This window comes from Oreochromis aureus, linkage group 5, assembly GCF_013358895.1.
Source record: "Oreochromis aureus strain Israel breed Guangdong linkage group 5, ZZ_aureus, whole genome shotgun sequence".
In the NCBI taxonomy this organism is placed as follows: Eukaryota; Metazoa; Chordata; class Actinopteri; order Cichliformes; family Cichlidae; genus Oreochromis; species Oreochromis aureus.
This window is the reverse complement of record NC_052946.1, coordinates 8,579,970-8,712,045: the sequence shown is the minus strand read 5'-3', so window position 1 is coordinate 8,712,045 and position 132,076 is coordinate 8,579,970. Positions and strand designations below refer to the sequence as shown.

At 42.7% G+C, this 132,076-nt stretch overlaps 1 protein-coding gene across 3 annotated transcripts; it reads right to left on the bottom strand.

The window, feature by feature from the left end:
* Window positions 1–24,204: 24,204 nt before the first annotated feature.
* Window positions 24,205–125,434, bottom strand: pdzrn3b (PDZ domain containing RING finger 3b). 3 transcript variants are annotated; one of them, XM_031748473.2, is made up of 10 exons: window positions 124,541–125,434; window positions 117,239–117,325; window positions 115,241–115,348; window positions 30,595–30,848; window positions 29,228–29,312; window positions 27,617–27,715; window positions 27,464–27,526; window positions 27,264–27,365; window positions 26,944–27,060; window positions 24,205–26,594 (listed from the first exon to the last, which is right to left on the bottom strand). In XM_031748473.2, the coding sequence occupies exons 1-10, from the start codon at window positions 125,252–125,254 to the stop codon at window positions 25,080–25,082; spliced, it is 3,144 nt and encodes a 1,047-aa protein (XP_031604333.1). In that variant the 5' UTR covers window positions 125,255–125,434; the 3' UTR covers window positions 24,205–25,079. The 3 variants fall into 3 exon arrangements, with proteins under 3 accessions (XP_031604333.1, XP_031604334.1, XP_031604335.1); XM_031748474.2 differs by lacking the exon at window positions 117,239–117,325 and having other exon boundaries at window positions 124,541–125,433; XM_031748475.2 differs by lacking the exons at window positions 115,241–115,348; window positions 117,239–117,325; window positions 124,541–125,434 and adding an exon at window positions 43,630–44,040.
* Window positions 125,435–132,076: the final 6,642 nt, after the last annotated feature.

Here is a 132,076-nt window from a genome sequence, read left to right as displayed (position 1 = left end):
ACCAAGTGTTGGTCATGTGATTGCTGATTTTCTTTTCCAATACTACAGGTCAGGGGTGGGGGGAACTTAAGCCTCAAGGGCCGGTGTCCTGCAGGTTTTGGATATGTCCCTGATCCAACACAGCTTATTTAAATGGCTAAATTACCTCTTCAACATGTCTTGAAGTTCTCCAGAGGCCTGGTAATGAACTAATCATCTGATTCTGGTGTCTTGATCCATGGTGAGATCTAAAACCTGCAGGACACCGGCCCTTGAGGCCTGGAGTTCCCCCAACCATGCTGTAGGGTCTTTTCCCTACAATATAAAGTGCCTTGAGGCAATTGTTGTAAATGTGGCAATATATAAATCAAATTAAATTTTCACAATGTATTTATACTTTACATCAGAATTGTTTTTATACATAATATAAAAACACTTGATCAGACTGGAATACGTGTGGCCCTCGAACTAAAATGAGTGATGCACCTGGATGCCTGGATTTACAATAGTTTCTGATTTGGAAATAATTTTCATACCCTGGTTTTTACTAGCCATGCAAAGTTTCGCTGTACTCTAATTCTGCATCACACACACAATGGCATATCATAGTTTTAACACTAAAGGTAGGTGGATCAGTCCAGATGGTGATTCCAACGGTGTTATTTGTATCAGATCGATACTTTCATTCTAGCTTCTAAGTTCCTCTATTTTATTTATAGTCAATATCACATTTAAATAACAGAAGCTGATCCAAACTGCTTTGGATCAGAACCCAGTTTCAAACTACATGAAAAGCTGAAAGGTGTGTTTTGTTGTGTTAACTAATTATTGAGGAAAGTCAAATTCACAGTTAGTCAATAGTTTAAAATTTGAAAATTTATGATGATTCATAAATCACAACACACTGCTCTCCCCTACATAAGCTGCAATACTGGCCCTGTATTTACTTTGTATCAGATCAATACTAACTAACTATTACACAGCACTACTTAGTATTAAAGATGGTAATGCAATCATAACTTGTGTAAATTCATCAGAACAAACGAGAAGAAAAAAAATCAAAATTGTTGTTTGCCCTGCATTGTGACACAACAATGTTCCAAGTATTGCATGTTGACTGATGTAATTCAGCCTCAACACTGGCTGCACATGCAATAACATGCTGGGATCATGAAAAACAGCTGGTGCTAAGAACTTTAACAGAGCTTCTAATCCTTTTATGAGCAGAGGTAAAACGTGCCACGTAGCCTGCATGACAACGACCTGTAATGAAATGCAGCTGTTCTGTTTCTCCAGCAGTTGGTTTGTTAGGTTTATTCCTCCGTTACATGTGTAGCGGTCGACTTTGATGTCCGGCTTTGATGCCATCATGCGCAGATGGTGTACGAAGTGCAGTTTGTAGTTCTGTTAGGTTTCCTCATAGGCCATTTAAAAGAATCATGTTTTCTGTTTGTTTTTTTTGTTTTTGTTTTTTTCCATGTTTTCTGTTCACAGGTGTACCCTTCCTCTTTGCCCTGTGAGAGCAGGGAGAGACTCCTGTCCCCACTGTAACGCTGAATTGGATGTATTGGATGTAAAAGAAAAATGGATGGAATTTTTCATGTTACATAAAAGAGGGGAAAAAACATGATCTGTTTGACTTTGAAGATATTAAAGACATGTTTTCTGTTAAAGCTCACAAGCAATTCTGGGCCTATGGCTACAATGGAAATATAAAAAGGAGCAAACCTTTGACTTTTAAATAAAGATGACTTTTCACCTCTCTTTCTTCGGTAAACCCACACGCATAAGAGATGCTTCTGCCTGTACGTTCACATTATCATCTTTTGCTGCTGTCTTCACTGCTGAAATTTACCCAGGCTCACAGAGGAAATAAAGAGCGGACTGCATTAATCTGTGCAGCTCTGATTAAACGGTGGGCTTTGAAGACTAGTCTCCAGGGAGACAAATGCCAGATCCGGAGGGATATTAAACACAGCTTTGACCCAAGATGATTTTTAATCTGACCCTAGATTCATGACTGGCAGGTGCTGCCCACAGAGGAAGATGGCAGTTTTCATAATTACTCTTTAGTGCATATGTTATTCCCATAGACTGTATATAAATGTTGGAATAACCTCTGTTATGTGACCCATTGGTTGTTGACAGTTTGAAACATCAATGTCAGCATTTTAAGATCTGCCATAATGAGTTTTGGAGCTAAAAGTGAGACTGGAGCCTTTTATTGTTAGCAAATGCTGGCAACCGTATCAGCAAATTGCATCAGTATTTATCTGGTAATTAATGTTAAGCAACACACTAATAAAACTTGAATTTTACTCACCCAAAATGGCAACCTGCCCTCTCAGATATTATCTCATATATTAAAGGAATCAGTTACCTTGTTAAATTTCATGCCAGTACAGAAAAATACAAAACAAGTACGGCTGCCAAGGGTTGCCAGCAGGAAGCGTCTTCTCTCCAGAGAATACAGTCGCATTGTTTAAGCTTGCAAACCTGCATCTGAACAAGCCACAAGACCTCTGGAACAATATTGTCTGACCGTTGAGACTGAGGTGAAGCTGTTTGGTCATAATGAACAGCATCACATTTAGGGTAAACCAAAAGCATATCAACACAAAGACCTCATACCAACTGTCAAGCACGGTGGCGGAGGCTTGATGATTTGGATTCATTTACTTGGGCGACTTGCAGTCATCGACTCAAACAAGAACTCCTCTGTATACAAAAGTATTCAAGTCAAATGTGAGGCCAAAAAAAGATGAATGAAGGTATAGCAGTTACCCAGTCAAAGTCCAGACCTTACCCTCAAATAATAGTGGTTCTACAGGCTATTGAATCATTTTATATGAATCACTGAGCCCCTGTGAAAACTTTCTCTCTCACATAATCATCAATAATAGTAATAATAACAACAATAGTAGTATTACCATTAGTGTTAGCATTATTTAAACTGGTGGATAAAATATTTTCCTAAATATGGGCTAAATAAAGTATTTTGTGGTGACTGCTGTCATCTACAATTTTTTGCTGTGAGATGAGGACAGTGAAAGAAGAGCTGCCTCGAGCCTTCCTGAAAAGCAAAAATCAATTAAATTAAATTGAAAGAAAACACCTTTCAGATAAAAAATAGATATTTCGAAACCTTTCACATGGTGTCAATTGTCTCACTGCCAGCAGACATGTTGTTAGCAAGTAATTATAAGAGTTTACGAGGTTGGAGTGATAGGTGCAGCGAATAAAGTGGAGCCTTTGATCAAACTCCTCAGTAAAGTAACTATGAAATTAAAATCCAACCCACTCTGCACCCCACTGGGGATTGGGGGTGTCTTTGGAAGTTTTTGTCAAATCATAATCATTCCCCTGAGTCGTCATGTTAAGTGGAAGGAGTTCAGTGTTGGACACAGTCGGTGACAGTGACAGGATTAAAAGAAGAAGTATACCGAGTCTTTTGAAAGTCATTGTAAGAGATTGGAGCATGCGAGTGGCTCAATAGGATTGAAAGTTCACAGATGGAGCAGCAGCAGCAGTGTCAGGATCACTACGTCCTCCCTGACCAGTAAGAGACCGGCAGACGCAATCTCTGTGTCATCCAATAGAGGGTACTGTTTAGTTTCCCAGGCAGACCAGACATGCTTATATCCTCTAAGATCAGAATGCAGCCCAGGTTTTCTTTCTCCCCCTCCTCCTCTTGCTGCTGCTGCTGCTCATGGTGACATATTCAGTATGCCTCCTAATACACTGCCTTGAATCATCATGACCCCTTTCAGTTCCATCCAGCGCTGTCCGCACAATGAACCCTCGCCCGTCTAATTTTCTTTCTGTGGGTGCTCAGTCTGGGATTGCTTGTGAATGAAGATGACACAGATGTCTTTTTCTTCACCGTCTAACAGCCAGACAGCGTGTTTGCTGCGCCTGCTACCGATGCATTTATCACGCCTGTTTGAGAAACTCCCATGTGTCTCGTTTCTCACGGGACAAAAATATTTTATTTGAATATGCTGCTTGTATCTGGTAGCTAGTTCTGTGTCTTTTTGACTTTCTGTAAACAGTTAGTGTCTCCGCTGGAGATTTTCTGGTCTGCAGGTTGGTGTCAATGTCAGGTTGCATTATTTGATGCACAGCAGGGTTTAACATTCTGAACCCCTCTGTCAAAACGGCATACAGCAGCAGTGGGTGGGACTCTGTTCAGTGTGTTGGCAGACTAGACAAGTCGCTGGGGAAAAAAACATAAATTCTCTCCGTACTTCAAGAACATGAGGCGTATCTAAAAACGGATTTGGTTCAACCACAGGAGGCCTCCAGACAGACTTTACAAGAAGCGCTTAGCAAAGTGCGGACACTGAGAAATACTATGTAATGTCCTGAATGGGTGTGCTGAAAAAGGTGCCCAGACTCCAGTGGGGTTTTTTGCGGAGTGGAGTTTTATGCAACTCCTCGGGGAGGCGGTGCACTCTGCGGGCACCGACCTCAGGTGGCTGCTGTTTGAATTTCCACTTTGCTGTCAGAATGGCATCATCACAAAGAGACAGTATATGGGGTTAATGCTTTGATCTAGCCAGTCTACTTGTGTCAGCGCCTTTCAGCATCATCCTTCTGATCGGTTTCAAGTCCTGTCAAGAACGCCAAGGCAGGAAATTGTAAGACATTACACATTATGAGAAGTGGTGACATTTATGGCTGCTGATAAAATGCTGGCAGTGAGCCTGGCTGGGGAAAATCAGGTCAGTGTTAAAAAAGAGATTGTCTATTTGACTTGTACTGAAGCGCTTAACCTTATGTTTGAAAGCTGTGCATCTTAGTCCCATAGACACTGCAATATTGAGAAAATAGGAAATGAGCAACCAAGGAACGCAGCTTCGCAAACCTTTTATGTAACACTTGAAACAGCCTGAAGGCCTGTGCCTGACGACCTGAGCTGTCTTCTACAATATTTGATAAGCAGTCCAGAGAGGCACTGCAGAGTAAGGTCACATGGGGTATTATTGGCAAAAAGTCATAGAAACAAAATTGAAAACAATTTGTTGAAGAAAACTTGGGCCAGTCGTTTAACTAAAGGGGGGCCCTGGAGTGGCACAACCCCATAAAAAGACAGAAACTTGGATGGATGGTAAACCTTTCCTGGGAAAAATGTTGGTCGTACTCAACAACATGCACTGCAAGCTCATGAGAAGTATACATAGAGTGGGCAACCCCCAAATCAGGAGTGGTTTTACAAGTGGAGACCACTCACATGTCTTTGAATTCTGCCCTCTGTAGGTTGATCATTTTATTTTCTATTAAACAATATGGCATTCGTTTGTTCCTAACACATTACTTAGTCTATATATCAGTATAGATATCCAGCATGATGTTTTTCCTCATTCAGAGTGGATGTTTTCAAAGTATTCCTTCACTTGTAACCAGACTGTATTTTGTTAGCGCCATTACTACAAATCTATATCATGTGCTTCCGTGCAACCGCCATATTTGCTACGGGGCACCCATGTCTTGTATACATGTGTCCACAATTAAAATCATCATCTAGGATGTGCTACATCCTGGTTAGATGGATGCAGATAGAATTTTATGATCTTCTTATGACCCTGATGGGTTCTCAGTCCAATCTGTAGCACTTCAGCTAAGATGCCACCAGCTGACATCCAGTTCTTTACCTTAAAAAAGCATCACGGGCCATCCAGTGTAATAGAAAAAAGTTTCCTTGAAAGCCTTTCTGCATGTGACACTCCTGTGAAGTACACTAACTGACTTTACTCACCATGCTGGCAGCATAGGGCTTGCCTGCTTCCCTGAGCCACTCAGCCTAATGGCACTGAAGGGTCTTGTTTATAACAGTCCCGTGCTTTTAGAGGCCATTTCCAGAGATGCGACCTGCTCTTTGCGCCGGGTTGTAAAAAGTGTGAATGGGAGACTAATAAACGTGCAATTATAGCGATTGTGTGTGTGTGTATGCGGTGATACTGCCTCTGAGTGGGTCTGTGCGTGTGTGCGTCCTGTGGCTGAGGAGGCAGGTTGCCTGGATGCTTAATGATGATGATAATGGATTGTTTGGCCACAGTGAAGAGGCACATGGGAGAGGATCCGCCTGAGATACCTGTCCATGCAAAACAACAGACATATAGTAATTCTTCTAATGGCCAAAAGCATAAATAAGCAACAAACTGAGTGAGCGCGTCACTTCAGCTCTGTAAAATAAATACAGTCAGAATTTGTCTGTCTGAAGCCTTCAAAAACAGCTAAATAACACAAGCTCCTCTGTTGTGGCCACTTAAGCTTTATTGATTTAAGCTTCAGCTGGAAGAACATAAAGTTGAAATGTAGCTTGAGAGAACATGCTATGCATGGCTGAAAACTGCTGCTGTGGGAGGCCAGAAAAAAACAAAAATCCCGTGCCACAAGCAGCGTGCTTTCAACACAACAATAGACCTCCTGTCACTATTTTAAATCAATAGGCACGACACAAGAGTTACTCACTGAGCCTACTGGAAAGGGCTAGAGAGCGGCATTCTAACGTGTACGGGACATGAATTACTGAGACATGGCATATACATTATAAATGAATGCACAAGATGGAGGGTGTAAATATTAAAAGAATCAAACCTTTCTAAAGATGTAAATTTCAGGTTTACCTCATGCTCTCAGGGGAGATTAATAAAGGCTAATGGCCTATATAAGCAAACCACACGCACACACAGAGTTTTCTTTTTAGCTTATTTTCTGTTTGAGGTTGAGTTTAAAATGTAATCATTACAGGTTGAATTTAAAGTGGTGTCTCGTCTCTTAACCACTCGTACCATCTTTTACTGCAGTGCTTCTTAATGTGGGAGGGGAAATGCTTTGAAAATGAAGAACAGATTAATTTTATTTTTTACCGCCATTTCATTTAGTACAGTGGCGCTGTTGGTTTAGCTCGCAGATGTCCAGAATCAAAGCCAAATGCTAACACAGTTCCTAAAAGAACAAAAACAACAAAGCAGTGTTTAACATGGAGAGTGGGGTGGATTTTAATTCCATCGTCATTTCATCAATCATTTTGGGGGTTTGGAATATTTAAGACTTTGCTTTTTTCAAAGCTGTATGGTACTTGTGACTAAATTTTCTTTTGGCAAGACAAAGTTACTGTATCTAAATGATACGAGTGGACTCCTTCAAAGTGCACTTTATGAACTGAACTGATCAAACAATGTTATTTGACATAACAAGACTTAAATTCTAAAGGCTTGCTAACAGCTTCTACAGACTACAGTGTTCACAACCAAGACTGTGACACTGGAGTATTGGGGGTCTACTTTTCCACTTTTTAGTACAATAGACAGTGAAGTGGTTACACATCGATACCTACCCTGTTGAGCAATAGTTTGTACAGGGACGAACATTTAGACAAACCTCCACCTGTAACCTGCATCAAACTGCTCGACCCAGGAGTAATATGAGGGCACTTAGCTTAGCTAGCTTCATGAATAGCACTTAGCTTAGCTAGCTTCATGAATCAGGCGCTCAAGAATAGCTGTTTAAATTAAATTTGAGGAAAACTGACAAAAATGAAAAAGTGTTTGTTGACTTTTGATAAATGCTTTTAGCAGCTTTTTTCTTTTGTTAGGGTTAAATTAAACTTTAAAGCCTCAGTGTCAAGTACAGAACTACGGGGAGGTGGAACTGAGCCTAACCAGCTAGGTCAAGTTAAAAAATACACTTAATGGCATCTCTAAACCTCACTAATTTGCATGTTCCTCCTTCTTTTCTTATCATTCACTGCTAATCAGGTGTTAACCACCACCATCTCTAACTCGGGATAGCTGGAAACCAGTTAGGCGTTGGCGAAAATGTCAAAATTTATCTATTGCAAATATAACTATTCCTAACTTCTTAACTTAAAAAAACTTAGGAAGCTTTATCTGCCACACAAAGTTTATTGAGCATCCAGAACGGAGTGGGGAGCATTAACACTTTAGTCACTGGACATTATACCCGCTTGTCCCCATATAACATCAAAAGATTCATTTTTTTCCTGAGAAAATTTTAGAAAATCCTTTTCTAAAAATGAAAAGAGGATTGGTCATGAAGAACCCCGGAGCTGGTGATGAATGATCTGCGACTTGCATTTGTTACTACAATGTGCATGAAGATGATATCAGTAATGTTAGTGGGTAGGAGAAGAAAAACATAAGTAGAGATTCTCTAACAAGTATGACTCAGGCAATGATCAAAAGCTCTGATTCCTTCCAAAAGCAACAATCCAAAAGTCAAAACCTCACTGGCCAAGCCTGCAAACATCAGGCCCTGCTCAGGGGTGAGATGAGTCCTTCGGATCCAGTGGGTAATGTGGTGGACAGCTCGTCTTTCCCGTTCTTTCTCTTGATCCTTGCTCTTTTGCCGCCATCCTGTTGACCGAAGCCTATAATTTGGAATGTGTATAATGGATAAATTAGCTGTCAACCAATAAATCTGCAGAAAAGGGAGCCACAGAGGTTCATGCGATCTGACCCAGGAAACTGTGCGGAGAGAATAGTTTAGCGGCTGTGGGAGGACGGGCTGCAGTGAGTTACGGCTCTGCTGGGCCATAAACAAAACACAGGCAAAGGGGCCTTTGAAGCTAACAAGACCACGCAAGGGTCAAAAACGTACTCAGAGGCATTTAATGTGTCTTTAGTATTCAAAGAGTCGGCCCACATTTCGTATTCAGTCAAAGGACAGAAGAGGAAAGGCTGTTAGATGGAAAGCAAAGATACATTTCACATTATAAAGCTCTCATTTGGCCAAAATCTATAATACAGTGTTTCATTCTAAGTTCTTAATTTTTTCTTAAATGAAGAAATTATATTTCTAGGTTCATTTGCAACCCCTGATAGTAGATGTCACTTCTTAAAGTCCGTCCTGTTTCTGCCGGCCGTCTGTCTAATTAAGGTGGCACACGGGCTTTAGCAGACAGGGAACTTGCTGCCTTATTGCCCGTCCTGACCTTTTAGCAAAAGTGCAAAGAAATGACTCGAAGACAGAAGCAGGAGCAGCAGGCAATGATGGTGCTGCGGTGCAGCTGTATCAAACCCCTGTGAAGGTTTCTTAGAGTTAATTAAGAACCTTTCAAAACATTCTACCTTCCCTCTTTGACTCAAACCATACAACTTATTTTTTGTCTTTTCCTGTTTCTCTGCGAGTCTCTCGACAGCTTGTTTTGCTGCTGGTGTTTTTGATTCGAATCCAGGGTTTTGCAAAATATTGCCTTCCATTCTCGTCAGCCTCTTTGACTTACTGTGTGAGTAAGTTAGTTTTCATTCCAAGCATGTAAAATTTATGGCTTTAAGTAATAGCAAGAGGATCTGTCACTCCTAAATCGTTACATATGAACACTTGTTAATATACTTGTTTTTGGTAACACATTAGTGTAATTTTTCCACATGCACTCTTCGTGCTGGGAAAGGAGCATATTTCAACCCAAACCACAATGTTTTCCTAAAGCTAACCAAGTAAAGGAAGAATTTGTTGAGGATTTTATACTAAACTAACATAATTTATATATAAAGACTTGGATGAAATTCCTTTTTATTCACTGATGAATGCCTGAAATCTAGAACCCATGGACATCCCAAAATGCTCTGTTTCTGTCCCTTGAGATGACCTGCTAAGGCTTTACTGTAGCCACCTTCACTTGCTGCTTGTTTATGGGACTTTCTGCATTGATTTTTGTCTTCAGTAGCTGGAAAGCTCTATTGGGTTGAGCTCAGGCATCTGATTTGGTCATTGACGAAATCCCATTTGTTTGCCTTGAGAAACTCTGAGGTTGCTTTTACAGATTGCTTTGAATCAATATCCATTTACACTGTGACGCTGTGGCTGATCAGTTCTGCAGCATTTGGCTAAATCTGAGCAGAGTATAACTCTGTATACATCAGAATTCATCCTTCGATCTCTGCCATCAATAAAAACTAGACACCCAGTTCCACTGGCAGCCATACATGTCCATTCCATAATAGTTTATTAACACCATGTTTGACAGATCATGTGTTATGTGTTGGGCCGTGAGTTGTTCCTTTCCTTTTCTAAACATTTTTTCCCATCATTCTGGTACAAGATCATCTTGGTTTCATCCGTCCAAAGTATTTTTTGGATGGATTTAGTTTTCTGGCAAGGTCTGATCTCACTTCCTAATCTTGAGTGTAACCAGCGGTTTGCACCTTGTTGCTCTTTTTAAGAAAGTACAACATTGCTGATTTGGCCACTTCTAACGTTTTTGCTGTCTCTTTAGTAGGTTGACATTTTATTGTCTTATATTTTCAGTCTAATAATGCCGGCCTCTCCTGATGGTGGAACTGCTTCTCTGTCAATTATCCATGTAACAGTTGGTGAAATGTTAGTATTTGACCACTAGGCGGAGCTCTTGTAATGATAATGTAATTAACGCATTTTATTTTGTATGTTTTATTTTTGTGTTGAGCATGTTAACATTTTCCTTTTTTGCATGCCGGAGTGGTGTAAAGTTAATTTGATACATGGAAAATAACCGGTTAATTTTGTAAGTATAAGGTAAGGGCAGAGGTCACTTCCTGTTTTGGGAAGTAAGGTCAGAGAAGCTGCTCATGGTGACGATCTAGCCGTGTGAATGTCAAAGAAGAAATAAGTCCTAAGTTCCAATTACACCGGTTTGTCTACTTGCAGGCCAAAGTGTTCTACGGTGTACCTATGTACGATAAAAGAAGCACAGTAAACATCAGTAAAGAAGAACTCTCGTGTCTCTCGTGTATGTGTACAAGCCGGCACAGTAGAACAATGCACTGCCCCGGAGAAGGCAACGAGATGGTTGGACCGAAGCTACTAGCAAGAGAAGCTACTAGCAAGAGAAGTATCACATGCTCCAGCAAAGGCATTGAATAAGTAAAGAAGCAAGCTAACAAGTGATAGATAATCAAGCAAGCACAAAAGTCTGTGTCTTGGAAGTAACAAAAGCACTTGTAAATTGCTATCAAGCCTCAGTTCCATTTGAGATTCAAAGTGACCTTTCATATTAAGGAGCAGCTAAAATCAAGATTTATCAAGTAAATGTTAAAGTCAAGTGAAAATACTATTAAGCCAACATGGCAGATGAAAATGAAGATGCAATACAGCCCACTGAAGAAGAAAGTGCTGATGATAATTTTCAAAATGATGAAAGTAAAGAGCAGACAAATGGAGAAGAAACTCCACAGTCCTCAGTATTTACTGAAGGGACACAGTCAGAAAGCTTGCGCAGAAGCCAGCGCACACGGACTCTCACTGAAAAGGGACAATCTTTACAAGAAGCCAAGTTAACTTGACAAACAATTTTGAGCGAGTTTACAAGAAGTGGAAATACCAGATAAACTTACTTAAAAGAATGGTGAAGAGTAAAGACATTGAGTTAATACCTGAAGCTGTAAGTGACGCTAGTATGGCTGACATCTGTAACATTCATGATGAGATCAGAAAAATACAAAGTCCTGATATTGAAATGCGCAGAAGATGTGATGTGTGCATGGCTATCAGTGAAACTGCCAGAGCAAAGGCTTGGTGCCTTTTAGAAGAAGATGGTGATCCAAATAGTATACCCTGGCCTGATTCAGAGTCCGTGTTTGACAGCAGTTCATCCAGTGCTTCTTCAAGGATCACATATAAGTCAAGGTCTATCTCTGGGATGTCAAAGCAATCATCTCTGGTCACATTACACCAAAGACAAGAAGCTGCAGCTGAAGTAGCAGCTACAGAAGAAGTCATTAAAATAATGAAAACACAGCATCAGTGTGAGGAAGAAATCAGAGAACTTGAAGTTGAGGATGCAAGGAAAAGAGCTCAATTTCTAACTGAAAGCACCTCAATAAAGACAAGGTTAGATGAAAAGAGAAAGGAAGTGGAACTTTTGAAAGAATTGCAAAAGCGTAATGCAGCACAAGCAAGACTGAAGGTGTATGCTGAAAGTGTGAACAGTGGGAATGAAGAAAAATCTGTTCATTCCCAAGTAAGACAAGATAGTTCCTTCCCGCAACCAAGCTTTCCAAATGTGAACTCGGTACCATTCATCCCCTCTCAAGTTAGAGCTCCACAACAAACTGCACCTCTCCAAGCCTGTGTTCCTCAAACAGCAATTCGTAGTGCAAATGAAACGCCCTCCACTGATCTTGTAAGGATGCTTGCTGAAGCTATCACTGCAAACAGAATCCCAATCCCAGAGCCTCCAGTCTTCACAGGTGATCTGCTGCAGTATAACGACTGGAAGTTGTCTTTTCAAACATTAGTTGACCGCAAGAATCTGCCAATTCAAGAAAAGCTCTTCTTCCTGAGAAAGTATGTTGGAGGTCCAGCGAAGAAGGCTATTGAAGGACATTTTCTGGTTGGAACAGACACCGCTTATCATGCTGCCTGGGAGATACTCAACGACAGGTTTGGAGATCCCTTTGTGATAGGCAAATCATATCGTGACAAGATTCAGTCATGGCCAAAAATTAACAGCAAAGACACTAAAGATCTATGTGAGTTTGCAGATTTTCTAAGCAGTGTTGAGTCAGCCATACCTTATGTTCAAGGTTTACAGGTTTTGCATGATTGCGTGGAAAATCAGAGGATAGCTGCAAAGCTGCCTGATTGGCTAAGTGCACGATGGAACAGAACGGTGACAGAGTTTCAAGATGAACACAAAATGTTCCCAGATTTTAGTCATTTTGTCAAATTCCTGAATAAAGAAGCAAGAATTGCATGTAATCCTATCACTTCTCTGCCTGCAATAAAGCCAAGTGAACAAGACAAGCATGCATTCAAAGACAAGCCCAAAAGAAACTACATGCTGAATGCTAAAGCACTTAGTACAAGCTCTAGTGAAAGGACAAATGTCACATGTCTCTTTTGTAAGAAACCTGGTCACACGCTTCAGAAATGTCGCAAGATAATGGACAAGTCAGAGAAGACTTGTAAAGTTTGTGCAGTCTGAAAAACTGTGCTTTGGTTGCCTCAAGACTGGTCATAACTCTAAGAACTGTACTTCCAGAAGTGTGTGTGACAAATGCCAAAAGCCTCACCCAACTTGTCTACATCAAGACAGAGAGAAAAGAGACAAAGAACAAAGAAAGAATAGCCAACAACAATCAAAGACTAACCAGGAAACAGAGGTTTCTGAAGTACAAGAGCAAGTATCTAACCAAGTTACATCCAACAGAGTTGTGCAACAGAAGTCAAAAGGTTGTACTTCCTCAGTTATCCCAGTTTATGTATCAACTGTCAATGAACCAGAGAATAAAAAGTTGGTGTATGCTTTGCTCGATACTCAAAGTGACACCACTTTCATCTTGAAAGACACAGCTCAGTCGCTCAACGCCATGTCAGAGCCAGTTAAACTCAAGATTTCCACTATAACGTCCAAAGCAAAAATAGTTTCAAGCAGCAAGTTAAAGGACTTACAAGTAAGAGGTATTTACTCTGAAACGAGAATCAAACTACCAACAAGCTATACCAGAGACTACATTCCTGCTAACAGATCACATATTCCCACAAACAAAACAGCAGAGAACTGGTCACATTTGAAACATTTATCAAAGGAGATGGCTCCCAAGCTTGATTGTGAAGTTGGACTACTGATCGGATATAACTGTCCTCAGAGCATTGCTCCCTCTAGCGGTGGTCAGTGGTGATAGAGACCAGCCATTTGCACAGAAATCTCTGCTTGGCTGGAGCATCATTGGCTACAGCGACTCTGAAGGTGATTGTGAAGATGAAAGCCATCGTGTTATTGTTAGACAAGTCTTGCCAGCTGTAGAACCCGCTCACAAGCTCAAAACAGAAGTTCACTTTGTAAGCAGAAACAAAGTCAAAGAAATACTTACTCCAGCCGAGATACTTAATGTGCTAGAGATGGACTTTGTTGAAAAGAGTGTTGAAGAAGAGTCAATGTCACAAGAACATCTATTGTTTCTAGCCAAAGTAAAAGAAGGCATAAGACAAAAGCAAGATGGCCACTTTGAAATGCCACTACCCTTCAGACAAGAAAGACCTGACTTGCCAAACAACAAACTTTGTGCAGAACACAGACTGAAGTGTCTAGAAAGGCGTCTCAGAAAAGATGAACGCTACTACAAGGACTATGTGGCTTTCATGCAAGACATCATAAAGAGAGGTGATGCAGAGAAAGTGCCAGAGGCTGAGCTAAATAATCAACCAGCATGGTACATTCCTCACCATGGCGTCTACCATCCACAGAAGCCAAATAAGATTCGTGTCGTCTTTGATTGCTCTGCAAAGTTCCAGAATACATCGCTCAACGAGCATCTCCTGTCAGGACCTGACCTCACAAATACTCTTGTTGGAGTTCTGTGTCGTTTCAGGAAAGGACATGTAGCTGTCATGTGTGACGTGGAGCGCATGTTTCACCAGTTTCATGTTGCCCCAAAAGATCAAGATTACCTCCGATTCCTATGGTGGGAGGATGGTAACATGGAAAAGTCCACATCAGTGTTTCGCATAAGAGTCCACTTGTTTGGTGCAGCATCTTCACCAGGATGCGCAAACTTTGGATTCAAGCATATCGCTGCGCAAGGTGAAAATAAGTTCAGTGAAGCCACGGTGAAGTTCATGCAACGCAACTTCTACGTGGACGACGGTTTGGTGAGTGTGGATTCAGTACAAGGTATCCAACTTGTAAAGGAAGCTAGAGAACTGTATGCCACGGGTAAGCTGCACCTGCACAAGTTCATTAGCAACAGCAAGGAAGTGATTGCTGCTATCCCAAAGGAAGAATGTGTAGCAGGAGCAACTGATCTGGATCTGGCACTAGGAGAGCCAAAGATAGAAAGAGCCTTAGGGGTCCAATGGTGTGTATTAGAGCTGCCACGATTAGTCGACTAGTCACGATTACGTCGACTATCAAAATCGTCGACGACTGATTTAATAGTCGACGCGTCGTTTGAAGCTTTGTAAGATCACAAAAGACGCAGGAATAAGTAGTAGGATAACGGATAAGTGTAATAACGGACTGAAACAGAAGATGGCAGCAGTGCATGTAAAGGATGCCAGCTGCCGTTAAACCCCGAAGAAGAAGAAGCTGTGTCCCAGAATTCATAGTGCGGCCCAGTGCAGTTGTCAACAATGGCGGCAGCTAGTTAGTTTTAATATTACTCTTATTATTCTTTCTGGGTCACAAAATAAACGTTTAACATATTTTCAAGCTGTAAGTTTTACGTCCAATCGATGCATGATCTGATTAGTCGACTAATCGCAAAAATAATCGGTGACTAGTCGACTATCAAAATAATCGTTTGTGGCAGCCCTAGTGTGTATGCTCAGACACCTTTCTTCAATTCAGAGTGATTGTAAAGAATAACCCCTTCACTAGAAGAGGAGTGCTCTCAACAGTGGCCTCAATATTCGACCCACTTGGATTCGTCGCTCCGTTCATTTTAGTTGGTAAGAAACTCCTCCAAAGAATGTGTCAGGAAAAGCTGGAATGGGACGAGCCACTTCCAGAAGATCTCAAGCCTCAATGGGAAGCTTGGCTCAATGGGAAGCTTGGCTCAGAGACCTCCAGAACCTGTCCTCCATAAAGATATCACGTTGTTATGTCCCATCAACATCTGACCAAGTGAAGCAGTATGAGTTACACAGCTTTTCTGATCCCAGTGTAACCGGTTATGGTGTGTGCTCATACTTGAGAACAGTGACCAAGTTTGGAGAAGTACAGTGCACTCTTGTGATGGGTAAAGCAAGAGTCGCTCCTACTAAAGTGACAACCATCCCAAGATTGGAGCTTTCTGCGGCTGTAGTAGCTACGAGAGCAGCTGACTTTTTAAAGAGAGAATTGGAGATCCAAAATATTCAGGAGTACTACTGGACTGATTCCAAAGTTGTCCTTGGTTATATTAACAACGACGCAAGGCGCTTTCATGTATTCGTTGCTAACAGAATACAGAGAATCAGATCAAGTACAGAACCAAGTCAATGGCGATACGTTGCCTCTGAACAAAATCCTGCAGATCACACGTCACGTGGAGTCATGACAAAAGAACTAGTACAGTCCAACTGGTTCACAGGACCAAGTTTTTTATGGCAAAAGGAACTATCAAAAGAAGATGCTAAAGTGGAAGAGATCAGTATTGAAGATCCAGAACTCAAAGTCACAACAGTATTCGCAGTTAAGGCAGAAGAAGAGAAATCCATTTTGGAACGACTGGAAAAATTCTCAGATTGGACAAGAGTTGTGAAAGCAATAGCAAGATTAAGACGACGTGTAAAGTATGCAAAGAACTCAAAAGAAATGTCCAATGAAAGTACTACGTTGGAGGAAAGGAAAGAAGCCGAAGAGTTCATCATACGGACAGTTCAAGGAGAAGCATTTGGAAAGGAAATTAAGATCGTAAAAGATAAGGAGGAAGTCAAACCATCTCACTCAAAGCTACATCAGTTAAGTCCATTCCTTGATCAACACAATATCTTGAGGGTAGGAGGAAGACTTACAAAAGCGTCAATCCATCCCAACATCAAACACCCAGCCATTCTGCCAAAGAAACATCACGTGTCGCACCTGCTCATCAAACATTTTCATGAGAAGACGCATCATCAAGGCCGAGGGATGACAGTAAATGAGATACGGTCCAATGGCATATGGGTAATTGGCTGCAGTACTGAAGTATCGTCATTTATATACAAATGTGTCAAATAGGGCTGCTCAATTAATCGAATTTTAATCTCGATTACGATCTGGGTTTTCAACTATCATTAAAAATTACTGAGCTGATTATTATTATTATTATGGCAATAGTGAACAGTCGACCACTAACTGTAGAGTCTATCAAGACCCTGTAGGACTGGAGCCGTTGACACCCAACCATATTTTGACGATGAAATCAGCAGTGATCTCACCACCACCTGGAGAATTCGCTAAAGAAGATCTCTACCTCCAGAAAAGATGGAAACGAGTACAATATTTGGCGAATGTATTTTGGACTAGGTGGAGAAAGGAATATCTGTTAAACCTGCAACAGAGAAGCAAATGGAATAAAAACAGAAGAAATGCAAAAATAAATGACATTGTGTTATTACAAGAAGATTGTCTTCCAAGAAATCAATGGAAACTCGCCAAAGTCGTGGAAGTCACTCCAGGAGCTGATGGCAGAGTCAGAAAAGTTAAGCTTCTCATCGATGACTCTACTAGAGACAATAAGGTGAAGCACACAACTAAGACGATTTTAGAGAGACCCATACATAAGACTATACTTTTACTTGAAGCAGAGTAAAGACTCAACATAATGTTTATTGGTTAACCTTCGCTAAGTTCATTGTTGGGTCAAATTCCTTTAGGATCACACATGCTGTTGCGATAGTGTGATGGTGGGAGTGTAACAGTTGGTGAAATGTTAGTGTAACCCAACCAGTGCAGGGGCCTCCCTACACCCCGGACTCTGCGTTGTGTAATTTTGTGTTGGATTGGGGTGCACCGTAGAGAGACCAGTCGGACACAGGCGTTAATTTGTGGCTCGGACCGCGCCGTTTATTCAAATGCTGGGGCAAACACCACTCCAACTCTGCTGCTGGCCCTTTGCAAATCACAGTAAACACTGAACGTGATTATATAGTGAAAGCATAGTGAAAGCCGACAACAAATATATATAAAAAACACATTAAATAAAAATAAGCATGTCTTTACAAAATTCCTCGGTCTCAGGAATGTCTATGACACAAAACTAACATAGCCGGATTACCAGCAAACTGTAGCTGAAAAGCTAATGCTTCATCTTGCATTACTTTGCCCGAATGAATACTCTGCTAACTAGCGGAAATGTAACCCGAAATCGCGGCAGATATTACAGAATGAAACATGCACACAAACTCCTCGTACTCTCATCAGACAGTACATGAACATCTCAATAAACACAATATATACTTAGCAAATCGCCATTTGATACAGTGGAACACTTATTTTTAAACAAAACCATTGCAGTACACCACGGGCAGTGCTTACCTTTGCAAATCACAGTAAACACTGAACCAAGATGGCGCCCGCGCGAACGAGAAATCTGAACTACGGTGTCCTGCAGAGGACAAATGGTCAAAATTGCTAAAATCTACAATGTATATGCAGCTCAACAGTGACACCTTGTGACTTATTCCAGTCACTGCCTTACATTAGTATTTGACCACTAGGCGGAGCTCTTGTAATGATAATGTAATTAACGCATTTTATTTTGTATGTTTTATTTTTGTGTTGAGCATGTTAACATTTTCTTTTTTTGCATACCGGATTGGTGTAAAGTTAATTTGATACATGGAAAATAACCGGTTAATTTTGTAAGTATAAGGTAAGGGCAGAGGTCACTTCCTGTTTTGGGAAGTAAGGTCAGAGAAGCTGCTCATGGTGACGATCTAGCCGTGTGAATGTCAAAGAAGAAATAAGTCCTAAGTTCCAATTACACCGGTTTGTCTACTTGCAGGCCAAAGTGTTCTACGGTGTACCTATGTACGATAAAAGAAGCACAGTAAACATCAGTAAAGAAGAACTCTCGTGTCTCTCGTGTATGTGTACAAGCCGGCATAATCCAGGTCCCTTTGAGCCTGTAAAAATGGGGGACTGTGATTCTTACTGCAGTGCTTTTCAACAGAGGTGGGTGGATCGATCCAATAAAACAAATATAGATAGATAATAAATTATAGATATGCATACATAGGTTTATACTTTTTGTATGAGCTTTTAGACACATTCTTTTGAACAAAACGAACATTTTATGTCGCTTTAATGTAGATTTTTAAAGTCAAATAATAAGAGATAAAACGACGATTACACTGGAAATAGATGATGGTTCTTGCAAATTCCCTACAAACTTAATTAGTATGGAGAACAAAAAGTGCATGTGTGTGTGGTAGTGATATGGGGGGGCTCCCCTCACAGCTAGAAAATCCCAGGTTCAAAGTGCAGTTTGTGGGTTTTCTCTGGACGCTCCAGTTTGTTAGGTTAATTGGTGATTCTAAATTGGCCATCAGTTTGACTGTGAGCGTAAATGTTTGCCTATTTGTGTTTGCCCCGCAATGGATCGGCGACCTCTCCAGGGCGTCTTATAATTCAGTTTAATAAACTCATTTTGAATTAACTTCACATGTCTATGTTTGTAGTTAATAAAATGTAGGTGTTACTGCTTTGTGAGCACACATTCTAACATCCATTCCCATATTTCAGTTCAGTTCCATTCAGTTTTATTTATATAGCACCAGATCACAACAACACTCATCTCAAAGCACTTTATGCTTGACCCTACAATATTACAGAGAAAACCCAAGAATCAGACAGCTCTCTATGGACAAGCTCTTGGCAACAGTGGGAAGGAAAAACTCCCTTTTAACCAGAACCAGGCTCGGGGAGGGGGATGCATCTGCTGCCACTGGTTAGGGGTGGGGGGCAGGATACACTGTGGAAAAGAGCTAGAAATCAAAATGTCAGGTTCCTGGATGTTGTCTGAGCTCATATCCTGAGGAAGTAAATGACATACATCCTTGTGGATTTTATTATTCTTTTTATGTACCCGATCACTGTCCACCGTATGGAGAGTGATTCATCTCTCCTGACTGTCTCACACTCCATGATTTCACAGCAAATGCATTGAAGTGATAAAATGCATTTAAAAGCAACACACAAACACGTGTCATTCGCAATTCCCCAGCACACTCAGAAAAGTTATGGTTATAGTTTTTACACAGAAAAAATCCACTCATATGTGTGTTCTTCTTTTTTTATTTATTAATAATATTTATTTTTGGCTTCCGGGACCTGTTTGAAAACTACATATGAGTTAATGGTAAAACAGGTCATTCCATCAAAGTACATAGTAGCAATAACTAAAAAAGAAAACCCACATGAAACCATAAATCCACTTTTCTTAATATCTACCAGGGTTAGCGCGGTAATCTTAATGATCAGTCATGCATGTCAAGGTCAGAACGATCGCTCTCAATACGGATGCCTACTTATTAATTTAAAAGAAAAGCAGCAAAAAATGTTGCTGGGCTCCAGTTTCACATCTGCAGTACTTTTGGGGTTTTAGTTTTAAGTTTTATTGTGAAAAATCAAAGTCCCAGAGGGCATGATTCGACAACTGAGCGTTCCCCTTTTTCCACTGATGTTGAGACACAAACATGTGGTTCAGCGTTTCTTCCTGTTTATCCAGCAGCTTGTTCTCTTTAATCCAACATGCGCAAACACAGTCTCAGCACATGCTGAACTCGCTGGAGCGGTGCCGTGCCTCCGAGGATCGTCACACCGAGCAAAAAGATGGAAAAAGTTGGCCATGTTAATGTAGGTCAAGTACATGGTTTTTGTGTGTGTGTGTGTGTGTGTGTGTGTGTGTGTGTGTGTGTGTGTGTGTGTGTGTGTGTGTTTCTTTTTATTTTTGGCAAGACGTGAATGAGATGAGTTCTATTGTTATGTGTCAAATCTCATATAGTGGCAGTATCAGTCTGTTTGTAAATACTGGCAAGCTGAGGTGGAGTTTCCAGACTTATCGAGCAGGTATGACCATTTTCGTCTCCATGGTGAGACAGCATTGGGATCGGCAGCGCTCGCAGGAAGCAGAGGAGCCGCCTCCTTATCAGTTAATGGATGAGTGGACCGGAATGTCGGCCTCTTCTCCACACTGACATTTAAAACTGATGAGTTCCTCAGTCCAAGCCAAACACTGAACTGTCAAATCATGTGGGGAGGGGAAGAGCAACACTTTCATCCCAAAGATAATAAAAACACATGGAGGTAGCACAACAGGTACGTGATCAAATAATCTCCCAGGAGTCTGTGGGGCAACCCAGAATTGATGCTATATCTTATAGTTTGCCTTGCATGCCACATTGTTATCTCCTATTAAAAGAGTGTGCACGGAGATTTGTACCCAGACATAAATCACAAGGCTTGGGTTTGGTCAAGCTTAAGGAGCTTGGAGTCATCAATTATACTCTACCAGACACAGAGGGAGAGGCTGAGCTTGCACCCCTCATTATCATAATCATCCCTCATAAGTGATGCAGACTCAAGAATGGAGATGAGAGAGATTCATGAACTATCCAGACTGACTAATAATACAAACTGAAGACAGCACTGCCAGTTCATAAGGGAATTTTAAGTCAGTCTTTTTGTGATAGGCTACAGAAGGGAGGGACATGTACACCGATAATGCACAACATTATGATCGCCTGTCTGCTGCCGAAACAACCCTGTAGCTGGCCTCCAAGATGATAGCAGTAAATCCTATAAGTTGTGAGGAGGGGCCTCTATGGATCGGACTTGTTCGTCCAGCCCATCCCACAGATGCTCAACGTGATTGAAATCTGGGGAATTTGGAGGCCAAGTCAACACCTCAGGGTGAATTATCCTGCTGAAAGAGGCCACAACCATCAGGGAGTACCAATGGTACATGGACTTGTTCCTTTATAGTGCTTTTCTACTGTTCTTGAGCATTTCATTCGCCCAATCCCTCCAAGCACTTTTTCTATACTGAAGTCCTGACACACATTGACGCCTCCAATGAATGCATCAGAGAGCAACTTGTAGTTCAGTATCTTGCCCAAGGATATTTGGTGCTACTTTGGAGCTGCCAAGAACTGAACCACCAACCTTTGGTCCTTGTCAAACTTGTTCAAATCCTCACGCCTGCCCATTTTTCTTGCTTTTAACATCAGATTTGAGGACAAAATGTTCATTTGCTCCCCCATATATCCCCCCACCAGGCTTTGGCACGACGTACTATGGGATATATATGATGTTTTGGAGCTTGACGCAGCACAACAAGCTGAATGTTTGCATATCTAAACCCAAATGTTGAAATTTCAAACATATTCCAAAGTAGAAATCTCTTTAAGTTATTGTTTAGATGAAGTCTCCTCCAGCTGCTTTAACTGTGCCAGAGGGGTCATAGCTTTGGAAGAAACAGTGGAGAAAATACTGCGATTCAGTATGTTTTGTAAATCATGTAGTCTACGTTCATCAGTCAAGACCGTATGTTTATTAGATACTTGCTGCACAAAACAGCTTACACTAAAAAGATACAACTGAATAAATATCTACATTTTAACAAAGCTAATAGAGTTCAAGTGGCAGGAAAATGGGCTCTAGTATTCACTTTCAGATCCTACATAATAATTAATTGACCTGATAAAGTAAAAATATCTACATATTGATGTCCAAACCCTCAAACTGATCAATCTTTAAATGGACTCGTCTGTGAATAAACACGTTAAATGCATGTTACTCCTGCCCTTGTTGTAGTCGTCTCATTAAAAAACAAAGGTGCACTGAACAACTAAGGTGAGACGACAGAAGTGGATCAGCAGAGGGTGAGCTGCCTTTGTCCTCAGTAACGAGGCGCTGAGCCGATAATTGAAGGATCATATGGGACTGAGGCTACAAGGTCTCTGTAACAGATGGTAGGAGTCCGGCCTCAGATAAATAAACCATCAGCCCAGCATGGGGATATCACCATAAGACAAAGCTTATTGCCAGCATTACAGACAGCGTGAAACGACCCATCAGATCTGAGCTACGAGCTGATGGACTACTTTTCTTTGGCTGAGGAAAAGATAATGGAGGGAAGCCACTGTGAGATATGTAGAAAAAGCTGTCAGTATGTAAATCTTTGTTGTCAACCTTCAGCCCCGTCAGATCTGGACAGCAGGGATCTCTACTGACTGGACTGTTTTATGTTAATGCCAGCCTGTCATGCTGTTGCCCTACTTGGGTTCTGATATGAAACGCAGACACAGCCAAAACACTTTTTGCCTCAGGACTTCTGCTATCATTACTACTGGCTGGCAGATGAATGGATGCTTCTGTGATACCAGTAAGACTTCATCCTAGATTGAAAAAAAAAAGTATTCCAAGAGACGGAGGGTGCCTTTGATACCACATGCTAAAATCAAAAACGTGTTACTCGAGATATTGAAACGGACTAAGCAGCACAGCAAAGAAGTCTATTTAAAGTATGACTTGAACTGAATGAAATTCAGCAGCGTTCCAGCCTGAGAGATCTGATGGATTATTAGGCTCTCCAGCCTAAATGCACCGCTGTGTGCTGTGAAGTTGAAATGTCTTTGACATTTTGAACACTCTTTGTGTAAACATCAAAATGCTATCACTATCATCGCTAAAATGTAAAAAAATGTAAATTACAGTTACTGACTAATAGACGCATTGTTCACAAATCATTAACAACTTTAGTGAAATAGCTACGCAAGCTTTTAGGAGCAGATTTGTAGCAACATCACTCTCTACTGGTGGGATACTGGGTTGGGTTGAGAGGTTTTAAATAAAACTAATTTCCAAATAGAAGAGCTGAAAACTCTTGTGCTGTTTAAACAAACTATTATAGCCTTTGTAAGTTACAGTCTCCAAACCAAAAACTCAACTAAACAAAGAATAAAAATGTAGTGCTACCAGTCAGACTTCTGGCTGATGCATGTGTGGTATAAATTTGAAAATCCTACGCGACTTCCTTTCACAAGATTTTTGGAAAATGCAACCTCTGACCTTGACCTTGGGGTCGAGGTCACTGAGGTTCAAACCTGTCTGAGACAGATCTATGGTAGCAATTTCAAAATCCTACATCACCTTTTGTTGAGTTATCGTATTCACAAATTTTGATGTCCACACCAGCAACCTGTTCACCTGTGTGGTGGGGTAACGATAATACCCCATCAGCTGAGGAGTAAAAACCTCAAAAACTAAATAATAAATGGGTTTAAATCTGGGACTCTCGGCCATTTGACCTTAGAACTGAAGAAGCTTCTCGGATGAGAGGTGAAACGTCTTCAAGCAACTTAAAGAAGTCCAGACGCTTTTCTTTGCAAACTCCTTTGACTACGATGACCTGGATGACTGAGAACCTTCACAGACAATAAATGAATAAAACAAAACATTTCTTGTCAGAGTGTTTTTGCTGTATGTTATTAATTAGTGGACCTTTTAATAAAGAATATCACCAAAACAAAAATTAATACAACTACGTGTACTACTGCTTCCACAAAGGGAGTAGCACGTACTGTTGTGTGGAAATGTCCCGTTTTCTTTCATGTCTTTGAACAAAAACACTTTTTCTGTGGGGCATTTTTAGACTTGGTTCAAATACCTTCATCGACATGAATATTTTGACCGGAGTCTTGCACCATCTACTTTTATCCAGCCTCCCTTTAATGAGTAAAAATACTTAAATGCTAAAATGCCAGAAGGAAATAAACAACATCTCTTATAAATGACAAAATTCCCACAAGTTTTCAAAGCTCGTCATATATAAAACAATAATTTATTATTTCTCTCATTTTACAAGACATCAAATTGGGTGGTTAACTAAAGATTTGCTTAAGCTGTTATTCTGACCAATACATGAAACCCTACCAAAGCAACTACAGTGTGTGCTTGAACAAACAGACATTTCAGTTTGAGCAACGTGAGAAATGTCTTTCTCTAAATATACGTACATATATGGTGATATCACGCTATGATGTTCTCTACATTATGTAACAGATGGTACATCGCTGGTGGCTTTAAACTTTGGGAGATCAGCACCATTCAAGGGAAAGCAAAACAACAAAGTGAATTTGATACAAAAGTTGGATTTTTTTTTTAATTTACAAAAAGTCCTTTTGAAAAGGTTAAGTGTTTCACCTCGCAGGAAAATAGCATTGTTTTGGTAAAAGCATTACGTACACATTACAGCAAAAATACTGAAAAGATATATAGTACGAACAAAATAATGTAAAATAGTGTAAATGCTGGCTTTTTAATGTATGGCACACTGTCTTTACACACTTTCAAAACCTTCCAAAAAGTCAAATATTGTATTTGTGTTTCAAAAAAAAATCTTCAAAAAAAATCAGGCACAAAGGTAGAAAAGATTATTGAATTATGCTTCCAAAATCTTCCTCATACACGGTCTCCTAATCCGACTCACTCGAGGTCCAACCATTGTTTTAGGAGCCCTCTTGTCACTGCAGTGGGGAAAATGTTCACACAGAAAAGGTGTTTATTTCCTATTTACACGTGTTGCCACCTTGAACGAGGCAGGAATCTGTACCCCAGCTGTTAGTGTCCTATGTACAGACCATTACACTCAAGTCCCTTCTCCTCTTGCAGGCCTGAACAGGACTTAGACCGTAGTCACAGACAGGAGGGAGTTGTACACCCTCGTGCCATCTGGTGACTTGGTACCATGGGTGAGAAGTTCCTGAATGGTCATCCAGTTGTCAAATATTTTCTTATTCCTCTTTTTCATCATCTTTTTGTGGCTGAGTTCGATGATGTTCGGCTCCTTTTTGTCCTCCAGGGTGGCCTGCTCCTTCAGACAGTCGGCTCGGCTCTGCTTCATGAACTCGCGGCGCTGCCTCTGCTCCTTGGCACGCACCGCGTGCTGCTTCCTCTCCTCCTTGCTCCAGTAGCGGCCCATCTTCAGCTCGCTTATGGCGTCGTCATCTGTGGTCATTCCACTGCGCTCCTCGTGAATCCGGAGGGCGCGCTCCCTCAGCAGCTTGTCCCGGATGGGCCGCTTGGTGATGTAACGTGTGCCGTCGCTGCGGATCTTCACCTTCCACTCCATCTTAGGCTCCAGGTCGCTGGGGGTAATGGGATCCCGACACATGCTGACCAGGCTCATCTGGCTCTGAGCGTACTCTACGGCTGACTTCTGCTGGATCAGCTGCATGTAGCTCTGGTAGTGCTGGGCATGGGCGGGGATGTGAGCGTGCTTGTAAGGTGAGTGTGGCTGAGAGAAGCCTCGCCCGCTCTTACTGGACTCTCCGGGCTTTCTCTCTTTGCCCTCTGCCTGCAGCGCTCCGTCCAGATCCTTGGATGAGCTTCTGCTCCGGCTCGGGCTGCAAGCTTCCTGCACAGGAGACAGGAGGGGCTTCAGCATCCTGCTGCCGGAGCTGCTGGAGCCCGACGGCCCAGCTTGGTTTTCTGCTACTCTACGGAGTGAATTATCTGGAGACAGTTCCAGAGTCAGAGGGGTGCTGCGGCAGCTCTCACCAGTGTTGTAGGCACTGGAGCTGTCCTTGTCAGACTTCTCTGGCAGCTCCGTGATGTCTGACAGCTCGTGGCGGCGAGCATCTATGCTAGTGTTATAGTTGCGGAAGCCGCTGTTGTGCAGCATCCAGGATTCACGGCACTGCTCCCTCAGCTGCTGCATCTTGTGGGCGCGGACGATGTTCAGGCACTCCAGCTCTATGTTGCGCAGCTCTTCATTGAGCATCTCCAGCTCCTTGTCCACACCCTCCTGGTCCTGACCCACCGCTCCACCGCCCTGCCCATAGAGGCCCTGGGCTCCACTGCTCCTCATCTGGCACTTGAGCTCCAGGAGTTCCCTGAAGCGCTCGCACTCGTCAACCGGAATGCCCAGGAAGTCAGCGTCGGCGTAGTCGACTGACATGAACGACTCGCTGCTGAAGGGCAGGTCGGTGCTACCAAGCGTGTCCTGGCTGTAGGTCAGCTTTCTGCAGCTGCCCAGCGTGTTGGAGGCCGTGGTCTGGTCGTCGCCGAGGTTCTCCTGCTCAGAGCTCTCGTCATTTCGTGTGCTCTCGTCCGTGCGGCCGACGCCGCTGTCTTTCTCGTGATGGTTAGAGAGCAGCGTGGCTGTATCTGTGGTGCCCCCATCCTCCTCGTGCTTCTTCTAAACAAAACAAGCAAACAGACCGGACAGGAGGAAGAAATAAGCGTAACTGTTTCACAACTGTTTTTCACATTTGGATATGTGCAAAACTGTTAATATCACATCTGCTTTGATTATGAGCATTTATTGCATCACAAATGGACGTATAACAAAGGCTGTGTCGCTGAGCCTGAGGTTCTCCATAACAAAGACAGTTTCTGTTAATGGAAAAAAACAGTTGGAAACCGCGGAGCATCTGTTCACCTCGCCAGAACGGGCTCGGCCGACATAATCTATTGATGGACATATGTGTTAGTGGAGATTGATTGTGCGTGCTCACGCTCTTCACGCTGCGCACATGTGCGCGTACCTGCTGCAGCATGCTGGCAGTGAACTGCATGGCCTGATGGTGCTGCTGCTCCAGCATATCCATGTGGAGGTCATCCAGGAAGTCGTTCCTGTCATCATCCATCCAGCCCTCATCCAGCTGAGACGCGGCGGAGAGAAGAGACGCCTCATTAGATGCAAAGTTTTACACACACACACACACACACACAAAAAAAGACCATCTGCTATCCAAAGTCCAAGTGCTGTTTTCAAGTTTGAGAAAAATCAATTTGATGTGAAATCACATTTGGTTCCAAACTAAAACCTTTATTGAGTTGACACCAGTAACAGTTTGTAAAATACCTGGATCTCTGGCCTGGCCACCAGCAGGGAGATGTTCTGGTTGCTCTCACTGGTTAGCAGTGCCACAGCATCCTCTCGATTTTGGATCTCAACACCGTTGATCTTATTGAGACAAAGAACCATTTAAATAAAAAAAGCTGTTTTTGTTCACTGTCATGATGTAAGATCACAGAAACATGCACACACACACAAAATCATACCTGTATGATTTTGTCACCTTCTCTAATTCTGCCATCTTTTGCTGCAATGCTGTTTGGATCAATCTAAAGAGAGCACACGTTACATTTGTGAGTTAAAGTGAGCGTTATTGACACCGACAGGCAAATAAATTGTTGTTCGCCTGCGACACATACCTCACTAATGTAGATCCCAGCTTCATCCTCATCGTCAGTCCTGTAACAAATAGTCAGGCCGAGCTTGTCTTGAATGTTGTCTCTGTACAAATCCACCTCCTGGAAGGACACATGCACAAATGAATAACCTACATAGCTGGAATTATTTTGGCCCATAGAGCAGAGGAACACTGTATTTATATGTCCGTGTCCCAGGACTATCTAAATGGGATCAAAACTGGGACACCAGAGAAGGAGTGATCCATCAATCTCTTTAATGAATCTTTCAGCTGGAGGCAGAGAGGCCACAGGCTCCTGACAAAGCCCTCTGACAGAATGAGAGATGATGCAGTGGACTGCAGATGCGGAGAGTACCATTTTTCACTTGTCAACACGTGTAATCTCACAGATACAGATAAAGATATGAGCAGCGCTCGTTTTTGGGGGCAGAGGGCAGATTCTGAAAGGGGTTAGCACTCTAAAAAACTCTCAGCTGAAAAATGGAGACCATCTTTGAGGAAGAACCTCTGGAAAACACCTTTTTTTTGGCAAGAATTATTCTTATTCTTTAAATATGACGCTATAGTGAGGTACGGTAAGCAGGGGTGATACTCATGAATGGCTGAAACCGACACTAGAAGTTTAGATTGTTGCTTCTAGCTGTTTGCAGCAGTCTTTCTTCTGGATTTATTAAATACCTGCAGCTTCTGCAGAGGTTTCTTCCTGTTAAAAGGGAGTTTTTCGTTCCTACTGTTGCCAAGTGCTTGCTCATAGTGGGTTGTATGACTGTTAGGGTCTTCATCTTACAATACAAAGTGCCTCGAGGTGACTGTTGCTGTGATTTAGTGCTAAATAAAATTGAACTGAATCACAGGAATACCTATAGGATTCATATATTTGGATTATATTATACAGGATTCATAACACTGACTGTGTGAATCTATTATTTTAACTAGCAAAAAAACAACTAAAGAAAAAAATAAATATGATTTGGGAAGAAAAGTAAAGCAAACAAAAAAGTTTTTGTTATTAATATAAACAAATTAGCGGTCAACCTGTCGGACTTGATGTAATCGCTAATTTACTGTTGTGTGAATTTAAACATTATGAAGCAGAGTCATTCTTCAAGAGCACCTCCACAGACATTATTAATATCAGGCAGGCGGTCCCTGAGGTTTAATAAGAGGGGGAGTGAGGGTTGGCAGAGGTCAATGAAGGTGCACGACAGAGGTTTGATCGTGGCCTCTTCCAGCCTCTGTTAGCATCGTCAGATTCATCACCGCAGCCCTATTATCTTGTGCCATCTAATTATCCACTGGGCCTCATCTCCACTGCGTAGGAGCAGAGGAAGACTTATTAGGCTCTGTCACTAATAAGTAATGATGTCACCATTGTGCATCTGCTGGAACAAACCAGCAACTCGATTCCTGTCTGGCATGCATCTCGGTGTCTCCACATAGGGAGACTGCTCCATCAATAACTGCAATATATCAGGGCTTGGGGTCGCTAACAAGGCCATTGGAGCGGAGACGCCGAGACGACCTAAGGCCTGCTTATGGAGCAATAATGCACTTCTGTCCAAAAGTAGATCTTCATTGAGTGGATGACTAAGAACGGAGATGGTGTTTTTACCTCATATTCCAGCTCCTCCCGCTCTATGTCCTGCTGTATACCCTCAAGGAAATCAGGGTCAAAGTACATGTGCCCAGGAGGATGCCTGAGAAAAGAAAAAAAGAGAATAGGATAAATTGGAAAAGAGTGGAAGTCAAATTGAACACTCACATTAGGAAAGGAAACAAGACGTAGTGACGCGTTTGTCAATCTGGATTTAATTTTGCCCCAGAATTGGAAAATTAAATGGAGAAGTAGTGGGATAGTAATAAGAATTCAATGAAGAAATCACTCTTGAATCAGATTTATTGAAACTGCAGCCTGAAGCTAATCACAAATTAACACGCCGTGTTATTAATTTGTCTCGGAAATCAATTAAAGAAATCGCTATTATTCATTAAAGGGCGACTCCTGCTGCCACAGAGTGGAAAGTATAGCCAGGCTCCAGGGCTCACACACACGGAGTCAGAAACAAAAGATGCATTTTGAGAATATGCAAATGAGCACGGCCATCATTTTAATGTGGCTGCGTGCCCTGGAGGAGCTGTCATCTCCCGAGAGTGACAGGGACATTTTCCCTTCAAACTTCCACCCTCGTGTTGCACGATCGCAGCGGTGCATTCTGCAGAGCAAGATAAGCTCTTTCAATTAGCATGTGAGGTAAAACGTTGGATGGTGACCAAAACTGGCATGACCTTTCCAACACTGCCGAGTTCTAACAACAAAGATTTCGACAGTCTTCTCCATTTGGTAACCACCCTTCTTTACCCTCAGTGGCAAAAAGGAATTTCTGAACAAGCAAGTTGTGAAAAAGGCGTGAGGGGTCTTTTGCAACTGAGGGTGAGTGTGCTTAACTGCAGCTGGCCTTGCTTTAAACTAAGGAAACAGGAGAAGCTTAAGAAGCTTTTAAGAAGATGAAGAAACGTGGTCCAGAAAGGCTGGCGACACATAAAGGCTTATGAGACCCTTTCAAATGTATCCTTTTTTTAAAACCACTGGCAGACGGTTTAATTAATCACCTCAAATTTGAGATTAGTTTAATGTGTAACTTGAACACTTTGAATTGGTGACAGGTGAAGTAATTGTTAGCAACACAGTTTCACTGACATTCCATGGTCTCTGCTAATGTCTTCATTTGTGTATGTCCCATAAACTCAGTTTATAACAGCTTAAACGTGAGGAACTACCAGGCCCGACATCTACAGTTATTTAATGTTCAAATGTGTGTCCCACATATAATTTAAAGAATAAACTGCCTTCTCTATATTTAAAACAAGAGTTCTCTGACTACTCTTGAAATTGTCTGTCTCCAGTTGTTCTTGTGCTGTTTTGTGCTCACTAACTTGCAAGGTTGAACTCCTTGAGTAAAACAACGAGCTGGTACTTACTCCTCTGGAAGCAGATACTCCTCCAGCTCCGAGATTGGGGGCGAAGAGGGGGGCAGATTGGTGAGGGCCATGATGTGCTGGAGGGTGATGTCCGTCTGGGTGCTGATGTCTGTGACTTGGGTGTCAACGGCAGGGTTGGCCACTTTGGGGTAAGGGGCCCGACGTAGAACCTGGACCACGATGGGTTCCTTGGCGGTGCGGAAGGCCTCCACCGCCTGGTCGTGCGTGGCCTTTGAGAGGTCTTTGCCATTGACCTGGAAGGAGGAAGGAGACACCAAGGTCAATAACCATGATAGTAATGGAGAAGGTTATTTTTCTATTTGGTGCTGAGATCTCTCTGTGAAGCTCACATGTCACACTATGCCCACACAAACTCAGAAGCAATGTTCTGTTTGAAAAATGACTCATTACCGCCTCAGCTTGTTTTACAGGGTCACAGTTGGACCACGCAGAGTAAGACCTTAATTAGGAAGAGTCTCTCTTTAATTAATTAAGGTTATTAGCCATGGCTGCATGAAGAAGCCCTCGTTTAGCTAAGTAATTTCTTAGCAGAGGATAAATTTGACCTCCCGTCAGAGACAGTGGAGTGGGTGCCAGGCGCTAACCTGAGAAGATTAATTTGAGCAAAAAAGCTGCAGCGAGTCGCGAAGAACAGGCTAATTAAGTGTGGCTGAGCCACTTAAAGTGTCTGAGTGCTGATGAGAGATGAGCACAGACCCTCAAAAGAACGTGTCACCAGACCCAGTGTGACTTGCACGCAGATCTACGCTGTCCAAGAAGGTCACGACTGGGTGTGCAAATTAGATCTGAGGTTTATCGCTATAGGCTAAATCTTACAGGAAGTCTACTGGAGGATCGACACTGGGAGCAAATCCAAAACAAGCGGCAGCTCGCTAAACTTTATTAACAGGATGTAAACCGCAGCCTGGGTCAGTACACTTTATCGGGGTTTACACAGAGCTGCCGTTCCGCTCTCAATCACCACGTCATGTGGAATTTTTTGGTCTGTGATTCCCGGATGTGTTGAGAGCTTTGATAGAATCTGAGCCTGAGGGTCTTCTCATTTCACAGGTCTCCTCCTCCTGCTTCTCCGCTGCCTTTGCACACACACACACACGCACACACACGCTCATTTCTTCCTAGAATGAAGCTACTTTCTCACATCAGTATGTAGTTTGCAGGTCATTAGGCATGTCATGAATCTCCAGCATCCCTTCTTCACTCTTCTTCACATCTGACACACATGCAAGTCCCCGTCTGAGGATTAATTTTCTGATAAGCATGTAGGTGGTTGCTGTGCCTGCCCCCAGCTATAGCAGTGTCATTCCAATTCATAGCACAGTTTGCAGACTTAACTGTAGTCCGACACATCAGAAGTAGCAGCAATATTAAAACACCTCCAGGGGGATAACGGTGGTATATACACAAAACCTGACTTTGACCCAGAGAACCTAAAAAGTGAAGGTATATTTTTATAAAAGGACGTATACCAAAAAGTGCTAGGCTTGAGTATGTGCTAAAAGAGAAAGGATGAAGAAGGCTGGAAAACGGAGGAAACACTGTGGGGAGAGGCCATGTGCCCGCTAATAACCAGAGCAGATTAATGCTAATCCTGGGTTTGCAGGATAATTGGATCATCACAGTGGACTTTAAACTTTTTCTACATTAAAACTTGGCCAAAAAAAATTAATAGCTCGTCTATTTGCGGTTTGCTCGGAATAATTCAACGGTGACAAAAGTTTTAGCATATCAGAGAATACTAATGTAAGAAATTCAATCAGTCCAGACCTCATGTCTGTACTGATCTTTGTTTCCCACAGCAGGCCACGATGTTGCACATCAGCTGAGGAAAACAAGCGCCTTTGTGCCTTCTCCCCTCTGCACGCAGGCTCCAGCAGTTAAACCTGGTTGCCAGGAATCCCGAGCCTACTTGAAGGCAGTGAACCAGAGACAAAGCCTTTAGTCCCCTTCTTGTTGTGCCTACAGCATTCTGCCTCAGTGCTTTCAATAGGGGGAGAGAGTCTCCTCCCAACTGTGGAGGGGGTCCCACAGCCTCCATTCACTAGGCTCACCTCTGACACGGAGCGACCCTTTGCGGCACACTGGGAAAAAACACACAACACTCTCCCAACACAATACACAATGCCTCGGCACCGCTGAGACCCCCAAACTGCGCCGTGTCAAACCCGCGCCTCAACTCAGCTGCAGTTCAGCAGCTCCTGAAGAGCGCACAACTCAGTTTACACGCGCAGCCAAACAAGCCAGACTTTAACAGGTTTAGCAGCTGTAACTGAAGGCCGAGTTCGCCTCGAGATGTGTTCTTCACGCTGACACCACGATGACTGACATGCAGAAATTACTCCGTCATCCTCCGGCGCATCCTCTGAGAGGCCTCTCTTAAATCCGTTTTAATGACAAGAGGGCGGCAAAGCCCCACTTAAAGGAATACTAATTAGTTCGAAATCAAACGACCGTTGCAGTGGTGGAATTTACACAGCTGTGGCTTTGTTATTCACCAATTTTCTTTCAATAAATTATCACCTCTGAAGCAAAAGCAGAGCAGACGACCTGTATCACAGGACTTTCGTGCTACGGAGCGCTCTTCCTCGGTGCTTCGTGTGGTAGCTGTGTCAGTCTTCAGCCTGCTGGGTAATAATAAGGGGCAGCAGGTGTGAGCCATCGAGCTCAGATGCTCTGGAAGGCAAATCAGGCTGGATTGAGATGTTGATGTGGGACTCTCTGTGCATTGTCTCTTCAGTGATTGGTAACCTGCTGCCAGAAATGCTTATCTGCCAGGCAGTGGGCTTCATCTCTTTGATTATTATATTCATATTACACTGCATGGAGCGAGGCGGCCTCTGTTTTCCATTTCTATTTAGTCTTTATTTAATCAGATATTCCCAGTGAAATCAAGCTTCTTTAAATATGAGAATGATTATGATGAAAAACAAGGGAAATAACTGTAATCAAGGATAATAAATGTAATAGACACGACGGTTCTCTAAGCTCTGCTGTAACTCAAGCTTTTTTTTCATGCTTGCCACATGTGTACTGTACCACATCATCGCTCATAAGGTGGAATGGGTTATCTGCTAATTGAACGGTGGCTGCTTCTGCAGTCTAAGTGATGCCGGGTAAGATACTAAACTCCAAACTTTCCCATATGCATCCATCAGTGAGGGGTGTGCGTGTGTGCACTTGAAGACACAGAGTAAAAAGTGGCTTTATGAATTTTTGCTGTGGTGGAGAAAAATAAAGGGCACTCCACCACAAATTATAGTCGTAGTTTTGAATCGGACACTGTTATCACTCATAATTTCAACTCGCCAATCATGTTGATGTGATGTCATAGCTCTGCAATTTAGGGTAAGGGCTGGAAAAATACAAAATGCTTGCTTGTCAGCGTTGCCTTCAAGGCTTTTTGCTTTAGGGAAGTCAGCTCAGGGAGTTTAAAGAGTGTCAAAGCCTGCATAAGGAAGAGGGCAGGGTGGATGAATATGTCAATAAAAGTATTAATGAGCAGCTTGCTTTAAGTGGCTGGTTGCAATGACATAAATACTGATGTTGTAGGAATGACACCAGTAGTGATGCTTTTTTCCTTCCTGCAGGCTCACATTACATTCAGCCGATTTCAGTTTGTATGTGGGAGGCGGAAATGGATATTATTATTATTATTATTATTATTATTATTATTATTATTATTATCATCATTGCACAAAAGAACAAGAGGGTGATGCTAACTGCAACCTGCATCCAGGATAGAAACAACCGCATTAAGATGCTAACACAACTTTGGCTCTTTGCAAGCTTCTGCACAAACAGCATGCTAACACAAAGCTAGCAAAGAACCCAGAGTGAAACAACAAAGGCAGTGATGAGCAGTCAGGCTTCAAGCCCTTAAAGTCCACGCTGGTTTTCATCCTTGCTTTGCGTTGTTGGCTTTGTGTAGTAAAAGAAAGATCCTACGTGTGTCCTTGTTAGGATAGCGGGATTAGTAGTAATGTAAGAAATAGTGTGACAAATTGCATTCTACGGATAAGTAATGAACTACGTTACTTTTAATAAAAGTAACAAGAAATTTATAATACATTGCTTTTTTTGAATAACAGTCCCAACACTGGACACCAGCATGGCAAAGTCTACTGCAGCTAATGACAAATGGAAATGCTATGAAAATGATCCAGTATGCTAACACAAGCATTTTGGATCAGCTAAAATGAGACTAAACCAGCCCGCTACACTACAATGCCAGTAAGACAGCCCCCCTCCCACCAGTTCTAATCATCATCATACAGGAAAGGCTTTGCAGTATATTAAGTGAATGTAGCATTAGTCTTTGATATGGCTATTGAATCACCACATAATCCTTTAATAAAGAGGAGAGCCAGTGTTTCTGTTCCTTGGGGAGATGCAGCGAGGTGAGCAGAGTGGAAACTCTGCCAGACACACGGTGCCTTTGACAGCGTGGCAGAGGAAACCCTGGGAACTTCACTCTATAGTCGAGCATTTTCAAGCAGTTTGAAAGCCGGAGCACTCGTCCTTCTAGTTGGGTACACTTCTTAGACAAATTCTTCCAAATCTCTATTTCCCAACAGAGAGGAGCGCTGACATTATAGAGAGCAGGAAGGCTTATATTCAGTGGGGCCTATACTACGTTTGAGTGGCAGCCTGAATGTAGGTCATTCTACTCATAAAGCACAGCTAATCCCTCTTTTATTTCACTTTAAAGCATTTTCATGAGAGAAAAAAACCTAAAACCTGAGAAGCAATTGATGATTTCTGTGCACACTTAAAGTGTTTTTTTTTAAAAGTCTTTAAAAATCTGCATTTTGTTTTTTAACTGACCAGACAGGAAACTCTCCACAGCAGGAGGCTTAGAAACACAGCAGTCTTTATTTACAGCAGCCTGCGAGCTTACAGAGGATTACAGAACAAACAGCTAAAAACTTAATGCTGGCTGAAAGAGATACTGCTGTTTACTTTCACCTAATCTGATTGAAGCATGGGACATTGGCTTCTTAATTGATCAGCTGTGGATAAAACAGATTACTTCCAGTACTCTTTCTGCTCCCCATCTCAGGCCTAATGAGCCCAAATGAAGGTGTGATGTGTGTCTGATGAAGATGCTGAACTTCACCTCACTCTATTCGTCTTCTGCTTTTAATCTCTCTATAATAGTCTTTTCAAATAGACTATTACACATCATTTTTAAACAGCTTTTGCATGCCTCTCTCTCCCACTGAGCTTGTGTAGCCCGGTCTGCCTGAGCAGAGTGTGGGGAACATCATTCTCTGCCCCTCAGCACATGTATGAAATTACAGGTATAAGGCAAAGTGCAGGGTCAGGTTCACGGGGCTGCTCATATCAGCAGTCAGGTTGAAACCTAAGGATTGTGCCATGTTTCATTAATACACTTATCTCACACCAGTGCCTCAGGCGCCCCCTAACTGTCCAGCCACACAGATGTCGACCCACACTATAAACACACACTTACCCCATCACAGCTCTTTGCCAGGGCCAAGTCCATTTGTCCATGGCAGCAAAGACATTTTTACTCTTAGGGGAGAGGAAGGGGGGGGGGACAGAAAACTAAATACGAAAAGCCACAATCTGTGTCGAGATGGGACATACTGGAGCCATCCATGGCCATAACTACATTATACTAGGACACTAAATCAGAAAAAGAGCTCTTAGTCAATACCATGCTGGGAGAGGCCAGATAATGAAAAACATCCAGAAATCAAACATGTACTTCCAAGGTCCTGGTGCTGGATACCAAGACACCTCCAGAGGATCTGTGTGACCCTGAGGGGATCAGAGCTATTTTGGCTAACAGCATTAAGTAGGTATTAAGTGGGTAACAGTATTAACTGTTGTGGCTGAGTGGTGTATATAAGTACATGAATAAAGCCCCGCTTACAAGGTTCATGAACACTTATTATATAATCACCAATCTTTTAATCATGTACCTGCTGTGACAATCAGGGTGAAGCACTGCTGTTCCTATAAAACAACAGCTGAGTGAAACTAATTAGGAGGCCTTTACTATGAGCACACACCTAACTAATTAGAAGACAACCTATTCAAAGCTGACTAGGACCTATTCTATCATCTTAGAATGGCATTGGGTCGCTGGCTGGTGTTTGTCCATAACAATGACGACAGTTTAAGCCAGTTCAACTTGGAAGGTTTTACTAGTCTTTTGAAATACTATTTAAATGAAGTGAGATTGATTAAGCTGGTTCAAAATAATTATTGAGTGAGCAAAGACAACGTTAATTTAAAAAAAGAAAAAGAACGACAAAATTGTTCAACTTTACCTGTTTGTCAAAGTCAATATGAATTTTATTTATAGAGCAAATCTCACTGTACTAAAACACAATGTGCTTAAAATATAAATCTATCTAGGTTTATGTACTCTATTATATTTTCATATGATGTGTATAGGTTATAGCTTTTAAGTACCATATGGAGTTATAGTTGTGAGTAGTTTGTCAAAGCTTTTGGTAACTGGCCCTTGTCTTATTATTGTGTCATTGTTGTTACAACACGGATGCTCTTATCAAGTAATCTTCTAGTTGTTTAAATGAGAAGAAAAAAGAATCATGCCACTAAAAGAGAAGAGTATTTTTCTGCAATTAGAAACTGTGTAAAAAATCTTTGTATCAAAATAAAGCCACACTTGTGAGACTTAATCAGAGGCGTAAATATTACAGAAGATGGTACTTTGTCAAAGTAACTGAGGATGGAAATAAGATTTTTTTTGCCTAACTTCTTTTTTTGGATTTTATAGCATAAAAACCCTTTACTGTCTGCCGCAGCATATTTTCAAACTCCAATAAAATTGTGAATCGACATAATTACATTATCTGTGCAAAGACTGATGCTGGTGAAGTGAAACACGGCAAAGTTGCAGTGAAGACATAGCCTGGTGTTTTGCACGACACTCGCAGTCAATCTTTTAAATGTAACTGGGCAGAAAATGCTGATTTTCTGACAGGAAATGGATCTAAGCCATTGTGGGAGATGGGAGTTTGTCAGGAAATGAGACACAACCGCGATTTTTAAAGTTTTGGAAGCCTTGCTACCCTGCTGTTCAAACCTTCTGTTTGCAAACGACAAACAAATAAGGAGAATACTTGCTTTAAGGGATTCAGAAGGGAGCTAAAATGGGCTCGTGTCAGACAGTGGCTGAAATGAGGGACTTCACCCTGACTGCAAATAAGATAAAAAAGGATTATTCTGAACTGTGAATCACACAAAGCCACTCTAGTAGGGGTTGGCAAAAGCATAAGAGCATGACTTTAATTAGTACTTACTTGTCAGTTATTTCCACTGGTGGAAAAGCTACATCAAAGTAATGATAGCTTTGTAGGGGATTAGCTTGTAGGTTCAGTTTCAGCTAAATCTGAAGTTGGCAGGCTAATACATCCCTTCTGGTTTATTCAGACCACCAAGAAATCAGCTAACACAACAACGATATCAGGTTAACCAAAGACTGTGCATTTGTTGTGCTTCCTTTGACAATTCCTCCTAAAAAACAAAAGAAAAATTGTTTTGGCAATTGTGTGGCAGAGACTGGTTGAGTTAATCTCTCAAGAAATATCTAACACTATCTCATGCTACACCCATTAAGTGTGCCAATATTCTGTCAAAGTCCATTAAAGGTCTGTTTGAGAGACTCACAGCTGGCTCGCAGTGTTATTCTGCTGTACTGTCAGCATCGTGTTATGTCCCTGTGATCCCTCTCTGCCATTTGCTTTAGGCTCACACTAAGTACACAGGCTCCTGTGAGTGCTCCCCCGTGGCAGTCAGCCACCTGCTCCAGTGTTTAACAGATGTGATGGCACACCGGGACCGATCTTCGCCGTTATTAAAAGCACACAGTGCCGGGCTCCGCCGGCCATGCTCAAGCGCTGGCGACCCCTGCTTCGTCTCTGCATGCTGTCCGTGTCAGGCTTCGTTACGGGGTGCCAAGGAGCAGGCAGAGCTTTGAAGACAGAGGGGGTCTCTGACAGCGGGACAAGGGGGGTGGAGGACTGACTGGATGAAGAAAGTATTTTGTACAAATATTTCCATCTCATTTTTCTGTCTGCCTGGTGGAGAAGATGTCGCACTGAGACCATCTGGCGCTATGACAACTTGGCTTCTTGAGCCGAGCGTGACATCTTAGCAGCATTCAATCAGAAATGTGGCTAATTAGGCAGCGATGCGTGGAAAGCTCCGGATAGGAAATGTTCCAGCGGACTCATTTGCAAACTTCTTTTGCTCAGCAGATCAGTCGCTTTTGGTTTAATATGCATGGAACAGAAGAAAATAAAAAAATACAGAGAGCGAGAGCTAAGAAAGCAAAAGATTTAGCAGACAAACAACAGTCCAGATCAGTTCAGCATGGATCTGAGCCACAGTGGGCAGTTTGTGCTGAGGCTCTAATTAAGCTCCGGGTCTCATAAGAGCTGCTGCACGGCGCCACAGCCATTACGGAGCGCTTCTGAGAGATTAAGTGCCATAGGACTGTCAAACAGAGTTTCCAAGGCCTCTACCTTCTAGTCTCTGACAAAAGCAGCTGAGCTTACATCTCCACACGGCGCTTACCTCGAAGCTTTGAAGAAAGGGGCCGAGGGTTCAGCGCTGTCAGAGGGGTCAAGTTTAAAAGGGAGCGCTGAGCCCACTGCAGCTCAGGCCTTTAATGATCGTGACGAAAAGGGAAAACACTTCTACAGACCGCCGCGTTGGCTGCGATTAATAGACCCTAACCGTGTTTGATCTCCAGAATGGCTCTATTGACAGTCAGCGCTGTAAACAAAAAAAATCTGCAATTCCTTGGAGACAGTAATGTATGCAGATCCTCTTAATGAATTCTTCCCAAACAGATTGCTCAAGTTACCAAGTCAACTGAGTGTTTCGAATCCTGCCAGGACTGCTTAAAAATGCCTCGAGGTAGAAAAAAAACAAACAAGCAGAAAAAAAAAAAGATGTGCAACTCTGCTGACTTTTATAGAACAGTGCAAAACCATATTTCTCATACTCCCAACATGGGATTTAGAGCTAAGGTGTTTAATGAACTGGAAAGATTTCAAGTGTTCATGGATTATTAAGTCCTTGGAGAGATGACGAGCAGAGTGGAGCGGGCGCCGTGCCAGGGCCGCTGATCAAGAGGATCTGCCTGTGTGTTATCAGTGAGGAGAGGGGGAAAAAAACGACTTCCCAGAATCGCCCCCAGAGGTACAAGCTGAGAATTTGCTCACATATAATATTTCACTCATCGCCTTCTACTGTACTATGAAAGAGCATGCAGAGCAAACATGCACTACATATTCATTTTACCGAATGGTTTATGCATGAGTGCCAGAGCTATGCGCCCGCCTTCAGTCAGACTAAGCTCTAATGAGCTCGCAGCCACCATCAGACTGCAGAGACAAAGCATTCAGAAACCAGGCTTCAGTGCAATTTGCACACTTTACATCAAATATTGCAATAAATAAGTAAATAAATTTAAAAAAAAAGAAAAATTAAACAAGTTGCACAGCAGATAATTACTTCAATCAAAAACAAAGTCCGCCCTATGCAGGGCAACACTTGTGGTCTGATCCCGGTGGAGATGTTTACCAGAGGAACCATTACTCTGAGGAGAGGAGCTGAATCACTGAATCAATACCGAAGCAGTCTGAATCACTCGTTTTGACAGTTAGCGTTTCTCAGACCGCCTTTCGGAGCTCATCGTCTGTGACAGACGTAATTCTTCGCCGCCCGACAGATTTTACCCTCTCTTCATTTCTGCAGTAAAGGCGTTTCAAGAAGCTGTAAACTTGTTTTTATTAGCCGCAAATTGATTTACTCAGTGGAAGCAAAACAAGTCATACAAGCCTTCAGGAAAAAAGCTGCAGGTTGAAAGAGACAAACACAACACCATGTTAGGGCCTGAAACACTCGCTTTTAGTCAACAGATTGAAAACACTTTGATACAGCGACACTCTCTCCTTTCAAAAGTGATATCGGATGTTGTAAACCTGACATTTTCTGGGCCTTTAAATCTAAGATGACACTAGATAAGACTGATCTCACAGTGAAAGACGAAAATGGTTATTTACAGGGACGCTGCAAGCACGAAACCATTCCATTACCAGTCTATACATCACGCCGGGTAGATCTCATGGGACACTGTCACACTAATTGGACTGACACTAAAAACTAAAATACACGGTTAACCATGTGTTGGTAAAAAGTGACAAGTAACCTTAAATTTACAATATGTTTTGAAGAAAACCAAAAAGGACAAAACAACCCCCCCAAAAAAATCATGCATTCTGACAGTTTAGGATTAGTGTGATGATCATTCATGCAGCAGATCATCGCACTGATGCATATTTAATGATTTAACCCCTGCAATAGCCTGCAGTCAGGTAGCATGTGTCTCAGCTTGGCTATCATTAACTAATGCTAGAAGGAAAGTTAAAGACAGTGGATCCCCCCCAATGCTAGTAGGACACATGTAATGATTAAACACTAAATGTGTCGGGACGGGTCGAGGGGTTGGACTAAGTCTGTCTGTACTGTAACACATAACAGACTGATAACAGATTAGTTCACTAGAGCCCGCTTCCTTTGCTCCACTATTTCAATTTAAAGGAAAAGCACAGCAAATAAATACTTGACCTGATCACAATTGACTTTGCTTTAGTTTCAGGACAGAGAAGCAATTCTTCTATTAAAACTTCCTATTAAAACTATTAAAAGTACTAATGATAGAAAAGCCCAATTTGGAGCCGTCCAATAAAAGTTAAAGCATTTACAGTCAGTGATTGTTTAAGCAATGTTGGCACTGTGAGACTTGGCTCTTTTTGTCTGTTATAGGTGAACATAAAACTAATATTTTTGACATTGGAGCCATTGGTAAGACAACACAAGACGCATAAAAACATGTATTTTCCCCCCTTTTTTTAAAGTTACAAAACAACAGTAACCCGTAAGACAAAAAGCAAGCCAAGTCTCATTACACCACAGAACAAAAGAATTCCTCACATTTTAAAATATAATGTACACCAGAAGTAGGAAAAAAAAAAAAAGATGAGATCTGTGCTGTCATGCGAGGGAGCCGATTGGCTTGTTAGAGGCACAGAAGCCTCAGTGAAACAGATGATCTGTGCTGCTGAAGCCGGCACTCCGACTTTCTCCACAGACTGACTCACTGACACGAAAGCCGTGAGTTGGAAAGGTGGGTGAGCGCTCTCCCGATCCGGAGCATCAGATGACACAAGGATGGAAGTTAAAGCAGAACAAAAAGAAGTGACGCACATTTCCATAAACTGTGTTTTTGGTTGGTGGGCTTTCTGACCTCAGTATTAGCACCCATAATCCATTTATTATACCCCTGAATACAAGCCCCCCCTCCTTTTTCCTTTCAGAGAATCAAAACCTTTTAGTCTTTTTCCCCCCAGAACAGACCTGATCAAAGCCAAACTATTTGCAGGCACAATGTAAGACTCCCTCCTGTTATCTACCCTGGGAGCTTTTCTTAACAAGAAAAAAAGAATAAAAAAAGGCGAGGATAATGAGTGAGATCCACAGAGAGCTTGATCATTACATTCATTTAAACCAGCCGCTAGCCACCGGCACCCTGTGCAGTAAATGGAGATGTAATTTGGTGTGATAGGAGGATAACACTTGGCTGGGCTCCATTATAGATGAAAAGACAGTGAGGGAGGGGGGAAGAGAAAAAAAACACAACAAAAAAGCAGATTTGAGTGTGTGTCAGAAAGCAGCGCTCACAAAGATGTTCAACACAGTCTGTCAGAGTCGCGCACTGTCTGCTGTCAGATGGGTCAGTGTTTTCACTCATTAGAGCAGACTGACACTTGAATCCAAAACGCTCTCACATGAATACACCAGCACTCTGGATGTGTTGTCTCAATTGAATCTGACACCGCAGGAAAGCTCGCGGGGATCAGAGAACGGCAACATGTTGTAGGGTTTTGTCCCGAAGCGTGAACAGCTTCTCTGCTCAAAGAACACGCAAACACACTCACATGATACATCCAGCTAAATTTCACAATGGAACTGTTTTTTGTTTTTGTTTTAATGCCGCAGTCTTATGGTGATTGACAATTTTGAGAAGAGAGATGAAGAAGGTGGGTTCACACAGAGGTCGCCTCGGTAAGAAAAGTAGAATTGCTTAGATCACTTTCAACATAAAAAAAAAAAAAAGTTATGTTTCGCATACTTTTTTCCACATGAACCCAAAAGAACCAACAAAAGTTTAACACTACAAAAGCACTGAGGCAACTTTATTTTCTTCATCAATTCTTGCGTTCCCTTTTCTCAGCCCAACAGCCAAAAAAATAGATAATTTACAGCATTATGAGATGGAATAAAAGTTGCATATGCTCATTTTTTTGGAAGTGATACTTAAGTGGGAAAATCCTGAGTATGTTTAAGGAGCAACTTGGATCCATAAAAAGTGCTAAAAAACAGACAAGTTCAGGGCTCTTGGGAGAAAATGCTCTCCCTGCTTGTTAATGACGCATCTGCCTGGTCCAGTTTCTTTGGTGGGAAGAAAAAATGCACAACAAGCACCCGAGTGTTAAACATAAACTTTAGTCAAAGTCAAACTGGGGTTAAAGCTCGGAAAGCTCCGAGTCAGCATTCAACTGACAATGAGGAGGTGGGTTAGCGATCGACACACACTAGCAGACACACTGAGGGAGCCGTCGCCTCTTCGTCACCCCCTCCTCCTTTAAACCACAGCGCGCCACCTCTCACTGACCCCTGTGACCGGCGTTCAGGCTACTCAGCTGCGAGAGCTCCGGCCGGCAACAGCTCAACTCCACTCCACTCTCTTCCAACTCCCACTCAGCCGGTGACCTTCCCCCAGAGACGCAAACTAACTGAGCTGCAGTTCAACAAAGTCTGGGAGCTACCAAACCAGACTGTGGCTCTTATGGAAACTGCAAAAAACAACAAAACAACCTACAAAAAGAAAGAAAAAAAAAGAAGAAGCTGCTCCTCCTGAGGCCTGAAGAAGCTTGGTCACAGTACCTGGCACACTTCGTAGAGTAGTTTATATTGCTCCTCGGGCTTCTGCAGGGTACAGAGGCTGCATCCCATGGTGGAGGAGATCACACCATCCACGCTCTCCCTCGAGCCAAGAAGAAGAGAAGCAGCAGTTATCTTGTTTCTTCTTCTTTTCCTCTCTGAACTCACTCCCACTCCAGTGCGATGTGTCTTTCTTCCACAGCCGCACGACAACTTGGGCTGACAGGATTGACTTCCCCCTAGCTTGTGGCTCTATCTCGCCACTCAGCCTCGTCCTTCACACAACACACACTCATGCACACACAACACACACTCATGCACACACACATACACACTGACCGCCCCCCTTCCTCCTTGCTTCACATGTCTCCCTCCCACTCCGTCGCTCTCCAGCTTCCTGCTCAGCTTTTGGAGGCCAGCAACTGAGATCGGCTTTATACAACCCTCATGTTTATTAAGCAGCTGCTCATTGAATATTCATGAAGGGTGGGGCTAGTTCATGAATGTGAGGAGGGGGGGTGGTGGTCATCAGGCTAGAGAAAGTCTTCTTAATTAATAAGCATCATTAGATCCTTTGTCTAGAAACAAGCTGAGTGATGGAAAGCATTTTAATATCCTGGCAGGACAAATATACTAAAGAGACTCCAGGAGCTTCTTTCTAGCCAGACTTTTAATTTGAAATTCAAAGTGCTTTGAGAAAGCCTTCATCTCTGACAGCAGGACGTACACATCCAGCGCTGCGCTTTGCAGCTTTTACCCTTTCTGTGCCCCTTGTTAAATTAGCACTTGGTGACCTCTGGTATACTAATCCAGCATTCTTTCCTCGTGTTTTTCTTTCCAAATACACAAGGCCCACAGCCAGTGAAAACAAATAAACCAGATAAATATTTATGCTGGCCCTCTGTGGCGCAGTTGGACAAACTTTACCCAGCGGAGCATCTGAAGCGTAGCGACATACAGTTAGTTCTCGGGGTCCTTCACGGTGTCCGCTACCCTGCCAGCGCACGACGGGTAACGGCTCCATAAGCCAGACCTGGCATCTGTCCGACTGTTTGCTCGTGTGCCACGCAGCCAAGCACAGATAAATGCTCACAGGGGGCAGCAAGAGGGGCAACCAAAGCGTTCGAGTGTTATTTGCAGGCATCACAGTGGAGAAAAACATTAGATTTTTTTTTTTTGTAAGAGGCATGTATGTATGTATGTATGTATGTGATAAAAACGATCATTGCAGGACTTCACTGTATGATATCGTCACCTCTTCATGATCTGATCGCATAGTTGATGTGAATTTTCAAGGACTGAAGTGCTAAGCCGCAAGCCTGGATAGATTTCATGGCAGGAGTTAGGGTTTCTCCTGTAAGACCTACCACTAACTGCTGGCGGTGGAAGGCATTTCCTCCAGCCAGATGTGTCCTGTGATCTCTATCAGCTTCACCGCTGCTCCAAAACCGCTGCAATACAAGTGAGCAGAGGCTGGGGTTGTTTAAAAAAAACGAAAGAAACAGAAAGTAGCTACTTTTTTTATTTACCTCCTGGAGAAAGTAATTTGTTACAGTACTTGTTGTATTACTTTTGCAGATTTTACTTAGCAGCCTGTTTAGCACAAAGCAGATGAAAACTAGCCGATAGAGGCCATCACACAAAATGCACTGTACGTCTCTGCTTCTGTTACCTGTAGAAAAAGCAAGTTTTTGCTGCTTAGCTGGGGTTGGCATACACTGCATTTGAGACTTAATCTCTTTCCCAGCTGGCTTTGTAACATAATAATAACAGTAATTTTTATAGGGAAGAGGTTTAACGTGGAAATACTGTTCCTGGACTGGGCAAAATTTGCTGTCTATCAAATACTTTTTCCATTTGTGCAATAATTCAGAAATAGCAGTGTGGATATCGCCATTTAGATACACAAATTTAGATTCCCATCTCCCATATGTCACATGACTTGTTTTGCAAAAGTGTGCATACAAAGTACATTGGATGATTTTTTTCTAATCCAGCCATCCTGCAGATATAACAACATACACCTTTTCAGGCATAACATTATATCAGACTTGTTTGTCCAGCGCGTCCCACAGATTCTCGACAGGATTGAGATCTGAAGAATTCGGAGGCTTTGTGAACACCTCACATTCGTTGTTGTGCTTCTCAAACCGTTCCTGAACCAGGTTGCGTTATCCTGCTGAAAGAGGCCGCAGCCATCAGGGAGTACTGTTTCCATAAAAGGGTGGACATGATCTGTAACAATGCTTAGGTAGGTGGTAAGTAACATCTACACGAATGGCAGGACGCAAGGTTTCCTTGCAGACGCAACACTGAACTTACATCCAGCTGAATGCCGCATTTTTTCATCAACTAATACAAAAATGTTTCAAAAATACACATAACAATAAGAGCATGCAGCAATTTTCAAGGTTTTGATCTTTGACAGTTTGTTGCTACAAGCAGACTCACTGTATTGTGTTAAATGGTACGACTGGTCTTGGCAAAACAGCCTACAGCAAACCTCACATTTTTGTTTTGTTTTTACAGAATTTCCCATTTTTATTCAGTTCCTCTAATTTCTCATTTACATATGACCACTTGGAGGGGAATCTGACTAATAAGATTTGACTTATCCATTTAATCTCCGTGTTTGTATTCCTTTCCAGCGTCTTTCAAACAAAGCCTTGCGTTAGATAAATTCCTCTTTCCCACAATCTTAGCTGCACAGAACTCTGGACAACGTTAAAAGGAGTTCCTTAAGGCAAGAGACAAAAACTTGCCTCGGGCCAACCAAGAAGGTATCTGTGTAAATTTGACAATTGTTCATCATCACTGCAGGCTTTTGCTTGTCTGGGTGCTATAGGCTCAAAACGTTGATCCAGAGTAGCATGAAAACTCATTCTACGCTCACATTAGCTGTACTGTTGTGCCTGGGGCTGGGATCAGTGGAGGGTTCAAGCCGGCGCTGTTGCCTGGATAATCTTTCTTTCACACTGAGATTATCCCATTCGCCAAGTCAAAACGAAGACAGCACTCCGATACGAACAACTGCGCTAAAGGTTACGGCAGCTGGAGCAGAAAAATAAAAAATGTGCATATTAATAAACAATCAGCAGAGGTGAAATATAGAGTTAGGAAGTCAACTGAGAACCTGTTCAACCACAGCTGGCAGGAAAAGCGCCTGCACATCGTCTTTGTGTCTGAGATTTAATTTTGTCATTGCTGATTGAATTTCTCGCCCTCTCTGGCAACAAAACCGTCCTCCATCGTGTGCGGTGGTCTGATCAGTGGGCTCGGCAGACAGACACACACATGCACGCGCACACGGACACTCTTCAGCTTTTATTCATTACTGGCATAGACATGACACGGTCTCAGAGGTTCCATCTCAGCGGGATCGAGACCAAACAATAATAATGTCATACGGTTTGTTATAATAAACATCAACATTTTTTCATGGCGACCAGAGGGCTCGAGGTTACCACATCCCCTTCCAATTACCAGCGTGCTGCTTTCATAGTGTGCGGATGCTGCTGTGCACTTGATCAATGCTCAGTTGAATCATTCATATTCATAGAGGCTGCCTGGCGGTGTGTTCGTGTCCCACTGGGCCCAGTTTAAAAGTCATGACTTTAGCCGGAGCCACCGAGGGATCAGGTGGCGATCGCTGCAGCGTGCACCATCCCTATGTGCTTTATACCGTTCTAATGCATCGTCTCCTCCTCCCCCGGGCCACTTTATTCAGCTCGCATAACTTCAGAAACTGACAATTTTTCTTGAAGTCACAAACTAAAGCTTACACAGCTACAACTGCAACTGCTAGCATTTTAATGTAGCATCACTAATAAACTCTATCCCTGCTACTGCCATTTTAATTACAATCTGATGACACATGTGATTTGCACATGCTGTCCTTTATCTTTAGTCTTGTGATGCACCTCACAGCGTTAATGAATTCTACCTCATCGTGTTATAACTGAAACTGCACTTCTTTCCTGCGACCCAACCAAGTAGTGTCTGGAGAAAAACATAGTGCAAGTGAAGCTGAATATAAACCATGTTCAAGTCTTGTGATTTAAGCCCCCACCACACCACCTGCTCTTAAAAAACCCCCCCATCAATTACAACTTTATTGTTGTCTTTTAGATGAATGTGTGATCAGAATGTGATTTGCAGTCTAGGGGGTCAGTAAATACTATATAAATCCAAGTACATTGCATTTAGATGCACTAAGCAGTATTCTTTAACCTCGTACAGTAATCCTTCAGATAATGTCCATAGATTATAGTAACCATGATTGAACTAAAGTGAAATGAATGACTGCTGACATTATTTCCTTGTTTAACCACAAAATCTAAGTAAATGGCAAAGGTAAGCAACAGAAATCCACAGTTTTATCTAATAAAGGGAAGAGTTACAGCCAGGCATCTAGTATTAGTAAAGAAGCAACATTTGGTAAAGGATGCGGTTATTTTAAAATTGTGGTTACTTGCTGCCTTGTTGAGAGGAACCTTAAAAGTTCAATTCAACATTTATGTTGTATGAACTTCATGCTGTCAACTAGTCAGTTTATCATTAACTTTCTTCAAGCAAAACTAAAACTATTTTATGACCTTTATCTATTTTTGTTTAAACATTCGTACATAAACTAAAAGCCTATTGCAGTTTTGCAGTTTGTATGACCAGAAGCTAAGCAATAAATGGAGTATGCAGTGAGTTAGACCTACTGCTGTATAAAAATCCACACTGTAGTTTTAACCTTTAATCCCTTTACTGTCTGAATATTTACTGTACATTGTGGTTTTCACACATGCACCTTGGTGCTGAACTTTTCACGACTTTAAACAAAGACATGCAGGTGACAACGTAAATGTCTGGTTTAAGTGGACATTAAACTGTTTCCTTAAGTGAGACAACGTCCAGACCTTTTCCTCCCAACGCTGTCTCAAGTTCATGTGTAAAAACTGCTTCTGACTGAGAAGTAACGGCACACTGTGTTTCGGTTCATGTGCAGGTCCACTGTCGATCTATTTAACATGTATGTAACCTGACCGCATGTTTCAGCCTACCTCACCAAGCCAATTTATTAGCCATTTATCTTTCAGTCATCAGAGAAGAGAAAGGATTAAAAAAGAAAAAAAAGAAAGTGGAGGTAAGAGGGTGTGGAGAGGAAATCTACAGAAGGTGACGACGTGGCAACATGCGAAGTAACTGGAAACTGATGGCTAAGAGTGATAACACAAAGGAAAAAGGCATAATGTCCAGGTCCTCTCACACCACTCTAATGTGCTGTCCAGACAGCAGGATGAGGGAAACAGAGAGAGAGAGGGAGGAGGGGTGGAAGATTGGGAATGATAGATTGATGGAGGGGAAAACTAGACTGGCTGCAGATTTGTCTAACGTGGCTTTGTGTTGTATAAAGTGTCACTGTTCTGTGCGGCGATGGAGTCTGTACTAACGTCACTTCACGTCATGTTGCTTGAGGTCAGGCGAAGACTTTCCGCTGTCTGTAACTCCTCATGTTTTTGTGGTGAGACGCCACAAATGCTGACTAACATAAACAGGAAGACGCTCAAGTTTTCCAACAAGAGCGGATAATGAGCTGTTTGGGTTGCTACTTACAGGACACCACTTTCTAATAAGCACACATTCAAATCCTTGTGCACATCAGACAAACCAGTACCGATTCATAAAGACATATTTTTATAAAAGAAGTAGTGGTCAATGATACTGCACTGTACCTGATACGGGATATTTAAAAACACCTGTTCTTTATACAGTAAGTTGTTAGCAAATGGATTTTACTATGCAGCCCATCGACAGGGAAATTAAAATATATCAAGCAGTTGAATATCCAGTGGAGGGTTCACCAAGATGAACTGAATCGTAGTTTCTCACACAAAGACTTAGCTGCACAGGTATGTTAACAGCTATCCGAGCATATCTGGTGACATGTGTTTTTTAAAACCTTTCTTCATCTCTCTGAAAGATTCGCGCATTAGTGGGTTGGATACATTAGGGAACCGGTTGGACATTTTATCATCAAAGTTGATGTTAGAAGCGGGAAAAGTGGGCAAGTGGACAGATTTGAGTGAGTTTGACAAGGACCAAACAGTTATTACTAGAAGACTGGACAGAGCATCTCCAAAACTGCAGCTCTTGTGGGGTGTTCCTGGTCTGCAGTGGTATCTAGCAAAGTGATCCAAGTAAAGAACAGCGGTGAACCAGGAACAGGGTCATCAGCGGCCAAGATTCATTGATACAGGTGGGGAGTGAAGGCGGTCCGATTCAACAGATGAGCAGAGGTACACGTCAAACTGCCGAAAAATTTCAAATGGTTCAGGGATGGTTTGATGAGCACAACAATGAGTTTGAGGTGTTCACTCGGACTCCAAATTCCCCGGATCTCAATCCAATCGAGCATCAGTGGCATGTGCTGGACAAACATGGACTTACAAACTTACAGGATCCATTATTCTCTTGGTGTCGGATACCACAGCACACCTTCAGTGGTCTAGTGCAGCGGCCCCCAACCTTTTTTGCGCCACGGGCCGGTTTATGTCTGACATTATTTTCACAGACTGGCCTTTAAGGTGTCGCGGATAAATACAACAAATAAAACCAGTACAGGTACCAAAAAAAAAAAAAAAGGGAAGATTTATTCATAACACATGGGAAAAAACCCAGGGAAACTGAGTTAACGATAAAAACCGATAAAAACCCTGAAAACCATAAATTTCACACCCGAGCCTCAACTCTCGCAGCCCGGTACCAAACGACTCACGGACCGGTACCAGTCCGTGGCCTGGGGGCTGGGGACCGCTGGTCTAGTGGAGTCCATACACCTTGATGGCTAAGGGCTGTTTTGGGGGGACCACCACAACATTAGTCAGGTGTTCATAATATTATGGCTGATTAGAGTGGACATCTGTGGGAAACACTGCTTACTCATCATAATTAGTGCTGCTCAACCAGTGAAAATACTCTTCTAACATCTTCCAGTCCTTTGGATAAACTGCAGCATGGCATGAGCGTTCCCAGGTATGGCAGCGTCATAGAAGAGCTGCCATTTGACTGATTTTGCAAGATTATATGATTTTGTAACATTTCCCTTTTTTGAAAAGATTACTATGAATAAAGTTCAGGCAAACGCAAAACCATATTATTAAAATTCTATACCGAACCATGAAATTTCTCTGTCAACAGGTTTGGCCCAGCATAGATGGACTCTACTCAGTTGATTTTGGCCCCGGCTCTGTAGCCCACCCCCTCCACCCCCACACTCCATTTGGCTGTGGCCTGAGCCCTCATATCAGCCCTGTAATCTGCAGAGGATATGAGAGGAGAAGGGAGCTATAATACCACCGTGTTAATGGAGATGCCAGATGAGCAAACAGGAGAGCCAAGACGGAGCGAGAGCTAACACGAGGGACGCTAAAAGAAGGTGTGAAGAAGAGGAAGAAGACAGACACGCGAGACAGACAGAATCCACAGAGGAGGGAACGGGGCAGAAACAGAAACTAAATGTGTGGAGGAGTTTAATGAGTCTCCAGATCCTCTCAACAGTACCGCTGGGGCCTAAGCATGCGAGGATCAGTGTGTATGTGGGTGCAAGAGTGTGTGTGTGTGTGTGCGTGCACCTCTGAAACACAGGGCTGTGCATAATTTATCAGACAGCTGTCAGCTTTGTACTCCTATTTACTTTGCGAGCCAGATCCCGTGCCAACAGGGACCCGAGCCAGCGGGAATGACAGCCACCGAAACGATTTAATTGGAGACTCAAACAATTAATAATGCCATCACTATCTCTTCAGAGTAATTACTTAAGTATGGAGGGGATGTTAACAAGACTGATATGCTAAAATGCTATGATAATGCCCCTTTCATACACAAACAGCCGTGACGCTGGATGTTTTTAGGATACAGTTTTTTCCCTCCTTCTCTTTTTTTGTTAACAAAAGATATAAATCTGTAAACCTGGTGTCTTCTTTCCAGGCTCCCCAAGGCGGTTTCCCATTATCAACAACTCGACAGTAAAATGCACATAATTTTGCTCCAGGTTGTTTAAAGTCACCTTCACTTTCCAGGGTTTGGAAAACAGCTTCAGGCAGGCATTCGTTGGTGCGCTGCATTCACTGAGATGGTTTGAACAAACATCGCGCCACAAAAGCAATTATCAGTTTTTTTGTGTGGCATCGCCGGAGTGCGACAAGTGTGAAAGAATCAGCATTTTCCCAAAAAGATTTCTGTCAAGCTACCCCACAAAAAAAAAAAAAAAAACACAAACAACTCTCGCAAAAAAAAGAGAGCAAAGAACAGCTTTCTGGTTCTCTGAGCAAACAAGTGCCAAGTGGATGCAGGCATGGATTTGAGTGTAAATTAATTGGTCTCAGTGCAGGCAGTGAATCTCTTGGCTTGGTCCCCTCCCAGCTGACTGGCCTGTAAGCTACCACCACCACCAATGAGAGACCTGTACTTGGCTTCACAAGAAGGCTAGTAAAATTACCGCCTAACCTTTGCCACTATAAAAACGTCTCCACCGCTGTGTTATAGCAGGGTATCACAAACTTCTATTTACGTGCTAATTATCCAAATGCCACGACATTCCTGCAGAAGATAACTCATGGCGCTTGTCAACACAGTTATTAGGTGGGATATTAAAAGGAGTTCATATTTCATCCCCCTCTCCTGCAGAGAGAGCAGGGCTTTGCGGCGACGTGACTCCGCTCTGAGGCTCCTTGTAGGGCTCTGCCAGCTCTGCAGTCCTCACAGAGTTCCTGTCACCAGCTAATTCCCCCCCAAGCCTTCATCACTCCTGGCTGTTCCAGCATGTTGGCAGCCAAAGTCACCAACAAAGGCCTCCAGCTAGACCGGGTGCAGAGTGAGACAGTGTGGGCAAACACAGCGAGGATACAGTAGGCAGAGCTGGGAAGCTGACAGTGAGTGGATTGGTTCTGGACCGAGGTTCAAAAGAGACAAGCGGATGAGTTGGACAAAGAAAACAAAACAAAACAAAAAAAACCAGTGTCCGTGTAGATTTAACAGCCTTTCCCCTTTGCAGATCAGTTTCACAGCTTCAGAGCTGGATTTGACAGCTGAGTTTCTCCAATAACACATTACAGTTGGCGCTTAAAAGGCTGAGGAGATCCTCCGTTACCTGCAGGGCTGGCAGGTAGATCATGTGTCCACAGCTGTTGCTGATGGTTAGGTCAGTGTTGTAACTCATAGCAATGAGATGCAAGCTGCAAAACACTTTGGATAAGGGATATAGAAACACAATCGAGCCTTAGGGGATTGAAAACTCCTTAGCTCTTCCTCGTGTGCTTACAATTACAAGCTCTGAATCTGAGAAGTGCTCTATTCAGCAAGAAAATGATTGGCAATGGGAATAACAGTGCCCACTCTCACAATGTTTACACGTAACAGTAAATGTGTTTGGGTTGCTGTATAGGAAAGGGGGAATAAATCAGCCTCTCTTAGTGAAAGGTTCTGAAAAGTGACTTACAGCCTAAGGCCTTATCTCATTACATTACAGTGCTCTCCCAAATGAAAGGCTCTGAGTGGGAGCTGAGGTCACTGAAAGGTAAGTGACTGACATGTCGCTTGACATCACTCAAATGTCTCAATACCCAGAAGGACAGCTGAGTTTAACAGCCTGAAGCCTGCTGTGATAAATGAGTCCACTACCCTGGAGGGGAAAATATTAGGTTTTACACACACTGCAGTCTTTAGCAGTTGAAGGAAATTGAATGAAACTACGAGTGATGCTAACTGGATGTCTTGGCCAGTCGGTAAATCTCTTTACAACGTGACCTGTGGCCCATTAGTCAGGCCGAGGCAGTGACCTCTAAGGCCTTGGGGGGAAGCGACTCGCAGCCTCCCCGATGTTCTCGCCGAACGAGTGAGCAATTTCAAAGTGAGACGTCTGCTCCTCCTCAGTGTCAAGCTCCACTGGCTGCCTGATGGCACATCTTAAACATCACTTTGACTGATGGTTAGCGCTTCACATGTGGCTGAATAAACCTTTCTATAAAAAGGTAATACACAGGAAAAGATGCAAGAACTTTTAGTCATTTTACCGTTTCTTATGTTACAGAAGAAGAAAAAACACCCGGGGCCATTTAATTCCTGGGCTTTTCAATAACAGCACACATTTCCCATCCAACAGAAAGACACTGAAATAATTCTATACAGTAAAAGTGGGCAATGTTAATGTGATGCCAGGCACACTATGGTTTAAATGGGCACTGTCTCTTTAACCATTTTAGGATTTTCAAGTGGTGTGAAATGACAGTGAATGTTGTACACTGAAGATCATCATTAACGAAGAAATCCCACAGCGTCTCGGAGACAATCTGGTTTAATGATGAAGGCTGACCTTTTGGATTAGATGAACTACAAGATTCATTTTCTCTGTCATGGCTACTTTGAAAGTTAAAACGTCTTTGAGAAGCACATTAACTACAGACATGGTGAATTCTGCTCTTTATCGTTTATCCTATCCATATGGCCGTATAGTTATCCAAAGGCCGATTCCACAGCTTTGCCTGCAACTGCTTATAAATGAAGGAAATGTCTAAATCTGTCAATTATAGAACATTTTAAAGATAACCAAATCCTAGCTCAATGTTACCGGTTTTATCAAAATCAGTTTAACAGCAAACTTGTAAAACATACTAAATATCTGGTTAAGAACTGAAGAAGATGACACAATTTCAACGTTACAGGATTTTCCATCTCTAATTATGCAAAACAGTCATGAGCAGTCTGTAATGAATTTGATTTTCCTGATAAACTTCCAGCTAATGCTTCCCATCACACATCTGCTTATGACAATACAAACCAGGTTTGCCCAAAGTTAATTTGATTATCAACTTCTGAGATTTCCAAGTGTGATTCTCCACTGCTTCCTTGGTGATTACTCAAAACAGTGAGGCTTTTAACAAAGGGAATGCTAATGCCATTAACACTAATGGAGGTTTCATTTGTGACATGTGTCAATTAATGTACTAAAAGGATTGTGTGGAAGGGTTTCATCAGTGCAAAAATGTGCATTTAAAGAGTTGGTATAATGCTTAGCAAGTGTCCTAATGCTATGCAACGCATGCAGAGTTAGGAATTAAAATGGAAACATGAATGGCAACTGCAAAAAAAAAAGAAACCCGTGTGTCATTTTCCTGTCTATTTTCCACATAAACAAAGCTATTAGCACCATTATTAACCAATTCAATGGATCAACATGATGCCGTTTCTTAGCGTGTGCTTGTTCAAAAATGAATTGGAAAATGGGCCCATAGTGCAGGTTTGTCTTTCATGCTGTAAGCATCATTAACTCAAATATAATTTCTTGAGCAGTGTTTCCACTACAACATCTTTAGAACGAATGCATTTGATTGCAAATAACAAAACCCCCTGAAAATTCAGCCTCCTGCCCCCAACCCTTCACCGCCATCCCCATTTACACCCCATCCCCTTCCAAATGGAAGGGAAGAAAAGAATGCTTTTAAGGAACCGAAGCATGTAATTTCCATCTAGCTCCAACTTCATTTGCACTGAAGTACCCCGCAAATGCTGCCTTTACTGAACATAGTGCTATGGTGATGCTGAGAGGACCAAGTCCATTAAGGAAGACGGGCAGACAGAAGCATGCTCTCTTTTAAGGAGAGCAGAGAAGTGGAGAGGGACAAAAGAGCAACAGACAGAGGGGAATGGTTGACAGCGACAAAGCAGGAGCTGGGGCTGGAATCATGGAGAAAAGGAGGGAGTAAAGAGATAAAGACAAGGCTGTAGTTTAATGAGGAGACAGTGATTTTAGGAGCGAGCAGGGGGATGGTTTGATCTCTGACCTCTCAAATCCCTCGGTGTGTGTGACAGGCCTGAGCTCAGACGGAGGATTAAGGTAATCAAGGGTAGTAATAAAAACAGAGCACACATTCATGAGAGCGGATACTCCCTGAAAGCAACAATTATGCACCTCATTTCCCTGTCTACTCCTAGACGGACAGACAGTGTGTCCCTATACCTACACACTGATGTTGCCTGCAGTGGCTTTGTACCGTGTGACAGAAGGGGGCCAACTACAGACAGATACAGATGTGTGAAAAACGCCCAAGGAAATAACCATCTACACATTAATGGAATACACAGCCTTTGTCCCACTTTGCAAGGACATTTCTTTCTTCTACCATCGTATAGACAGCACTTCAATCAAGCTCAGCTTTAATGAGTTCTGTCTCTAAAATTGGCCATTTTAGTCTCCGGTTTAGCAGTGAAGCTGTTTCTTTGTTATATATTTAAATATTTTTGCAGTTGTTTGAACAAAAATGCAAACTCGAAAACAACAACTTGGCAGCTTTTTCAGTTTCAGTGGAAATATTTGATCTAAAATTAAACAATAAAAAGCTGTAATTGTGACACGTGTTGATCTGGAATGCTGGGCTTTCAACCATATTTGCTGCGCAATATCATAAACACTTCCAAGTTCTGAGCGGAACTGCCAAAATAGGTGAAAAAAAGAAGACTGGCTACATACTAGCTAGCTTATATCCATCTGTTTACTTTATCTGAGTTGAATGTAAGGATAAATACGAAACAACAAGGATCTCCTCCATAAAAATGTAGGAGCTAGTAAGAAGACTTTGTAGTCCTGTTTCCCAGCAGACACCCTGACAAGGCCAAGAGGGAAGAGGGAACTTAAAAGGTTCTGCTCCGTCTGCAGCAGAATGCTGGAACATGACTTCATTTTGAGGTCAACACAATCCCCTTCAACCGTATCAAAGAGCCCGGCACCACTCTTAACACCTTAACAAAGAGAGGTTTAAGTCCTCATAATGAGGATGCCACATGCCGATATCATCTTTCACAGGCTCTATCTGAGCGCTGCTCCTGTTGGATGGAGTCACGTTCACTGGTGCAAATCTCTGCCTTTTTTTAATCACATGTTTTCAATTACTTTGAGAGTGCACAGAACCAACTTGTCCTGTAATTCAATGAGGACACAAAGAGGCAGGTCAGGCGGGTGGGGCAGCCCAGCATTGTCCTGTGACAGCTGAGTGGCAGGGGTGAGTTTAGGACCTAAGAGCACACAGTGGTTACTTTGTACCTGCCAGTCAAGCTGTGACACAGACAGCCTGCTGGGGGATGCCTCAAGAGGCGAGTGAGGTGAGAGGTCTTCAACCAAAGGGCAATCCCCCTCTAGCAGGTGACTCCCACCCGCTGTTTTTGAAAGAAAGAAAAAAAAAAAAAAGGCAGCTCACAATGACAATACGAAGGGCAGAGCTTCTGGCTCCTTTAACACAACAGCTCAATGTGTACGGAAAACACATTATAGAAACTAAGGTTATGAAATATGTCAGAACTCTTAAACTCCAATCTATTTTCTTACTCCTCCAGTTCTATTGGTTCAATATAGGCCTCTTAACACCGCTGCCATTCGCAGCATCCAAATGCACAACTCGATGATAGAGTCTGAGCTTTTCTTTCCACCTAAGTTCACACTCTTTCAGCCCCATCTATCTCAGTCAAAGCCTCTCACTACAAAGTACTCCCTCCTCAGTCCTCCACTGACTACTTCCTTATCTGCGAGCCAACACACCATCATTCAGACTGCTTCCGAGCCAGTGGATGTTCCAGGCTAGGAAAAAAAAAAAAAGATTGATTTTTGCAGCTGAGTGGTAGAGGTGAGGAGGTATTATGTGCCAGTCACGGTTGGCTGTGCTGCCAGCTGAGTGAATGCCTGTGGACAGCTGATCACAAGAAATATTTTATATATAACCTCCCCAAAAAAGAAAAGAAACCCAAATCAAAGCATGCTAATCAAAAAAAAGATACCCCACCACTGTCCTCTCTTCCCCCTCCCAGCTCCCAGCAGGCTATCATTAGCTATCCCAGGGTAATACTCCCCCCCCCCCCTTCCCTCCGACAGAGAGCCGCAGGTTGACATGGTGTCTCACTAACACCTCTGCTTTGATGCTGCCCATCTGACCACAGACAGACTCCTAATGGGAGAACCAAGTGAGCAGGGAAAAACATTAGCCGACCTCAGTATCGGCATCTTGAAAGACAGATGGAAATAAAGAAAGAAAGGCTGGCTATTTTTAAACTAATAACAGAACAAAACATAGTACTGCAGCAGGCTGGTAATGGTGCTGCAGTTTGGTTTTTGGTTCGAACACCTCTCTGCCTGTGTGTGGCTGTCAGCAAGGCTGCATATGAGAGGACAGTAACAATGAAGCTAATGCGCACGCTGGGCAGGACCTTCAGTCACCAAGGAAACAACCTGTTTCCGACTGTCACCATGGCAACCTTTATCCAAAAAGTGGTGAAGGCTCCCTCTGAGGGATGACGTCCTGTTGGTGAAGATTCCTCTCCAGAGGTTACAGTACAAATCTCAAACATGCTAGGATTATTATTATTATTATTTTTGCAGTAACTGGGTGAATGAATGAGACTGAAGCAGCCTTCTGAGGTCATAATCTGCATTCACTTTTTACCCAAAAGAACAAGGGAATGATTCAAATGTGCCAATAAATGTTAGATAACTGTTTTTGCTCCTAAAGTGATGCTGAGATCTCTCAGCCAATAAAGTACAACCCTGCCTACATTAGCGGCTTGGCCAAAAGCTCCAGTTCTGGTGATGGTTCAACCAATACGGCTACGCAGGTTGCATGTTATGCAACCTGAGCCGGGTCAGGAATGTGATTTCTCCATCCATTGGGCTCTAATGCTGCTCTTGATGTGTAACGAGTATGAGGGTTCAGGTGAATTGGAGGCTTTTGCTCTCTTGCTTTGGTAATGGGATTAGTAGTTCAGCTGGGAGTTAGAGGGGCTGAAGGATGGCAGAGCTGCAGATATATGGAATGTGTGTGGGTGTATTTCAAAGGTGGGGCGGGGGGTGCATGCATGCCTCAGTTGCCATGCATGCCCCTGTGGGGCTGATCAGCAAGCAGCAGGGTAGAGATTAACTCCTGATTACATCACAAATCTGCCCCAAGCTCCTGTCCGCTGCGAGTGGACGTAACAGGGAGATTTGGACCCTGGAGTCCACCTCTCATTGCACACATAGCCAACACACACACAAGCGTGCACGTTCTCTTACACTTCCTGATCGATGGGGAAATAACAAACAGCTTCCCCGAGCAAAACATTCTTGCAGATAGAGAAGGAAGTGAGGCTACTGAGACTTCAGCCACAGTCCAGACCAAACAACTCTCACAGAGCTGTGATCTAGGCTACAGAGAGGGACAGATAGAAAACCACCTCAGGGTTATATCCACAAGGTCAGACCTTTCACAGACAGGAAAAAAAAAAGAAGAGAAAACTGTGGCAAATAATGACAGTAACACCCCCTTCACGGGCAGATGGCTGATTCCCTGAGCCTGGTTCTGCCTGACGATTCTTAGTTTTTCCTTCCTGCTGTCGCCAAGTGCTCGCTCTGAGTGTTGGGTTTTCTCTGTTTTGTTGTAGGGACTTTACAACATAAAGTACCTTGAGGCGACTGCTGTTGTGATTTGGCGCTATATAAAAGATCTGGACTGAACTGAATACAGGAGTCTTTCTCAAACATATTTGACTTGAAAAGTTTATCTTGAAATATATTCTAAAATATCAAAAAAGTGAACCGCCTTGAATATCCAGTGAGGCAAAAACCTTATTCTCACATCAGTGCAGTTAACCCACTGATGTAAATAAGCGACGTTTTTGAGAAATATGCTGTAAATTTACCCGTGCAACATCCACAAACACAGCTGACATCTTCTTTTGTTGCTGCCTAAAAGGGAGCAAACCATCATTCATCCTTTCTGCATTATTTGAGGGTAAGATTCCCCAAGCATTGTACATGCACCCCACGAATACATATTCATGTGTCTCGTTAAAAGTAGGCAGCTCAAAAAGAGTCAGAAAAAAAGGAAAGCAGTTTCTTTCTTACAAAGTGAAAAAAAATATCACACAGCAGTAACGAGACATTGTTTTGCTGAAGGGATGTGGGATCAAATAAGGCCGCGTAGGAGAGGTTATTTATTTAGGAGATCTCTGAGGCAGCTTCTAAAGAGTCATATCACCACCTACTGGTGATATTTAAAAGGCCATGAACATAGTGATGCTGAGGAGCAAAGGAGCTGCACGTTCAAAGCACAGAAACACTGCAATGACTTTCTCAGGTGTCGAGCAGGAAATGACCAAAAAGGAAAAAAACGACAAAGGTCGGTAAATAAATAAATCAAAAAACATGTAAACAAGCTGAGACAAATGAAGGGGTGGTACGAGAGAGAGAGAGCGTGGCTTTTAGCAAACAGGAAACCTCTTCCAACAAGTGGCTTAATCCCAGAGAAGCTCTGTGTGGGGGAAGAAGAGCCACACTGGTGTTTACCTGCTAGATTCTACAGCAGCTCATCAATCTCAGTGTGGGCCTCTCGCACCGGCTGCCCCTGCTCCTTCTGCCATTTCATCACTCCTCCCTCCCTCCTTCTGTCCTCCCATCAAGCACCTCTCCCAACATGTGTTGGGTTATATGTGTGTGTTTGGATGCATCAGGAGCCCAGCTGGTTGTGTCAACAGTGGGAGGAGAGCGAAGAGGAAAAAAAGAGGGAGAGGAGCTTAAGGAGCCAGAGCTGTGGCTCCAGTCTAGCATGACTCAGTCCGGGTGTATTCATTGCCTTGGGGGGAAAACACAAAGCATGTACCAAAACACACGGCTCTCCCCACTCCTCGCCCTCTGTAATCAGTACGTTCAGATGCTCACTTTCCCCCATTTAACAAGCTCTTCTGTGTCTCTTAGCCCAGCTGTTTTGGAGTAATAACAACCAAGACAGGAGGGCGATTGGAAAAGCATTAGTCTGTTTAGGCTTCCCTGTGTGAGGTTGTTCCCCTGCGCTGTGGACTGATGAAAGCACGGCCCAAGCTGGACAGCACGAGAGGATGCTGGAGCCTTTATATCCCTGGGGCTGTGGGGGAGGGGGCTCGCACACCTGTTCAAACAGCCAGAGCTATCCTGAGGAAATGAAGAAATGAAAACTTCCATTTCTGCAGAGCTGTGCAGACCCTGCACACCAAATCCCTTTCACTTCCTCTCCAGCTCGCTCGCTATCTTCTGTTTCCACAGCTGGCTGCAGGAGTGTCTCTCCCCCACCTATCTGCACATCTAGACCCAACACACAACCAAATTTTTTATTTTATATATATATATATATATATATATATATATATATATATATATATATATATATATATATATATATATATATATATATATATATATATATATATATATATATATATATATATATATATATACATATACACATATACACACATACATATACATATACATATACATATACACATATATATACATATACACATATATACACACATATTTATACACATATACATATATATATACATATATACACACATATATATACATATACATATATATATATACATATATACATATATATATATATATACACATACATATATATACACATATACACATACATATATATACACATATACACATACATATATATACACATATACACATACATATATATACACATATACACATACATATATATACACATATACACATACATATATATACATACATATATATATATACCTCTGCGGATTCAACTGAAAAATGAAGGTCATGAATGTCACTGCTTTTTTTTTCCTTCTTCCTTTTTTTCCAGAATGTCTGTATGTCTGCAACTGTCGGGCTATGCGAAGAAAACTTAAAAGTGGCTGTCTGTTTCAATGAGTCTGTAATTATTCACCAGTCCCCTTCACCCAGAAGGACACTGAAGCTTTGAACTGGCTGAACCTCGGCGGTGCGGCACAGAGTCCTAAAGAGCGCCACGCATGAGTGGCAGCCAAGGGGGACAGAAACAAACGTGAGCAGAGACCTGCTCACGCTGAAGTGAGGGATGGCTCTTAAGGTCAAAGCTGGGTATGATCCATCTTACCTTAAAGTACTGCTCTCTATTTAGACAGCCAACAAAAGGTGGGTTATGCATAAAAACAGAGAGGAACAATGTGCACATACATGATGATTTGTGACTTGACAGTATTGCGTGCCGTGTTCATGCAGTAAACTAGTTCACAAGGCTGTGTGGAAGTACAGTAATTTGCCCTGCTGCCGTTTGTCCAGCAGCCTAACAAAGTTGCTCTTGCACAACATTAGCCTAAAGCAAAAGCAAACGTCTCCCAGACTGTGCACATTAACCTTGAGTCTCTGTCTCTTCCCAGCCAGTCTCGCTCCTTATCAGCAGATGCAGACTCCTGGCGTCGTACGAGGGAGACTGCTGTACCTGGAAATAAACACCACCTTAACTGCACCCAACACTATGGCTGTACCCTAAGGGAGGAGGGCCAATGAAATGCTTGACAATGAAGGGGAAAAACCTGCAAGCGAGAGCCATCCTTTTTTTTTTTTTTTTTCTTCATGAGCAGCTAATGTATTTTCATCCCTGTGTCAGGGCTGCCCATTATTACCTTCGTACACCTAGACTCATCTGATGACTCATGCTACAGAGCACAAGGAAGGTGAAGAAGAAGAAGAGTTGTAATTAATGTATTCTGTTGCCGCTTCTCTTCACCACAGGTTGGAAAACCTGAACTTCTGTGTGGGGGAAGAGGGTGCAAACAATCACAGCTCCGTCTCTGCATGATATGACAGTTGAGAGATATCCAGTGGGGTTTTTTTTTTCCTGAGCTCCCACCTTAAATTACAGCTTTTGGAGGTGTCATAAATCAGAGTTTGCTGGTCTGTCTTGAGCGTGACAGGAGAGTCTGCTCACAAACAAAGACAACGAATGCAACAGCAGTGGAGACTACCTGTGACGTGCTCCCCTCGCTGTGGCTCCACAGCTGGCTCTGAAGAGGGGGAGAATATTTCTGGAGCTGTAGGTGCGCATGGCAGCCACCAGGGGTCGCTCCATCCCTCCAGTGTTTCACAGATTAGGGCAAGGACAGCTAAATGAAAGCCTTTATAGAAATGAGCCCCTGTCCAGATTCAAAACCCAGGCTGCAGCTCCAGCAGTTTGACCTGCGCTCTTTACACAGACAACAGCTCCAGTTACATATAAAACACAGATTTTGGGGGGAGCGTATAAAAATACTTTATGGAACTGCCACAGCTGCCACTAAATCTTGTAAATCCTTTCTCATTTGGGAAAATATCTGCCAAAGTATTCCTTTGTCTTGGGATTAAGACTGGAGTGCACCTCTAGAACTCCTTTGGAGAGCAGTACACAAGTAAAGCAAACAGAATAACACGCTGTCAGGCTAAATTAGTGTTTGAGTATGAAATCTGCTTGTTTTGCCAGTGTAACAGGCCACACCTGAGGGGGGGGGGGCATAAGAGGAGAATTGTAAAGCTCTTTGCTTAGGATTTAAGTCTCTCTGCAGATGTTATATTACAAGAGACTGAGAACAGCAGAAAGAGAGAGAGAGCTCAGGCAGTGGAAGACTAGAAAAAACAGTAGGATGTTTAAAGCCTTTCTGCTGGTCCCACAGGGCACCGTAGGAGCAGCAACAGCACAAGGCTCATGGCTGACTCGGCCCATCACGTGCTCATTCGTACTTTTCCAGCAGGCAGACAGGAAGCACCTGGGTCCGAGTGCCAGAGAACGGCAGGGGCCACCGGCTCCACCCAACAACACCTCATCAGTCCGAGTCCGGGGGTCCTGCGCAGCCTCGGTGGCTCTAAACTGGACTGCCAGAGAGTAAACAAGCATCTTCTCTCTGTGCGTGGCACCGGGGGGAGCTCTTTCATTCTACGTCAACCCTCAGGCACAGAAAACGCAGAGGAAAGCAGCATGTGGTAGAACTGTTGGCTCGGAGACCTGCCTCTTTACACTAAACCATTCAATAAATTAAATGTTTTTCCCTCAGCTGGGCTGGAAAGGCAAACTGCAGTGAGCTGCCACTGGAAAGGAGGAGGAAAGGGCTTATACTGGGAACATGACTGATAGAGTTCTGTGGCTTTACGGGCGGAGCGTGCGTGGCTGGGCGGGAGCCTGGGTGCGCTGGGCCTGGTGGGCACTGGTCACATTTTGGTGACTGCACAACTGCTCCTGCTGTGCTCGGCGGTGGGGGGCGCAGCCCACACCAGCCAGAGGCAAGTGGCCAAATGTAAACAGCTCATTCTGGCGGTGAGACCAAGGAGCTGCTGTAGTTTTTGCTAGTCATGAGAAGATGAATAGAGATTTAGAGAAAGGGAGGAGAAGAAGAAGCAGACCAGGAGGGAGGGAAACGGGGCCATGAGGGCTGGAGCAAAGGGCCGGGGTGGGGGGGGGGCAGGTTTCCAACCCTCACATCGATCTTTATCTATCACATATTCCCAGGGAAAGAAAGCCCGGGGCAGGGAGCGGAGTTCACACCAGCGGAGCACTCTCAAGTCAAACCCTTCTTGTTACATTCTCCATTCCAGAGGCCCTTGGCAAATCATCTCCAATGCTACTGAGAGCCAGAGAGCTGAAAATGAAGTTAGAGGAAATTCATTTTCCTCTTACAATGGAATTGCATTAAAAAGAAGAAGGAGAAGAAGAAATCTTATCCAAGTTTTATCTGCTGATCTCTCTGCCTGTGACCTGAAGTGCCTGAAAGAAAGCTCCGTGTGGGCTTATGGCTCATACCTCTTCAAGTATTCCCCATGCTAACCTCAGGAAAATAAAACATCCCTGGAAGGAAATGGAAATATGTTCCCGTTAACATTAAAGCTTTGTGGGCTAGCCTGAAAAAAGTACACCGACTTCTGCACTTCTGCTGTTGTTGTTGATGTTTTGTTGATGTCCTCCTTCGCATACAACAAAGGCTTTTTAACGAACCCGACTACACCAACCAATTAGCGCCTACTTTTTTTCCCCCCCTTCATGAGCATGCAAACCTTGACCTGAAGTGAGAAACCAGTGAAAACCACTCAGGGGGGCTATTATTTTTGAAGGGCGCCTCGGCAGCAGTGGATAGATGTTACTCTTTAACTCCAAGTACAACTTCTGTGTAAATGATACAAGAAGCCCTCTGTCAAACATTTCTCTGAGTGAAGAAGTTAAAAAACAACACAAATTGCCTCGCTATCGTGCCAAACGTTTAGTCTAGAAAAGTCCAAGATGGTGTTTGGCTTAGGATAACTGACAAGTCACATATACGAGTTTTGGTATATTTTTAACAAATGTTTTGTCCTTTTTCAAACAATCTGACTAAATGTGCGTCTCTCTCTGCCACATATGCCCTCGCGCCCAGGTCAGAGGTACTGTCTCCCCCTATAACTAACATCTACTCTGACTCATCCTCTGATCCCTGCCAGGCCTTCCCTCTGACCCGGATCTAATTAACAAATTAACGAGCTCGGGAACTTATCCAGGCTTCGAGCAGTGGTGCACGAGTACATGACCCGACTTTCTGAGGATTAAGGCTCCTTTATACCCAGATTACGCAACACTTAGCCCCAGTGGTGGGGACGGGGTGGGGGGGTAGGTAGCAGTGATTCGGGGGAGATTGTGGGTTTGAGGGGATTCAGCAAAGGGAGGGGTGTCAGGTGTGCCGCTTCAGATTAGTGCAAAGCTTCGGGTAATGAAAGAAAGGATGACTGCCACTTCCCGTGCTGCCTTTGAAGTCCGATCGGACTACGGGAATGAAAAGCAACCCTCTAACCTCGCAAAGAAGAGACCCTTAAAAGATTAACATCCACACACACAGACGCACACTCATACACAGGTCAGAACTGATAAGGAAGACCTGGATTGGAAACATCTGACCTTGATTTCTCTCTTCCCTTATGTCACTCAGTCATATACAGAATTCCCGCCTTTATGCCAGCTAACTTCATTTGATTTCTCATGTCGGAGCAAAAAGCCTCTCCAAAAGGTCAATAATGGCATGGAAGGTCTTGTTCTTTACCTTCTTTGCTCTTCGTTGAGGTTTCTGGTTGCAAAAAGGTCAGTTTGGACCACTGAGGTTTCACAGCAGTGCTGAAGGAAATAAAAGCACTCGGGATGCGTGAGAGGAAATGATTCAAACTTGAGGTGGATTCGTCATTTTTGTCAGTTATAGCAAAACGGGAAGAGAAGGTCAGGAAAGGAGCTCCCGCTGCATGCTCACACGCATTAAATAAGAATTTTTTAAAAAAGGAAAAAGACACCTGTGAAGGCTTTGTGAACCCGGGGATGCTTTATAATCAAGTTTACCTCGCAAGGCAAAGACGAGGGGCCAGGACACAGAGCGAGAGGCAAGACTGTGAAGATGGGAAACTCGGAAGGTAATTGAAAAGAAAAAGCCTAAGGCAAAGAGACAAGGAGATGGGGGTGAGGAGGTAAACATGGAGAGGAGGGTGAAACGTGCTCCAGAGTTGTGGCTTGGGGCGTGCCCACTGAGCGGCGAGGGTTGCTACTGATGGACGTGTCTGACATTGCACTAACAAGCAGCCCTGAGAGTGCACAGTGCACTTATACATAAAAATCACATGTGAAAACATATTGCACAGCACACAAACAATTTACTGTATTTATATCTCTGTGAGAACCCTCCAGTGCACGCAGTCTGGAGGGTCTATAACCATAAAAAATATATATATACACATGTATGCTGTGGTTAGTTCTTAGTGAGCTTACACTCTTCAACATCGTATCAACAAAAACCTACCATAGTTTGGGAGTAAGAGCTGGCAGTCAGCTTGATTTGGTCAGTTGAACAGTAGTGATCAAACTGGGCCTGCGGAAGCTTCAGGATGACAATTTGACAACCCCCTGTGTCTGAACCAGTCCTGTTGTGCTCAGTTCTAGCTCCTTATGTTTAGCATGTGACTCTTCTAGGGTAGCTTTGCATGATTTACAGCCAAAAATAATCTTTACTTGAGTTAAACTGAACCCTCACTTCATCTGGTATTTGAAACAAGCCATGAAACGAGCCATTTTGAACGGCTTCTATTTCAACCTCGCCATTGTTTGTAGTAGTTTTCGCTGTGCATCTCTTGATTTTTGTAAGTGGTTGGCGAGGCTGGATTAAAGAGTGGGTCGGTCTTCAAACCAATTTCAGTGATATAGTGAGTCCAGGATCTCTGTTGGATGTTTAAACAGCATATGGGTGAGGCTTCTGTCCTCACAGCCAGTGGCGTGAAGGATACCCCTTTTTAATGTCATCACATAGAGCGAGCAGTAACAAAATATATAAATGAAGAACGAGCTGCTGCTGCAGTCTGAAGCCTCAGCATTTTGCTCACAGGGATTGCATGTACAAACTCTGATCTCATTATTTGAAAGTTTGGCCATGTTTAATAGAAGTATTCACCAGCATAATAACCCACTTTAATGCTTTGATCAGAAAATTACAGACAGGGAGGGTTTTTTGTTTTTTTCTTTCAGTTTTCATCTTTCCATCTGGTTCTAATAAAGACAGGCAGCGACAAAAATACAGAAACCAAGAGATTTTTCTCTCCGAGCAACTTCTACCTGACTCAAAGTTTGCATCAGCTCAAACATCAAGGGCTTCAATAGGGTAAAGGATCGTCCAGCCAATCGCCATCCTGGTTAAGGCAGGAATGCGCCACAGTGTGTGAGCCACTCTGGAGGGGGTTTATGCAGCGTACGAGCAGAGGATTTATATCCAGTGAACGGGGTTCCCTTCAGCTGTGCAGAAGTCCAGTGGGGTTAAACTGAGGGAAAGCTACACAGCTCTCTGTGTTGGCACGGTTGTTAAACTCAGGATCTCTCGGTTACAACAACCTGGCTCATTTTTGAAGTGATCATATCCCTGATAAATGTCAGTGACCCCCAAATTCATTTCCATCAGGCTTTAACGAGTGACACGTCACGGGCTCCTGAAGCTGGGTAAAGTGACATTTGAGCCAGTAAATGTCAGCGTGCTGCCAGCCAGTTACAACTTGCCGTCATTTCACACTGATGCCCCCCCCCCCCTAGAAGCGCTGATGCCAAGGCTCTGCCATCATTCTCCCTGATAAGCTGGAGCTGCTAGCTCATCATGTGCCAGAGCTACAAGTCATGTACTCCTGACCCCCGGGGAAAGTCATCAGCTGATCTCAAACCCTCTTCACCCCCTCCATCTGCAGACTGCATCCCAAATGAGGCCTATTTTTTTTTTTTTTTTTTTAGCGAGAGAGAGAGAGAGAGAGAGAGAGAGAGAGAGACAGATAATAAAAAGGAAGAAAAAGAACACAATAGGTGAAAAGAGGGAAGCTGATGAAGAACACATGCTCACAGAAATGACCCAGAGGAGAGAGGAAGGGCTGCCAGCCAGTTAGTCAGTGGTAATGTAGATGAAGCGCAATCAGAGAAGCAGATGGCACTGATAGCATGGCAGCGATGGGGACATGGGGGGTGTGGAACGGTAAGACAAAGCTTATTTGCACCTCTCTGCATCACATGGCACATCACCCACTACCCTTCCACCTCTCGCATCACCATCTAATAACAAACAGTGACTTGCTCCCCCTGTACGGCCCCACTGTGAGCAGAATGGATCTCTAACGCCAGCGAGGAAGACATTGTTGTGTCTTTTATCTGAAAGTGAATACTCCCATCTGTTTCTGACTTTACACAGCATTCGCATCATAAGGAAATCCAAGACATCGGCAGGATCTCTGTCCGTGCCCTCGACAGGCACTTTCATTCTCTGCACAGAAGGGCCCAAAACAGGGCCCCGGATGTATCAGTGGTAGAAGAGCCCGGTTGCTCTCTACCAACTGCCCACATGATCTATTACGGCTTCAGCGGCAGCCCTTTGTAACCTCCTGCTCAACCCCATCCACTCTGCATTTCTACTGGCAGCCCAGCCAACAGCAAACCGCATAAACAGCACGAGTTCAGAACACGCTGTGCAAATTCAATGTACTTGTCAGACGTGTTTGTGTTGACCTTCTTAGAAATATACTAATTTCAGATCTTTTCATTGAGCAAATGCGATCATAAGTGTTTATAAATACTGAGGGGTACCTCAAGCTCAGCTCGGTTGTAAACCCCAAATGCGACTGAGGGTAGTTAGCAGCCAAGCGAGGCTGAATGTGATCCCTATCTGAGGTCATGACTGTGTGGTTGTGTGTTCAGGGAGAATATGAGCAACCCAGCAGAACTATCGACGTTTAAGGATGTGTGGTCTGGCCAAAGTGGATGAAGGTTTGGAAGGGAAATGAGGTTGAATGTGAAACTGCACAACACGCTCCGTTCCCCAGCCCCGGCGTTCGGCTTGGCTGCCTGCGCGAGGAACCCGAGTTCAAATGTTCTTTTTAACCGAGGAACCGAAATACACCCTCAACACGGTCTCTGGGTGACGCAGCTGTTTCTTCTCAAGAAAAGCGAAGCTAATGGGCAAAACAGTGATGATGTCAGTTATTAGAGGCAATGCAAGGATAGGGTTTGATCGTGAGGAGAGGTCAGCGGGTTTGAAATGTGGTGAAAATCAGAGGTTAAAGCGATGGATCTTGAAGGGTTCTTTACAGCACAAGTGCACTGCTGCTGCTCCTGTACTTGGCACCCTAAAGACGTGTTATAGCCGAGCCGTAATTTCCGCTTCAGCTCTTGAGGTTTAAGCGACACACCTCCATGTCACTACTGTGCACCGCAACTTTTTTTAATGCCAGTTTCCTAACGGATTCTTTTTCACTCTTGTCCTCTGAAGACACGCTACTGCACTGAACAAAACTTCAACTGAGAATAACATCTGTGTAATATACGGACATCTTTACAATCATCCTCTGTTTTGTTTTTTGCTTCCCATTTTTTTACCAGCGATTTGAGCTGTCGATAAAAACACAGCAGCAAAAAAAGCATTAAAAAAAAAAAGAAAAATCTATTGTTGACTTTGTTCATTCTATGTGATAAGGGTGTCTACAACTTCCCTACAAAGTTAGAGTAAACACTCTTATCTTTAACAGCCCCCACCTCCGCCTTACACCCCTCCTCCACTCCCTGTTGCTCCCAGGATGTGGCCGAGGTCAAGGAAAGGCAGGTGGGTTATGTAAGCAGGAGCCATGGGCTTAAAAAGAAGTGTGTACCTGTGAGTGTTTATGTGTTTGCGTGGGAGACGTGTTTGAGTCTGAGATTCTCAGCGGCCCAGTATCGCGAAACTCCCACGCCCTCCCTCGAGACTCCCTTTCCACTCCATCCTCCTTTTTTTCTTTTAGATATTCTTGCAGATATTCTCTTTCGTCTAGAGCAGGGATGTCAAACTCATTTTGCAACGTGGGCCACATACGGCCCACTTTGATCTTAAGTGGGCCAGACCATTGAAACTCCCCTTTCTGTCAGTGTAAAGAAGTTTAACTACACATTGAATCCCTGAGATATCTAATTAGAAGGAGAGGAGGTGCAATCTCAACAGTATGTCTCAGTTTTTCTACAGGATAAAGAAATGCTGATGTAGTAAATGAAAGAAGTCAGCATGACTCCTTGAGCTTAAACTGTAACAAATAAACTTGTAAAATCACAGAAAGCTTACTCCTGTAATTATAAAACTGGAAGTTTTTGTCAATTCACAAAAAAGTCCTATTTCTTCACTGTGGATCTATTTTAAAAGTCATAAATTTCGACAGTAGATTAAAAAAAAGTGTTACTTAATTACTTTGAAGCTGTATCAATAGTGAAAGTTATAAAAATACATTTAAAAGTCCAAAAATGTACGCCCTCCTTTACATTTCACAAGACCGCCTAGTGCGGCCGGATTGGAGTCTTTGCCAGACCAATTATGGCCCCTGGGCCTTATGTTTGAAACCCCCAGTCTAGAGTAATGCCTACCATTAGCTTTTTGAAGAAGCGACCAAATGTCGCTCATCTGTTCAAATTGCCACTTGCGACCGGAACTTACTCTCTTAGTGCTGGGATTATGCAAAGGACTGAGTCAATACAGGTTAAGTCGCTATTATCACACAGCCAATACTCTCCCTCCTGGCGTTGAACTGCCAACAGTAAGTGGCTCCTTTTGTGGCGCCTGCACTGTAGTAGAAGGGAGAGAGATAGCATCGGCTCACGCCTGCAATCAGCGGCCAGGTTTGACTGACGCGCTGCATTATTAGCATGACACAGGCTACAGGAATGAGAGCTCCCAGATCACAATTTATGCATTATCTTCTAACGCTGCTCAAGTCAAGAGCCTGTCACAACAATAGGTACCCTGGGGATATCACACACACACACACACACACACACACACACACACACACACACACACACACACACACACACACACACACACACACACACACACGCGCGTGCACACACACTCTCCAAATAAAGACGCATCCAGGAAAGGGATGTCAGGAAGTAGGCAGGAGAGAAAGGATAGAGAACCTAAAATTGTTGGCTTTCTTTTTTACTTACTTGGCAGATCACAAAGGTTTCTGTAGCACTGAAAAATCTTTCTTACCTGCAGAGAGAAAGAAAAAAAGAGACAGAGACAGATCATGTTTAGTGGATTTCTTTAGCACAGAGGGTTCATGTCACTTGCTGGCCAGTTGGATTGGGTTCATTCCTCTTTCCCCTCACAGAGACAGAGGATGACTGGATGTCCATATTTGGCCACGTGGGCGCTCTCCTAGACGGTCTCTGTTTAATAATACAGTGCGTGGTCTCAGCTGGTTGGGGTGATGGGCACAACCCCCCCTCGCCACTCTCTCCACTCTCATCTTCAACAAAGCTGTCCACACAGTCACCACAGGCCACAAAAGCATAATAAACACAAATAAAAACTGCTGTCAAACACTATTGTTGCTACTAAAGTGATGGTTACCCATACTGCTTTTTGACATCACTACTGTCATAAAACCACTGCACCACAACAATTACACTGATACTACCAACATTATGACTTCAATCACTTCTATTCCTGCTCTTGTTATCCACAGAGAATTACTACTAATAGTTTTCTACGGGTAGTAATACACTATTTGAAAGGACAGATGTTGCTCCTATCGCTTACATCCGCCATTCTAGTTACATTACAGGCTATTAAAGATGAGCTGCTACGCTCACTTCTAACTCCATGTACTGTAAGTCTTTCTCTGAGCAGAGTTTATCTGCTGTCTAAAGTATATTTTCCATTACCATTGACTGGGCTTGGCTCTACTCAGTTTTTAGGGTTTCCCATTAGGGGGTAATATCTGGTACCAGGTACTTTTATAGTACCGACTCGGCAGATGTTCCAAGAGAGCTGAGTCAAACCAAAAAAATGTGACATCAGACTCCATGCCATTGACTGGCTAGGGCGCGATGTCATTTTTTTTTTTTTTTTTTTTTTTAACCTCAAGTCTGACAAAAAGCTATAGACCGAGCAGCAGGTTGATCAATGTCCTCTATTGCTGTATTGTGTTGCATACAAATAAACGTCACGGGGCTTTTGGACCACCTTGCTATAACGACCACACCCACATTGAGGTGGTACACAGTTGAAACAGAGTATAGTAGAGTAGAGCCGGGTAGGTGCTGGTGGAAAAGAGGAATAAACCAGCTGGTGCACGTCTCTTTAAGCCAGTTTTTTTGGGTAATAGGTTGATTCTCGTAAAGAGAAGGTGGGCGTGGCTTGTGCTCTGTGTGGTGCAGTTTTCTAGTCTACTTGAACACTCAAAGCACTGTATCACACATTCACACATACATTCCCACCCTGATGAACGCAGGGTTCAGTATCTTGCCCAAGGATACTTTGGCAGGCAGGCTGGAGCAGCTGGGGATCCGAACCACCAGCCTTCCAATTAGCAGATGACCTGCTCTACCTCCTGAGCCACAGCCACCGGAAATGAAGTGTGTAATGAAGCCGAAATTATGACATTATTTGTTTTTTGTATTTCAGCAAACAAGCTCTGCAACACTAACAAAGCCACTGCAGATGTAGTAGCTGCGAGAGTGAGCAGCTCTGTCTCTGAGGACTTGTTGAGAGACCTGAGCAGGATTTGAAAGGAGAGCAAAGATTGAACATGTGGTCAATATCAAATTTTATAGGGCGATAAAATGTCAATTCTGTGTTTACGGCTTCTTCCGTTGACTCCCTTTGCCAAAAAAAATAAATATCAAGTTGCTAAGACACCACCATTTTCTCCTTTAATTCAACATTACAAATGCAAAATGGTAAAAACAATTCCACAAAAACACAGCAGGCGGTTTCCAATGCAGCAGGCGTACAATTCATGAGAGAAACAGAGCAAGGGGCTGGGCTTCCTCTTAATTCCCTGTCTAATTACTCGTCCCCGGCTCACCCCCGGTCAAAGACCCTGCAGGTCCCACTCTAATCCGTCTCCTCGGCCCACTTCAAAGGGCCCTGATTACAGGGAGGAGAAGAATGAAGCAAGAGAGAGCGAATGAGAGAGAGAGAGCGAGAGAGAAACAGGATAAACGGAAAGACAGAGGGATAAAAAGAAGGAAGGAAGGAAGAAAGGAAGGAGGGAAGGAAGGTGGACAGAGCCAGAGTGGAAAGTAGTGCTGTGCGGTACTTATTTACTCGCCGATACTGATACTTTCAACCTATAAAGGCAGCCCATGTTGGGGGAGCTTCCGGGGATCTGCTCATCTCCCGGGGATCTGCTCATCTTCCGACTGGTGCTTCTTCACCGACTTAGCTCAGCCCTGAAAAGTGCAAGCCATGTGAAACTGTGCTCAAATGTCTCGCCTTTGAGGCTACGACGCACATGTGAGCATATACACTCAAAGCCCCTTTTCCATCATAACATGAGCAGTAGACTGATTCTCAACGTGGCAATAAAACCACGCAGACAAATGTAGCATAATAGAAGCACTGTGTCAGTGAACATCTGCCTTTCTGAGCATTTTCCAGTCCTCCACTAAGACTGTCTCAACTTTCCCATCTATTACATGATCTGAAGAGCCGGTGAGTTCAGAGAAGCGATAAGGAGAGGCAGCACAAGTACATGAGGGAACATAAAACAGATCAACAGACCGCTATTATTATAACCCTGAAGAAGTTGGTGTCTACTTACCCAGCAGAATAAAAGCTAAAAAGTCTGATTGTTGGATTTTCTTTAGATATCATCTTAGATTGTTTTAGAATGATAGAAACAGCAACTGTGAGATTAACCACTGGTTTCTGGACAGGCCATATTATTGGCCGGGTAATTTGATCGAATTGTTGCAAAAGCGCCAAATACATAAACAAGCGGTCCAGTTCTGTGACACAAATTAGCAGAGGTGGAAGCCTAGCATGCAATTACAGTACGGGCTGCAAGTGTACACCCCAGCAAAACTGCCAGTCAATGAAGCTGTTCCGCTAATTTTAATGCTCATCAATATACAAATAGATGGGTTCTGAAAATATTCACTTACTGTACAATGATTATAAATGCTTAATCTAGCTATAGAGAGCAAAATTTGATTTGAACAGTCCTTAAAATGTGTTTATTTATGCTTCTAAATTGGCCGTTTTAGCATGGTAGCTTATGGGGATTGACTCACTTCTGGAGCCAGCCCCAAGTGGTCATCAGAGGAACTGCAGCTTTCACCAAATCTAACTTGGCTTCATTTTTCAGCCCTTGTAGATTTTCCAAACGTGTACCAGTCTATTTGCTCTCCAGGCACAGTGTCAAACACTGCTGCCTCTTCCCATATTATTTACTTCTGCTCCAGACAAACCAAGTGTTGAGTTAAACACTATAAAAACACACCACTTCCAAAAAACACACCACTTCCAGTGCAGTTTAAACTGGGAACATCACATCCTTTCCCTGTACCCATCACAACAAAGAAAAACAGCTTTGCTTCAAATTAAATCGCTCGGGTGTCACATCCATCAGTAGCTGAAAGAAGCCAGATGTGACCGTTGGAGAATTTTGTGAATAATTAATTAAACCTGACAAGTTTTCAAAGCAAAAAGAAAAGTCCAGAAGGGACTGAATAGCAAGCGAAGCCTGTCGGTTCTACTATATTTCACCTCAGCGATGCTTTAAGTACTCTAATATATACAAGTGTCTCACCCACTGGTAGAGGGTCAGTGAGGTTGGAGATATTGTAAGGTATCGTATCAAAGCAGGAGTTTAAAGAAAGCAGAAGAAAAAAACAGATGAAGGACATGAAGGAGACTAGGGGAGGGAGTGAGAGGAGTGGGAAGACGGACTTAAAAGGCCTGAGGTCGTCCCTCTCTCTCTCTCTGTCTGTCTGTCTTTGTCTCTCCGTGATCAGTGGCTGGAATGAGGCTGGCTGCTGGCTAGACTCGTCTGTCCACAGGTTTAAATTTAGGCAGGATCAGACGTGACGCCTCGGCCCTTGCAGCCAGCCAGCCAACGAGGAACTTGTGGAAGTTCCATCGCCGACCGCACTGCCGTCCCCCCGCCGCCTCACCTCTTCCTGAGAAAGATACGACCACCCAACATTAAACTCGACTGGGTGCATGAAAAACAAACCTCAGGAATTAAAGAGTTCTATTCATAAATCGGTGCACTGCTGTTACAACGCAATAGTTCCCACCTATAAATCCCAAACTTAGCCTCCTGTATGCATTCTACTCCAAAATTCCACCTCGTGGAAAACAGTGGCTCATTTTTTATTTTTATTGTTTTTGTTTTTACTTTGACAACAATAAAAACAACGTTTTTAAAAAGAAATGAGCAACTCACTCTCAACTTGAGGCAGTGATCATAGTGAGATGTCTTATCAGCACTTCTGATACTCTGATATTCGAATAAGGCATAATTGCGGACAGTCTCATTCACATCTCTGAGGTGCACCATCTTTTCCCATCAAAAGAGCGCCGGCAGGAGAGGATCTGTTTACAAGCTATTACTCACTTCCTTTCTCTTTCCTGCTCCTTGTCCAGGCCGTGCTATCGTTTCTGTAATTGTGCCTCATTTTGCTGGCGCGATAAGGGGATGATGAAACAGGGACACCGCCTCTCATGTAAACATTTGGATGTGATTTTTGCCCAGTGCTATCTTGGCTGTTTTCTCTTGGTGTCTAATGCTTGTGTGTGTGTGTGTGCGTCAGGGGGGTGTAAAATTCTGACGGAAGAAGAGCCGCCGTGGCCTTCTTGACAACAACTGAGGGGAACAGACAGCGCGGAGTCTGTGCAGCTGTTTCTGCGCGGCCACAGAGGGGGAGCTTTTAATTGAACGTGAATGCAAGTTGCCAAGGCTTTTAATTTGGCCTTGAGAGACGCGCAGACCCGAGGCAGGTGGAGGGGGGGGATTGTCAGGGGGTTCATCCTTACCCACCTCACCTACCTTCCACTACTTTTCCATACCTCAGGCCTTTAAAATCTCTACACCGGGAAAAAACAGCAATGACCTATAGCAGCAGCTGATCCGAAAATCAAATTAGAGAGCCGAGGCAATAAGGAGGATAAAAAAAGAAAAGCTGTGCACAGCTGTATGCTTGTGCAATGAGTAGAGGGGTGTACACATGATCGCTACGATGAGCTGGGACTGAGGTCAGAGCATGGCAGCTACATTACAAGGCCTGTCTATGTGTTTAAAAAGCTATTATTGTGCGATAACTCCGTCGGGCTGCACGGGGGGAGTGGTGACGTGGAGCAGACGACCAGGGGCCTCCGCTCCTCTGTCTGTCTCCCCCACCACACCCACCCTCATCTGAGTGGAAAACATTGCATGAGAAATAGATAGGTCTTTTTTTTTTTTGATTCGGTAACTCACACTGCCTGTGCGATTGGCATATGGGTTTCATTTTGAGCTCTGCTGTAGGTAAAAAAGACAAAAGGAAGCTGGAGACTTGCCTGACACAACTAAGCTCCCATCACTGATCTTTGATTCTGGATTAAGTGTCCTTGCACGGTGGGGGAGGAGGGTTGTTTTTAATTTTTCTGACTTGCAAACGCAACAGCCAGTTCTGTTTGACTTCTTCCTAAAATACGGGGACTGTTTAATGTCACGATGAGCCCAGTTTGTTGTTGGAGCAAGCATAACCACACAAACACAAGCAGACAGGTTAGGGGTGGAGGGGAATTGGAGGAGGGGACGTGAGCCTTGTGTACCCATCCATGAAAAGCACACATAGACAGCGCCTCTCCACACCGCTGGGCCCTGAAACAGAGCACCTTTTCAACACACAGCACTAACTCATGGGTTTTGCAGTTAAACTGCCCCGGGCCATGGCAGTGGTGCGAGGGCCAAAGGCATGTAAACACCAGACAACAATGAGCAGACTGACCAGAGTGCACGCTTCTGTCATTCAGAGCCTCTTTACAGCCCTGTTCCCACAAACCGCAGAGCTACGCTGGAAAACAATACACTGACTTTGCATCACTCACATTTTGTCAAGTTTGTGCTCACTAGGACCAAGCTGAAGGGATAGCAGAGTCCAAAACTGGAGGAAGGGGGAAGAGAGAGGGGGGAAAAAAACTCCTGAACTCAGTGGAATGCCGCCCTGCTCCACAAAGACGAACCATTGAGGAGTTTTGGGTTTTTTGGTGTCAGGAAAACAAAAAAAAAGAAAAAAGGAACAAATTTACTGTAAAGCTTATCTCTAAAACATGATGCATTGGTCTGCTACAAGGAGAAAAATATCATCTTTAAAGCATCACGAGGCATTTGTTTGGACTCATTTCAAATTACATCTGGAGACGTTTAAATGTCATTAAAATATGCGCTGGCTGAACGGAGCTGGGCTCAAATTACAGTCCCGAAATGGCTGGAGAAACAAGCGAGTCAAGCATCTCTCCTCCTCGTCGCAAACTTTTCCCAATCGCATTCAGCGATTATCAGCAAATACTCAGGCTCTGCAGGTGTGAAAACTGGTTTGGAGGCAAAGCTGATAGATAAAAATAAATACATGAATAAATAAGTAAGGCCACGCTTCCTTGTACGTTGTAGATGAGGAACAGAGGTGCAGGGAGGGAGCTGGGGAACGACGGTGGGGTGGAAATGGTTGGAGAGACTTGGTTCTGTGAGTGTCTGTTTGCAGCTCTTGCCAAGAAAAACAAGGCCGGAGCAACGCTGGGATCTGATTTCAGCATTGGAGGCATGGCAGGAAACTGGTTCCTCTGGGGTGAAAGGGGGGGGTTTAAACATCATATCCTTCCAGAGAAGACAAATGGAAATAGGACAGCCATCCGAGCTAGGATGGCTGACGTGTAGGTAGCTGTAGCTGTTCCGCGTCACCTTTTGCAGCGTTCACAGAGGTGGCCACGAGCCCCTGATGTATATCCTTAATGCCACACAGGGGTCAGCTCAGTTCAGTGATTTGTATCTGCATCTGCATCACAGCTCGGCTGCTGGGGAGCTGGAGGGATACTACTCAGAGCACATGTGCAGGGAATTAGTTCTGGATACGGAGCGTTCAGAGGCTTAAAAACCCTTTGTTACTTAGCCTCCATGTAACACGCTACTCTGCACATGCACAACTGTCTTGATCTTATTTGTCACTGGCTCGGGTTTTCTACTGCTTCTAGGCAGCTTCGCAGTGACATCGGCTTCCAATGCGCTCTGCGGTAGCAGCAAGCTGCTGGCACTTCACTGTGAGGGTCGAGTTCAGCTGTAAGTGGAGGTGGGGGGGAGAGATGATGGAAAATAAAGCTTTTTTTTGTCTCAGAGGGTGTGAGCTATGATGAGGTTTTCTTAGAAATGGAGAAACTCGTGTGAGAGGGGGAACGAGAAGCCTGTGTCGGAGGCTTATGTCAAAGGAAAGTCATTTCCTACATAAACAAAACAAGTAGTCTCTTGCTTTTGTTAGTCTTGCACCACGTTTCATGTAAATTTTCTCACACAGAGAGCTGCCACGGCATAAGAACCGCTCTCACTATAAAGAAAAATTAAAACAAAACACACAGACACACACAAAATGCACCATTAAGGCTGTAAAAGGTTTTGCAGTACTAGTTGTAATTTGACAGCAGAGTTTCACTCAACACGTAACAAAAAGAGTTTCATACTGGGAAGAGATAATGGATTAAGGATGGATTTCTATAACAAAAGCCTTTTGTTCGTTTCACAAGAAAGCAGAGCTTCTCAAACGCTAAATGTCTAAACAACATGAGACCAATAAAGAAAATAAAGAACTGGAATGACAAATTGTCCCAGTATCACACATGTTCATGCCATGTGTTTGTGTAAGAAGGTATAGTCCCCATTCTTTGTTGTACCTACCTCAGAATTAAGTGAATATCAATGACAATGATCATGTTCCAATCATTTTAATCAACATTAACAGCATGTTGGATGTTTTTCCAAACATAACATCAATCTTTCTGTTTGTGCATATTATGAATTTGAGTAGAACTCACAAATGGTTCAGTTAAAAAAATAAAAAACATGAAACAATCCTACAGATCCAGTGGATACTCACTGAAAAGACAACTTGGCAAAGTCTAAACGATGTTAAGATTCGGTTAAGAAGTTCTCTCTTCATTAAGAGGGTTTATGCCTAGATTAAGGTAAAAAGCTAAAGGACATTCTGACCAGAACTTTCATTTGTTTCATTGAAGCCTTTAACACTTGACAGTTTTCAATACTACAGAAACATTTTGGCACACACCAAATATCTTCTGATGTCCATTAACCAGCCCTACCTACTGTATTATCACCAAATTGGCAATTTCCCCCCCAACACACTGTGTGTGTATCAGACCTCAGGAAGAGACGCATGTGAGTGTGAGGAAACTTGTGGCGCAGTCTGCTGGAAAATCCTCGAGGGCACGGAAGGCAAAAACAAACAAGGGGGGACCAGCCAGCAAACACAATCAGAGCCATGTTGCTTTTAGCCAAAGCCTTACATCCAGTGCCATGCCCCTGTGTGGGTCTACCCCTAACTCCCCTTTCCCTGCTCCCCACCGGACAGCACAAAGGTGGAAGTAATGACGCCAGATGTGACCAATCAGGCTGATAAAGAGCTGGGTCTGCTGTGGACCGACGCACAGCTGTAGGTGCAGCTGTGCATGGCTGTCAGGCCAGCTTGCTTGCTCACAGAGAGAGAAAGTGAGAGAGGAGGGGAGCTGGGGGGAAAAAAGAAAAAGAGTTGGAGAAGGAGGGAGATGAAAAAGCCATACTGTCCTAAAATGATCGACTGAGATCAAATCACCGACATCACCCGACAGATTCATCTTCCACCCTCCTCTAATGCTGAACCCAGTAAAGACTTTCCCACTGGGTCTCATGTCTCCTTTTTTGTTGTGTTCTCCTTCTTTTTCCTGTCCCTTTCTCCCTCCTGCTCGCTCTCTATTGTGCCAGGACAGGGCCTGCTCAACACATTAGCAAGATATCCCGTTCTGACAGCAGCTTTAGCCCAAATCCAGCCATCATGAAGAGTTATGCCATCACAGAGAGCTGTGGATTTGGGAGATATAATACAACTCAAACCTAGAGGGACCTGGTGGGGGTGGGTGGGGAGGGTGTGATGGAGGAGGGGGAGAAAAGAAAAAAAAAGCTACTACTCATAAAAACAGCAACAAAAAGATGGAAAATTTGGAGGCACGGTGTACGACGTGTTGACTGCATTTGATCTCGATCTGATTAAACGGCGAGGCGACATTTTTTCTGAATAATGCATAAGTTTGTGGAAAATATGCACGCAGTATGAACTGCGACGGTGTTTCTCAGAGTTATTATTTTGAGATTCACTCCCTTTTACTTTGTAAATCTTTGCGAAAAGGTCAAATAATTCCCTCGCCACGTATTTCAGGGATTCTCTGGCACCTAGGGAGCTTGAAACCACGCAGAAGAAGCCAAACGACTTCAGTTGTATTAAGAAAATGTCACTTGACTCGAATAAGTTTGCAGTTTGGGGGAATTTTTTTTAATCCCCCTCCCCTAACTCTCTAAAGGCAGCTCTTTTCACTTGTTTTGTTTTATAACTTTCTCGCAGAGGGCTCATATCTTCTCTTGGCCTTCGAAATGGAAAAGTAGCACAGACGGCTTGCTTACTTTTCCTCCCGTGTTTATTTTCCTCTTGCCTTTGTCCATCCGTCTCCCCCTGCCGCTTTCCCTTCCCCTGCCACGGAGCCCGGCCATCTTAAGAGCAATCTGACCAAATTAAGATAGAGCTGCGGCAGACTGACACAGTGGCACGTTGCCAGACATTTTAGATAAAATGATGTGATGTTTCCTCAGGCGAAAGGAGATGCAGAACAGAAAAGATATTAAATCTCGCCCTACTTTATTTAGGTCAGCCAAAAAAACTTATGCTACATCCGGATGAGATGAGCCGAGTGTACCTATATGGATGATTCTGCACTCTCTCAACTTGTTCTCCAGCCAAAAACGGTGGACATTTAAACCAGTCTGTTTGCTACAGTGCACTGTTTTCACTGTCGTTTTCTCAGTGAATTAGAGAGTGGTTATGTACCTCTACTTCAAGGCAATTATGGTAAGACTGTCGCGTCGGTTCTTTAATCCAAGTAAAATCCGCCTGATTAAAAACATCTTGTTTCTGCAACATTTTTCCTGTGTAATAATTACATAATTACATTTATTCATTTTTTTTATGTTTCTTTTTTTTGAGCAACACGGTAAATAGAGATGACAAACAACTGCTGTGAGAAATCAGTCTCGCCAACGCAAGTGATGACAGCACTGCATGATCGCAAGTGTAACGAGCTATGCTCCTTTTGTCTGTAAGGAGGAAGAGTAGGTAGGGAAGGATTTTGGCTACAATGGGAAGTTTTTAATGGCTGACCAAAGCCCTTAATAAACAAACATTGCTACTTTGCTCAAGGCTGTTGGGCCAAATCTGTGCAAACGTCACTCAGACCCACTGTGATTGACTTGGTATCATCACACTCCAGGCTTCGGGGTGGACTAATTCTTGCAGAGAGAAAGTGGAGTCTTGACCGAGGCCATTTTTTAACGTCTCTCCCCAAAGGAGCTGACGCAGCTTCAGACCAATCACACAACAGGCACTCTGTTGTGCACTTGGCCAGCTCCCGGCCACCATTGAGCCTGACTGGATGAATGTGGACCTTTAAAAGTAAACCACACACACACACAGTCAGGAATGAATGGAGGCAGAGAGACACACACTCTGTTTGGAAGAGGAGGAAGAAGAAAAAAAATGACAGCTACGACTTTTCATAATTAAAACCCCGTGTCACACGGAGGATGTTTGAATGTGCGGGCAGCACGCCGCTCATGAGGAACACGTAAACAAGCAACGCAAGCAGAACCTGAGCCGTGATGGGAGAGAGCAACCACACGCCGCGACTCCAACTGGAAGGCAGCGTGGAAGAGAGAAACACTTCAAACGCTTAGACAGAGGCCTCTCTCACTTTGAGCCGCACCGCTAAAAGCAGGCCTCCGAGGTGTAAGGATACAAATGACCTAATCCAGGATAAACATATAGCTGGGCGGTAGAGAAGAAAGTTTATATGTCTGCTCTACGGAGCGAACAGCACGCTAGTGTTTGAGGAGGCAACACTACCCAGAATACCTCCTGGCTGCTCCCAGCGCAAATACACTGCAAATACCTGAAAGCGCCGACTATTAATAAAGACCGTTTATGAGCCGTTGCACAGCCTCTTGGATATATGTGTTTTTTATGCACTCAGCACTAGTTGATGCAGGTAGTTATCAGCGTAAATCCACACGAAGGCATGTGCAGGCTGGAGGATGAAGTTACACGGCTGCGTGCTCATCAGTGCTATTAGTTTCCATCAGTGCTGATTGCTTTGACACTCTGTGCCGTCCAAGCGTGGCGTTAAACGCAGATCAGTTTCTCCCGTGCCAAATTAAAGGCTGATATACAGCTACTCATTCGACGTGAGGTATCGATGCTCGCCTGAGAGCGTGCGAACCAGCCGCAGACATGTAACTTCAGGATCCGAGGGAGATAAAGCTGATGTCTTGACGGCGGCGAAACCGCACCCAGGGCTTGATAGGGTGCTCTGCAGTAACATGCAAGGCCGGTCACGATGGAGCGAGAGCACGCTGAGAATAGCAGCCGCACCTGTTGATGGGTGGGGGCAAATTCTGTTTCATTCCCCCAACCAAAAGGCCTCGACCAAAAACGGAACGAGCTTCCACGCCTTGTGATAATGTGACACTTTAACTGCTTTAAGCCACCTTTCAAAGATCACAGACGCTTTAAATGAGAGAGTTTTCCAAAGTGGCTAATGTTTAGACAGATACCACTCAATGTCCAAGGACTACAGATGCTGGTGTTAGGCTATCATTCTCTAAATTGCTGTTTTGTGCCCTGAGTGCTTGTTTTTCACACATCATCTTGTATTTATTTTTTTTGAAGATTAGCTTAATAAAAAAATAAATAAAAGAAGTGAATTCAGTCCAGCAGCCAAGATGACTGCCAACTGCAGGCTTTCCAAACACTAAGCTGCACTAATCAATATTTTTACATCAACGGTGGATCAAATGGCCGTGTGTAACGTGAAAGGTGAGAAGCCCTCAGAGGATTATCGCCAAACTCTGTAACTGTGTGGGGCTTTTTAGTCATATTTAGACTCTCTTGCAGCATGCAACAGTCCAGACCAGTGGTTCTTAACCTGGGTTCGATCGAACCCTAGGGGTTCGGTGAGTCAGTCTCAGGGGTTCGGCAGAGCCTCCGCTGTGACATGCACGGCACATTTTGTGCACCAGTAAGAAACATATGTATGCCTTGAATTCGAAAAAAATCTTATTTTATTTTTCACTAAAGAGGGGTTCAGTGAATGCGTATATGAAACTGGTGGGGTTCGGTACCTCCAAAAAGGTTAAGAACCACTGGTCCAGACAAACCCACCATCCACCCCACCACCCTCAGCAACAACACAGAGCTTGATATTTCACCCAGGAGTTGGTTGAATGAATATCGGGCTTAGGCGGATGTGAAAAGTTTCAAAACGGATGGTTTTAACTTCAGAGGAAAATTGTATTTTAAAGTAGGAACCCATCTGTTTTTTTTTTTTTGTTTTTTTTTTTCTTATAGTCGTGTTTCAAAATCCTTTACTGACACCCGGAGAGTCCAGATTTGTATCCAGCAGCAAAGTGTGCTGGCTTTATGTTTGTTGTAATGAGCATAATTTGAAGGGACAGTTTGAGAAACACTAGAAAGAGATTTAGGTCATTGCTAACAATCGCTCTCCCTAATCCGACTGATGATGCCTAACTTCAACAATGTGACCACACGGGGCAGCGAGCTATTAATGATGTCTGTAAATACACCTCTGCCTAGTGTAGTCCCACACATGCACGCACACACAAACACATCATCTGCTTCTTTACTCAGACCTGAGTCAGACCAAGGGGATGAGCTCAGCTCCAGCTGGATGCTGAGGCAAGCTTTAACTCAGTCAGCCATTCCCTGAGCCCAGCACAGCTCAGCGCAGGCCTTTACTGCCAAGTTTAACATGGCTGCCTGCTACAGTACGTAAAGCAGAAGCCCTCTAAATCAGCTCCCGAGAAGATGCAATAATTCACTGCATGTTGATTCCAGCCGGATGGGCAAACGGAGGGGGAAAACTGAGGCTTTATATGCAGTCTGCTAATGAAATTAGAAAGGCTCATCTGTGTGGACGTGAACACGGCTACAGTGCACGGATCTCGGCGAGCTGCCCGTGCTCTGACTGGGCCGGTTTTAAGCAGATTTATGGTCTCCAGAGGGGGAACGGGGGGATTTTTGGTCCGGACCTAAATCATGACTGAAACTACGAGGAGCTAATTAGGAGAGCGGTGGAGCAGCAGTCTGGGGACTGTGTGGTTTTCAGTAGGTCCACCACCACTCAGCATTGTGCCTCATACGACAAACCTCTCCCTGCCATGATTGGTAGCTAGCAGCAGTGCAAAGCGTGCCGAAATCCACGCTGAGCTTGGTTTGGAACACGAGTGCAGACTCGACTCCAAGTCAGATTTTTCTGGTGATAGTGAAGTAGCCATCTGGGCAAATTTCACTAGGCACAGCGCTACCCGGAGAGCTCTGAGCTACTATTTGTTCATGGTTTCGACAAATGTGTGATGTGCACTGGGACTCGTGTGTGCATAATGTTAAATGGCAGTTCTGCTATGCTACTGAGAGCAGCAGAAAAGTGTTTTCATCTGCACTGCGGCAGAATCAAGGAGGCGCTGATTTCCAGAGGAAAGAAATCTATCAGCCAATAATTATCTTTCACTCTAGTTTATTGAGGCGAGGCATGTTTATTTGTTTAGCAATTTTCATCTACAAGGCAACACAAAGATTTAGAAGGCATGTCAAAGAAGTGACATTAAAAAAGAGGAAATCAAAGACTATACACAAATCAGTTCAAGTTACAGTGTGTAAAGTTTTTACCGCTGGATCTCAGATTGCAGATTGCAGTCAACTGAGTTAGTTTTTCTATGGTGGTTGCTACAGGACAAACTTGTTTTATTCACCCACGAGAGAACTGAAAATTTTTTGTTTTAGACTGTACCCCTAATGGCCATGCCTTGCCGGCATGTTTCTGCTACTTTTTGCATCAGATCTGCACCAGTTTTTTCCAGTCTGTTGAAGGCTGTCAGTCCACTGTTGACCTCAGCTGTCAATAACGGGTGAGAATCGTCTATGTTTATTTACTCTGAAAATAGATGGTAAAACTTTGTGAAAGAGTCCAGTACAGCTTAAGGAGTCAAAGAGGCTGTTTCTGACTGAAGGCTATGGTGCTGAGGCGAGCTGCTGAGGATATGTTGAATTTTCCTCTCAGTAAGAATTGCTGTTTTTGCCCTTTTTAGCAACAGTTAGCTGCTTTTAGTCAGTGTTAGTTGCTGTTAGCTGGTGTTTGTGAAACAGTCTTTGAGGCGGTCTTTTTTGGAGACTGGTGCTTCATAAATAAGCTCTCTTATAATAAAGTATGAGTTTTATAACAATCGAGCATAATAAAATACAAAAATGTTTTTTTTAAAAGATGAGGATGTAAGATATGAATAAAAACTTCCAAATTAGTTTTACTTAAAAACATATAGAAACAAAGAAAACTAAAGCCCTGTTCTTTAAAACAACCAACTTTGGAGCCCAACTGAATGCTGCTTCTCCAGGATGTTTAGTCTTGACACCAGGGATTGTCAGGGTTCCGGTTGGCTCATAACTGAACAGCAAATCAAAAATTAAGTTTAACCTGAGAGTTTAAAAAAAGAAGAAGGAAGAAAGAACGAACAGATAACGACATACAATCCCACCCTGCAGAACACACAGTCAGTCTACATCTCCGGCACTAAGCTCAGGCCCACACCCTACATTAACTAGGCAGCATGTGTGGGTAATTTGCAAGCAGTTGATGTTGATTAGCTAGGTTATGACACCCTGCAACCTTGGCTCTGGCCAAGCACACAAACGCACAGTCTCCAATTAGCCCTGTAGCGTTTGGCTATCAGGCATTACAGGGGCCATAAGAGGGGGTGATGTGAAAAGTCTACAGGGCTTCACTCAGACCCCCCCCCACACACACACAGACACACACACACACACACACGCACACGAGCAGGAATGGACAGTTGCACATGCAAAATTAATGTGCAGAATAAGTAATGCTGTGATCTCTCCTGTCATTTGCATTGCTGAAGACTGCATGTAAGCAGCAACTCTACTTAAATTCAGAATTTCACTGAAAAACTGCATCCACACAGCTAATGATGTGTACAGCATAATGAGTGTACAGTGTTCCTCTTTTATTACACCGCTCCCCACTGAACTGCTGTTATCCCCTACATAAATGAAATATGAACTCATAACAGCAAAATTGTTCTGAGGGAACTTTGTTTTTCCAGGCACACTGTTGCTGGGAGGGTGAAGTAATTCAATCTGCCAGTCAGAGTAGTGGTGTGAAAAACAACAAGAACACAAGGCTAAGCAATACCTGATACCCCTGCTTCACAGCTTAACTTTTCATTGCGTGGTGGCGATTATGCTCCAATTTGGTAAATGTTAAAACATGTTTGGAGAAAATGTCTGCAGTGTGTAAACACAACTGAGACACAGAATTAAAAAAAAAAAAAAAAACCCCAACAACTGCTAGTAAGTGTGTAGGTCCGCACATCTCCAGTAACGAGTTGTGGTTTGTTATTGATAAGCCTTTGGGTCCTGCGGGTAGCAGGGCTTGCACCTCTGTGGTTTTTGCTTATTATCACGTATCCCACAGCTGCCTAGTCGGGTTTTGATGTTTGGAGGCTGGGTCAGCATCCTTTGTCATGTTTACTGCCATCACAGGGTTGCCACGGCCACAAATCTAATCACTTTATAATTCTAATTATGATTGTTATACGTGTCAAAGTAACAAGATGCCACAGAAAACCCAAGATTTCCAATCATTGCATTTTAACAAGATATTCAATGCTGATAAATTATAATGAAACTTATTGATTCATCCAGGTTCAAGTTGATCATCCTAATAGTTTCACAATGTGCCATTATTTTTGTATTAATTTCATTACATTGCCATGCCTATGGTTCTGTAAGGTTGTATTTAGACAGAGGAGGCATAGGTGAGCTGATAAAGCTACTTTAGGTTGCTCCCTTTCTACTGCAGGGAGCTCCACATGTTTGATTTAGCAGAGTTTTTACACCGGACGCCGTTCCTGATGAAATCCCAGAAGTGACTGTGTGTCTCCAGCTGGAATCGAACTGGCGACCTTTTGCTTGTGTATTGTGATTGTCTGAAGTGGAGGCAAAGGCACAGGGCTACTGGATACATTTGAATATTTTTAAATGACAACTTCACGAAGTTGCGAAATGAAAATTAAAGATCAACAAAAGTTACTACAACTCATCAAATTCTGGGGGTGACCAAAGTCGGTAGAACATATCGTCTGTGAATCCTGGATGTCTATACAGATTCACTTTGTAAAGCCTGTGGTATTTCACCGGGTAAATGATAAATCTGACCTGCCAGGAGCACTGGATGAAAAGGCCCTCTCATCAATAAAGCTATTAGAATTCATCTTGTGGGGGTCAATCAATATCCATCTAAACATTCAATTGAATTCCATTAATAAGAGTCTCTCAGACCAAAGGCTGGTCTGACTGAGCAGGAAACAAAGTGGAATTTCCATCCTCACAGTCAAAGAGCTAGTGAGCTTGCAGCTTAAAACGTTAGCTACAGTTTTGCCAGAATGTTTTGTTCTGATAGAGTCGGGATAATCCAGCTGGAGTTTGTCTCGAGATATCTGGTGAGGCCAAGAAAAAAAAAAAAAATACAAGCAGATAATATTCGCTAGCATGTGGCGAGATAGCTACCAGATCAGATTAGCCAATCAAACCTTATAGCCGGGGCCACCAGAAGCAGACTCCCTACCTTGATTAACATCCTCGAAATGACTCCATTACCTTTAAGGGAGGTAATATTCTAGCAAAGCAAGCTCAGTTCTTTCTTGGCACGCTCTACAGACAAGTGACAGATTTAGTGCTGTTCTTGGATCCTGTGCGGCTGAAATGGCTTAATAAAGTGAAGTTGACATTTTGAGTAGAGAAGTGGAAGCCCGAAGTTGAGGGGTTGGAGCAGAGACGCCTCGGCTGTTTCCTATTCAGTCAGACGTGTTTGAGAGTCTCAGAGCTGCTTAAACCACCGGCTCTGATCTACAATTACACATGAAGCAATTGTCAGGACCCCTCTTCTAATGGACGGGGACGGAGCTGTTACTATAGAGACGATCTTGGCAGCCAGTACAGAGTTCTCCAGCGAGCTTCCAGTGCGGGAAGCCTGGGGCGACCAGAGAGACCAAATTAAAGATGGGATAGTTGTCCACAGGAGCCACCTCAACCCAACTGGAACCTCAAGTTTTCATCATGATGCAAGAGCTTGCTTGTCGGGGGTTGACATTAACCTTTAAAGCTGTGAAATGTGCGCTTGAAAACAATACTTATCGAGTTCATTTCCATTTCTGCGGTAAACCTGCATGTAAATTAAGTCCTGAACCAAAGGATTAGTTCTAAAATAGGAAAATGTTGGGAGTGGGAACCGGCCAAAATGACTTCACTTCATAAAACTCCAACCCCCCCCAAAAAAGAGGACTAAAGCTCAAACTGGCTCTCAAAGATATGGAAAGACAAGAACACACACACATGACTGAAAGCACAGCAGTAACAGACACACAAACGGACCAGTGAAACAAAACTGAGCCAGTCCTGTGAGTCTCCCGAGCTGACCGACAGGCTAGGCTAGTTTGTGTGTGTCTGTGTGTATCTCTGTATGAGATACCACCACTCCACCCCCTCTTTTGTCCCCACTACTCTCTCCCTCCTCGACATGCTCTGATGGAAAGATAAGTTGAAGGTCATCCCGAGAGAACAGAGGCTCCGGCTCAGGAATGTGAGGAATGACACTCGTTCTGTGGACAAAAAGCACATCAGAGGCGCATATGGGACCATATGGGCCCATGTCATCACTGTGGTCTCTGAGAATCTGAGACTGATGTCTCGATTATGCAGAGCATGGAGGGTGACACACACATTCAGCACCTACTAACAACCCAAAATTTCCTTTGATTATCCCATTTTGCTTTATTGCCCTATGAGAACAATTTCAAGAAATACATCAGATAAGCCTGAGTCTGAGGTTAGAATTACTGGATTGGCAAAGCTTCAGTCTGAAAGTTGAATAATTTTAATAAGACCAAAGGGGTTGTTGTGGTGCTGAAAACAAAGCGATGCTGCTAGTAAATAAACTGGAGTGAAAAACTTGGGCTGAAGTTCTGAAAACAGATCTCTTTAAAGAATCTTGTAAAAATGAAGCGCCTTATACTCCCTGCCAAGCTGCTTCTTTTCCAAAAATGCAAATTCCAGATCCTGATATCACATGAACTTATCAAGAACCGTTGACATCAAACTGATGAAATATGAACAGACTGCAGCATATCTAGTATGAAATCTGATGTTTAGATAGGCAACAGAACTTGATCCCCCCCCCCCCCCCGAACATCCATTAGTCTCAGGGCCATTACTCAAAACTATAAAGAGATCCAGCTGATACATCAAGGATATGGACACAGTGATAATAACTGAGATCTCTATTGGCAATGTGAGTTTTGCTCTGCTTGTACACATTAATAATGTGTTTGGGACATGTGAGCCTCCCAGCTGCTCCCATCCAGAGCTGTGGAGGCTGGATGAGTCAGCATGTGTGCTGGAAGAAAATGAATATGGCTGTGGATCTGTAACAGAGCATGAGAGTAACCTTGCCAAGTACACTGCTGACATATTAAGATCCAATAACCACCAAAACGTACAAGCATGGACATTATTATGGAAATCAAGTATGGATGGCTTCAGGCGTAGGAATTAAACATGATATGTCATAGATTATCTACAATGTTTCCATTAGCAAGGATGAACTACTTTCCTGCAGTTTCAACTTTGATTTACAATAAGATGGCTTTACTTTAATGACTTTTTAATATTCTCTAGTGTGGCTTCAAGGAACCGAGTTAAATCTTCGATCACTAGGGGTGCAATATGAAAACAAATGAATATGCAGATGACATGATTTGTAGTCCTGGCCAGTGTGGTGCATTCTTCCCATAAAATATGGGAAATAATAAACAATAAACCTTACATTAAGTGCTCTGAAAAGGTCTTAAGCCAGCCCTCATTTATTTACATTTTGCTTTGCCTTTGCTTTGCTAAGGAGCCAGACTTTCTTCATATTTTTAAGGGGTCTTGAGCAATAGGTTCTCCAGGCTTTCTCAAGACCTGTTTTCCGTGGACATTGGCTGCTTTTTTCCTCATTTTCAGTCCAGCCATTGCACCTGACAATTTTCAGAGAAATTATTTAAGCCAACTAACATTGACCAATGAATCATTAAAGCATAACAGATGAACCAGTATTGTGTCTACGTATAACAGACAACTTAGCAAAGAACCAGTTTTAAGTTGGATCTTTAGGCACTTTGTTACTAGCAGACTGTCGCAAAAACTCATTTTCCATTTCTTTGCCAAAGACATCACAGTTTTTTGGTGCACAAATACTGCTTTACGCCTGTCAATTCTATTTCATTCTGGGACATGGCAAGTTGGCATATCATAGCATTGTGTACAGTATGTCCTTAAACCAATTTGAGGAAATTAGACAAGAGGAGTATAAAAAAAAATGTTGTAGGCCCAAGTAAATCCAATTATTTCAAATTGTCCTCAATATATATATGGAGCATGTCCGGAGAAGAGGAGTATAACAGAGCTACAGTAGCATTTAAAACATGGTGGAGGCTCTATCATGGTTTGGGGCTGCACTTCAGTGGTGATGTCTTGCCAAAATCGATGGAATTTTGAACTCAGAAAAGTGCTGCCAGATTTTGATCAAACATGAAACACCATCTGGAACATGTCTAATTGGCAATGTTTTAATTTTTCCACATGGCAACAATCCCAAAGACACTGCCAATGCAGTAAAAGCATACCTGGATACAAAAACGAACAATGGAACACTATCAGTCATGGATTGGCGTTTACAGAGCCCTGACCGCAACATTATTGACGCAGCGTGGGATTATCTTGACACAGATCAGAACAAAAAGCAGCGAATATCCAAAGAAAGGCTTTGAATGTCCTTCAAGAAGTTTGGAGAACTAAACTTTCCTATTTTCACACATAAACATTGAAGAATAAGGGCAGTATAATTTCCCACAGTTGTTGTAGCTCTGTAGCACACAGCAATCGTCCACTTTGTGGTTGAGGCGAGGGAGCTGACTGGATAGAGTGTGCAGGAGGCGGCTTGCATGATAGCCACTCCCAAGCAGTAAATGCACTGGAATATTAGCTGCACTAATTGCGGATTGGTACTATCAGATATCCAGTAACAGACTTTGTCTCAGGGGGCTGGTAGGTTAAAGACAAGCTAATGTCGGATCGCATTGCATCTGAGATTTGTGTTCTCACATTCCCCTCTGTAGGGCGATGTTTGGAAAAGTTCATTGCTGCAGTGGTCATTAGTCTGTCTCCAGCTGGTCACAACAAGAACCGAAGAATCTATGTTTACACATGTGACTTCTAGTGGTGCTCTCAAAATCCCAATCAGATACACTGGATTACATTCATGAAATCATGACGGGTCCCCATTAGCTGGAGAGAGTAACAAGATTTGTTCGGGTGTTTTTTGGTTGTACTTACACATGATAGACGATATCTGACCAGAACATACGAAGCATAATCGAGGTAGATATTTTTTGCTAATAAATGCTGACCGAAAGAACAGGAAAACTGTTAAGTGCACCTTTCAGTTTATCCAGCACTAGTGGAAACCTGCATATTAAGGCGAAGAGGAGGACAATGTTCAATATTGTCACATTTGGTTTTAGGTGCAGGCCTGCTGACAGAAGCCATAAGGCTTTTCTATCACTTTGGTGGTCTCTGTGCTGCCAGTTCTTTAACCACACTCACAATGGACCACACATCCAGCTCAAAGGAGGAAACATCAGGCCTGAAAGTGAGCAGCGGGTCAAAAACTGGACCAGACTGGATGTGCTTAGATAAGCGGAACCGGAGGGGATCTGCCCCTTAGAGCAATACAGCATACCCGGGTGCCCAGCAGACAGCCTCGAAGAAATGCAGCTTTTGAATTGACCAGCTGGAACTGGAAGAGTTTTAATTCCACTCCCTTCTTTGTCTCCTTCATATTTTCTTTCGCCAATATGGTTGTGCAGTCTTTTTCCAGATGGGAACCTGTGCAGGAATGTTTTCTCAAGCCTTCTCTATGGTGACCAGACATACACTATCCCCTCTTTTGTGCCTTCTTGTTTTACAGTGTACAAAGCTCCTTTCAGTGCTTCAACACAATCTTTGTGCACGCTTGACAGGAGAGTGATGTCACACTTGCTAATCAGTGTACAACTTTGCGCAATCTTTCACAGCAGAAATGTTGCACCTTTAAAAAAACAAAAAAAAGAAGAACAGAAATGAACATGTTAACAAGTTCGCTCTCTCCAGTCATCAAAACGCTATCAGCCCTATTTTTCATTTGCCAAAACCCAAGTCAATTTATATTCTTTGTGTAACCTTTTAATCAGATCTTTAAGATTATCTAAAGAAACAAGACTCCAGTGGATCTACAAGCAAGCAGTCCATGTTTCACACCAACAAATCCTAAAAAGCCGAACAAAGAGCACAGACTTCTGTATTCTGTAACATCGTATCTAAAGGATGTACTTCTCAAAAAGATTCTGACAAAGTTTATCTTACTAATAACTTCAGAAATCTCAGAAAACTCGGTTCATCTGTCCATCTGTTCTTTGCCTGTTTTGACAGCTGCTTATTGGATCTGCTTTAGACTTGGCAAGTGTGATGTTGGGGACCAGAGAAGATGCAGCACCAAGTTTGAGGTTGTTTGGATGAGCAATGCTTATATTTTAGCTAAAAGTTGCTCTCTGTTGCCAGTGTTTCCCCTAGATTAACCACTACCTGTTCCACTATATATGTAAAGGGAGGGAGGCACTATATATACATATACATGTTACAAATATGAGTTCCCAAACCTCTTACAGTTCTACCATCAAAGCTAAGAGCCAGACCCTTATAGTCACTTAAACCTAATTCAAAGTCTTTGTAGGGTGTAAAAATCATGAGGGCTGGTGAAAAACATTCAAATTTTTAGAACCAAATCATCCCTAATTTTATTTATGTTTTAACCTAATTTTAATCATTCTTGCGTTTTTGGTTTCCTGTGACTAATAACATCAGTTACTCACTCGCTCATGTTGTTTGGACGAGTGGTTCTTGAGAAAGCCGCAAGCCACAATCACACTGTTCTGAACAGCCATATTTTAAACAGGCACACACACATTCATTGAGTACACCCTTCTAGATATCCTCTTTTCAAAACGGTAACTTCCTGATTGTCTGCATGTGACCATATATTATAAACTGAAGCTATGAAAAATGAAGCTGGGCTACACTCTCTCACAATGGCTTCTGCACCAGTGCATCATATGCAGGGAGCACAGTGAATGTTATGTGGCAAAGAAAAGGAAAGAAGAAACAGGTTTGTGTTCTTACTCATTTGCTTGAATATTAATTTTATGACTATAATTATTCTCAGGTGCTGCTGGATCTTTGCTGAAACCCTTCAGCTCCTTGATCACTTCCTCCTGACATGCCTCATTCCTTTGCAAGGTTATTGCTCTTCTCCTTCAAGACACGCTTGTTTACGATTTACAGATTAACCTCTGGAATGAAGTGCACAAAGGCAGGATATTTTCTAGGAGGTATAAAAAGCTTTGTTGAACGAACAGGCTAATTGACTAAAGCGAATCATGTGTTTGCGGGCGAGCGTTCCTCCTCCGGTTCCAGCTGGATGACTCTTGTTCTTGTGATGAGGGAGTGCAGTTTTTCCTCTGCGTGTTGACTTTTCCTCTCTTGCGTAGGAGCTGGACAAACAGCTCAGTCAGCTGTGAAAGATCGTCTAGCGGTTTCCTCGGGAGACACGACAACAGCGAAGTGACACTATGGCCAGGTGATGCGGGTTGAAGCTTACGGTAATCCCTGCTTAAGTGAATGCAAATGACATGCAGCACACAAGCCGAGTGTCTCCCCAAATGAACTCTGTCTTTGGAACTTGAATCTCGAGTTGTCTTTTCTTTCCCACAACATGTAAAAAAGTGTAATTTATGGAGCGTTGTGAGGTACTAGCCCAAGCAACTCCAACGTAAGATTACAGTGCCATCATTTACGGTTAATACTCCAAAGGGATGACACTCACACACCCCCACCGTGAAGTCCAGACTTAATATTTAGCTGTAAACATTCCATATTTGGACGCTGACACAAACTAAGGCATCAAAACCACCGAGTTGCATATTTTCCTCGACGAGTCATACTTGATTAATCAGAGGTTGTTGGGGGGTGGGAATAAATGTGTGCTCAAGATGAGGAGAGAACCATCTGAGAAAACAGTTAAAGAGACACTGAAGGGTGGAGGAGAGCGAGAGAGAGAGAGAGAGAGAGAGAGAGAGCACGAGGCTCTCAAAAGCAGCCACTTGTCATTTCAGCAAGATGGCAGAGAATCCTGCTAGAAAAGGCAGACCAGGAGAGTTATTTCGCCGCCCCAGTCACCGCTGAGTGAGTGGAGTCTCCAGTCTGGCCCCCTAGAGTTTCTGCATCATGTAATTTAATTCATGGGCTGCGAAACACAAGCCCGAGTGAGGCTCAAACAGGACGGAGAGAGTCATAACCGCAGCGCCTGTTCACGAACGGCGGTGATTTTCTGCTTTTACTGCCAGACAAATGGGTGCAAAAACATTGGAGGAAACATTTCCAGGGATTCTAATAGTGAAGTTAATCCCTTTCCTAGTCTATAAACATGGGTTTCTAGAATATGAGCTGCAACTACGGCTTGCGGTGAGAGCTTATATTTAGGCTGTACCATACCTGTACCAGCGGTGGCCGTTTTTATAGCCCTCGACTTCATCAAGTTGGCATGCTCATTCTTAACGCAAAATGGTGAACGATTTGTTTCATCCTACCTGTTTTAATGGCATTATAGTTACAGAAAAATAGCTCAAAGACAGCTTCTGCTGCCGTGATAAACTACTTATAGCTATCTAGATGAATCATTTATTTAGAAGCATCTGATGGCCACACAGACAAACACAGCTGGAAATGTGAGCAGAGCTAAATGTCCTCTATGGATTTGAAAGTTTCAATCCTGCCAACAGTCTTTGTCCCTTGTTATGTTCTAAACACTGAAAGGAATTTAACTTCTGTCACTGCAATGTGTCACGGTGAAGTGAAATGTCGAGGACGGTCAAGCTGAACTGGAAAATCTTGCGAGGATCATGTCGGGACATTGTCTGCAGCTATCTTTTCTCACACGCGGCAGTTCTCAGGTCTGAAAATTCTCAGTTTGGTTTAAAGTCCCGACACAGTTGTGCATTTGTAGTCTGTGGGTCTTACAAAGTGAAAATATGTTGAACTGGCAAATGTGGGCTACTATTGTTCATGTTTCTGCTGGAGTTGGCCCTTTAAGCTTAGGTTTTCATCAAGGAAAGAGCTAATTCCCCATATATAAAGAATATCTTTGTAGTGAAGTAAAACTGACGAACATCAGTCCCACATTAAGCAACGATGCTGTCTGGAATAGACCATGGAGGAGGGCAGGACTCGTGACACCCACACAGTTCTGTGAAATCTCTGAACAATTGTTCCTTGGCTGCAATCAGACATCACATGAATTTTGTACTGAGAAGCTGGCAAATTGAAAACAGTTAAATGTCCCAATTCAATTGCCATTGGATCACATGCACTTCTGCTGGCTTATGTCTGGAAAAGTTCAAAGGTACAGTAAGTTTTGGGGGGTTTTTTTTAGGTTATTTAACACAAAAAAATATTGTTGTACTCATAAACATATACTGAGTAGAGCAGGGGCGGGCATCTCCAAGCTTCGAGAGCCGGTGTCCCGCAGGAACTTCAAGACATGTTGAGGAGGTCATTTAGCCATTTGAATCAGCTGTATTGGCTCAAGGACACATCTAAAAACCTGCAGGACACAGACCCTCGAGGCCTGGAGTTGCCCCACCCCTGGAGTAGAGTCTAATTAACCCTTCAAACAAACTGATAGATATCAGTTTATCATAAACTTTGAATTGATTCATTAAAAATTCTTAGGAGTGGGCACCTATTTGTTATGTCACCTACTGTTCGACTTAAGTGTCCTAAAAATCATACTTTGGTTTCAAAGTCCAGCAATGTTAGATTCACTTCAAATAAGTTTCCAGTAATGCTAGCTAACAGAAGCTAACAGAAACTAACAGCAGCTAACAGAGACTAACAGCCTCAAAAACAGTAGGTGCTTACTAAAAGAAAAGTTGAGTATATCTCAACAACTCACCTCAATATCAATGTCATCAGACAGAAATGAGCATCACTGACTCATTGACTCCTTTCAGACCACAGCCTCCTCCGTAATAAATAGACGTGGAGACATGGCTGTGGTAAACAACCGACTTACAGCCTACACTCACTGCACGGCCACCGTAGCAAGAATTGAGCACTTGAATTGCTCAGGAGTAAAACAACAGAATTCAGCTGCAGTCTATAGACATCTAGCAGTTATATCTTTATGTTGTATCGTTATAGTCTACAAATCATTTGGTTCCCTTAGGCAAGCCAATGATGGTAATAGTGGTGGAAGGGGGTGGGTGCATGCAAAAAAAAAAAAAAAAAAAAAAAGAGTTAGCCCCCATGCATGAAGTTCACTTTCCTAGCAGACACCCAGAACACTCCTGATTACCCTCAGCCTGGTTAAAGGCTTCTGTGAGTCTCGTCAGAGGAAGGTCGCAGATGAAAGATGTTTGATCAGAGATCCGTCTGTCTCTCTTAAATGTACACTCTTACATAAATATTGACAAGATTTTTTTTTCCTTTTTGAAAGGGCCAAGTAATTTGTCCAGCGGTAGAAAACTGCTGAGATAGCTGAAGCACGTTTGGTAAATTCCTCTAGGCTTTAAACATGTTTGAAAAGTGTTGACTTTCACCAGTTGATGAATTACTCACTCTCCAAAGAAACCCCGCCCCCCCCAATTTAATGAACCAAATTTGTCCACTTGAATGGATGTGCAGCGCACATGCTGATGTCCGCTAGTTCCATGCAGCTGCGGGCAACATCAAAAAAACTAAATCCACTTACTCAACACTTGCAAATGCACAGTGATCGATGACAAAGGCATTTGTCTGGACGCATTTTGATGGAGCCTTCAAATGTTGGCTCAAGTAAGGATTTGTATATTTGTCTAAAAACCTGCCTGATGACTCCCTGACAAATGACGATGTGCACATAAACGTCAGTGTGGAGAAAGCCAGGTTTGTGTGCAGCACTGTTCTCAAAGCTGAGACAGTTTTTGGACAGAGAAAAGTTTGGAAGGAGAGCGACTGTGGGGGAAAAACAGACAGAAAAAATGCCTATTGTTGCTCACATTCAGCTACTCTGCACAGTCAATTTTTCAACATGGTCACAAAGTGCAGCACATTTGGTTCAGATCAGTAAGGTCGTGACCCACATAGGGTTTATTTGGACCTTTGCACTAAAATAATCACACTGCGCTGACTTCTGCTGTGACAGACATTAAAAGTCTGGAACCACTTCTCTTTCTAACCAAGCCCTAAATGAAAATGTGAACGTGGGGGGGAGGGGGTTGCTTGAATTGTGTGAATTCTGGACGTGGAAATGTTTCTCACAGGAGCTGAAATGCTTTCCTGGGGACGAATGACTGTATGTCAGAGTTAAGAGCTGCAGTTGTGGTCCCTTACCTCAAAGAAGCTGACTTGCAAGATAGACATTTTTTTGGGTGGGGGGGGGGGGCGGTCATTTGAGACAGAGGAGCTTTTATTTTACCTTTATGTGCAAAATGCAGACAGACATGCGGTTCTTATTTTCACAGCACCAGGCAATAATGTTTGAAAAATATTACACCAACCATCAAATCTGGTAGGAACGTGGAAAAAAAAAAAGTTGCTGCATGCCAAAAAACAAAAGTGAGGACAGCAAAATGCTGACAGAGAAACTACAGATGTTCGGGGAGTTTTGTCTTGGGAGGCCGTCCCTGCGGCATTCGCCCTGTATTGTGCAAGCCTGTTGTCTCTGAACAGGCCGAGTGCTCAAACAGCACCAACTCTCCAAAAATCAGATAAAGGCCTTGTCTAGATGTGCCAAGGGACAGCTGGAGGAGGGCTTACATTTCTTTGGCTCCGATTCAAGGAATTTGAGTTGAGGAGCACAACGCATACCCTTTACCTGAGATACCTTGTTTGAATCTCAAACTCCAGGCTACGACAGCAGCTATGCAGCACAGCAGACCCTGTCATGTTGAACATGAACAAATGCTTTTTTTATTTCTTCTACCGAGTCCAGGATCGAGCTGGGCCTCTGTGTGTGTGTGTGTGTTTTTTCTAACTCATAAGCCCAAAAATAAAGGGCCTTGTGTAAGATCCGGTGTGTATGGAAGCCAAGCTCCAGCAGCCAGCATGCCTTTGCTGAGAGACAGCAGCTGTTGGCCTGATATAGCATGGCTAGAGAGGAAAGAGGCCACGGTGCTACAGCCAGCCTTGTTCGTTCACAGGCTTGCTCTCCCTTTCCCTTCAAGTGTCTTCTTTAATGACAACAGCAGAAAAAAAAGTTAGCTAGCACATTTGGCATACAACCAATAAATAAATAAATAAATAAATAAAAAATGATTTCTTATTTACATGCAAGGATTTCAAAGCCAAGCAAAGTGAGGCAGTTTCCCCCTTAATGTGGCCCAATTCTGCTTTATCTACATCAGTCCTGCTTCTGATGGCTGGATTCCTGAGCTCTCATATTTTCCATGTTTTTTTTTTTTTCTTCTGTTATCGCCCAAAGTGCATGCCCTGGCAGAATAAGGCTTGATGATGCTGTACGATATGAAAACAAAAGAGGAATAGATATCTGGTATAAATCTAGGCTGTGTCTGAGATATGGCGGGTCCTTATGCTTAGCAAAGCTAGAGAGAATTAAAATTCCCTATCAGACATGCACTCCCTTAACATATCTATTCCGTATACAAATGCACTCATGGGGTATTTTTCCATAACCCTGGACAGCCATCTTGCTAGGTCAGCCCGAGTATCTGCATGCATCTCTCCTTTGTCCTGAGTTGGTCATACTGTTAAAACCCATGTTTTTTTTCCCCCTTACACGAAGGAAATGTACATTTGTCATTTCTGTCATAGAGTATTAAAAGTAGAATGGGAGGCAGAGCCTTCAGTTTTCAGGCCCCTCTTCTGTGGAACCAGCTTCCAGTTTGGATTCGGGAGACAGACACTATCTCTACTTTTAAGATTAGGCTTAAAACTTTCCTTTTTGTTAAAGCATATAGTTAGGGCTGGACCAGGTGAGCCTGAATCCTCCCTTAGTTATGCTGCAATAGACGTAGGCTGCCGGGGATTCCCATGATGCATTGAGTTTTTCCTTTCCAGTCACCTTTCTCACTCACTGTCGCTACCCGATCCGTACCAGAAACCCGATCGGTACCCCGCATGCGCAAACCTTACGTCACTTCCTCTCTTTGCCAACATTGCGACATTCAATATATTTGAATGATACGGTTAGCGCCCAGTTAGCTCCTAGCATTTCTCAACAGCTCTGCCTTCTTTTCGACTACCGAGACATTTAAACAATGGATAATCTGTATACAAACAAATTCATGCTTTTGTCCTCAACAGAGAGCGTTCCCCAATTGAACAACAGCGCCGTAAAATAAGAAGAATGGCGCCTAATTACAGAGTTAATAATACAGACTTTGTAATATGTCACGTGAAGATTCATCAGCCAGAGGAAGTGTTTACTGACATTTGACAGTGATAGCGGACATCATCATCACTATTCCAATCAATCCTCTCCACACAGACAAGCATAAACACACTCGAGTATCACTAAATCAAATTTAACACACGTTTGTAATGACGCGAATTCTGTTTACAATAGGGTTCATTCACTCGGTCAGCAGGTGGCAGTATCCTCGTACACTGGGGAGTAAACTGCCATTAAACGAACAGAAGAAGAAGAAAACCCCTGCACATGCGCAGTACGGATCGGGTAGACCCGATTTGTATGGTCCGACTTCGCACATGCGCAGTAAGGATCGGGGAGTCCTGATCCGTAACTATCTTTTTATTTTTCGTTTTTGTCTACATTATATTGAAATGTTTCATTATTTCAAACATTTTAAGAGATACTTATTATTCAAAACATCTTAACAGATACTCTGACCCGTAACTATCATAAAACGCTTCGACCGGAAGTAGACACTTTTCGCGCATGCGGGGTACTGATCGGGTTTCCGGTACGGATCGGGTAGTGACACTCACTATGTGTTAATAGACCTCTCTGCATCGAATCATATCTGTTATTAATCTCTGTCTCTCTTCCACAGCATGTCTTTCATCCTGTCTTCTTTCTCTCACCCCAACCAATCGCAGCAGATGGCCCCGCCCCTCCCTGAGCCTGGTTCTGCCGGAGGTTTCTTCCTGTTAAAAGGGAGTTTTTCCTTCCCACTGTCGCCAAAGTGCTTGCTCATAGGGGGTCATATGATTGTTGGGTTTTTCTCTGTATCTACTGTACAATATAAAGCGCCTTGAGGCGACTGCTGTTGTGATTTGGCGCTATATAAATAAAATTGAATTGAATTGAATTTTCTACACTTCAGTATCATCACTGGTCACACAAAATGCCGAGACATCATCTCTGCCGAGAAGTATCATTCACTGAGCTCTTATAATTTCACACTGATAAATCGAAATGTCCATAAAATATAAACTATACTATACCACACCACCACAATATTCACAGTGTCTCTGACAGGCTACACTAATGAAATTTACCAGTAAAGACAAGTTGAGTGTTGATAAAATGTTAAAGACTTGAAGTTCGTTCACTGCTTCCGTCATCGTTTCTGAGTTTACAGCAGCATTATTCATAAATGGCAGTTTCCAGCAGGGTTATCCAAAAACTTTACTCCGATACTAAAGTCTACTTTTGGCTGCTGCCTTATTCACAACATATCACCACAGCAGGTAGCTCCAGATGTTGTATTTGGCTGATTTTTTTTTTCCATGCTGGATGCCACTCCTGACACAATCCCAAAGGAATCGAACTGTGGATCTTTTGCCTGTTGGGTGAATATGTAAACCACTATACCATTAAGCTAACCAGTACTAAAAATGACTACTGGATTAGATCACTACGATTTGCAGCGGTACAATACCAACAGTGCCGTGTTCATCCCCTCCAGCTGACATATAACTTCACACATCAGTGCTGCAGACAGGCAGTCACACGGCCCCTCCCCTCACTGGCAGCTGAACACATTAACAGTAGCTGACAACACTGAGCAACATGTTATGAGGAATTCTGAGAGTTCAGTAAAGCTCCCGTTCAACAACACTAAAACATTTAAAACATTAACATAAATGATAACACTTCCTGGTGCATATGTTAGCATTAGCCATTTAACTATTAGCATTTACCCGATAGCCTGATTATCCTTCTATGAAGTTCTCATTAATCTAGCAAGTACTGGATATGGCTAATGGCTAACAATGTTAATGTGGAAGCTAGGCTGCAAATGCGATCAGTCCGACCCGTCACTAACAAAGTCGGTAATTTAACAGGATAACACAGTTAAGTGCAACTAACAATGTTTGTTTTTAAATGCATTTAAGTCCAAGATTAAAGCTAAGAAAAGTCTACCAGCAAAGTAAACAGAAACAGCAGCATGTTACCTTATCAATTATATTTGATCAGCAATGAAATGCTTTGCTTTTGGTGACTTGGCACCAGAAAGTACCTTAAAAAAAAAGTCTTGTCACTGGTTGTTTGCATTTGTTTTGACTTTTATAAAAATGAATAGTGACTCTTTTTTTTTAAATGACTTTTTTCTCCTACAGGTATCGGTATCGAGTTTAAAACATCATCAACTGCTTTTAACAAATGATCCCTGACAATGGCACAGGATAAATTTATCTCTAACAGTTATTTTATATTCTTCATTTTAGAAAGGTGAGCTCTTAAAATCTACAATTCCTAAACTCTGTATGGATCCATTGTCATGACTACATATGTGCGTAGTCTCTCTAATTGTCTGAGTGACTTAACCAACGAGTACTGTGGCTCTTTCCATTAGTTTTGTGGAAATGCTGTTAGGAAGTTGCACTTAACCTTCGCATAGATTAAAATGTTAAAGACTTTTTAGAGTAAAACTAACATTCGAGTAGTAGACACCAGCGATTCAGTCTTCTTCTGAAGCATATCCAAAGATCCTGTGGCCTCTTTAAGAAAATACTATCTAAAGTAAAACATGATTTTATCCCTGCTCAATGTTCTGGACTCACTGATGTACACATAGACCTAAATACTTCAGGACACTGCAGACAAAAACAATGTCTGCCTTACCCTGCAATAGTTTTCCATCTTCCCTCTTGGCACATGCAGCCTCCTTCCATTTATTTTCAGGGTAAACCTTCACAGATGGAGCAAATGTGGAAACTGTAGTGACAAAAGGCTTAATATCCCAGTATTTAAAAGTAAGCCCAAGGCAGCTGGGCTTATGGTGTTATGAGTGTTAAAAGAGCCTACAATGGACTTACAGAGGCCTATTGTCCAAGCAGAATTGGCATGACGTTAGAGACATTACACATTAAATTACACTTCTTTTTCCTTTCTTGGTCTTTCTGACTTTCTGCTGTGAGGCTACTGTTTTCATAAGATGGTTAAAGAGGGAAAACATTCCCTTTCAAGTTAGCTGGGAATTCTTACCCAGGGGAATATGCTTTACCACCTGCATATATCAATCACACAGCGAGAATATGGAGGGAAGAAGAGGGGAAAAAATTGCTTGGATCTCTCTCCAACAAGCAGACAAAATGGCTGCGACTGCGCGTCTTCTGGCGTAGCGCTCTGGCGAAATGCAACATATCCTCGCTGAGGTTCTAATCAAAGAAGCGCTCTGTTAACACGGAGTAAAGGTATCTTTATTGATACCTCGGCGTTGACCTTGGCACGGGGCTCTGAGCTCTCAGTCGGTGGTCCGGGCCTTCTCCTGAGCCTGCCGGTGATTTTCTCTGCCTCAGAGCTATCGTATGTCATAATCTACAGGAATTTGTGGATACAATCTATTCAACCCCAGATACATGGTGCACCGGTTTCAGGAGAGGACAGAATCCGTAGTGGATCGGGGTTAACAGAAGAGACGAGTTATTAAACATATGCTTTTAATAAAGCAGAATAACAGAAGTGCCAACTCAAGCCAAACCAAATTCCTTTTTTTTCCCCTCCCCCAACTACATAACTAAACACCTTTTCACAGATGGGCTTTGAACATTATGACTAAAGTTAAATGAGCTTTTTTTAAGCCATCACTAGAAATATATTACTCTGTGATACAGAACATATGGGATATATATTACAGCATAAACACAGGTGGAATCAGAGCACAGAGAAGTGTGCACTTGGAGGGAGAGCACCTGTACTTTCTCAGAGAAAAGGGGAGTATCAAGAGAGAGCACACTGTACTTCCCGCTATAGAATAACTCATCCTCTTGAGAGCAGGGGGAAAAAGTAAGACATAAGTATGGATGTGTGAGGGAGGCGCCTGCAGAACATCTCTCTCTCCCCATTTCTCCACGTCCCTGAAAAGCTTGCTCAATGAGCCGGTTCCGACCATTCCTCCGGGCTGTTTGTCAAAAAGGAAAGAGGAAGTCTTGAATGAGACAGAGAGGTAACACTTGAAAGGGAACATCTCTCTCAGGGGAACAAGAGAAAGGCCAGAGCAAAGCGGCGTAACTGAGATGGAGAGCCACGCCGATGAACAATGTTTTCTATTTGCACACATTTGCATAAGAAAAGGCAGCACAGCAGCCACCAGCTCCCCTAGTCGGCTGGTGAAAGGATGGGCGCGCTAGACCTTCTAAAGAGGAGCTGGGGAGAATGGGAGTGGTGGGGACTCGAAAGCGGGGCGTGTTGTCAGGATTAGCTGGTTGAGTGAAGAAAACATTTTGATAAGAGACACCAGGCTTCCACTTCTCAACTACTGTTGCGAGTCTAACTGAAGGCATGTTGTACCACAACAAACTGCTGAACACCTCACACTGAGGGGAGGTGCCAAACATGTTGAAGTTTAAACAGGTGTACAGGTGTAGATGTAATGCTAATGTTGCACTGCATGACTGCTGTGTGCAAAAATGATAAAGGTAGGTACTTGCTGTTTATTTTATTAAAGGGAAAAATGATTCCACTTTAAGTTTCATACTTATATTCTTGGATGAGATTAAATTGCAACCACTCAGTCCATCCTCTGTGTGAAGCAAGCCATTTTAGCTTCCTTCTCTCTCGTTTTAAACCAACCATCTTGCAATTGGCTGCCCCTCGTAATCAAGTTTTAATTAGGAGGTGGGTGGGGCTTCTACGCTCCAGAGCAGAGTTCCTGAGATAGCCATATTAGGGATATATCCTTTCAAATAATCCCTGGGATTACTTGGAGATTCGCTGAGCTCATTACTTGAAACTCAAATTATGTTCAACATGAGCCTCCACCTTCATAACAGTACATATGTGACAAAGTATAGGGGAAAAAAACCCGACAATAGGTCTCCCTTTAAGTTGGCATGTGTTGTTATATCCCAATTAGCCCAGATATTACAGAACATCTGTCTGTACAGGAGGGACAATTATGCACGGTGATGTCAACCTTGTGTGTTTTGCATCTGTTAAATCCTAATGGAGCCTCAAAAAAAGAAAAAAGAAACCTAACATCTGCTGGCAGTGCTATCAACGGCCCCTAGTGCCGCAGCAGTGTGCAGTGCCTGATTAGGCTCACTTCAAAACAGCTTCAGACAAAGTTGTTGTCATTATGCAAGGAAATGTTATGTAGTGTGACTAATGTTGGAGTGACTGAGTCGATCTGGTGGGTTAATTAAAATGTAAGCAAATTTTCGATGCAATTTGGAACATGAGAATAGAAGTCGTCAATATGGCACAATATGAGAACTGATAAAAAAAAACAAAAAACACACACACACACACACACACACACACACACACCTTACTCTGACATGCTCCTGAATACATACTTTAATTATTGGCAAATGCAATGGTTTAATCTAATCACATATGATCTGGAATCCCAAGACTGACGCACTTGATAGAGTGCAGGCGTGGACTACAGCTCGCCACGCTACATTCATCATGCGCTGCTGGCCATTATCAGTTGAATGAGCAGCAACCTAAGGGACGTCCCTCTCACCTCGCCAAGAATGTAAAGTCTCAGACAGCCAGGAGGCTTAATGCTAAAATCAATACCTCTGACCGTGGACTCCTCCTGTGTTGTCCTTGCTGATGGTCAGTCGTGGACCTTTTAAGTTCTGGGGAACCATTAAGTTTAATAATTTCAGGAGTTAAGAAGAGATGAAGTGTTTCAGAACGTAGGGAGATCTTAAAGGCAGGCAGACTTGGAGAAGCATGAAAAACATCTCTGATGTCACCACACAGAGGAAAGTGAGCATGATTAACAAGCAAGTTGAGATTAGAGTCCTACAGAGCTGTGGGAAAAGAAATGAAGTCCGCTTCATCATCTCGCTGGAACGACGACTGTAATCGTTCCATATGAGAGGAAGACAAGCATACTCTGGCACTTTGATTGATGAGCAATATCTATAGCCTATAATCTGCAGGAGGACCGACGCTGGATCACACGGTGCCACACAAACCATGTTTAAATCACTGTCAGTAGCAATTTCCATAGAAACAAATATACAGAGTGTCTGCCGCCAACAAACAAGGGATGGAATCCATGTCATAAAACAGGAAAGTCCCTGTGTATCAACGCACCGGTCGTAAAAAACAGACTTGTGTCAGGAAAGAAACAACTGCAGGCACCGTTCAGCTCAATTTCTACTCTAAAAAATGGAACAAACACAAGCTGTATGCATAAGAATACATGGTAAGATGTTCCTAAGTTCACTGCCGGAGCTCAGCAGCCTGTTTCTCCACTTAATTGATTTCCCTGCAAGTACTCCCTCCCTCGCCAGTCCCTGTTTATTTTATTTTATTATTTACTTGCCATAATGCTCCTATCACACTGGAGTTCACTATAGAAGCCTAATGTTACATGTTACAGTAAGTACTTTCACTCTTTGTTTTGTCAAAACTATCACAGTGACATGCTTCACAGTCTGAAGTTGCTTCTGCTAAGTGCTCCTAAAGCTCAGACAGAAATCAAGGCAAAAAAAAAAAAAAAAAAAAAAAAAAAAAAAGGGCATCAAGACTTCTGGCTTCTTTGCAGCAGAAACCAAGCAGGGAGATTTACAACTTCTTAAAAGTACTAACAGTAAGTTTTTAAACTGTGGTCTGCACAATGAAGAATAAATCTGGCGGCGACTGTCATCGCTTTCATTAGGCTGATGGTTTTAGGACTGCGCCACTGTTTCGGATCTGCTCTCTTGTGAGATCCCTGCTGTGATCATGTCAAATATTGAGAAAGCTATGCTGACGCGTGGCGCTATTTTTGGTGCAGCTGAATGGATGACGGGAGGACTGAAGTTTGAAGTGGCAATGTGCGTACTAAACTGTGGTCTTGCAGTCTCCCCGGGGAAGGAGTTACATGTTTTCTTGAACTGACTGACTGTTTCCAGTTTGGAGGGGGGGTGTTGCTGTTTGATATGCAATAGAAATGATTAGATTGTCGCGTTCCAAAAGGGAAGAAAAAGGCAAATCACAAAAAAAAAAAAAAAAAAAAAAAAAAAGTGTGACACTATGGTATAATTACTGTGACTCGTGTGCCTTTTTGTTGCTATTTAACAAGGCAATTTCACCGATAGTCTCTGCTACGGTAGAAAGAGAGCGTGAGAGAGAGACACTGGCAGGAACAGTGAGAGGGAGTGGGCGGTGATTAACATGCTAGAGTCAGGAGGCATTTCAGAGGGGCACTGGGAGGAAACGACGGGCCATTACAGCACAACTAAGGGTCTGTTAATCAGCCTATTAGGGTTTAATTGAGGGTAGTTAATTAGGAGTCGGTGGGCAGTCTGTGCTCGGGGGTCAGGGGCTGACATGAGAAGCAGCTGGCAGAGCAACCAGAGCTGATTGTTGCTGATGTATTTGCACAACGCCAGTGATTGACTGACAGGAAAATTGGCCTAAATTGCACCTATCTGTTCCTACCCGTTTTTAAACCTTTTAGGAACCATAAATTAACCCCACTGTAGTTGTGAGCGAGGGAGCCAGTCGGGACTGTGTCAGAGCAGAGTGAGCGCATTTACAGTGCGCCCCAGACTGTATGTCTCCACAAAAAAAATAATCACGCGCCCGCTCGCCTTTAAGGGCAGAAGCTGTTTAAAGTAAGTGGAAAATACAATTAATTTAAAAAAAAAAAAAAAAAAAAAAAAAAAAGCATACAAAGGGAGCAGCTTTCTGGCTACAGTGAAGTTTAAGCACACCTCACACTAACGCTACACTGAGATGACTCCACATCTTAAAAATCAAATTTTTTCCCTCTTCCCCAGTATGGACTAGTGGAAACAAAGATGTGCTTGTCCTGGTTTCTTAAAGCCAGCTCTGCATAGGGCACTGGCTACCACCAGAAGCTGATTATGGACTCTTTTAAAGTTAGATTTGATTTAATGTCCTGCTCTTGCCTCAGCTGGACCACGGGGGCACAGGAATGCGGCCGGCTGCTAGGATTGGCCCACGTAGCCTGTGGTGGATTCATCTTGTCCAGGGCCAGTCAGGAGCAACAGAGTGGGGCCACATTCAGCTCGCCCATCTGGGGAATAAACACGCCGTTCCCGCACAGGGGCCCAAAATCCAATAAAGGGCCGGACAAAGGCCCGTTTCTTGCCTCAGAATGCCAAACAACATGTGATCCCCTTAAGGGAAATAACTATGTCTGTTCCTCATAGGCCTCCAGGTCAGAAATAACGCCTGGGGGACTTTTTAACACATGTCCTGTTAGAGAGGCCATGTGCAGTTTCAACTGGTTAGAGACAATACGGGTCAAGCCAATCATACCGGTCTGTCATAAGATGGCATTTAAAAAAAAAAAAAAAAAAATCCAGACATGAGCAACAAGCCAACAAATCCCACAATTTTAATCGCCTACTACATCAACTCTAATGAAACCAAGCTTTGCCAGCAAACAGTATCTGAAAGGAAACAAATGACAGGGTCGATGACAAAAGGCAGCATTTTGCTTTTGCTGGTCCTCACACCAAGGAGGAATAAAGGGCCATTGACACCCATGCTTCGAACTCACCTCCAACACAGCTCACTTCACATTTCATGTCAGTCACTGCTAAATGCTATCTGGCTGGGTTTTATGCTCTCTCTGACCTGGTGACTTGATACTCAAGGAGCTGCGGGGAGGCTTTAGGTGTTTAATGCTCGACTGTGGGCAAACACACAACTCATACAGTGTCAGGGCTTAAAGCAAGGAGCGTTTCTGTGGCTGAGATATATTTGTGGTGCTGGTGGTGGTCAGGGTATAAAACAAAGACTTTTTTCTTTCAGACACTGCGTGCACAACAGAATGTGACTGAATGTCAAAAAAAAAAAAAAAAAAAAAAAAAAATATCAGAGTTGAGGCTTTGGAAAAAAAAAATATAATTTGCATTCACTCTGTTAAAATAAAGGCAATTAAAATAAACCAGTTGACACATATTACAAATATGTTAAAATTGTCTTTATAATTGTAAAGAACATCACAAAATGAAGACCAGTGCTGATTTTTTTTGTAGATTTTAGTTTATTGTTCTCTTTAGTGTCTTTTGCTTTGAAAAATTTGCTCAAAGCACCTACTGGTGTCAAAGATTCATTCGTTCATTTTTAAACTTGCACACTTTGATAGCTCCAGAGTATTTCTGTGAGATTTCTGGACTCTTTCCAAACTATCAAGTCACATCTCTCTGTCTTGGGTGAGTTTTTAATGGAACAATTTTATCTCAGCCTCCTTACTGAAGCCAACCAGAAAAAAAGGGCGCACAACCTTACTGTTAGTTTAATTAGTAAGCTATCAATGAGACTTCTAATCTAACAAACCCCTACTGGCTCACAGCCTACTTGGTCTCGAGACTATAAGATAAATGATCCCGCTCCTCCTTCAACCTAATGGCTCGGTTACTCTTGAGTGATAATAGGAAAGTAAGCTGCACTGAATTTTTTCACATTGTGTGACAGATTGCAAGTAGTTATGGTTGCCCAGAGATTGAGCGTGCGACATCCTCACCCTGTGGGCAACCACGTTCAATTGCAAGGTGACTGCGCTGGTCCAAACAGTCACGGTCTGACCTGACTGACTGTAATCACTCTCAGACTGGTGAAGGTTTGCAAATAATCGCTGACTAATTTATAACCACAGACAGATTGAGTGGATTGAGTGGAACGCGTTGGCAAAGAGACAGTCTGCAATAACGAGCGCAACTCATCTGTGACGTGTCTTCTTGCAATAGGGGACTACACTCCACAGGTTGCAAACTGTTTGCGTTGCTATATAAAACCCAGGTTGCTAAGAGCCTCTGTAATTTAGCAGTTAAATTGGAGTTGTCACTATTTCTTTATTAAGAATTAATTTTTTAAAATATGGATGGACTGAGTGTAAGCAGTTAAGTGAGTTTGTATTTAATGTTAACTTCTGTGTATGTACCCGGCAACAGATTTGCAATTTTTGCTGTACAAACAATGTAATTGCTAATTTGAGCTCATTGAGCTGCAAATTTGTAACGGACCGACTCATTCCTTATCGCCGTCCCGACACACCAAAATCACTTTGAAGACAGAAACTGACTGCAAGTTGTCACAGAACTGGACCCATTTTCGAAACAACCATTAAAAAGGCAACAAGACTGCAAGTTCATCACACATGATCACAGTAATGTTGGTGTAAAGGTGTGGGAGCTGGAGGTGTGGATGTTTTGATCGTTAGGTCTAAGCATCACACTAATATTGTGTTAGCTGTTCCTCTCCAGCTAACACAATATTTATATGAATGTGCAGAAGCTTTGCTTTGAGCTGCTGGTGCCTTTTGGATCATATTTTGCGCTTATTTTCTAGTGACTGACACTCTAATGTTTTATTAATCCGTTACTAAGACTACCGTAATTAGCCGCCAGTTTATCTCCATCCACTCTCTCTTCTGGTCTTTTTTAATGTTATTTTTATTTGTTTTAAACAGGACTTTATTATTTTCACTAAATAAAGACTTCCTGTTTTTATACATAGACAAACAGCCATAGCATAGCTGTGGGAAAGTTAAAAAAATAACCAAGATTTACCATAGAAATAATGATCTACAGTCATATATTATACAACCCAGTGCCAGAATTCTGGCAAAGTGTAGGAGACCTTTGAGCCCTGCAGCTAGTACCAAGTAAGAAGCCGCAGATGTGCTGCCTTAATAAGCACTACAGTTCTATATTCTAAATATTGACCTGAAATTAATTCCTCAAGCTGTAGCATCTACGGTGCAGTTAACTTCAGCTACAAGGCCAAAGCCCATCGATTATTCCAACCTGAAGTAACATAAGCTTGTGTTGAACATAGTAAATATGATAAGGGTGTTTTAGGACTAGTGCTCAAGTTTACACATTGTTACACATTCATATAAATATTGTGTTAGCTGGGACACATTCCTGCTGGCTAGCCACTGCTCTGATCAAAAACACAACAGGCGTAACACGTAGAGCCGGTACGTCCTAGTGTCCGTTTATTTTAAAGTAACTGTTTCTGTTCACCTTCTGACCTAAACAAACAAACAAACAAACAAACAAAAAAAGCCTTGCTGAGGTTTTACAAGGTGAAATTTACAACAGCAACCCAGGCGTCTCCGTTCTCTTCCTAGCTTCACACTTTGGAGCCTACACAGAAAACATCCCGTTCACCCTGAGAGCTCAGGCGCAGCCATCCTGGGATTGTGACACTGGCTTAGTCACGCTGAAAAGCAAAGAGGCTTGAAGAGAGTGGAAGGTCATTTGTGTAGGAAAACACACAGCAGCAAGAGGCTCTTTATCTGTGTGAAGTGAGGCTGAAGACAAAATGCTGGGATTACAGTTACACGAGAAAAACATTCTTAATCAGATCTAAAAAGTCAACTCATGCCCGAAGACATGATTAGGGAAGCTGGGTACCAGTGCGAGGTTCAATCAGAACTTATTTATCAAATCCTGGCACAATCCCGGCAGATCCTGACCAGAGTGCTAAGTTTCTGCAGCTTGCAGAGAGGTGAGCGAAAGCAAACACAGCTCAAGGTTTTTTTTTTTTTTTTTTAAAAAAAGAAGTGTCTGAACAAGAAGGTACTCGTGTGCTGATTCATACCAGCCTGCAGCTCGGTTAGAGGACAGCCATCTGCTGTCGCACTCCCCCGCTAAGAGCCTGTTATAGAAGGACAAGCCACGAATCATCAGGTACATGTTACATCCATATAGATTTACTGGAACTAACACCTCTACTACAGGAAGAGAAAACGGCGGGGCTGTTGACAGCGCTGTGGTTTTCTGCCTCCACAGGTGAACGAGCATTTCACTGCTCCGTAATGTGATTGGTCCTTTACAGAGCAGTTGAGCCCCCATGGCAGGATTGTGAAGGGCTGTCAAAATTATCCCGTCCATAGGCTTGCAAACCAGATTTCACGAGTAAGGAAAAAAAACAAAAAGCAAATTTTTTTTCCCCCATTTCCACTATAATGGAAAATTAGGGCACTGATGCTAAAAATAAAGCATTCCACATTTCTTAATTATTTCTTATTAAAGCTGTATTAATCAATATTTTTTCCCACTCTTAGGGCAGAGGAAACGTGCAAAGGTCCATTATGAAAAATCGTTTATAGTTACAACTCACTGAGAATGACTGAGGCTTTTTAGAGCCTCTTATAGCCCAGAGTTTTGATATTCAAACTCCAGTACTTTGTTTGTTTCGAAAGTAACTTATCAGACTCAAACAACACATGACAGTGTTGGCTTGTTGATGAACACAGTAGAGCCTCAAGCAGTTAAAAAGAGCGATGGCAGAATTAAAAGGAAAGCAAATGTTAGACTTATATTCTTAAGGCTCAGCCAATTAGAGTAAAAATAGGACGGCAGCCTCCTTTTGAAATAAATTAGCGGTTGCCTGGTGACTGGGCTAATTTGTTTTTTGCTGCTCTCACAGACTGAGAGCCAACCTGCCTCTAAACAAGACATCCAAACTCAGACTAAGTGCAATCGCTCTCAGACAGATTGGTGACGGTTTGCAATCAATCTGAGTCAGATTCTTGTTATATTCCTCTGTGAAAGTAATGTTGTCGAGCGTCTTATATCGTTTTGCAGACATGTAGCCATCCTCTTCTCTCTCATTCTATTTCAAATATATGAGCTGCTGCTTGGACTGTGAATGAAAAAGTTAATGTCAATTTCTGTATGTGGGTACAGCAACAGGTTTCCATCAGATGGCAACAGGCAATTTTCACCAGTTTATCACAGTTAGTCACCACGTTATCGCAAACAGATTGCATCTAACTACAAATACACAGCAGAACGATAGACCGACCCGTTCTTATTGTTGTTTCGTTGCCATCTTCATGCATCAAAACGTGCTTTGAAGACAGAACCTGACTTTGAGTGGTTGTAGAACTGGTCCCCGTCATTGAAGCATTCATTTCAAAGACAGTGATATCGCACATTCATTGCACACAGTCCCACTGGCTTTGGTTGTGCATTAGTCTGCAACAACTCTTTTCCCCGAGTGTGACTGTAGCCTTAAATGAATGGCTAAAAACATGTCTCCTAAAGACTGCTACTGGTGCTCACTGAAATAAAAACAAGCAACTTTATAAGATCGAAATGTGTCAGTGACCTTAAACCTTTGATAAACTTTTACATTTCTATGAGCCAGTTCCTCTCAAACACTTTTAAAGTTCAAAATTCAACTCTAAGATAAAAGCCGAATTTTAAACTGCACTGAGATAAAAATGTCTTCTTGATTTTACGATCTCAACTAGTTCTCCCAAGAAAAACTATTTACTTGTCTCATGCAAAGTTATCCTTGGACCACTTCAGTCAAAAAAAAGATTGTTAGTTTGTCATCTGTTTTTCACTTTTCCATCTACTTGTATAAGAAAAACGAGCTAATTTCAGAAGTAAGAACATGGATTTAAAAACCAATCTGAAGATATCACCTTGGCCTCGGGGAGCGTTCGGGCAGGCAGGAGGATTAAAAAGATAAACTGGAAAATTACTCGTAAAAATTGAGCGGTGATGATTAGCTGTGGGCCTAATCAGAAAAGGAAGCCTCACACCCTTCATGATATTTACACATCCTGCAACCATACTGAAAAGCAGCACAGATATAATTAAACAACGGTCTTAAGCAAGCATGATTTCCACTACAACTACTACAAAAAAAAAAAAAGGATAACACAGCAGTCACGGATATCATGAAAAACACTCTCTCCTAAAACATGAGATAAACCAGGTTTGACTGTTCCTGCAATTCCAGCATACATCCCAGGATGCTAAACAGGACACAGTTACAGGCTGTTTGGTTTCTACCAAACACCGTGAAACTGCCTTCAGGCACTTGGGGTTCATCGTCTTTAATTCTCGACAGTGAACAAAGTTCACAGACCCAGTCACCTCAGGTTCAGAATAAAAGCTGCGCAACAGCAAATTGTGTTTTGATGTCACATTTCTTATTGTGGTCCAGGAATCTGTGACATTGTACTTTCTTGCTTCAACCAGTCAACAAAAAAAAAAAAAAGAAGCAGCCTTGGAAATATAAGCTGCCTCGCTCTCAGGTTTCCCTTCCGATGAATGGCGTAAATGTGAAGTATCGGCCTTTAACTGTCTATTAAATCTGATGATTTATTTTGCTGGGTATTGTATGGCAATCCCTCACTTCTCGTCAAGAAAAGGTTACTTTATAGGAACCTGTGCTACCTCCTTAGGCCTTTCCTGCGCTGGAAAGATTCCGTGACTTCACCCACAATAGCGCAAAAACAATATGAAAAACACGAGTGAAGCATTATCCTATAGCAAATTCCGTCCTCTCCGTTCCGGATTGGCTGTCACAGCATTAAACCCCATAGATACACCTTCTCAAGTAACCAAATACAGCGACATCTGGCCCATTAACGCGTGCATCCTGTGCTTACACGCGCCCAGGCAAACACGTGCACGCAAACTCATAAAGCCAGGCAGGGCAGATGCTCGCAAAGACACACATTTGTACACGTTCGTGTGACATATGAGCTAATCTCCCCACACATCAGCTAGCAGCCCACGGCAAGTCCCTTTAGGTCTGGAGTCACTGAGATCTGAGTGGCATTTTTGGTTCAACCTGCCCTCGTTACGAGGTCTACGAGTTGCAGAGAGCACCAAGACACTTGACTGTGTTAGCTCAGGAGGTTTACACCAAAGACAAGCACATCATAACATCTCAGTCACGACGTCGCCAGATTTACAACCATATTATTTGGAACAACGGCGTGAGGCTTTCTCCAGAGGACTTGTGGCATTTTTTTTTTGCAAGTAGTTAGCATTCGACTGCATAAATGACAGGATAGAGCGATCAGCAGAGTCCAGATGTTGGGAGTCTTCTTTTTTTTGTGTGTGTAAACACTTTCCACAAGCGTCTCTGTGAGCAATGAGCTGGTCAAAAATGCTCCGGGGGCAATTTCACTGAGGTTTAACAATAAAGCCTGCGACAAGCCATATTTGTCATCTTGCGGCCGGCGGTAATACACACTTGCAATTGACATAAACGTCTCATTTCAAAGCAGCCATTGTGAGCGATTCTGGTTGACAACCATTCTATAAAAGCAACCTTTGTGATGCTGAGTTTTTCGATGCATCCCTCAAGTTGACCTCAGGGTGAGCTGGCCTTTCCACATCGAGTTCTGTTTAGAGGCGAAAGGAGGACGCTTCATGGCTGCTCTGTCGAAAGGGATTTATTTGCTGGGACGAGAGCAGTAAAAGACATCTCTTCCTCTCTCTCTCTCTCTATATATCAGCCAGCAACAGTAAAGACGGACAGCCTCGCCTCAGGTTTATCTCAGCCCATCTGCAATGATGCCCTACTTGACATCGCCTATGTCGATTGGTAGAATCGTATCAGAGACGTTCATCGTCTGCAGGATTGACTTTCTGGAGCGCCAATAAAAGGCCAAAATGCTAATTCAGGTTCCATGTGTCACACATTGCGTTCAGCTTGAGCTCAGAGCTCAAACATACACAAAGATGGAGTGATCCTTTGGTGTTTCTCCCTCTTTATAGTGCAGACAGTCATTACATCAGTAGTTTTCCCCCCTCCCATTTACATGAAGCATTACAGAGGAGGACACACATACCTCTATTATTCTGTCGTGGATCTGAAGGCCTCCCTCTTTGTCTGCTGGACCTTTCTCCACGATCTTGGACACAAAGATTCCTTCATTCGAAGTGCTGTCATTGTCGTCCTGCGGGAATAAATTGCAGGCATGTTCAGCGGATTAATGGAAGCACAGCGCTCACAGGGCTCGTTAAGGAAAGGAAAGCATATAGAAGTCTCAATAAATCGCGCAATAAAAGTACTTTTAAAAAACACTGGAAACACTGGGTTTGGTTGTTGTGGGCAAAACCACGTGAGCGTCTGTACAACGCTTTGCAAGCCTCCAAAGTTAAAGGTTTAGTTCACCCAAATAACAAAGAAAAAAAATTCCCAAGGAAACTATTGCTGCCACCCCTATAAATGACACAAACAACATTTAGTTTGGCCTTAAGATTTAAGGGAGCTTTCCAGTGAATCCACAAAATGTTACTGCCAGCAGTTTTTTTTTTTTTACTGGCAGCAGTAATTTCAAGGCAGATATCTCAAAATCAGGGCACACAGAAAACAAAAATATCTGGAAGGCTCAACAGCAACAAGACTAAGTGAAAAAATATGGCTTTTTGCTATTTGTGTGAAATGCCCTTTTAACCCCACCCTTGAGTGTGGACTTGGGGATGAGCTTTAACTTCACATGCTTCCCAGGCCTTAAAGGGTTGACCCTGGCCTACAGAAGGGCCTAAATGTTGACACGCGGACATGCTGAAGGGGCATGAAGTAGCCTACATCCGACTCTGTGGCCGTGACCTCAGAGTCAGAGCTAAGTCTGGGTTAACAGCTATGTTAGCACTCTCTTTAAAACCACATGAAAATGTGTACCGCACTCCTGCTGGGCTCTGTGACACAACTACATTTTACTAGGTACTTAAAGAAACCCCAGAAGTTACAGAACAGATGCTAATTAATAATTTCTGGTCTGCTTCCTCTTTCAGGGACATCGTGTACAGTGTTAACACTGCAGTGCTTTCCTGCAAGTTCCACAACATGCCTACTACTACTTTGCTTCACCGCTACCGCTATCACATGAGCTGCAGACAAACAAGCTCATCTAGGAGACCACAAAACCTGGCAGTTGATTGCGCTCACCATGCCATACCAGTATAACAGCCACATGAAACACACATGTCAAAGGCTGCTAGGATATTAGCCACTTCCAATTCTAATGAGTAGCTTCTTACACCACCTGATGATTTGAGGCTCACTAGGAAAGCAAAAGCCAAGTATTATCTCCGCTGTCGTACAAGTTTGATGCATGGCTCTGTCACAGCAACTCCACGAGTAAATCTACAGTTAAAGAGGAAAACAAAAAACTCCTCTTTTTTTATATGTCGATCTTTTTATAGCTTCCCGCTATAAAAAGTTTTACTGTGATAATCTATGTCACTGCTGAAAAGTGCGTCACTGTGGCTGTGGAAAGCCAAATCTGCAACAGTGGAAGTGAAACAGATACAGCGTTTCAATAAGACCTCGGCTGCAGAAAGAAGCTCCATGTTTGGGAGATGCCAGCGTTGAGATATTTTCCAACCCTTCACTCGGCAGAGCGCGTGGCATCATTAATGACTTTAACTTCAGGGGCCTCGAGGCAAAAAGCGGCTGAGAAAAGTTCAGTCTGGGTTTAAAAGACCCTTTCCTCTCCTCTGTGTTTACCTCACCACCAAAATCCCCTCAATTAGAGACAAAACAACTGTGGTGGAAGCCATAATCCCAGATTTAACTCCCATAAAAGTAATTATAGTTTTTTTAATCCGTAATGCCAAATCCGCTAAACCAGACCAATATATAAACACAATAAAACTTGATAGATGCGGTCCATCTATCCACAGACAAAAAAAACAAAAAAACATGCACGACTGTCTAAGTTGCGGCAGTCAGCACAGAGGAGGCTTGTGGTACTTCCACTATTTGCCATATGACACTTGGCTGATCACCGGGGAGGGGGTGGGGGAGATGGAACCTCCAAGTTGCTCAGCTTTCAACCTACCACGCATGGCCTTCCTCCTATGATGTTAAAACCCAGAGAGCCGCCCTCACGAAGAAGGACAACGGTCACGCTTTTAGTCTCGCCTTCCTACAAACAGACAGGAGAGACACACGTGAGCAAGAGATGGCAGGAAGTTATTCAACATATACAACAATTCAGTATTAATCCTAATTAATCTTTTTATTCGTTTAAATTAAAAGGGTGAAACTTTCAAAACACAAGGGCTATATTGTACCCATGTTTTAATAGAATCTGTCTAACTTTCAGGTTTTATTCACCAGCTACAACTGCTGCAAGCAAACAAATGTTCCTAATTCTCTGTGGTAGCTCAACAACAAAATAAGAAACTATTGACTGCTCTATTATTAATAATATAACTTCATGCCGTGTTTGTGTCATTAACATCCAGCCAAACACGGTTTCTTCAAAAGAAAATATCACTTGCTGCTCAAAACGGCCAAATACTCACTACATAACAGACAGCAAACAGACACTGTTAGCTTAGTAGCCAGATCTTTTCAGCAGAGTTGCTTGAATCTTTTGGTTAGACATCTTTCTATATTATGGTACCGCTACTGCTGTGTTACTATTAAAGGAAATCTTATGTGTAAAAAGTTCAGTACATGGCCAAAAGAATCGGGCCGCCAACACATTACACCATGGAGCTCCCAGTGCACCATTTTTGTGCTGGTGTTAATGCCAGAGGACGTTTGGAACTCACCAACCTCGCTCTGTAATTTTACATAGTCTGCCACAGCTGATGGAATATGCATGTCAAAGTACCCTGAACCTCAAGCTGCCCCCAATGTGCCCATCAAAGTGTGAGTGTCTGCATGAATCTTAGGCTACGTCTACACTAGCCCGGATAAATTTGAAAACGGCGTTTTTGTTTGAAAACGCTCCGCGTCCACACTATTGTTTTCAGTCGTTTTCACAGAGTTGTGCGTCCACATTGAAACGGCCCAAAACGCTTACGTTCCAGTACTGCGCATGCGTGAAGCGCAAGAAGATTCGACCTGCGTCATTTCTGTCTGCCGTTTATTTACTTTCCGGCTCTTTGAAACGTGTCGGCAAAATGTTGAGGAAAAGCACCGAGTGTTTTAAATGGACTAACAATGAGGTAGAGTTGTTGCTGCGAGTGACACAAAGGTACAAAGTAGCAAAAGCGAGTGAGAATTAAAGAATTTGAAGAAAAGCTATCTGGAGCATGTACAGACTGATATTAATCTTTAATAGGGCTGTCAGAACTGAGAGCAAACAAAACAACTACTGTATAATGCCATCCGCTATCTTAGTTTAATTGGTCACATGACTGCATCATTGTGTCATCGCTTTCGAAAAGGCTCCAGGTTCACTGTCCACACTGCGACGCGAAAACTGCGTTTTTGAATGTATCTGCTTTGGGGAGCGTTTTCAAAACGCTGCGTTTTCCTTGACCGAAAACGCCATCTCAGTGTGGACGGAAGGCCAAAACCGAGAGAAAAGATGCGTTTTCAAACGAAAACGTATTATTGTGGACATGGCTTTAGGCAAAGCACTTATGTGTATGTATGTGTGAATGAGTGAATAAGACTTGTACTAGAAAACGCTTTGAGTGCTCAGCTAGAGTAGAAGCGCTTCACAAGTACCAGTCTGTTTACAAATTAAGCTAGTCAGTATTCAAGTTAACTCTGAATTACTTATCATAAATGATTTGATTACAAGTAACAGTTGTGCATAACTAAAAACAGACAACTTCAGTCTCAGGCCCACAACCATTTAAAAAAAATGCCAGTCCAGTGCTAGCCAGTGTTGGGTGTAACATATGAAGTACAGCATCCAAGTATACAGATTACTTGTTCGTTGTAACTTTAAAGTCAAAAGGTCAGCTTTGTAATTCAAATATTTTTTTTTTTTTTCCAATGAAGGAGCTGGTTGCTATTGAAGGGTTCCAACAGTTCCCTGCTCCTTTTGTTGTGCAGAGTGGAATTTGGCCTATGAGCCGGTCAGCATGTGAAGGTCATTTAGTGAGATGGCAGAGAGATTGGCTGTTACACTGCTGGAGCATTCGCATTGTCCTGACCCAGGGTGATAATAAGAGTCTGTCAACTGCTAAGAAGCTCAATTCCTTGTGTTGAAGAAGTACCTGCAAGCTAAGCACAGCTCCACAACATTGCTGCTGAGGAGGACTAAGATGCTGGTGCTCGTGCTACAGTTCAGAACTGCAAAACTAGCAACAGCGAGTTTCTTTCTAGTTAGGTGGTGGACAAACTGCTGCCTATATCAACCTGTTATGCAGTGAGCTAAAGTGGACAAACTCTCAGGTAAATGTACAGTGGGTTACACACCTTCTGGACAATATAAATGAGCACAAGATGGTTGCAATTTTTTTGCTACAACATAACAGCTGGTATGTAGTTTCTAATGGCCGGAATCTTGTAATGTAACAAGTTACTTTAGCCAATACTTCTTCGAATTTCACCATTCTCCAGGGCTTAGCCAGCACACCCAGCCTGAAATGATGACCAGGTCAAAGAACAGAACCGCTCTCTCACGAACCGTTGTCCTATGTAAATGAATATACTAGTGAGCCTCTTTATTCAGAAGCTACATGACATGAAAACCTCTGGGAAACTTGCAGAGTCAGCCCTTAATCTGTTTTTTTAAGGAGGACTTAGAGGGGAGCTATGAGGTAACATAATTTCAGCTGCTGTTCCAGTATTCTGCGACATACTGAGACTAAATATAAAGCAGATATTACTGGCATGTACAGCATCCTGACTGCCATATAGGCTAAAAACACCAGCATGTGCAAGTCTGGCCCTGCAGGAATGTGCGCTTCTGTCACGACAGCATTAGTGGCACATACTTCCGAATTATAGTGAACTACAGCCGTCGCTGTCATCAAGAAGACAGTTGGGCATTATGCTGTTGAGATAAAGTGGAATTAATATGACAAATGAAAAAAGGTACAAAGCAACTGGCTTTTCCATCCTCTTCACTTATGCTGAATGTGTCACAGGCCTCAAAACAAACTAGTCTTCACATTTCATCCACAAGAGCCATTAAAATGAACAATTATGAAGCTTTTCCTTTTTTTTTTTTTCCTCCCCTCTCACCACATCTGCAAACACTCTAACAATGATCCAACCTCCCAAAAATGAAGTAAACGTCCTCAGGATGAGGTTGCAAATTTACTAAAACATCAGGTGTGCTTGGGTTAAAATAAAGACTAAAAAGAAAAACTGATGTGCTAAACACCACAAATTCAAAACAAAACCGTGCAGACACAATGACATGGGCGCTACAGCAAGTAAACAAAAGATCCGCGGGGAGAAAAAAACCAACAAAACTTTATTGGTGAGGTAAGAAATGGCACGCTGGCAGTGAAACTTTAGTCTGCTGCTCACTTGTGACTTGGCACGCTCACGGTGAGCCTTCACCTCAGCACTCGTCACACTTTCCGAGTCTGTCCTCCATCAAGCTGCCTTCCCCCCTGTCTAACTCTTAATATAGTTCACCTAATTATAGTGTAGGTACTGTAATACAGAACAAAAAGGGAACATATTGATTTATAAACTACTCGCATGTGGTCAAGAGACAGAAACTCAGTGACCTTGTAAATGTAGGGCAGTTTAGCCCATTAATGAGGTAGTGAAGTCTATTTCAAATCAATGACAAGGATTATCACTCAATGCTAATGTATATACACAAAGGAATCAGCAGCCTAATGCATTTTTATTAGATGAAATAGGCATCGTCATTGAATACATGATGGCTTTTATTAATGTGATCTGTCATGTTCAATTGATAGCCACGCTTCTGAAATAACTAATAGCTTCCATTATTCTGTTAAGCTATCTCACAGAGGCCTGGTTTAAAAAAAAAGTCCACAATTAGCCTAATCAGTTTGAGGTCACAATTACTCCAATCAAATTCAATGGAGGTTCGATCAGTTTGATGTCTTGTGATTTTAAAAAACACTTGTTATTGCATCAAGAACCTTTAATGCTGTCATCTGCAGCCAAAGGGGATCTTGGTTCAAAAACACAGATCCAATCCTTTATGGAGAGTGTGACAACACTTCTAACAGCCCTGCAATGAACCACAGTAAAGATCTGAGCTTTTTGTTCATTGATTTTCCATCAGTTTTGTTTGTCTTTCTTGCATTTAGTATTAAATAATCTTCCTTTTAAATATCAGTCAGTTACTCCTCATCTCCCAGTTTTTGGCATTAAAAGACATTCAAGTTGAGGAGTGGTGGAATCTCTGAACTAAAGTAAGTTATCAGTCAGCTGTAACAATGGACTTGTATTCATCCTTTGGTAGTGATCTGATGATCAGTACTGAGCAAAAGTTTTGAGCCAACACTTTGTTTGCTAGGACATTGGGAAATAGGAGGCAGCGATTTATTGAAACATGTGCAAACATACAGGAAAAAACAGTTTATACGGCAAAAACAGAGTTTGCGCAGTTCTAACGAGCTTGAAAACTAGAATCTCTTACGACCACCTTTATTCTTCAGCACACCCTGAACTAGTTCTCCAGGCTTCTTGAACAACATTCAGAGTTCTACTTTGGATGTTGGCTGCCTTTTGTCCTGTTCTCTGTCAAGATGCTTCAGTAATGTTGATGTCCGGGCTTTGGGGCAGCCAATCCATGACTGACAGTGTTCCTCGGTCTGTTTTTTTATCCAGGTATGTGTTTGGGAACACTGTCATACTGAAAAATTAAGTTGTTGCCAATCAGATGTTTTCCAGATGGTATTGCATGGTTGATCAAAATCTGACTGTACTTTTTGGAGTTCATAATTCCATCAATTTTGACAAGATCTCCAACACCACCAGCTGAGATGCAGCCCAAACCATGACGGAGCCCCCAGCGTGTTTTACAGGTGACTACCGACACTCACTGTTATACCCCTCTCCTGACCTTTTATTTTTGTTTCAGTAACTTGAAACTACATTTTCAAATCTGAATTCCAAAGCCCACAAGATGATTTTCAGCTTTTCCGTTGTGTAATTTGGCATACCTTAGTCTTTCATCCCCGTTTCCCTTCCTTAAGAATGCCACCCTCCACTGAGACCATTTCTGATGAGGGTTCAATGAATAGCAGATGGATTAACTGCAGGGCCAGATGCATCTCTCAGATCCCGTGTCAGGACTTTGCAGGATTTGTTATATTTTTAATATTTTTTTTAAGGACATGATTTTCAGCTGCTGTTTGGTTAGTTTTACAGGCTTCCCACTTCTCCCTTTGTCCACTTTCAAACTCTCTGAAAATGGTCAAGTGCAGAGTTGAAAACGAGTGAAAATACAGCAAATATCCAAAGAAAACTTTACGAAGCCTGGAGAGTGCCAAAAACTGCTTTAAAAAAGAAGAATGCCACAAAGGTTGCAAGAAAGTTTGGCTTCTTTAATATAACCTAAAATATAAAGACATGATAGGTAGCCTGAGACTTCTGCATAGTACTGTATGTCATAAAACTGCATTAAAACCTTTTTTCCCCAATGATCTTTTCAATTGTGAAATGCACCTAGCATTGGATGCACTCCATTTAGCGCGTTCCAGGTCCGTGGTATTCTGAATGCTGGCTCACTAGCGTGGCTTCAAAGGAGTAGGCCCATCAGACAAGTCATTACCTGGGCTTTTGCTGCTTTGGCATGTCAAAATATCCCTTTTCGGAAATTACCAATAACACACTGATGTAATTAGGCTCTTGATTACTGAAATCACAAAAAAAAAAAAAAAAAAAAATGGGAGCAAGATTTTTGGACAGACTGCAAGTCACCCGCCTCTAACAGCTAATCCCAGTTCATATTCACATTTGTGAGAGAACCTCATTCCTGTTGACTGCTTGACTGGATCCAATGAAAGGCCTTTCGAGATAGAAGAGCTTTCTTTATTTCTTTCTACCGAGTTGCAATATCACCCACAGATATTAAATCTCATCCTCAGAAGAGTTCTCAAACAATTCCTGTATCTCATACATATGTTCAAAGCATGCCTCAAGTGCAGACGTTATTCCTTTTTTTTTGCGTTAGCACAGCCACAATGGCAGTAACTCACTTAATGTAGAGCTCAATGGCAGGACTGAGATGCCGTTGTCAAATGAGCTATGATAACTTGCTGCGCTACAGGCCCAGGAAGCTTCTTTATACCAGCATGAGCGATTTCCCGATTTGCCTGCATCGGTGCTTTTGATGCGCAATTTACCAGTCTACTGGAACACATTTTACTGGGAACTGAGCCCGTAATGAACAAATGAAAGCACCCAGCAAAAGCGGGGGGAGGAAAAGAGAGTGAAGTTTTTGATAGGTGATTTATTAAAGAACTTCTGGGACAAAAAAAGGTGTAAAATTTTTTTTTTTTTTTAAAAAGCACATCCCATTCATCCATATTTGTACTAATAATTCTTTCTCCTCTAAAACAAAACCCTGACCACTCCCATTTGCTAATCCCAGCAGCAGTGCAAGCACCATACACTAATTCAATTCATTACCAGATTTATGAACTCCTGCATCCTTTATGATGTTGATAATGGGCCACTGGGTTTATAAATTTGAACCATAAAACATCCTTACATCAGCTCTTCCTGAGCCCCCCCTTCACAGGGGCCTTGCACAGATCAGGCTATACTGTTTTTAAGGCCTTTCAGGACCTCATAAGCTCTTACTAGCTCATTCAACTTTGGTGCCAGCAACTCTGCTGCAGCCCTGATTCTAATTTGTTATGATGGTCTCGGGGGAAAGGGCGAACATCCGATGACAAAAAGCCTCAAACAAGCATGCTGTGAGGGGGTGAGGCATTATAACTGGAACCTGGTTCTTGTTGTGTACAGAACTGCAGTAAATATTTAGCCCTCCCCCCACCCCACATTTACTGCCAGCTGGCCAAGAGGCACAGCTGACATCCATGTCCCAAAGCAGGCAGCCAAGGCACGAAGTTCTCCTGGAAACACCAGGGGGAAAAAAAGAAAAAGGAAAAAAAAAAAAGCAGAATCGCCAACAACATTGACTTCCTTTTCCAGTTGGGTTGAAGTTAAACAAAAAGGCAGCCACCCAAACAACAAGGAGGCCCAGTTAAAGTGACACAAGGACTCCCAGAGTGCCGACAAAAACATGCTGAGGAAGATATTTTACAGCCTATAAAAGTTGGCCTTGAGGCAATTGACTTACGCGCAGTGCATGTCAGGATCAACTTTAAGTTGCACTGGAATGATTTTATTCTCACAGAACACAGATTTTCCAGGCGTCACACTGTGGATGACAGCAGGGAGAAGCTACTGGGAATCACTCAGAGCACAAACTTTTCCTGCTTACCTTGCAGGAGAAAGCCACGGTCTTGGTGAGGGAGTCGATCCTCTCGCTGTACTCTGTGAATTTCTTCTGATACTTGAGCGCTGTCATCTGCAGCTCGCTGTGCACGGCGGAAAGTTGTGCCAGGAGAGCCTTCTCCCTCTTATTGGCTTTTATGGTCTGCTTCTTGAACTCCCTATCCAGGATGATCATTCTGCACTGCAGCGCGGTGTTGTGCGCCTTCAGGGCTCTCAGGCAGCAGTGGCCATTTGATTTCTGCTCCTTTTGGGTGAGCATCAGCCCGCAGCCGCTCTCGCAAACCCCCACCGGTCTGTAGTCGCACGTCTCCCGCATGTGAGCATCCACGTCCCGCAGGTTGAGCACCTCGCTGCATCCTCTGTTCCTGCACTTCGCCGGGGAGTAGTCGCACATCTCGGCGTGCTCGGCCAGATGCTGCAGCTTCACCACGGCATCGCAGCCCCTCGCGTGGTTATCGCATTTAATCTCCAGCTTCAGGATGAGGTTCTTGAGAGGCAGGACGTGGTTCAGCTCTTTGGTGGAGATCCGCTGACATTTGACCGGGCAGCTGCTCTGCTGGACGACCCAGGGCAGCACGCAGCCGGAGCAGAAGACGTGACCGCACGGAGTCGTCAGCGGGTCCTCAAGGACTTTATTGCACAAGTTGCATTTGAAATCCGGGTCCACAGTCCCCTTGAAGCGGTCCAACTCGAATCCCATGGTTTCCCCAAATCCAGAGTCAAACTTGTGGACTCCCCACCCCCGCAGATCTAAGTCGGAGGAACAGTGGGGCGTTTTTCTCTTAGCTGGTCATTGGTGGAGCACTCGGCGAGACCTACTTGCTCCGAGCTCTCCTCACTGTCTAAACTCTACTAATTGACCGAGACTTTTTGGTGCCTTCAGGAGCGCCTCGTACGCGAACCCTCTGAAGTTAGAAAAAGTTTTTCACCCTGAAAAAATAGATATATTTCGTTTCCTTTGCACGCAACAACTTTGTTTTGTAACTGCAAATGAAAAGATGAAATCAGGACAAAGGTGACAATTTTTCAGGGCCGTTTATGACACGTAAAAGTAACAATTTCTGAACCAAAGTGTGAGAAAGTTATTCCGTCACAATTCAGTCCTCAGTTCTACATTTGGAGCAAGTTACACGTGATCTGTGTCTGAAAAACATCAAATTCGAACGCACCTTCACTTCTTTTGCGTGACTTCAGCTTCTAAAATCTACACTTCTGATAGTCAGTGAAGGCGACATTCCCAGGGACGAAAGTTTTCTGCCGTAACTACTCTACTAACGGCGCACAGAGTATTTAGCCACTGGGATAAAAAGTAGCTTGCGCCTTTCTTTTCAAATAGAAGAATGAAATAAAAATGAGATATCATTTGTTTATCCATGTAACCAGTGAAAATATCATTTTTCTTATTTATTTCTATTTATTTCTGCAAAAAAATAGAGTCTGCCTAATAGTTTTGGCAACTAAAACTTTAAAGTTTTCAAAGTTTTATTGTCATATGCACAGTAAAGAAACATGTTTTCCTATACGATTGCATTCTTCCTTTGCTGTCCGTGACGCCAAACAGCAAAAAAAATCCCATATAAAATAGGTAAATAGAATAAATCATCATTTAAAACCATACAAAGAATTATAAAGAACTATAATGAGTAACTGTGCAGTTATGAATTCACCTACCAACGCCTTTAGGTCTTTTTATTTTTTTACATATATACAAAGTCTGAATTGTTTAAAAAAGAAAAAACAAACAGAATATATCATTCAAATGTTATATAAAAACAATGATACAATGCTTTATAAAATCCCATAAACCTATAAAGTCTATGCCTGTATATTTAGAGGATAAGCAGCCATTTCATTTCATAAATGTTAGTTTATGAATGTTACTCACTACACAGTGGGTGAGCGTTCAGGCATGCACAACACTTGTGAAAACAAGCAACTTTGGAAGGACATTACCCAGTCCAACCACAAGAGAAACTTCAAGTTACAACACACTTTAAGAGGGGATGAGATCAGGTAAAAGTTGGGGAAATCAACACAGATCACAATGCGAGGTATGACAATGAATATCTGAGGCGCCGCCGAGGGATTCGTGTTTGAACACACCTCTCACCGCGGTCCTTACCTAAAGAAAGCGCAATATTGTTTTACCACTTTGACACTCTGATCTGAGTCCACTTCCAATACCAGCAGGAAGGCCTGTAGCTCTGAATGCGTTTGAATTTTAACGTAAACTCCAGTGGACACACTGGTTTCGCCCTAGAGAAGGAAAAGAATAGCCTCCGTTGCTCAAGCAGACACACACAGTCTGTGTCGGACCTGACCCTGCCGTGATTAGATACCCATTCCTACTGGTTGCCTCCTCTTTCGGAAATCCAGTTTTATGCAATGCCATGCTCAATAAAACCTTTCCATATGTGCGTTATCCAGAACTAAAAACACAGGCTTATCAAAGACTTCATGGACAACATGATAGAGAGAGTTTGAGCTCGTGGGTAATCCTACACTGATGTTATGGGATGGCTTAGATGGAGTGGAATAAAAACTCCCTGTGCAGAACACCTCGAAGATTCTTGTACTGTATATATTACAGCATGTGATTATGTTATATATTTCTTAGCCAGTATTCTTCAGGTCATGACTTCATTTTTAAAAAAAGATCATCTTTAATACACTTCATGTGTTTTGAGTTAAGAAATGTTTAGACAGATGTAGAAAAATGAATGGACGAGAAATGAAAAATAGAGGGCTGGTGTTTTACTTTAGCACCTGTTTCTTTAGCAAGTTTTCACAGAATTATTGGATTTTTTTTAATGCTGTTACACATCAGCTGTATAAAGCCATATATTATTTCACAGTTCGGAGCTTGAGGTTGTTATTAAATCTTGTGCTCAGAACTCTGCAGAATTTAACCAGCAACCTGCCGGCCACGCTCAGGGTTTTCAACCTGTGGACCAAACTGCAGGCTGTGATTTATTATTTCAGTCCGGGAACAAACAACCTGCCCGTCTGTGCGTGGATGTTTACTGTGAGAGTAGGTTGTTTGGTCTGCCTCGCTGGCAGGAATGTTTGCTCTCAAAATGGAGTGAGAATAAATTAGCAGTTGTTTGTATGGGCTTTTGTCGGAGCCGGAGCAAGCTCAACTTCTGGAATTTTCATGGTACAGTATGTTAAAAAAGCTGCTATCTGGGGGACTTTTACGCTAAGGAATGTTTGTGAATGTGAAGTGGCAACAGGGGCGGTTTAAACGAGTCCATGTTAGGCTGCGCCAAAAGACAGACCTCATCCCTGTGGAGATAAGAGTTAATCCCACTCCTCCAAGCTAAACTGTGAGTGAAGCATCAGGACAGACTGGGCCTGAATGCTCCCACCAGGCCTTCAGGTTAAAATAGTGCTGGGAGATAAAACCCAAGCTTACACTTGCTTGCCTCTATTGTAACCCTAATTCCTATATAAAGAAATAGTTTTGGAAAAATACTCATTCTTATGAGAATAAGAAAATAAGCAGGCAGCAACTGTTTTCATGCAACTCTGGGCTAAGAGACATTCAGGTTAGCTTAGCAAAAAGACAGGACAGGGAACTATTCTAATTTAGCCAAAAAAAAACAAACAGAAAAAGACATCTAAGTTCAAACAAAGATAGAAATGAATAAATGTACATCAGCCAAAATAAGATAAGGGTTTATATAGCAAACAAGAGAAAAATACAACAATAAGTAATAAGAATAACCTCTGGTAGAGTTAAAAGAACATTAACTAGCTTTATAGGAAAGCTTTCACTCACCTTTAAAGTTGAAACAACACAATACACTTATACAGTGTGTAGACACACAACACATTAGACTGCAGTTACTTTTCAGGTTCTTATTGTTTTTATGTTAAACAATAACTTAATGTGTAAAGCTTTTATATGTAATGTTTTAGCTAACTACTTAGCAGGCTAGCTGTTCTTATAGTCCTTAGGCTAAACTAAATGATTGCTAGCTGTAGCTTCAAATTTAGCTGCTATTAACTATGAACTCTCAGCAACCAAGGGATTAACACTACTTCTGAAGATGACACTGAGCAGCACTCACAATGGTGATGGCAGTTTTTTTTGTTGTGTTTTAATATTTCTCATTTTTTATGTTAGCACGATATATGTGTGTACACTGTAGATTTGTATTTAGTGTACAAACATGAGGGAGCAGCAATATTGCCAACTGCTGTCAAGATAACAATAAACCCCAAATGTCAAATTAGTAACTTAAAATAATGTCACCACAGTTTTGTTCACATAAAAAAAGCCACAAATAGTCTGAGCGGAAAAATAAATAAAAAATGTGTACAGAGTAATGCACACTCTGAGTGGCGTGAAGAGTTGTCCTGGTGTCATTGTTAATCCTCTGTACTCGAAGCCTTTGTTGTAAAGCAACAGAGGCATGTAGGTTTCAGCATGTGAGATGAGGGTGTTTTGTGTGTGCTTGGGCTTTGGAGCCGGGCCATTTAGTAATCATCACCACTCTCCCCTAGATATGTCAAAGACATGAGGGCCATGTGGGAGACTGCAAAGATGAGTTATTGCACTTCGGGATGCCTTTTCATGTTGCGCTGAAACATGATGTTCCTACAAAAGGAATACACTATCCATCTCGCTGTGGTTTCATATATGCCTCCAACTCCCCTGGGAGTCGGTAATATTGTCAAAACTGAGTGTAACCCCCAAATGATTTATACATCAATAGTATGGTTTGTTTTTCTTACAAACATCAGCAACGTATTGAGCTTTTTGCAAGGGGTGCTGGAGCTTTGTGGCCCCTGCACATTGAGTGGATTAGTAACTTTAAAGGCTGTTGGAAGAGGTCTCACGGTGACCCCATGAGTAGGCTGGGCTTGTGGCTGGGAACCAACAAGGCTACAGTTGCCTCCACTTCTGACAGATGGCATGAACCAAACAACAACTCTAGCCCCGACGAACTGTTATGACAGAGAACAGCAGCTCAACCGTCACAACATCCTCACAGGCATAAACATGTAAATGTGCGAATGATTGCACAACACAGGTGTCAGCGGCGGGTGGTTGAAGTTAACTCGGAGCAGTACGTGGACACGGTGCTCCCGATTGATTGTTTACATGTCGTGCCACATGGCCAACTTTTGGCCAAGCTAAATCGATCGTGAAATGGGGAAAAAAAGACAAAACAGATCTACAGTAGAGATAACAATGTGCAAAATATTTGCTGTTGCTAAGAAGATCTTTATCACAGATGGTTATGTGTAAATGAAGAAAAGCCAATAAATGCTTTGCTTTGCTTCTCACAGCTGCCTGTTTTGAATTCTCTCAAGGAGGTTAGAAACAGGATGTGGGTCAGTGGAACCCAGATTTACACAAAAGCAAAACTGCACAAGGAGAGGAAAAAAAAATCCCCATTTTATATGACCTCAGTCAAACTGCCGAACTAAATCTGCTTTCACATACAGTAGCTAATTAAAATGTCATGGCAAAGACGTGCAGATAAAGTATAAAGACTCTGTGGCTTTGCCCTTTGTGGCTCGACTTATCTTTTGGACCAAATAAAAATAATAATTTTCTTTATCACACGATGTATTGGCTGCCAATATGGCAGATGCTGCTATTATTATTATAATCATTGTGAGAAAACCTGCCCCCCTACACCTCGGTTTATGCATGAATGAACATGTAGGTTCTTTATTACCGTGTAGGTACTGTTGGTTGGTGCTTTGTTATAGTTGGTTTCCCAAAGACTAATTTGACTTCATGAAAGGTAACATTGCTAAACAACAGATTTTCCCAGGATGGGGAAAAAACCAAGAGAAACAAAAGTAAAGGGGGCTTGATAAAGAGCAGCAATTCATCATTTTACTGCTAGTTCTCACACAATCTATCTTTACTCTGTTTGTCTCTGCACCCAGAAATATTCAGTCAAATGTTAACGGTATTTTAAAGGTTTACCGGGTTCACGAAAAAAAAATCTACATGGAAAATGGCGTATAATATACAGATGTGACATTTAGCATGCAAATAGAGAGCTATAGGACAAATGTGACCCTAAAGTCAGATTTTAAAAGATAAAAAAATAACTTTGAATAAAGACAGCCTTGAGACTTGTACTACTAATGGCACATAAAGAGAAGCACTCAGACATAGGCTTCTGTAGCCTTTACCACAGAAGGACAAAAAAAAAAATCATCCTTAAAATTCTGACCAAGTTTTGATTTGCTCCTGTAAGTCTGTTAACCTGAGTTTACTAAGAAAAACCGTGTCTGCCCGAGGGGAAGGCTTTATAACGTACTCTTGAAAGAGCCATACTTTCTAAGCTCATGTAAAATGTGTGGCCATCAATGAATAATGTGAATCGAATAGCTATCCCTTATGTACAGCATCAGAGCGCATACACTCAAGGACCGATAACGTGTAATCACAAATTCTCTACCTGACACTATCTGCAGACCGTGTTTCGCTATAGATCTTGTAAAAAGCCTTCTGCATTTTTTCAAAAGGACTAGCATAATGCATTAGTTACAGAGGTTTCCAAGACACAAGTGTGCAATATTAGGAACAGATGAGTCGCTCTGCAGGGGAGAAGAAGGGAGGAAGGCACTTGAGAATCTCCAATCAAATCTTCCTTTCTGAAGCCTGTGAAGCACTGCTGATTTTCTGGAAGCTCTGTTCCCACTGAGTCCATAAATAACATTTAAAATATACTTGGCACATCTTATCCCTGTGGCTTATTAAAGAAAAAAAATGCTCAAAGAAGGAACTTTAAAGATAAACCACACAAAGTTTAAAGGTTCTGATTTTACATCTATAATAGACACATTTAATAGTTAATATCTTTCATTTATTTTGCACTCTGGAGGGCCTAGCAATTTAAAGCTTTGTCCTTTACTTGTTCGGTCCATCCATTACTTTGATCAGTACAAATATACCCTGGCAAATTTGCCTTAAACACATCTGCAAAATTCAAGGAGCTATACAGTCGTGGAAAAATAAAGTTTTCACTGGATTTTTATGAAGCCCTGTGGAAAACTGAGTACACCATTACTGCTTCCATAGGAATTAAGAGGGTAAGTAGCAGCCAGGTGCTGCTAATCAAATACTCTTGATTAATTAATCATCAACAAGTGTGCACACCTCTATAAAAGCAGATGTTTGGGCACTTGGCTGCTCTGGAGCATTCAGGTGTGTCTTAATGCAATGATACAATCTTCCCAGGAGGGGACGTCCCAGCAAATTCAACCCACGCTCAGAGAAGCTGCAAAAAACCCAAACACTAACTCTCAGTGTGACCTCAGTTAGCATGTCAAATGTTAAAGTTCATGAGAGTACAACTAAAAAAAGACTGAGCAAGAATGGCTTGCTTTGAAAGTTTGCCAGGTGAAAGCCTCTGCTCTTTAAAAAGAACGTGACAGCACAGCTTAGCTTTGTAAAGTTGCATCTAAACAAGCCACAAGACTTCTGGTAAAACATCCTTTAAATATACAAAACCAATATGGAGCTGTTTGGCTATAAAGCTCAGCACCA

What these genes read in the sequence shown, in the direction of transcription:
- pdzrn3b (XM_031748473.2), bottom strand. Translation starts at nt 125,254, where the DNA reads ATGGGATTCGAGTTGGACCGCTTCAAGGGGACTGTGGACCCGGATTTC. An exon ending in GGGAGGAGCTGGAATATGAG is followed by an intron (nt 27,716 to 29,227) that starts GTAAAAACACCA and finishes GTGTCCTTCCAG; the next exon opens with GAGGTGGATTTGTACAGAGA. An exon ending in AAGGTGACAAAATCATACAG is followed by an intron (nt 27,366 to 27,463) that starts GTATGATTTTGT and finishes TGTCTCAATAAG; the next exon opens with ATCAACGGTGTTGAGATCCA.